Source organism: Geotrypetes seraphini, chromosome 8, assembly GCF_902459505.1.
Source record: "Geotrypetes seraphini chromosome 8, aGeoSer1.1, whole genome shotgun sequence".
NCBI lineage: Eukaryota > Metazoa > Chordata > Amphibia > Gymnophiona > Dermophiidae > Geotrypetes > Geotrypetes seraphini.
In genome coordinates this window covers 120,853,244-120,996,002 of record NC_047091.1, presented here as the reverse complement: position 1 = coordinate 120,996,002, position 142,759 = coordinate 120,853,244, and the positions used below count along the sequence as shown (strand labels likewise).

Genomic DNA, 142,759 nt, shown 5'->3' with positions numbered 1-142,759 from the left:
ATCTGGAATTGGCAGTAGAAGAGATGATCTGGCTCACTTTCCTTCTCTAAAAGCAAAAAACTGTGGATATTGATGTTCTGAGACAAGTTTATTGTGAACTCATACTTAAAAAACATAAAAATACAAATATAGTAGTCCAAAGGACCCTACACCGTCCGTGTTTCAGCAAATGCACCTTCCTCAGGGATCCTAAAGGGGATTTGGACTACTATATTTGTATTTTTATGTTTTTAAGTATGAGTGTACAATAAACTCATCTCAGAACATCAATATTCACAGTTTTTTGCTTTTATTGTTTGATTTTTTTTTCTACTGTGGAACATTGGGTTTTCTTTCCCCTTTTTTATGTGTGCTCACTTTCCTTCTCTGCCAGCAGTTTACTTAAGCAGCCTCTAGATCCACCTGCAACTTTAAAGTGATCAAAAGCACAGAGGAAAAGGAAGTCAGATACGTCAGAGGAAAAGGAAGTCAGATAGATTGTGAGCCCACCGGGACAGAGAGGGAAAAATACTCGAGTACCTGATTGTAAAACCGCTTAGACAACCTTGATAGGCGGTATATAAAAACCTAATAAACTTGAAACTTGTCAGGTCTTCCAGATCCTGCAAGTAGGATGCTTGAGTAATATGCTGGCAGAGAAGGAAGCAGGATCCTCTGGATCCTACTTAGAGGATCTGGCACAGATTCAGCAGTTTGATCAGGAAGGATCTGGAGGACAGTTTGATCAGGATCTTGAGTAAACTATTGACATTCTGTGAGACCTAATTTTTTATCTAGCTAAAGCCTTAATTTCAAGTTCCACCCAGAACCTGTTGGAAAACTAAAAGCTGCCTCAAGTCACAGATCCAATTTAAGGTGGAATGCTCAGGATCTAGCTTATACCCAGTTCCGTTGATTAAGGGCAGTGGGTTACACTCAGATTTTTTTCAAGATTTATGATATTTTTTGTTGTTTTACACACTTTTGTGTACAAAAATGCTAAGGCACACTAGAACATTTTACAGTGTCTTAACCTACAAGTTAAGGCACAGTAATTAACGTGATTTAGTTTGCATGCATTACTTTCTAAAAGATGAATACTAATTTTTTAAATCTGTGCAACTATAATTTCCTTTGCCTAATAGGTGCCAGCTCTGTGAGTGCTTGATTTTCTCTTTCTCTCCCTCTCCCCCCCTGATCAATAAGACACCTTCAACCCTACTGTAAAGCTGTCTCCTGTTCTTGAGCTCTACCTGTTGTCAAACACAATGTTGCTCTAAACTGTCCAGAATAACAGGTTGCTGTGGGATTGTAAAATGCGGCAACCAACATTGTCATCCTTAGGATTACCATATTTGTGAAGACAAAAAAGAGGACACACGACCCTGCCGTACCCCACCCACAGCCCCACCCATTTCCTTGGTCCTCCTTCCTATCCTCTGTACCCTTCTAGTGCTTCTCTCTCACTCCCCCTTCCTCCAACCCTCTTACCCCCATGGGTGCTTCTCTCTCCTTCCATCCTCCACCTCCTGCTGTTTCTGTCTCTCTCCTCTCATCCAGCACTGTCCTACTCCATGCTCTTTTCTCCAGCCCTCTCTCCTTTCCATGTTTCTCCAGCCTTCCCTTCCTCTCTCCATGCTGTTTCTTCAGCCATCCTCTCTCTATCCATGCTGTTTCTACAGCCGTCCTCCTTCTCTTTATGCTGGTTTTTTTAGCCTTTCCTTCATGCTGTTTTTCTCCATCCCTCTTCCCTCCTTCCTCTGACGTTGCTTCCCCTCACGGCCGCTGTAGCTCCCGACTCTCCCACCTACCTCTTCCCTGGCTCGTCCGCTGTCATTGAATCTTTGGGCAGCAAGCAGCAGCAACAAGGTGATCCTGCTGCCACCAGCTTGCCCTGGAAGCAGCCTCTCTGCAAGTCCTGCCTGCGTGGGAACAGGAAGACTCTGCAGAGAGGCAGCTTCTGGAGCAGGCCGGCAGCAGCAGGCTGACCTCATTGCTGCTGCTGCCTTTCCGAAGATTCAATTACAGCGGCAGGACCCAGGGAGGAGATAGATGGGATAGTCGTGAGAACCGGCTAAACCTGGGCAATCTTCCCATTGTTAAAAAAAACTGTTTGGGCTCCTGGACAGCCCTCGAAAAAGAAGACATGTCCTGGTTTTCCTGGATGTCTGGTAACCCTAGTTCACCCTTATCTTTTGGCAAGACACTGTGCAAAAATACAAGCCTCCTTTATCATGCATGCCATGGCCTGAAAGCAAAGTTCAACACAACAAAGAATCCAACAGAGTCTGCAGTATATCAAGAAGCGAAGCAAAAAGCAAAAGGGAAACTGCAGACAGTGTACAAGATGCAGGCAATATTTATTATACCAAAAAAGAATTGCAGTGATATTACAACCTTATTACCAACCTAAGGACCCAACACGGTCTGTGTTTCGGACAACACACCTTCCTCAGGGGTCCATGGTAAATAAGGAATAGGGCAAACTGCAATACAAATTATCAAACAATTGCCTTCCTGAACCAAAATCTTGAAGCAAAAGTGTGTGAGAGGGGAGGAAAGATGCTGCATTTGGGGGGCGGGGGATATGTATCTTTTCTTGACTTTATTGTAGTTCTTGTTTTGTCTATATATTTTGTTTGTATACGTCTTGTTCAAATGTTTGTCTTCCCCCATTTTTTTAAATATTGTGTATCTAGTATAGTCGATCTATCAAATTTTAAATAAAACATGGAAACTTAGGAAGGGAGAGATGATTGTTGTACATGGAAAAAAAATGACATCCCCCGAAAATAAGCCCTAATGGTTTTTTTTTAAAGCTAAAATTAATATAAGACCCTGTCTTATTTTGGAGAAAACAGGTAGTAGTAGATTTTAGACTAGCGCTGGAGTTTGATGACCTCATCTTAATGCATTATGAAGCTTTTCAGCGAGTAGAATAAAGGACTACAAGTATTACATTGCTTTGAGATTTAAGTTTTAAACCACTGGTAAAAATGCCTCCTTCCCGTAACTGGGTAACTTGGCAGCTCTGTGACAGTTACCTAATGAGCTCTCTTCAAGTGAATGTATTGCAGGCCTCAAAAGGTTTCCCGCGCCTTCAACTGTTATAAGCGCTGATTGGCTCGGCCCCCGTAGATAGCGCCAAAATCAGCCTATTAGAAAGAGTCGTTTGGCTCGCTAGGTGGGAGAAAAGGAGCCTATAGTGTTGCGATTGGTCTTGTTTCTCTGTCGAAAATGTAGGGTTCTAATTGGTTATAGCGTTGGTCTGGTTCTGGGTTTTTCGACGTAGCGTGAACGAAGGTGTCGGTGAGGGCTTTTGGCTTAGGTATGGTGGTATAGTTTGGTCTGGTCTAATTCGGTCTGGCACGGTAACCACCTTAGCTCAGATACGATTAATACAGCTCAGTTCTGCTTGGGTAGCTACTACTACTACTACTATTTTTTGTAGAGCGCTACCAGGCGTACGTAGCGCTGTACAGTCGTGACTCACAATCTAATCAATCAAAACAAACATGATGCTAGGGTAGGGGTTACAGTTAACGGGGGATGGTTAAACAGCTGGCTAGGGTGATGAGCAGAGAGGGCAGTAAGTTGAAGACAATCTCGACAAGGTGGGTTTTCAGCTAATTTTTGAACAAGGGAAGGGGGATGGGGGTAGTATAACCGATATAACCTGGTCCTGGACGATTTACTGTGGCTTTGTACAGCCCGTTTCTCCTTGGTTCTGGAGGCATCCGAGTCAGTCAGGTTTTCAAGAGGTCCATAATGAATACGTATGAGAGTGCTGCTTTTTACAAAATTATTATTTTTATTGTTCATGTATATTCATCGAGGATATCCAGAAAACCTGACTAACTGAGATGCTCCTAGGATTAGTTTTGTTAACCATTGGTCTCTCTAGTATAACATAGTGCAGATTTGTGTGGCCCATTTCTGCTTAGCTTGATGTACTTGGGCTTTAATATGTCCCAGCCCCACTAATTGGCATATTGTAGTCTACTGTGGCCTGGTGTAGCCTGATGTTAGGCTATGCTAGCTTGTTTTAGTAAAGTATGGCTTTGCCCTCCACTATCTCAAACATTTGGCCTATTTTCTTTCCCTTCTGTTTTTCCAGAATGCCTAAGACCAAAGAGAATTTGAGCTCATCCAGCTCCTGCAGTGACTCAGATGATAGACGTGAGAGGAAAGTAAGGCTTCAGTAAAAGGCTACTCTAGCACACTGCTGTAGAGTGAATTTATTTTCATGAAAAAGTAACCATGGCACAATTGCTCTCTTCAGGGAGTTCAGATTGGGAAAAGGAGACTTTGTCTGCTTCTGGAAATGTGATTTCAAATCACACGCTCATAGACTTGATTTGTGGCTCTGAGAGGAGCATGTACTAAAACAAAACAAAAACCCCATAAGGATGGTCTAGAGCAGGGGTTAGCAACAGTGGCGTACCTAGCATATGTGACACCCGGGGCCCATCATTTTTTTGACACCCCCCACCTATATGAAAAATATGATTTTTAGTAACAATCTACATATCGCACAACAAGAGTGTACCTAGGAAAAGGCAGCATCTTAAACACGGCAGTGAGCACTAGAACACCAACACATACATTGTAAAACTAAACAAACCAGATCCTGCACAGTCAATTGATCCTGTACAGTCGATGCTATCAGAAAGCCATGTCCCTTTCATACACACAGACAGATACACCCTTGCCCAATATGGAATAATCACAAACTAAAAATAGAAATATGTAGACAAAAAAACTGAACTGCCAAGAAACCAGACTCTGCATACAATGCAACACCACAAAAACAGTAATACATGTCCTCTAATACTGTGCAAAATATAAAGACAGTAGATGTAAATTTGAAAAAACTGATACATAACAATCATCACTTTACAAATTAACAAATAAAAATAAAACAAATAATGAGAAATAAGAAAATACCATTTTATTGGCCTAATCCCCGTAAGATCGGTCCTCATCCCCACAAACCACCTGATTCCATCCACACAAGCCTTGAATTGTTTTATATTGAACTTATTATATTAAAGTATAAAAAAACAATATTCTGTACAATTGTCAATTTATAAATCAGCGTCTTTTCCCCACTCTCTGTTTCTCATTTCCTTTCAGCGTCCTCAGCCCCACTCTCTCTCCACTTTCCTTCAGCGCACGCACATAAAAACAAGCAAGTAATTTTATATCATTTTCATTCTATTCATTCATAGAAATTAAAGTCTAAATAATGCCAGTCACATAACAAAACATGATTTTACAAAAATAATTCCCTGCACAGTCAAGCCTGCAAGGATTACTAGATATCTTTCAGTAGCTCCCCTCCCTCCCTCCCCCTTACCTTCGTGGCCAAGTCAAAATGATCTACCAACAATAAAATTTTAAAAACACAAAGCACACTGTACGCAGAGAAAATGTTAATTATCATTTATATTCTGCGGTTTTCAAAGAGGTCAAGGCAGATGACTTTATGCAATGTCACCTCAGTAACAACTATACAAAAATAGACAAATATACTCCCTCCCTTTTTACTAAACCGTGATAGCGTTTTTTAACGCAGGGAGCTGCGCTGAATGTCCCACGCTGCTCTCGACGCTCATAGGCTCCCTGTGCTAAAAAACGCTATTGCGGTTTAGTAAAAGGGGTCCATAGTGCAAAATATAGACAGCAGATATAAATTCTCAAAACGGACACATTTTGATAACTAAATTGAAAATAAAATCATTTTTCCTACCTTTGTTTGGTAATTTCATCAGTCTCTGGTTGCACTTTATTCTTCTGACTGTGCATCCAATATTTCTTCCCTTCTTTCAGCCTCCTGTATGCTTCCTCTCCTCCAGACCTCATTCCCTCACCCAACTTTTTCTTTGTTACATCCTGTCCCCTTCTTTCTTTCTCTCTCCATGCCCCCTTTCTTTCTGTATGTCTGTCTTTCTCTCTCTCTCCCCATGCCCCATTTTTTCCTTTCTTTCACCCTGCCCCCTTTCTTTCTTTCTGGCTCCCTGTCTCCCCCCCCCTTTCTTTCTATCTTTCTTTCTCCCTGCCCTCCCCCACGCTACCGCCGCCACCACAATGCTGCTGCTACCACCTCCAGGGAAAGGCTGCCACTGGCCATCGGAAACAGGCCAGCACCGAATTCGCCCTGCTTGTTTCCCGCGGGCCGACCAAAATACATAATATAAAGTAGACTTGTCTATACCGTACTTCTGGAATCATCTGGTGTTTAAAGGTTAACTGCATTTTAAGTCGGGCTTAATTTTGGTCCTCTTGTATCTGTTTTGCTTTGGGCACTTAAATGCACTATTAATGTCTGCCCTGTAAGCAAGGTTTTGGGGTACTGTTGGATGGTTCTGGTTGGTCTCCCTCTCAGTAAATTATTTGTGCAAATTTAAACTGTCTTTTTAATCATATGTTTCCTGCCATGATGATTTAGTGCAGGGGTGTCCAACCTGCGGGCTTCATGCAGCCCCGTGAAGAATTCTGTGCAGCCCCACTCACGATGCGGTGTTTTCCTCTGCCGGCTCCCTCTGTCTTGCTGCAGCGTGTGCTTAAAGCCACGCGCAGCGGATCCTATGTGCCTCTTGCGGCTGACCCGGAAGTGTTCCCTCTTGACGTTGTGACATCAGAGGGAACGCTTCCAGATCAGCCGCAGAAGGTGCATGGAAAACGCTGCCCGCGGCTTTGAGCAAACACTGCAGGCAGGGCTTTTGCTCCAAGAGCAGAAAGTTCAGTGCCGCCTATAACTTCAGCCAGATCCTGGGGAGAAGGAAAAGGGAGAGGAATGAGAGATGTCAAGCCCATGGGAGGGAAAGATGCCAGAGCATGGGAGGGGAGGGAAGGAGACAGAAGCCAGGCCAGAAGGAAGGAAGGAGAGAAAGGAATGAGAGGGGATGCCAGATAATGGAGGGGAAGGGGGAGTTGGAAGGAGAGGAGAGATGCCAGGGCATGGGGGGAGGGAAGGGAAACTAAGAAGACAAATACCAGACCAGAGAGAGAAGATGTGCCAGAGAGGAGGTACCAGGGCATGGGGGAGGGAAGGAAAGGCGAAGAAAGATGTCAGAGCATAGGAGAGGGGTGAAGACAGAAAAATGGAGAGGGGGTGAAGCTAAAATGAATCATATACAAAGGAGAAGGGACACAGGATAGACAGTTTATGGAAGAAGCATAGAAAGAGGGAAGATATCATATGGAACGGGGAGAGAGCAGACAGAAATGGAAGGGGCAGAGAGAGAGGGCAGACAGTGGATGGAAGGGGCTGATGCTGCATGGAAGACAGAGAGAGGACAGATGCTGTCTAGAAAGAAGAGAGTGAGGATAAGATGATTAAAGCAAGGGGGATTTGTTCAGATATGGGGAGTTTTTTTTGGGTGGGAGGGTATTAAAAGACGTGCCAGATTGGGCGTGGGGGGAGAGCTTATGGAACCAGAAACAGAGGACAGAGAGAGATGGTAGGCAATGGTCTGAAGGGAAAGAAATTAGACCTGGAGTAGTGTGGAGGAAGAGGGAAAGAGATACTTGAAGGGAGAACTGTTGGGAAGAGAAAGAAAGAAATGGTGGACCTGGAGAAGAGAGGCAGGCAGGCAGGGAGGGGGAGAGATGGGATGGGGGACAGTTGGGAAGAGAAAGGGAGAGAAGTTGGATCTGGGGATGGGAGGGAGGGAGAAATGTTAGCCCTGTGGATGGAAGGCAGAGAGATGCAGCATCTCTTTTTTTCCCTTCATTTCATTGTTCAGAATCAAGGGGGAGGGAAAAAGAAAACAGAGAAGAGGGAGCAAATTGTTGGACCATGAAGATAGAGGAGGAGAGATGGAACCAAGGGAGGGCAGGATGGAAGAGAGCTGGGATAAGATGATGCTAGGGGATGGAAAGTTGGTAATCTCTCTTCATTTTGCCAGCATTGCGCACTTCAGCTGTGGTGTGAAAATAGATTTAGATGCATACAGTACAATAACTCCTTCTTCTTTCCCAACTAGAACAGAAGCATTAATTTTTATTTCTTCCAGAAGAGAAAGAAGGAACCTCCAGCTAAAACTGAGAGAGCGAAAGAGAAGATTGCAAAGGAAATAAAGGCTTCCGCTAAGAATCCACAGGAAGACAGTATTGAAGGGAACATGTTTCAGGTATCTGGGCTTAATACATTACATTACATTAGGGATTTCTATTCCGCCATTACCTTGCGGTTCAAGGCGGATTACAAAAGGTTAATTTAAAAAAAACAGAGTTACAATGATTAGCTAGAGAGGTAAGTTGTAGATCTTATAAACATTTAGCGGGTTGTTGAGGGTGAGGTGGTTTGTAAGAGAGTTAATAGGTGGTCATAGTGGAGATTCTTTTGTTATTATTAGTGCAGTAATGGGTAGATCAAATGTCAGTTTTAGAGTTACTAAGAGGTCGTGGTGTTATTGCTGCTTCAGGAATTTCTTGAAAAGTGTGGTTTTTATTTCTTTTCTGAACGTCCTATAGTCTGGGGTGGTCATCAGAAGGTTGGAGATCTGGTTGTCCAGCCTTGCGGCTTGAGTGGCTAGGAGGCCGTCGTGTAGTTTTGTTCTTTTTACTTCCTTGATTGTGGGGGGTATGAATGGGGAGTGCGTTTTTCTGTGTCTGGTAGTGGGTGCTTGGATGAGGCGATTGTTCAGGTATGATGGGCTGTCTCCGTGTAGGGTTTTAAATAATATGCAGTAGAATTTGAATTGGATTCTTTCTTGGATTGGAAGCCAATGTGAGTTGATGAAGGCTTCAGTGATGTGGTCATGTTTTTTCAATGAGTAGATGAGTTTCAAAGCTGTATTTTGGATTGTTTGGAGTTGTCTTATCGTAGTTGCAGGGCAAGGAAGGAAGAGGATGTTACAGTAGTCCAATATACCTAGTATTAGGGATTGTACTATAAGTTGGAATTGTGTTCTTTCAAAGAATTTTCGGACTTGTCTCAGATTTCTCATGACTGCGAATGATTTCTGAATTGTTTTATTTATTTGCGGTTGCATAGTGCAGCATCTGTCTATGGTCATGCCAAGTAGTTTTATGGTGGTTTGGATGGGATATTTGATTGCGTTTATATCTAAGTTGGTTGTGGTTTGGACCTTGTCATTTTCGAGGAGGATGAATTTGGTTTTGTCTTGGTTGAGTTTAAGTTTGTGATTTTTTCATCCAGGTTGTGACTGTTTCAAGTGTTTGGTGAAGTTTGTCTGTCATGGTAGGTTTAGAATGATCGTATGGGATGAGGATGGTGATGTCATCCGCATAACTATAGGTGGTTATGCCCAGATTGTCCAGATGCGTTCCTAGAGAAGCAGTGTAGAGATTGAAGAGGGTAGGGGATAGTGGAGATCCTTGTGGTACGCCGCAGGGGTTTGACCAGGATTCTGACTTTTCTTTGTTTGATTTTACACTGTAGGTTCTGAGATTTTAGGAATCCTTCAAACCAAGAGTATACTTTATCTGAGATGCCTATTGCATCTAAGATCTGTAGAAGGATGTTGTGGTCCACTAAGTCGAATGCCGCAGTTAGGTCCAGTTGTATGAGAAGCATTTTTTTCCCTGTACTAAGTTGTTGTCTGACGGTATCCATAAGGGAGCCTAGTAGTGTCTCTGTACTGAAGTTTGTTCTGAAGCCTGATTGCATGGGGTGGAGTAGGTTGTGGTCATCTATGTAATCGGTGAGGAGTTTGGCTACTAGGCCTTCTATAATTTTGACATATAGCGGAATTGAGGCTATAGGTCTAAAGTTAGATGGGTGGTTTTGTGGTGCTTTTGGGTCTTTTTGGATTGGGGTGATGACGATTTCGCTGAGGTCAGCAGGGAATGTGCCTTCTGTGAGCGTGAATTGAATCCATTGTAGAGTTATGGTGCGGAATTTTACACTAGAGGTGGTAAGGAGATATGAGGGGCAATGGTTGAGGTCACAGGAGGCATGGCTGTATTTTTTGTAGAATTTGTTGAATTCTGACCATTGTATGTTGGGGAATTGAGTCCAAATTCTGTCTGCTGCGGTTGCCTCTTTTCCTGTAGGGTGGATTGTGATTGGGTTTTGATGGGATGGGTTAAGGATGAGAGTGGCTCTGGTGTTGGTAATTTTGTTCTTGAAGTGTTCTGCTAAGAGGGTGGGTGATGGTGGAGGGGTGTTCGTGGTGGTAGTGTATGGTTTGGTGTCTGTTAATTCTTTCAGGATTTGGAATATTTTTTTGGAATCTTGGGTTTCCGTGCCTATGCTTATAAGGAATAGATTCTGAACTTAATGGCTGGGATCATTTTGGAGCTAGTTCTCATATCTTTCCAGAATAGGAGAATTTTGGTATTATGACTTATAGGGAGGGAAATTAGCTGTAGAAAATGCAACTGCATCACAGGTTCATTCAGTACTTAGTAAATTTAGCCCTTTATGTACCCTATCAGAGTACTGGCAGAAATGCTTAGCTAGCCAGTCTCCTTCTCCTCTTCCTCCCTCCCCCCTAAAAATCCTGTCATAGGCATATCGTCAGTAATATACTTTATATAATGGTGCATGTTCAGCAACTTAAGTAGAAGCATTGTGAAAAAGAGCCCAGGACTGAGTGGGAATTACGGGAGCAAGAGGTGCAGGGGAAACAGGCTGAGGACGTCAATGACACACTGCAGGAGGAGGATTACCGAGATGAAGCTCGGGGGCTGGTAAACCATGAGGAGGACTCCAGGAGGCCCAAAACACGAGGAAAACCAAAAAAGAGGGCAAAAAACTGGGTCTTATACTGCCGATACACAAATGCCAGGAGCCTAAGGGCCAAAATGGGAGAACTAGAAATCATTGCCAGCAAAAAGAACATAGACATAATTGGAATCACAGAAACGTGGTGGACTGAGGACAATCAATGGGATGTGGCCATACCAGGGTACAAACTATACAGGAGAGACAGGACACACAAAAAGGGTGGAGGAATAGCGCTGTACATAAAAGATTCCATACCCTCAGCCAGGATGGAAACAACAGTACGGGCGGAGGGCTTGGAATCACTATGGGTTAAGCTACAGGGAGGAACTGGGGCAGACATTAAATTGGGTCTGTACTACCGCCCACCTGGACAACCGGAAGAAATCGACCAGGACCTGGAGGCTGAACTGAGGCAGGTATGCAGAAGCGGAAATGTGGTGGTGATGGGGGACTTCAACTATCCTGGGATAGACTGGAGTATTGAGCACTCAAACTGCGCAAGGGAGACCAAATTCCTAGAGGTCACGAGGGACTGTTTCATGGAGCAACTGGTCACGGAACCAACACGGGGCGATGCCACTCTTGACCTAATCTTCAACGGACTAGGGGGGCCAGCAAAGGAGGTGGCGGTATTAGCCCCGCTAGGTAACAGCGATCACAACACGATCCAGTGCAGGCTAGAAATTGGATCAAAGGGGAAAAGAACCACAACGACGGCACTCAACTTCAAAAAAGGAAATTATGATGCCATGAGGGAAATGGTGGGAAAGAAACTCAAAGGCAACATAGGGAAGATGGAATCCATAGAAAAAGCCTGGACCTTACTCAAGGGGGCTGTGCACGAAGCGCAAAACCCCAAGTTCAGGAAAGGGTGCAAAAAAAATAGAACAAAAAACCCAGTGTGGATAACAAATGCAGTGAAGAAGGCGATAAGCGACAAGAAAGCATCTTTCAGAAAATGGAAAAAAGACCAAACAGAGGAGAACCAAAAAGTGCACAAAGAACACCAGAAGGAGTGTCACCGAGTGGTTAGAAAAGCAAAAAGAGAATACTAAGAGAGACTGGCAGAGGAAGCAACAAACTTCAAGTCGTTCTTCAGATACGTCAAAGGGAAACAACCGGCAAGAGAAGAAGTGGGACCATTGGATGATGGAGATAGAAAGGGAGTAGTAAAAGAAGAGAAAGAGATAGCTGACAAGTTAAATGAGTTCTTCACGTCAGTCTTCACGAGGGAAAATACAACCAACATTCCGGAACCCAAGGAAATCGTAATAGGAGACCAAGATGATAAGCTGGTCAATTTAGAGGTAAGCCAAGAGGATGTACTCAAGCAGATAGACAGACTAAAGAGCGACAAATCGCCAGGTCCGGACGGCATTCACCCAAGGGTACTCAAGGAACTAAAAAACGAAATAGCGGAGCCACTTCAACAAATATGCAACCTATCCTTTAAAACCGGAGAGATCCCAGAGGACTGGAAAATAGCAAATGTCACGCCCATCTTCAAGAAGGGCTCAAGGGGCGACCCAGGAAACTACAGGCCGGTGAGCCTGACCTCAGTCCCGGGAAAGATGATGGAGGCACTGATTAAGGACAGCATCTGTGAACACATCGAAAACAATGGACAGCTAAAACCGAGTCAGCATGGCTTCTGCAAAGGTAGGTCATGCCTCACAAACTTATTGTACTTCTTTGAGGGGGTGAACAGCCAGGTGGATAAAGGGGAATCCATAGACATCATTTACCTCGACTTCCAAAAAGCCTTCGACAAGGTACTACACGAGAGACTGCTTAAGAAGATATGGAACCACGGGGTGCAAGGGGAGGTCCACCGATGGATCAAAAACTGGCTGGCAAACAGGAAGCAGAGGGTTGGCGTAAAGGGCCATTACTCAGACTGGAAAGGGGTCACGAGCGGAGTTCCACAGGGGTCGGTGCTGGGACTGCTCCTGTTCAATATCTACATAAAAGACCTAGAGGCGGGAACCAAGTGTGAGGTCATTAAATTTGCAGATGACACCAAACTATACAGCAGGGCTCAAACCAGGGAAGACTGCGAAGATCTCCAAAAGGATCTAACGCAGCTGGAAAAGTGGGCTGAAAAATGGCAAATGAGCTTCAACATAGGGAAATGCAAGGTCATGCACGTGGGGAAAAAGAACCCGATGTTCACTTACAAAATGGGGGGAACACCACTAGGGGTCAGTAACCTGGAGAGAGACCTGGGAGTGATGGTAGACGCAACACTGAAGGCATCGGCGCAGTGCGCCACGGCCTCAAGAAAAGCAAACAGAATGTTGGGTATCATTAAGAAGGGTATCACGACCAGGACGAGGGAAGTCATCATGCCGCTGTATCGTGCAATGGTGCGGCCGCATCTGGAGTACTGTGTCCAGTACTGGTCGCCGTACCTCAAGAAGGACATGGCAGTACTTGAGGGAGTACAGAGAAGAGCAACTAAACTGATAAAGGGAATGGAAAATCTCCCATATACCGACAGATTGAAGCAGTTAGGACTTTTCTCCCTGGAAAAGCGGAGACTTAGAGGAGACATGATAGAAACCTTCAAGATCCTGAAGGGCATAGAAAAAGTAGACAGGGACAGATTTTTCAAATTATGGGGCAACACAAGTACAAGGGGGCACTCGGAGAAATTGAAAGGGGACAGGTTTAGAAAAAACACTAGGAAGTTCTTTTTCACTCAGAGGGTGGTGGATACATGGAACGCGCTTCCAGAGGCTGTGGTAGACAGGAACACATTAAATGGTTTCAAAGAAGGTTTGGATAGATTCCTAGAAGAAAAAGGGATTGAGGGGTATAGATAGGTATAGACCACTACTCAGGCAATGGACTTGATGGGCCGCCGCGGGAGCGGACCGCTGGGCAGGATGGACCTATGGTCTGCCTCAGCGGAGGCAACTTCTTATGTTCTTATGTTCATTTCTGTTTTCTGTTCAGCTACATGATGGTGGAAATATTTTTGGTCCTCTACCAACTTGAGTTCTTGTACAATCCCTCTGGAGGCTGAACTTGAGGGATCTTGTATGTCTGGTAGCTTCTGTTGCAGGGCTACTAAAACTTGATCCCTCCCCTTTGGGCTACCTGCCCGGGAGTTTCCTGTCATGCTCAGGTTTGTACCTGCAGCTTCTTTGCATGGTTGAAATCAGTCTCTTCTGCTTGTGATTTGTTTTCAATTCCTGGTCTTTTCTTATATATTTTGCGGGTTTGCCCACTTGCTGCTGATTAACTCTATGCGAGTGATCCTTTGGCGGGAGATCGCAGACATTTTAAATTTTGTCTGCTTCTGGAGGGTGCTCTGTAAGCTTAAACTGCAGTAAGCCCTCTTAGACAGCTTGCAGATTGGATCAGGTCTCTGGGATCTGGAGCCATCTCTCTCCTGGTTCATACGCAATGGGGTAGAGCGCAGACTGCTGCGGTTCCGTGGATGTATGCTGGGATCGGAACCAGACCACGTGTCTTCCCTAATTTCCCTAAGGGGTCCTAGTGGTCGTGATCTGTGATGATAGGGAAGGTGAGTCAGTCAGAAGACCTGAAAATCCAGTTTAATTGACTCCTGAGGTACTGATCTCCTTGCTTGTACTGTGTATTGCAGGCTGCCATAGACTTTCATTGCAGCACAGCAAAGTTTGCCGACTTTGGGGAGTGCTGAAATTGGGGTTTTGGGTGGTTTCTCTGCATGCCCTGGTCCCCCCCCCCCCACCTGTAAAATCCTAAAATCGCCATTTTATGTGATTTCCTGCATTTTTCCCGGGTGTTTTTAATGCAAAATCGGCATCCACAGTAGCCATCTTGAATTTTCTTTAATGTTTTTAAAACTATATTTTTTGGGACTTAGAAGCTTTGTTTTTGCTCCAAACTTCACAGATGACCACCTCAGGACAGGATGGCATGGGTTCATGCTGTGAATGTGGTGGATGGCTTGCGGATTCCCAGCCGTGTATTATGTGCGCTGCGGCCCGCGAGGGGCATGAACCATGTGTGGATTCCACATTATCCTTCTTCGGAGAGGCCCTGTTTACATCTGATTACACTGGAGATGTGATTCTAACGTCCGGGATGCCAAAATTGGGCAAGGAGGGCGTTTCACGAAATAGGGAAAAAATTTCATAAGCCTTCTGAACATTCCAAATCTGAGTCCCGCAGATCGGCTCTGGCCGCTGGGGACTAAATTCTGCCGGATTTGTGGATATGATGTATCGGGCTTTCATGAGAATGAGGGCTATGCCTGTATCTCCCTCTCAGACTCTGGATTCCAGCATGCCCATTTGCTCCCTTGTTGGTCCACCTGAATCCCAGCAGCAGCTCCCCGCTATTGCCTTGGTGCCTGCATTAATTTTTATGCCATTGCTATCGCACGGATCTTCGGCGGGGTCCGCTGATGTATCTAGCTTAGCGGATCTCAGAGATTCCCAGAACACTGATTTCCTTAGAGACCTCGACTTCCTGGTTTCTGGGGTGAATTATTTGGCAGACACATTCTGATATCTTGAAAGGTTTTTTGGGTTTTGTTTTTTTTGCTAAGCTGGGAGCTTATTCAGTTTCTGCAAGGAGAATGTTATGGATTCGCCAGTGGTCGGGTGATGCTTCATCTAAGGCTACGTTGAGCAAGTTACCTTTTAAAGGTTCGCTTTTGATTGGCCAGGGTTTGGATGACCTTATGGCAAGTGTGCAGGATCGTAAGCCTAAGGTGCTTCCTGGCTCTAGACCTCGCCCAACCAGGGGAACGGGATGGCCGAATTTCGTCCCTTCCGGAGAACCTCACAGTACGGCAGACCCCTTGCAGGTGCACAGCGTTTCAGTCTCCAGACCTCGCTTTGGAGGTGCAGCGCGCCAACAGTTTGCCTCCTCGACCTTCTGTCCCACCCAAGAAAACATTCTGAAGCCAGGTCTTTGGCGAGGCCCCTCCAGATCGGGGGGGGGGGGGGGAGGTGGCTTTCTGCCTTCCTTCAGGAATGGCTAAAGATAACCTCGGACCAGTGGGTCCTAGAGATTCTCAGGGATGGTCTTCGACTACAGTTCTTCCATGCTGGCTTGAAGGCTTCTCAATTCTTCAGCCACAAAGTAAAACCAGGAGATGGCGGCATAGATGCCTTGGTTTAACCATGGCCAGCAAAGGAATTGTTGTACATATTTCTCCCATAGCCAATGTAAGGCAGAATTATTTGAAGAATATTGACCCACTTAGGGGGATGGTGATTCTCATAACACTGGATTGGTCACATTGCCCTTGGTACGCATATCTGGTTCAGCTACAGCAGGACCAATGCTTCAGACTGCCTCTTTACCCAGCACTGCTATTGCAGGGTCTAATTGCCCCGGAGAGTCTGGAACATTTTGGGCTTCCAGCATGGCTCTCAAGTGCGCAGCTGTAAAGAAGAAAGGGATATTCAGAGGGAGTAATAGCCATCTACTTAGGTCATAGGAAGGTAGCTAAGGTCACAGCCTTTGCTAAGGCTTGGTAGACTTTTTAGCACTGGTGTGCAGAACAGAAGGTAGAGACTTTTAGGGCTCTGATTTCTGCGGTCCTATAGTTTTCTTCGGGACAATCTCAAAAATGGCCTAGCGGTTGGCTCCCTCAAGGTACAGGTAGCAAGCCTCTCATGCTTTAGGACTCAAGTAGAGAAAGGGTCTTCGACTTCTCATCCAGGTTTCTGAAGGGGGCATTGCAGTTGCATCCTCCAGTGAGACAACCATTTCCAATATGAAATCCTAACATGTTATAGGCCCTCAGTAAAGTCACATATGAGCCGTCACAAAAGTTGTCGCTGATGGATTTGACCATCAAGTCGGTCTTCATGGTAGCTATAGCCTCAGCAAGAAGGGTTTTAGAGCTTTAGGCTCTGTCATGCAGAGAGCTGTTCTTCAGATTTAAAGATGGTGGTGTGTCTTGGTGCATGGTGCTTTCTTTTTGGCCAAATGTGTAAGCCCAACTTCCTGTGTTCCAGGCAACAGGTGTAAAGGAAAAGGTTTTTGCAGTTACTAGATGTGAGGAGAGTTCGTCTCAGTTTTCTTGAGGTGATAATGCTTTTTGTGTTTCAGAACATCTTTCGTTCTCATCAATCCTAGCAGACTGGGAAAGCCGGCATCCATTTCCAGATGAATCCACAGGGCTATTTGCATGCTTTGGCGGTGGTAAACTACCAATCTCCTTCTGCTTGAGGAGACTTGTAGGGCAGCTGCATTGGCCACTCTTCATTCTTTCACAGGCACAAATGGACACCGCTTTTGGGTCTTCGGTGCTAGCAGCAGGCTCATCTGTCCTGCCCTAGACTTGGGACAGCTTTGGTACATTTTGCTGGTCAAGACTCATGTTCCTTTTGCACTGGAAGGGAAGATTAAGTTCTTACCTTGATTTTCTTTATACTGAAGAAAAAGATTTGAGCCTTGACACCTAGTCTGTCAAATGTCAGTTTAGCCTATTTCCTGTCTTGGATGTATATGGATGTCTACAAATACTTGCCTTGGAGCAGTTGAGAGCATAAAGATAGTTTTGTTTGGCTGTCAAGTAAGTACGATAACTGTGATAGCTCCCTATGGCAAAATCTATGGGAGAGCCTATAACGGCTGTATAAAGGGAAAAGAATTGGGACTTGTATACTGCTTTTTTGTAGTTATACAAGCACACTCAAAGCAGTTTACATTTAGGTATTTCAAGCATTTTCCCTATCTGTCCTGATGAGCTCACAATCTTTCTAATGTACCTGGGGCAGTGGAGGATAAGTAACTTGCCCAGGGTAACAGGAAGCAGCATGAGATTTGAACCCATAACCTCAGGGTGCTGAGGCTGTAGCTCTATCACTGCGCCATACTCTCCTGGTTGCACTGAGGTGGCTTGTTTGTTTCCACCTTGTTTGTATTAAGTTTGATGGAGTTTAATTCTTTGTTACAGAGCAGAAAAGACGTGATTTGTTTGGGGAGTTCCCTTTACACTTCCCCCTCCGTATTCACGGGGGTTAGGAGCAGAGCTGGCCCGTGAATATTAAAAAAAAAACATGAATAATATTCAGGCCGGTTCTTCCCCTAACCCCTGCTTCCCCCGGTTAATTTAAGCCCTGAAAGCCCCCCCTTAAGCCTTACCTAGTGGTCTAGCAGGTTTTCAGGCAGGAGCGATCTTCCCACGCTCCTGCCCCGTGCAGATCGCTCACAGGAAATGGCTGCCTTGAGTTCCTGTAGTCTCTCGAGCCATTTCTTATGAGCGATCTGCATGGGGCAAGAGCGTGGGAAGATCGCTCCTACCCCGAAAACCCGCTAGACCACCAGGTAAGGCTTAAGGGGGGGGGGGGGCTTACAGGGCTTAAAATAGCCTGAAAATTTTAAATGGGTTCTTGGGTTTAAAACCGCGAATAAGAGAATCTGTAGATACGGAAATTTAAATAGGTTCTTGGGTTTAAAACCGCGAATAAGAGAATCTGTAGATACGGAATTCACGAATACGGAGGGGGAAGTGTATTGTACTTCTGATGGCTCCCCAGCAGCCCACAAGATTTGAGATTGCTTCTAATTTTGTATAGTCCTCCCTTGTGGATGTTCTACATCAATGATATTGTCTTCATGAGAAATATCTCCAGCTTTGTATGGTAAGTCCCAGAATGTCACTGGGAACTAGTTTATTTAATAGTTCTAAACTTCCCACTTGACAGGTGCTTTTGTGCCTTTGCAGATTGGCAAGATGCGCTATGTTCGTGTTTCATCCTTTAAGGGGAAATCCCTTGTGGATATTCGGGAATTCTATGTGGGTAAAGAAGGCGACACTAAACCTGGAAGAAAAGGTATTTAAAGATTATGCTTTAAATTGGTGGTTTCCATCCTTTAAATATCCACAAAAATACACCCTCAAAATGTTCAGGATAACGTCACTTAACTTAACTAAAAGAGAGAAAAGACCTCAGTGTCTAATAGGGGCTATCCAAACAGCAACCCACATAGACAAGCTGGTTACAAATATCACTTGAAACCAGCAGATACATCCTCGGTCAAAAAACTCCCAAAAAGTTGAAGACACAATTTCACAATAACTTTCAAAAAAATAACAGTCAGTTTCAAGTCTCTATTTCAAAATTTTCAATAAAGTCACTTATCTGAAAATTGCTGTCTTCTTAATGACTTCTCAATCCGTTAAACGTAATCCTGAGGCTTGGAAGCAGGAGAAAATCACTCCATCGGAGAAAAACTCAGCATAGCAGCTACTCCAATATAACCGCTAGCATAATCCAACAGGGTTCCCTGTTTCGCTGATAGCTTCATCAGGGATTTGAGCGTCGATTCACCCGCTTCAATTCCTGGAGGCTTATTCTGGAATCTTTAGCACTTGAATGTAGCTCTCAAGGTTCCATGCTTTCGCATGGAGCCAGTGCGATCAGTCATTGCAGCGGTGGCCCCGTGGAAGCCTATTTGCACATTCTGATTTTTCTAACCCACCTCATTCTTTCGGTTTCATGTACTAGAACAGCATTTCCAGTTCTTGACTCTTTGGGATGGCAACAGCTCCTTGTACCTACACTAAGCTGATGGTGGTCAGAGCAGCTTACCTGTGAAAAATGGGTCTGCAGGTTCACCCTTACTTGGACAACTGGCTTATCAGGGCTCCCTCGTTGGCAGAGAGTCAGCACACGGTGGATCAGGTGTTCCAGGTGCTGGAGGACCTGGGCTGGATCGTGACCTACTCCCATGTTTGCTTGGGTGTCATATTGCTCTATCTGTTCTCTTTGACACGGCTGTGGGACGTGTCTATCTTCCAGAAGCATGCAGACTGAAACTGTATGCCCAGATTTCTTCCTTTCTGGAGCTGCCGGTTCCTTCGGTGTGGAACTAACTTCAGGTCCTAGGGGTCTATGGTGGCCACTATAGATATACTGCTGTGGGCGAGGGTGTACATGCATTCTCACCATCATGCTTTACTCTCTCACTGGGCTCCGCACAGATATGCTTTACAGTCCTGTCTTCCCTGAAATGAGGTACGAGCCAGCATGGATTGGTGGCTTCTCCTGCAGTTGCTCTGCAGGGGCATTCCACTGCAGATTGCCTCCTAGATTGCGGTGGTGACAAAAAGCTTCAAGAGTCACGAAGACTAGGGACCACTCGAAGTTAGAGTAATACTTTTAAAACCAAAAGGAGGAAATATTTTTTCACTCAGAATAGTTAAGCTCTGGAATGCTATAACTTTCCCCTCTTCTGTAACTTTCCCCTCATGCATCTGTAATTCGCTGAATGTCCAGCCTTCTTTTGATGTTGAACTGCCTAGAAGTCGTCTGACTATGGCGGTATAGAAAAATAAAGTTGTTATTATTATAAAGTTATTAAGAGTGGTTAATGTAGCTGGTTTTAAAAAAGGTTTGGACAAGTTCCTGAAGGTAAAGTTCATAAACTGCTGTTGAGACAAACATGGGAGAAGCCACTGCTTGACTTGGATCAGTGGCATAGAATACTGCTACTATTTGGGTTTTTGCCAGGTACCTGTGACCTGGATTGGCCTTCGTGAAGACGGGATACCGGGCTGATGGACCATTGGTCTGATCCAGTAAGGCTATTATGTTTGGGGCTGGGGAGGCCACTGCAATCATTGTCCCATTCAAGGAAGTTGGACACCCTTTCAGAGGAAATGGTCCATCAACCGGTTGGAGTTGAGAGACATTTGGCTGTCTCTGTCGTAGAAGACCCTGACTGCTTGGCCCTCCAGAGTCCTCTGCAATTGCACCAAAGCAACAGCAGTAGCCTATGTTAATTCCTAGGGAGGGACCAAGAGCACCCCCTCACCCCCCCGGCTCAGGAAGCTCGCCTTATGGTTCTATGGGTGGAACGTTGCCTCCAGATGCTCTCAGCAGCACATGTGGTGGGAATCAACAATGTTCAAGCCAACTTTCTCAGCAGATATTCTGGAGCCAGGTGAGTGGGCCCTGTCTGCAGTGTCGTTCTAAACCATAGTGCAGCGCTGGAGCCAACCCCACTTTGACCTCGTGGCTATGGCAAAGAACAAGAAAATGGATCATTTCTTCAGTCGAAGATCTGAGCCCGAAAACAAGGGTCTCTGCTCTAGTGCAGCTGTGGCCTCAGGAGATTACATTACATTGATGTCTTCTATCCTGCCAATACCTTTCAGATTCTCCTGCATGTCTTTCTTCCCTGGTCCATGAAAGACTGAGTGTGGTGGATCATGGTCTATCCGGGCCGCATCATTCTAGTGACTCCAGATTGGCTTCGCAGACAGTGGTATGCAGATCTGATCTGTCTTTGCAAGGGACTTGGCCTTCAGCTAGGCACCCATCCTGACCTGCTTATGCAGGGTCTGGTCTCCATGGAGTATCCGAGTCACTTTGATCTTATGGCATGGCTCTTGAGCACGCAGCCTTAGAACACAAAGGCTATTCTGCTGTGTTGTTGACACACTTCTCAAGTCTAAGAAGTCATACACAGTTTCTGCTTATGCTAAAGCATGGAAGCATTTCCAGCATTGTTTCACTCGGGACCAGGTGGACCCTTATTCGGCTCCAATCTTGGCGATTCATGCCTTTATGCAAGCTGGACTTGATAAAGGTCTTGCTGTAGCACCTCTTCGGTGACTCATCCTAGATTTCTGAAGGTTGCTAGATGTCTGAAGGGGGCTCTTTGCATCAGATCACTGGTCAAGCAGCCTACCTTCCTGAGACCTCAACCATATCAAGGCTCCCTTTGAGTCTCTTCGGGATGCTTCCCTCTTGAACTTGACGATCAAGAACATGTTTCTGGTCATTGTTACCTCACCATAGTAGGTTCCAGAACTCCAGGTTCGTTGCTTGTAGGGAACCGTTCCTCTGCATCTTGGACACTGGGATTTCCCTGCTTAAGGTTCCTTTGCTACATGTGGTTTCTGCTTTCCATGTTAATCAGGAAGTGTTTGCCTGCTTTTCAGCCTACTGGTTCCAAGACGCAGGATCGCCTTTTGAAGAAACTGGATATGCACAGAGTGCTTCTTCGCTACCTGGAGGTCATTAATGAATTTAGTCTCTCCGACCATCTTTTTGTGTTGACTCGTTCTGTTAAGCAGGGTGCTCCTGTTTCCAAGGCCACAATTTCCAGATGGATCCGTAGGGCCCTTTCGTCAGCCTTTATTCTTTCTGGAGAAACAGTCTTCCATTTTCGTAAAGGAGCATTCTACCAGGAGTGTGGTTTCATTGTGGGCTGAAGCTAGAGTTGTCTTCCCTGAGGAGATCTGCAGGGCGGCAACATGGTCCTCTCTACCCACGTTTGCCAAGTTTTACAGAGTGAATGTGGTGGCGAGACAGGGCTCTGCCTTTGGGTCCTCAGTCTTACGGGCTGGTGGAAGACATGTGGTCGACTTTGAAAGCAACCATACAAGAAGCAACAAACCGCTATGTAAAATCAGTAAGTAAACGGCGAAGGAACAATAAGCCACAGTGGTTTACTGCGGAGATCTCAGACCTGATCAAGGAGAAGAAAAAAGCATTCATCTCTTACAAACAATCAGGGAAGCAGGACTCTAGAGCAGACTACCTGGCCAAATCAAAAGCCGTCAAAACAGCAGTCAGGGAGGCTAAATTCCTCATGGAGGAGTCTCTAGCAAAGAACATCCGGAAGGGAGATAAATCCTTCTTCAGGTATATCAGTGATAGAAGAAAAAACTCAGGCGGGATTGTACGTCTTAGGAAACCAGACGGAGACTATGTGGAAAAGGATTCGGAAAAAGCCCAACTATTAAATGAATACTTCTGCTCAGTCTTCACCCGAGAAGCGCCAGGGCTCGACCCTCAGCTACAGACAAGGGTTGGCTCAGTTGACCCGTTTAGTAACTTTGAGTTTACGCCCAGCAATGTCTACGGTGAGCTGTCAAAGCTCAAGGTTAACAAAGCAATGGGGCCGGACAACCTGCACCCCAGGGTGCTTAGGGAGCTGAGTGATGTCTTGGCGGAGCCACTGTCCGCGCTCTTCAACCTCTCCCTTAGTACAGGCAGCGTCCCGTTGGACTGGAGGACGGCTAACGTCATTCCACTCCACAAGAAAGGCTCAAAGATGGAGACAGCAAACTACAGACCAGTGAGTCTAACATCGATAGTGAGAAAACTAATGGAAACTCTAATCAAACACCAATTAGATAAGATCCTGGATGAGGAGAATCTACGGGATCCCCGACAACATGGATTTACTAAGGGGAGATCCTGCCAATCCAACCTGATCAGCTTCTTTGACTGGGTAACGGGGAAGCTGGATATTGGGGAGTCCCTGGACATCGTGTACCTGGACTTTAGCAAAGCATTCGATAGCGTACCACACTGCAGGTTACTGAGCAAGATGAGTTCTATAGGATTAGGTAACACATTGACGAAATGGGTTGGGAGCTGGCTTGGAGGTAGGCTCCAAAGGGTGGTGGTGAACGGCACCCCCTCCGAAATGACAGAGGTGATTAGTGGAGTACCACAGGGCTCAGTCTTGAGCCCAATCCTATTCAACATCTTTATAAGAGACTTGGCAGAAGGGCTTCGAGGTAAAATAACATTATTCGCCGATGACGCCAAACTGAGTAATGTAGTGGGCAAATGCACAACAGACGAAGATTCAGTGCCCGACAACATGATGCACGACCTACTCCTACTGGAGCAATGGTCTAGGACATGGCAACTCAACTTCAATGCCAAAAAATGCAAAGTTATGCACCTGGGCAGCCAGAATCCGTGCAAGTCTTATACCCTTAATGGCGAGATCCTAGCAAAAACGGTAGCAGAACGAGACTTGGGGGTAATCGTCAGTGAGGACATGAAGTCTGCCAATCAAGTGGAGCAGGCTTCGTCCAAGGCAAGACAAATCATGGGCTGCATACGAAGGGGTTTCGTCAGTCGTAAGGCGGAAGTCAATATGCCATTGTATAGATCCATGGTGAGGCCCCACCTGGAATACTGTGTGCAATTCTGGAGGCCGCATTATCGCAAGGATGTGCTGAGACTGGAGTCGGTGCAAAGAATGGCCACCCGGATGGTCTCGGGACTCAAGGATCTACCATACGAAAAACGGCTTGACAAATTACAGCTATACTCGCTCGAGGAGCGCAGAGAGAGGGGGGACATGATCGAGACGTTCAAGTATCTTACGGGCCGCATCGAGGCGGAGGAAGATATCTTCTTTTTCAAGGGTCCCATGACAACAAGAGGGCATCCGTTGAAAATCAGGGGCGGGAAACTACGAGGTGACACCAGGAAATTCTTTTTCACTGAAAGAGTGGTTGATCGCTGGAATAGTCTTCCAATACAGGTGATTGAGGCCAGCAGCGTGCCTGATTTTAAGGCCAAATGGGATCGGCACATGGGATCTATTCACAGGGCAAGGTAGGGGAGGGACATTAAGGTGGGCAGACTAGATGGTCCGTGGGCCCTTATCTGCCGTCTATTTCTATGTTTCTAGCTTTTTTGGGACTGCTTTTATACATCCCATCTGTCTAGAACAGGGGCGCCCACACTTTTTTGGCTTGCAAGCTATTTTTAAAATGACCAAGTCAAAATGATCTACCAACAATAAAATTTTAAAAAAACACAAAGCACACTGTACGCAGAGAAAATATTAATTATCATTTGTATGAAGGGTTAAGGCAGATGACTTTAAAATATGAAATGCCCCTTGCAGCTCCTGATGCTCATAGGCTCCCTACACTAAAAACCTACAGTAAAAAGGTGCCATAGCGCAAAATATAGACAGCAGATATAAATTCTCAAAATGGACACATTTTGATCTCTAAATTGAAAATAAAATCATTTTTCCTACCTTTTTTGTCTGGTGATTTCATGAGTCTCTGGTTGCAATTCCTTCTTCTGACTGTAAATCCAATATTTCTTTCTGTCTCTCTTTCTCTCTCCCCCTGCTCCCTCTTTATTTCTGTCTTTCTTTCTCCCCCTGCCTTTTTCTCTCTCCCCCTGCCCCTCTTTATTTCTGTCTTTCTCTCTCCCCCCTGCCCCCCCACCCAAAGCCATCGTGCCGATTTCTCCACTTCCCCGATTCTTTCTCTCTCCCTTCCCCCCCCCCACCGATTTCTCCCTGCTTCCCTGAGGCAGGCCTGGCACGTACAAACACTAGACCCACAAGCCTTCAATTCTGACATCAGAGAGGAAGCTCCAAGCCAGCCACTGGAAAAAGATTAGGTACTTACCTGGTAAGCTCTTTTCCAGGAAATAGGTGAGATTATGCACAGGAAGGACAGGGTGGGAGTCTAGACAAGTGGTCCCCAACCCTGTCCTGGAGGATCACCAGGCCAATCGGGTTTTCAGGATGGCCCTAATGAATATGCATGAGAGAGATTTGCATATAATGGAGGTGACAGGCATGCAAATCTGCTTCATGCATATTCATTAGGGCTATCCCAAAAACTCGACTGGCCTGGTGGTCCTCCAGGACAGGGTTGGGGACCACTGGTCTAGACTGTCTCTCTATGCTTCTCCAAGTTGTTTGGATGCCTATCAGCCCTTGGGGGCTGGGAAGAATGTTGTATCTGTTACTTTTTTCTGCAGGAGTAGTTTGAACTCCTTTGAGGCCTTTGTTGTCTGTAGTTGAGGATATAATGTTAATTCTTGAGCAGAACGGTTGTTCCTGAGCTTGATTGCCATGGGAATCTCTACTTCATGTTAATTTGGTGGCTCTTAGTGCTTGGGTACTACCTGTAGGTGGAGCTAGAGAGCACAGTGAAGTACAGCAGAGGCACAGAGAAAAATCAAGTGGATTCCTTCTGCAAATGGCACGCGGCCATGGGGATACTTCCCATCTGTCAAGAATGTCTTATTTATCTACTGGAAAAGAGCTTACCAGGGTAAATACATAATCTCTATTGTGGACTCTGAAGAGTAGCAAGTAGCTTCCTAAGCTTGGGCTCCTTTCATAAAATATGCTTTTGCTTTAGGGTCTACAAATAATTCAGCTGCATTACATGCAGGGTTAATGTGTGCTCTTGAGAGAAGATAGGAAAGTTGTTTGGGTATGAGGAAGCAGGACTCTTAAGCAGAAATCAATTTACTGAATTAAATTGGCTTTGCTTTATTTTTATTTCAGGAATTGCTTTATTTCCTGATCAGTGGAACCAGCTGAAGGAACAGATTCCAGATATTGATGCAGCAATCAAGAAACTGTGACGAGTAGGGCACCTTAAAAAGGACAGAGGAAACCATACACAAGATTGTTTTGTTGTTTACATCCTTTTAAACTATTAAAATATTGTTTACCTCTGAAAAATATAGTGGAGGCATACTGCTGCTTTGGGTGTTAAAACTGCATTGAAATAAGCTGGGAGTTGTAAAACTTAGCTTAACTCTGCAGAAGTTTGTCACTAGCTGATTTAATGCATATCATCTCAGGAATGAATCTCACCCTTATGTTTCAAGATGATCTGTTTTCTTAGGGAGATGTGTGAGCACTCAGCTGTTTGACCTCTGGGGTGATTTCTGGTTAATTAGATTTTAATACAAAAATTGTTAATTTGCTAGTGATCTGAATGTGAAGTTTTAATTTTGAATTGTTTTACAGCTGGGATAAAGCATACAAAAACTGCCTTTAGCTTTTTTTTTTTTTTTGAGGGGGTGGGTTTAACACCTTCATTCTGCTGGTACTGAGCCTCATCCTGCTCTTATCTGAGAAGGCAGGATCCACAGTGGAGGAAACTGGATGTTCCTGATCACCTTAAACTCCTTTCCTATTCTCCTCCAAGGGAACGATGGAGCTTGTCTATAGAAACCTTTCCCCATGAGTGTAAGTACTAATGAACATAGTACTATGTCAGACCTAAAAACTTAATTTAGGACCCCACAATTTAAGAAATGGAGATACAAGCCAAATCTAACTTAGAATTGTTTGGAGTCTCTATACTCAAACTACATCATGCTGGAAGAAAGCCCATTCCTTATCCCACCAGACCAGCTTGAATGTGTGTGGGTTAATCTTCATTTCCTGGAAGAAGGCAGCTTCTCCTAGGACAAGCAGGATTCAGCCACATATAGTTACTGAATTGGTTAGGCCAGGTTGGTGATCTGTCTTGGTTGGTCTTCCCAGAAAGAAAAAGAATATTTCTTTACCACCTTTCCAGATTCACTGATGGGTAATACAGTCGACTCCACCTAAGTGCGCGTCGGTTATCAACAGCCTACCACCATGGTTCAGAGTTTGTTTGTTTTTTACATTAAAGTCAATGGACGTAAACTCCAGATAATTGCAAATTCCGGTTAAAAGCAATCATGTTCTCACATTGATGATCCACGTGTTTCAGATTAGCAGTCTAGGCCTGGCCAGGTGTTTGAACTTTCAAAACTGCACCATGGCGTCTCATGGAGAAAAACCTTTGTCTGAACATGTCCACCAAGCTGGACAAAAGTCATTGTCTTTGGCTGAACGTGTCGATGTCTTAAAGAGAATTGACCAAAGGGAGAGTCAGATCACCATTGCAAAACATTACAGTGTTCATCCTAGCCAAATTTCTCAGATTCACAAAAAAAGCAAGCCATATTGAAAGACTGGCAAAACATCAGCAATCCTACTAGGAAACTGAAAAGAATTAGGAAGGCTGGAGACTTTGAACAGACAACCAAGAATCTGATGAGGACGGAGATACTGCTGCGGTCATCATGACTAATGAAACACCTGCAGCGATTGTTTACTTCTCGGATGTGCTGAAGTCCCTACACATGTTGCGTTATCTGGAGATAAATGGATGTCACAACTATGGCCAGTTTTACAGCATCAGTAGTCAGTTACACAGCCTGAATCATGCAATCTGCGTGCAGCAAACAATGACTGATTATTTCAGTAGAATGTTGGTTTAAAAAAAGGTTTACAGTGTACTGTATTGCATTACAACCGTGTAGATTTGTTTTACATGTGTTTTATGCTAAACAAGTTTTATTGCATTTGACTACATTGTACTGTGATTTTCCAGGACTAAAACGTGGTACTCCAATTAAGTGCATGTTGTGGGCTGGTCTAGAAGCCTTGCACTTAAGGAGAGTCGACTACCTCATTATGACCAGCAGGTGGAGATTTGAGACAAAAACCTTTGGTTGCAATACAAGTAGTTGTGCTTTCCCCTAATCTGACCAGTTTTCTCTCAGTCTCAGCAGGTGCTAAGATATTACTGGCTTTCCTGAGTTAGTGTAGGCCTGTTGGAATTTGCATAGTGGCCTTTTTGTGTTTTCTGGTGCCGGACAAAGCTTAGAGGGGGGACCCTGTTTGGGGGTCTGCCTGACCTAGGGAGTGTCACACTCGACAGGTCATGAGTTGAGGGGAGAGGAGGGAGGGGAGGGGTCCCTGTTAGAGCATCCCCTTCTGACAGTGTAGGCCAGGGGTAGGCAATTCCAGTCCTCGAGAGCCAGAGCCAGGTCAGGTTTTCAGAATATCCACAATGAATATGTATGAGATGGATTTACATGCATTGCCTCCTTGAGATGCAAATCTATCTCATGCATATTTATTGTGGATATCCTGAAAACCTGACCTGGCTCCAGCTCTCGAGGACCAGAATTGTCTACCCCTGGTGTAGGCTGTGTTTCCTTATAGCACTGTTTTCCTGTCGTTCTGGTTTCTAATGTTTGTTGACCTGGTTCAATTATGTCTTAATTGTTGCTGTTTTGCATTTCTTGATAGGAGCAGATTAGACTGATTTGTCGGGTAGTGTCCCTGTACCTCTTTCTTGTCTTTGTCCTCTACAGATGTTTCTAGTTGCTTGCTACAGATGTTCCAGTGTTGAAGTTATTGAAACAGACATGGGGGAAGCCACTGCTTGCCCTGGAGCGGTAGCAGGGAATGTTGCTACTCTTTGGGTTTTTGCTAGGTACTAGTGATCTGGTTTGGCCACTGAGGATGGGCTACCATTGGTCTGACCCAGTAATGCTATTCTTATGCTAGTCTATGCAAACTAGCAATTGAAACCTTATCTTGGTCTTGGGGTACAAGAAAAGCAGAAAACAACTCAAGCATGTTTAATGAGCAATTTGTTTTCAATAAAGCAGTAATGTAATGGGAGAGTTGCAGATAAACATACCAATCTCTATTCAAAAACCCCTCAGGACTGTACAACAAATCCTCAAAGGACCAAATGTTACCGTCTGCTGTTTGAAAATCAGCAACATGAAATAAACTATGATGTGTCCATCTAGCAAAAGGAGCTTGGTGTATGCCCGTGGTAAAGTATAATTGCCTAGAATGGGTTGCATGTCACTTATTGTGCATCTGCCCCATGAAGCCTACAAGAGTTCTCCAAGTGGATTGCATGGTACTAGGCAAGACATTGTGCCTATAAAGGAAGATATCAAATGCAATGGAGTGTGTAACAAATAACAGGGGTAGACAGGATGAAACAATTCCTTTTCCATGGATCATGGCATAAAGTCATCACACTCTAGACCAGGGATCTCAAAGTCCCTCCTTGAAAGCCGCAATCCACTTGGGTTTTCAGGATTGAAAACAATGCATGCATATAGATCTCATTGGGGAAATCATGAAAACCCGACTAGACTGTAGCACTCAAGGAGGGACTTTGAGACCCCTGCTCTAGACCAAATCTTTCACATGCCTAAAAAGACAAGTTAAATCCTAATACAGTGCTTCATATTAGGCAGGCCTAACTCCCCAACAGCCCATGTGCCATGTAAGAAATTCAGACATGTTTTTTAGGCTTTTTCCCATTCCAACAAAAATTCCCAATCGGCTGCTGCAATATTTGGAGATCCCTCTGCACTATCCTGATGAGAACAGTTAGTAAAACATATAACCAATACAGAAAAATAACCATATGACACAGTAATTCTACCATAGAGTGATGATGGTAAAGTTTTCCAAATAGTCAGTTCCTCTACAATGTAACTAATAAGAGCCTCAATATTGTAGCGATACAGGTGGACTTGATCCATAAGGAGCTAAATACCCAGATATTTGAAAATCTTTGTCCTCCATTGTGAGGGAAAGTCTCCGACCCAGGTATGTTGCAGTTGGGAATTAGATGATAAGCATTCAGACTTCTCCATGTTTAACTCAAAGCCCCAAAAGGCCCCATATTCTTTGAAATAGTCCAGAAGAACTGTGAGAGATATTTTTGGAGCAGATAGGTGCACCGAGAAGTCATCTGCAAAAGAAATTAGGAAGTTGGTTGAGCCCAGCCCACCTGAATCCCAGTAATTTCAGGGTTTGCCAGTATGTCTCAAATGAACGGCTCAAGAGTAAGTACAAACAAAAGCAGAGATAGAGAGCATCACTGCCCAAGTGCCTTGCTGAATAGATAAGGGAAAGGATTCAATACCATAAACACAGATCGAGGCCTGTGGGGCATGATGTAAAACCAATGGGGTTTCAGAAAAAAAACAAAACCCTGAATAACATAACTGGGCAACATTTTAAATAAAAATTCCAGTGTACATGATCAAATGCTTTATCCCAGGACAAGCAGTTAGCATATTCTCACTGATGGGTGACATCACCAACGGAGCCCAGGTACGGACACTTTAAGAACTTGGAAAGTTCTTGATGGCCCGTACCATGCATGCGCGAGTGCCTTCCCGCCCGACGTAGGCGTGCGGTCCCTCAGTTTCTTAGTTTCAGCGTAGCTAAGAAGTCACGTTTCAATGGATGTTGAAAATTTTTCGCTGCCTTCCTGCTTGCGTGGCATTTTTTTTCTTCATTTTCTTTGATTCTTTTTCATTTCGGTTCATTTTTTAAAAAAAACAGCTTACCTCTTTTACTTTTTCGCAGCTCCGGCCCAATAGGGCTTGTTGCCACAATTCAGGCCTCGACCTTCGATTTTGCTGAGTCCATGTTTCCCTTCATGTCCCGTCCACAATGGGGTTTTAAGAAGTGCCAACGGTGTGCTCGCCCTATTTCCCTCACGGATCCGCACCGCTGGTGCCTTCAGTGCTTGGGTCTTGCACCCATTGTTCGTCTCTGCAGATTAGGACTCTTAAAAACTGTCAAATTCAGCAGCTGTTACTCTTCAGCGCCGGTATGGAGGGTGATTTGACATCGGCCCTGATGTCAGTGTCCTTGCCAAAATCAATGCCACATCCTTCAACACCACAAGATTCTTCATCGGTGTCGCATTCAGTAGGTAAGCCAGCTAAAAAGCCTTCCCCTACTCCTATGGGTCCTCAGGTTTCTCATGCAGTGAGCCAAGTCCTGCCGACCTCAAGGCGCCCTAAAAAATGCTCGGCTCCGTTTGAGGTGAGTGTCTCGTCATCGGCCTCCTCATCTCCGGAGCGCAGAGCGGCACTGAAGGTACCGGCGAAAAAGCTAGTGGTACCGGTGCAATCTTTGGACGATAAAATTGCAGCGATAATGCAAGTCCGACTTAAAGAGCAGTTGCAGCTCATTCTACCTGCCTTGCTGCCACCGGCTCCCCCGGTGCCGGTCTGGTCTGAGCCCATGTTATCGGCACCAATCCTAGCGATACCGATTATCTCTACCTCTGTGGTGTTCACGGAGCCGGTGTCTCCTGCCGTCCCTCCGCAGAGGGTTTCTTCGGTGCTGCCTGCTCCTGAGTTGATGTCGGAGCCGGTTCAACACTGTTCTGGCCATACTTCTCCTGACTCGATGTCGGTCAGATCTGGTAAATCGGTGCGGAAGACTAGATATATTGAGTCCTCGACGCTGGGTTCCCGGGACCGTCTCCCACTGGTGTGGGAAACCATCTAGCCCGCCTACTACACAGGGCTTTAAACTAGGTAAGTTGGGGGAGGGTACGGGCACAAACAACCTACCTGGCGAGCTAAGCTGCCAATACTTTTTTGAGACTAAGGTAAGTAAACACCTATCTGGGTCAGGGGAGAGTATAAACACTTTCGAGTCTGGGGTTGGCTCACATTATAATTCTGGGTCACATTTTAATTCTGGGTCTAAGGGGAGTACACATTGTAATTCTGGGTCTAAGGGGAGTACACATTGTAATTCTGGGTCCAGCGAGAGAACACACTTTGCAAATTGTACTAAAGGAGTTCAAGTAGCCCAAGCGGGAATACCCCCACAGGGTACACACATTTCCGAGTCTTGGATAGGAACATACTGTAGTTCTGGGTCTGGGGAGTCCGGGATAGGTGCAAGTAACTCTGGGTCTAGGGCAAGTACAAAACATGCGAATAATGCTAAAGGTATCCAAGTAGCTCAAGCGGGAACATCCCCACTGAGACGTAACAAACACAACATGGAGGGCTATGTACGTAAACGCCCACAGTCTGGGAAACAAGATCCTGGAATTAGAAACAGAAATGAGGAATGCCGACCTGGATGTGGTGGCGATATCTGAGACCTGGCTCACGGACTCCCACGGGTGGGACATGGTCATACCGGGTTACAACTTGCTTCGCCGGGACAGGGAGGGCAAAATGGGAGGAGGTGTAGCATTATATACTAAAGAAGACATTAAGGTCACCAGAATCACAGATGTCCACTACACTGGGAAATCCCTTTGGGTAAATTTGGCCAGAGGGAAGGACAAATGCCTGTATCTTGGCGTAATATACAGACCCCCAAGACAACAGGATGACCTAGATATGAAATTAATCAGAGATATAGAGAATATCACCTTGCGTGGGGACACAGTATTGTTAGGTGACTTCAACATGCCTGATGTGGATTGGTACACGCTTTCCTCTGCTTCCGGCAGCAGCAGGAGGCTATTAAACTCTATGAAGGGAGCAAGACTCAGGCAACTGGTGTTGGAACCAAAAAGGGATCAGGCAATACTGGATCTGATACTTACCAATGGAGAAAGTGTCACAGAGGTCTCGGTGGGCGACACATTGGCCTCCAATGACCACAACATGGTATGGTTCAATCTCAGGAAAGGTTTCACTAAATCTACCACACTGACCAAGGTCCTCAAATTCAAGGACACAAACTTCAAAGAAATGGGAGACTTTGTTCACCAGGCGCTACAAAGCCAAGCAGAAACCGATAACGTGGAAGAAATGTGGTCGACTTTGAAAGCCACCATACAAGAAGCAACAAACTGCTATGTTAAATCAGTAAGTAAACGGCGAAGGAACAATATGCCACAGTTGTTCTCTGCGGAGATTTCGGACCTCATCAAGGAGAAGAAAAAAGCATTCATCTCTTACAAACAATCAGGGAAACAGGACTTTAGGGAAGGCTATCTGGCCAAGTCAAAAGCCGTCAAAACAGCAGTTAGGGAGGCCAAATTCCGCATGGAGGAGTCTCTAGCGAAGAACATCCAGAAAGGAGATAAATCCTTCTCCAGGTATATCAGTGACAGAAATAAGAACTCAGGCAGGATAGTACGTCTTAGGAAACCAGACGGAGACTATGTAGAAGCGGACTCGGAAAAAGCCCATTTGTTAAATGAATACTTCTGCTCAGTCTTCACCCGTGAGGCGCCAGGACTCGGCCCTCAGCTATAGACAAGGGTTGACGCAGATGACCCGTTTAGTAATTTCGAGTTTACACCCAGCTGTCAAAGCTTAAGGTTAACAAGGCAATGGGGCCTGACAACCTATACACCAGGGTGCTCAGGGAGTTGTGTGATGTCTTGGCGGAACCGCTATCCGCACTCTTCAATCTCTCCCTTAGTACGGGTAACGTCCCGTTGGACTGGAAGACGGCTAACGTCATTCCACTCCACAAGAAAGGCTCCAAGATGGAGACAGCAAACTACAGACCGATGAGTCTCACATCAATAGTGTGCAAACTAATGGAAACTCTAATCCAGGGGTGTCCAATGTCGGTCCTCGAGGGCCGCAATCCAGTCGGGTTTTCAGGATTTCCTCAATGAATATGCATGAGATCTATGTGCATGCACTGCTTTCAATGCATATTCATTGGGGAAATCCTGAAAACCCGACTGGATTGCGGCCCTCGAGGACCGACATTGGACACCCCTGCTCTAATCAAACGCCAATTGGATACGATCCTGAACGAGGAGAATCTACGGGATCCCCGTCAACATGGATTTACTAAGGGGAGATCCTGCCAATCCAATCTGATCAGCTTCTTTCCTGGGTGACAAGGAAGCTGGATGTTGGGGAGTCACTGGACATCGTATACCTGGACTTCAGTAAAGCATTCGATAGCGTACCACACCGCAGGTTGCTGAGCAAGATGAGTTCTATAGGATTGGGCGACACATTGACGAAATGGGTTGGGAACTGGCTTGGAGGTAGGCGTCAGAGAGTAGTGGTGAACGGCACCCTCTCCGAAATGACGGAGGTAATTAGTGGAGTGCCGCAGGGCTCGGTCCTGGGCCCGATCCTATTCAACATCTTTATAAGAGACTTGGCAGAAGCGCTGCGAGGTAAAATAACATTATTTGCTGATGACGCCAAACTAAGCAATGTAGTGGGCAAAAGCACAACAGACCTACTCCTACTGGAGCGCTGGTCTAGGTCCTGGTAATTCAGCTTCAATGCCAAAAAATGCAAAGTCATGCACCTGGGCAGCCAAAATCCATGCAAGACTTACACCCTTAATGGCGAGATCCTAACAAGAACTGAAGCAGAACGAGACTTAGGGGTGATCATCAGTGAGAACATGAAGACTGCCAATCAAGTGGAGCAAGCTTCATCCAAGGCAAGGCAAATCATAGGTTGCATAAATCCTGGGCAGCCAAAATCCATGCAAGACTTACACCCTTAATGGCGAGATCCTAACAAGAACTGAAGCAGAACGAGACTTAGGGGTGATCATCAGTGAGAACATGAAGACTGCCAATCAAGTGGAGCAAGCTTCATCCAAGGCAAGGCAAATCATAGGTTGCATACGCAGGAGTTTCATCAGCTGTAAGCCTGAAGTCATTATGCCGTTGTATAGATCCATGGTGAGGCCCCACCTGTAATACTGTGTACAATTCTGGAGGCCGCATTACCGTAAGGATGTGCTGAGACTGGAGTCGGTCCAGAGAATGGCCACCCGGATGGTCTCGGGACTCAAGGATCTCCCATACGAGGAATGGCTGGATAAGTTGCAGCTGTACTCACTCGAAGAATGCAGAGAGAGGGGTGACATGATCGAGACATTCAAGTATCTCACGGGCCGCATCGAGGTGGAAGAAGATATCTTCTTTTTCAAGGGTCCTGCGGCAACAAGGGGGCATCCGTGGAAAATCAGGGGCGGGAAACTGCACGGGGACACCAGGAAATTCTTTTTCACTGAAAGGGTGGTTGATCGCTGGAATAGTCTTCCACTTAAGGTTATTGAGGCCAGCAGCGTGCCTGATTTTAAGGCCAAATGGGATAGACACGTGGGATCTATTCACAGAGAAAGGTAGGGGAGGGTCATTGGGGTGGGCAGACTAGATGGGCCGTGGCCCTTATCTGCCGTCTATTTCTATGTTTCTTTGTTTCTATCTTTGGGGAGATTCTGAAGAGCCACTTGTCTCATGATGAGGCCTTCTCGGATGAAGATCCTTCATTCCAAGAACCTGTTCCTAAACCAGAACAGACTTCTTTCTCCAGATTTTTGAGGGAGATGTCAGAGACACTTTCTATCCCTCTGGAGTCTGATTCCAAAAAAATCTAAAGCATTTTTGGATGCTTTAGATTTTGATCAACCACCTAAAGAGTTTCTCAAGCTCCCTCTTCATTGATATTTTGCGGGAGACTTTTTATAAAAATCTGCAAACTCCTTTGACTGTTCCTGGTGCTCCTCGCAAGCTTGACACCCTCTATAGAGTAATTTCTATTCTGGGGTTTGAGAAGCCGCAACTTCCTCATGGGTCCTTCCTGGTGGAGTCCACTCTGAAGAAGTCTGCAGGGGCCAGTGTATATGCTTCGGTCCCTCCTGGCAGAGAGGGTAAGACCATGGACTGCTTTGGCAAGCATTTATATCAAAATGCCATGCTTGCCAACTGGTCTGGCAATTATGCTTTCCATTTCTCATTTTATCTCAAGCACTTGATTCAGCAGGTCTCCACTCTTCAAAAGTATCTTCCTGAGCGTAAGGTTCCTCTTTTGAAACAATATACTTCTAGTTTATTGCAACTGCTTAAGTTATTGGTTCGCTCCATCTATGATACCTTTGAACTTATGTGTCGCGCTATTGCCATGGCTGTGGCTATGAGGGGCTTAGCTTGACTTCAAGTGTCTGAGCTGGATGTTAACCACCAAGATCGCTTAGCCAATGCTCCTTGTTTGGACGATGAGCTTTTTGGGAATTCTTTGGATGTCACCACTCAGAAGTTATCTGCTCATGAGACCAGGTGGGACACCTTGATTAAAAACAAGAAAAAGCATCCACATGCTCGTCCTTTCAGACCACAGTCTTCATATCAGAGGTGTTTTGCTGCTCGCCCTCTCCAGGCTCCTCAGCCTCAACCTCACCTCAACCTCAGCCTCAAACCTCAACCTCAAACCAAGGTTTTCAGAATATCCACAATAAATAGGCAAGAGATAAATTTCCTTGCTCTACCTCCACTGTATGCAAATCTGACTGGCTGATTGTGTCCCAAGGACTGAGCTGAAAACCCTGGATTAGATGGACCTCTTCTGCGATCACATGCAATGTGTCTGTCTAGATTTGTCTTTAATCAAATTTACCTACACAACTTTGTTCCATTTATTTATTTATGTATTTATATACCGCCTATCAATGTTATCTAAGCCTGTGTTTCTCAACTCGGTCCTGGAGTACCCCCTTGTCAGTCAGGTTTTCAGGATATCCATAATGAATTTGCATAAACTTGATATGCATACACTGCCTCCATTATATGCAAATTTCTTTCATGCATATTCATTGTGGATTCATTGAAGACAAAGGCAGCAACAACCTCGTCAGCAGCAACAGCAGGACAAGCAGTCTGCGCAACCTAAAGCTACACAGCCTTTTTGACATGTTTCTCAGGGACATAGCCATTCTTCTCATTTCTTCACCTTGCCCTCACCCCATCGGAGGTCGACTTCAGTTGTTCATCGATCGTTGGGAACTCATCACTTCAGACCTTTGGGTCCTCAACATCATTCATCGGGGTTACTCTCAATTTTCAGACTTTTCCACCAGACAGTCCTCCAAAAGAGTCTGCTTCGCACCCTGCTCAGTCTTCTCGTCTTCTAGAGGTGCAATCCCTGCTTCTCAATGCCATCGAAGAAGTTATACTCCCATTACTTCCTAGTCCCCAAGAAGACTGGAGCTCTCAGACCCATCTTAGATCTCAGAAACCTCAACAAATTCTTGGTGAAGGAGAAGTTCAGGATGTTATCCTTTGCATTTTATCCTCTACTCGATCAGAATGACTGGCTATGCTCCCTAGATCTCAAGGAAACCTACACACATATCCCTATTCATCCGGCTTCCAGGAAATACCTCAGGTTTCAGATCAAGCGTCATTACCAATACAAAGTTCTCCCCTTCGGCCTGGCATCTTCTCCCAGAGTATTCATGAAGTGCCTGGTTGTGGTGGCCGCATCTCTCAGTTCCTACCGCCTTCAGGTCTTTCCTTACCTGGACGACTGGTTGATCAAGGCTCCTTAATCTCAGGAAGTGGTCCATGAAGACCATTTCTTTCCTTCAGCTTCTGGGATTTGAAGTCAACTTCCCAAAATCTCATCTCATTCCGACTCAGCGCCTTCAATTCATCGGGAGCGATCCTAGACATTACTCTCATGAGAGAGTTCCTTCCATTGAATCGTCTTCAGATGCTCATACGTCTCTGTCAGCAAGTGCTTCCACTTCAAACTATCTCTGCCAGGCACATGATGATTCTTCTGGGCCACATGACTTCCACTGTTCATGTCACACCATTGGCAAGACTTCATCTGCAAACTCCCCAGTGGACTCTGACTTCTCAGTGGTCTCAGGCAACGGATCGTCTTTCACTGCACATATCTGTGATGTCGTCTCTTCTGCACTCGCTTCAGTGGTGGTTGACCTCCAATCTTTCCAGAGGTCTTTTTCACTTGCCTCCTCATCACAAGATCATCACAACAGACGCGTCTCCTTATGCATGGGGAGCACACATAGACGATCTGCATACTCAAGGTCTTTGGACTGCCAGGGAAAGAATGTTTCACATCAATTTCCTGGAACTCAGAGCAATGTTTTACTCCCTCAAGGCGTTTCAACATCTTCTCTGTCCTCAAGTCCTCCTTTGCACAATCAAGTTGTGATGTACTACATCAACAAGCAAGGAGGCAAGGGCTCTCTCCTGTTGTGTCAGGAAGCCCAGAAAATTTGCGTCAGCTTGTAATCTGTTCCTGAAGGCTGTCTACATTCAAGGAGAGAAGAATTTACTAGCAGACAATCTCAGCAGAATTCTTCAACCTCACAAGTGAACTATCGACCCTGTCACTCTCCAATCCGTATTTGCTCAATGGGGCATTCTACAGGTGGACTTATTTGCAGCCCCTCACAATCACCAATTGCCCCAGTTTTGCTCCAGACTTTACTCTCCTCTCTGGCAGCGGATGCTTTTCTTCTGGATTGGACGGGTTGGTTTCTATATGCCTTCCCTCCTCTTCCTCTAATGTTGAGAACTCTGTTCAAACTCAAACGGGAAGCAGCCACCATGATTCTCATCGCTCCACGGTGGCCCAGGCAACATTGGTTCTCCCTTCTACTTCAATTCCAGGGAACCCATCCTGCTGCCAATATTTTCTACTCTGCTCACTCAGAATCAGGAATCGCTTCTACATCCCAATCTGCAGTCTTTACACCTGACAGTTTGGTTTCTTTTGGGCTGAGCTCCTCTGAAATTATCCTCTCTCAGCCTGTCTGTCAAATTATTGATACCTCCAGGAAATCGGCCATGCAACAGTGTTGCTAACAGAAGTGGACTCATTTTTCTTCCTGGTGTCTTCTTCGTCATCATGATCCAACTTCCTTGGTAGTGGAATTGGTGTTGTATTATCTACTTTTTCTGTCTGACTGTGGACTTAAATCTACATCCATTAGAGTCCATCTCAGTGCTATTACTGCTTATCATGAACCAGTACAGGGAAAGCCTCTGACTGCTCGTCCCTTGGTATCCAGATTCATGAAGGGGCTTTTCAATGTGAAACCACCTCTCAAGCCCCCACCTGTAGTCTGAGACCTTAATGTGCTTCTTTCCAGTCTGATGAAGCCACCGTTTGAACCAATGGCACAGCTCATCTCAAGTTTCTTACCTGGAAAGTGGTCTTTCTTATTGCTCTCACCTCTGCCACGAGGGTCAGTGAGTTACAGTACTAGTAGCAGACCCACCATTCATGGTTTTCCATCATGATAAGGTGGTTTTGCGCACACATCCAAAGTTTTTGTCAAAAGTTGTCTCTGACTTTCATCTCAATCAGTCCATTGTCTTACCATTTTTTTTTCCCTAAGCCTTATTCACATCCTGGGGAAGCGGCTTTGCATACTTTGGACTGTAAGTGTGCTTTAGCCTATTACATTGACAGGACAAAGCCTCATAGAACATCTCCCTAACTGTTCATCTCATTTGGTCCAAACAAGTTAGGGCATCCTGTTTCCAAGAGAACGATTTCCAACCGGCTCGCTGCCGACATCTCTTTCTGCTATGTTCAGACCAGACTGGCTCTGGAGAGCCTTAAAGTTAGAGCTATGGCAGCTTCTGTGGCTTTCCTCAAATCTACTCCTATTGAGGAAATCTGTAAAGCTGCCACCTGGTCCTCAGTTCATACCTTCACTTCTCACTTCTATCTGGAGTCTTTCTCCAGGCGGGATGGGCACTTTGGCCAATCTGTTTTACAAAATTTATTTTCCTAATGGCCAACCTTCCCATTCTGTTAGCTTGGAGATCACCCATCAGTGAGAATATGCTGCCTGCTTGCCCTGGGATAAAGCACAGTTACTTACTGTAGCAGGTGTTAGCCAGGGAAAGCAGGCTAATACCTGTTCTCACAACCCACCCTCCTCCCCGCGTTGGCTTCTTAGCTGGCTTATCTTAACTGAGGGACCACGCGCCTACGTCGGGCTGAAAGACACTCGCGCATTTGCGGTGCGGGCCATCGAGAACTTTCCAAGTTCTTAAAGTGTCCGTACCGGGACTCCGTCGGTGACATCACCCATCAGTGAGAATATATGCCTACTGTTCCTGGATAACACCTGTTATGGTAAGTAACTGTGCTTTCTCAGCATCAAACCTGATGTGCTGATATTTTTGACCATGTGATGATTGCATACAACCCAACCCAAGCTAACCAACTGGCCAAAATAGTTGCTAATAATTGGATTCATAACAAAGCAATAATATGGGCCTATACGAGGAAGGATACTAGGGGTCCTTCCCAGGTTTAGGGAAAACAATGATACTAACACACTCCAAAGTTAGAAGTGCCTGAGTGTGAATGATCTTATTAAACATTGCAGTCAAGGGTTGGGCAATGTTATCCTTTAACAACTTATAAAACTCAGCTTTAAAACCATCTGGACTTGCGGCTTTATATAAAGAGCTCTTGTTTATGGCCCCTATCACTTCATTGTCATCAATGGGACTATTCAATTTAGCCAATTGTACCAACCCTAAACAGAGAAGATCTATATTTTTGAGGAATATATCTGGATCTAGACCCTTATGCTCAGAATCCTGTTTATAGAGGTCCAAGTAACAGTCCCTAAAAATTTTGTTGATTTCTGTATCTATGTACTAGGGATTCTGCTGAGTTTTTCAAGAATAGTATTCTTTGGTATTTCTGACCAGCTTTCATTAAATTGGCCAACTGTGTTTATAAAGCTGATATTGATAATACAATGCAGATTTCTTTGCATGTTAGTCTAAAATTTCATTGAGAGCAGCTTGGGTGGCTAGTAACTGGGTTCACAGCAGGTCTGTAGGTGACACACCACATTGGCTATGGAGCTGCACTAGCTGTTTCCCCAATTATACAATCTCTTGATCCTTGGTTTTCCTCTTATGACTGGAAAAGGCTATTATGTCTCCCCACAAGACCATCTTGGCAGTTTCCCAAAATAGAATTTCATCCCGGGAATGCTGTGCATTGAAATGTTTATAGTCTACCTATTTGCTTCATAGGTACTCCCTGAAAACTGGATCTGTATAAAGATCTAAAGGAAAAGCCCATCTCCTGGGAATATTCAATGGCATGCCAACCTGCAGTGTGAATTATACCGGGGCATGATCTGATATCAATGTAGAGCCTATAACTGCAGCATCTACCTTTGCAAATAGATCCTGAGATAACAAAATATAGTCTTCTTGAATGTGTTTGATGAGCATGGGAAAGATGGGTATAATCCTGATCCTGTGGGTGAAAGTTTTGCCACACATCTATAATCCCTAGAGTATCACAAAATAAAGGAATTCCCCTAGTCAAATCAACCTGGTCCTTGGTAGAATGAAAAGTCTTATCAAGAAAGGGGTATGCCACTATTTTAAAGTCCCCTCCAACTAGGGTCCTTTTACTAAGGTGTGCTAGCTGATTTAGTGCGCGCTAAATGCTAACACACGCATTATGGAAGTGCATCTTAATAAAAGGACCCCTATCTTCGGTATATCGGGCCCAGCTAAAATGTGGCCTATGAGTTGTCGATAGAATGATTTATTATAAGTGTTTGGCGCATTTACATTACAGATCAAAAATAGCATGCCATCCCACTTATTTGAAGCTGTGTTTAAACACTCACCCAACCAACATATCTGTCTGTCATTCCGTTAATAGTCCCCTACCACCTTTTAGCCCCCTCTGTGTGTCATTAGATTATAAGCTCGTCTGAGCAGGGACTATCTCTTGCATGTATGATGTACCGCACCTGGTAGCGTTATAGAAATAATAAATTGTTGTAATTGTATAAACATGACCTGTAAAGTTTTATGGAATAAAACAATTACTCCAACCTTCTTTCTTTATACAGGTGCTTCAAAACTGTCCCATCCACCAGGATTTCAATTTCTGGTGTTCTTTGGAGGTATGGAGGCCTTGTGCTTATATAACACATGTAAGATCTTTTTGCGTTTTTAAGTGATCCTATTCCCTCCATGTTCCAAGTTTTAAATTTTAATCTAACCAGTAAAGTAGGAGGAAATAGTAAAAGAAATTCAGCTAATGGAATCTTTGGATAGGAGACACCATCCCAGACACGGTGACCCTTCCATATCCAATCTGTGATAATACCCAAGAAATGCTGTGGACCATTAACAAATATTATTTATTCATTGTGTATTTTATGTCATAATTTATGCCAGGAAGTGTTAGAATGTTCCCCCCCCCCATCCCTTCTAACCCTAAATTCCCTATCTAATCCCAAGAGTGTCTCCATAAACTTACCTTCCTCAAGAACAGTCATACAAACACCCCTCCCCTCATTCCATTCACTTCAACACTCCACATTAGCAGATAACATGAAAAACAGCTTTATTATAAGCAAGCAAAAAACAAAACTGTTCCAGAGCTCAGCAAAGTACATATAATGTCTTTAGAAGCCACATGTAATAAATAATGAGGTGTAAATAAGAACACCAAGTACTAAAGACAGTACAACAAGTCTGATTGCAGCCTTAGGAGCACAACTTGAAGTACATGAAGCTGAAGGAATCCTTTACAATGCACTATAGAGGCAATGTATAGCAATCCAGCAGCACTGGCCAAGTAGGGAAACAAATTCAAGTGAGCACCGAGTCCGACAAAAGAGAGTCCAGAAAAGCCTATGCAGAGGAAGGTTAGTCAAAATATTGAGTGTGGCCTGTATAGGTGAGTCATTTGGCAGGGGGGGGAGAGTGTGGTGCAGTGGTTAAAGCTACAGCCTCAGCACCCTGAGATGGTGAGTTCAAACCCCTGCTGCTCCTGGGCAAGTCAATCCCCCCCACATTACTTCAGGTACATTAGCTAGATTGTGAGCCCACCAGGACAGACATGTAAATCATTTTGAACTCCCTTGGGAGAACGGTATAGAAAATTGAATGAATAAATAAATAAGAGTAGTGCAAATTCAACCTGCTTTTTGACAAACACTGAGGAAATAGGTGCAACTGATTTATGCTGCTGCTGTACATGAAGCGAATAATCCTGAAAGCAGGACACCTTTTTATTTTGTTAGGTAAGTTCGTGTCCTGATCATATAAATTGTAAAATCCGCCATTTGTGTCTGAAGTTGAGGACTCTAAATATACCAATTGGGATCGAACAGAATCTTCTCTGCGTGTCCCCATACGGTGGGCCCATTCAATACAAAAGTGAGTTTATCCTGTAAAGCCAACATGGTAGAGAGCCAAGATTCCAAAACCCCAGGAAAATATTTGTCCAGGATCGATTTTGGCAAGCCCACGAGCTGTAAATTATTCCATCGGGAATGATTCTCCAAATCGTCCACCTTCTGTTTTAGTTCCTAAAGGGTTTGTGCATAGATTCTTGCCACCGCCTTTCCAATGGAGCCACTCAATCTTTCAAGTTGGAGTTATGTTGTAGATCTGCATCCAGTTGTAAATTAAGGCTATATCTATTTGTTCGTGGGCTTCCTCTGATCTAAAAAGTTGTAGCTTTTTATCTAAGGCAGCTTCAACTGCCACAGTGACCTCAGCCATTATAGTGGTCCAAGCTGGGCTAATAGGTTCACCTTTTTGTGGTTCGTCTGGCGCTGTTTTTCAGCCTTTGCTTCTCCAAGGCATGGCGATACGTGACTCATGGAAATACTTTTAAAACAAATGAGATATTTTTTCACTCAATGAATACTTAAGCTCTGGAACTTGTTGCCAGAGGATGTAATAACAGCGGTTAGCATATCTTGGTTTGAAAAGGGTTTGGACAAGTTCCTGGAGGAAAAGTCCACAGTCTGTGATTGAGAAAGACATGAGGGAAGCCACTGCTTGTCCTGGGATCAGTAGCATGGAATGTTGCTATGATTTAGGTTTATGCTAGGTACTTGTGACCTGAATTGTCCACTGTTGGAAACAGGATAGTTGGGCTAGATCCGGGATCTCAAAGTCCCTCCTTGAGGGCTGCAATCCAGTCAGGTTTTCAGGAGTTCCCCAATGAATATGCATTGGAAGCAGTGCATGCACATAGATCTCATGCATATTCATTGCGGAAATCCTGAAAACCCGACTGGATTGCAGCCCTCAATGAGGGGACTTTGAGACCTCTGGGCTAGATGGACCATTGTCTGACCCAGTATGGATATTCTTATGTTCTGCTAAATATTCTCCTAAATCTTGATTCCAGACTAGTATAGAGTGGATTACAGTCATAAACTTTAGAGCAGCTTGTGCTACATTTTGGTTCCCATATTCATCTTAATCATACATAATTTTTTAAAAAAATGCTATGTCTCTATACACAAACAGCATCCCTGTCAACCCATAGTCAATAAGACTCATCTTCCCCATCCCAAGTTTATTTAGAGTTTCTATTCTGTCCATAAAATACAATGTCTGGGTGGCTTACATTCTTATAATAAGAGGGGGTGGGGGATTACACAAATATAATAGACCTTGGGGGAAGGAAGGGAGAATTTCAGTGTCCAATAGGAAAGTGGGGTGAGAAAATACAAATGGAGAGGGTTGTATAGTCTAGGCTGGTGGCCAGCATCCTCAGAAGTGCAATACTGGGCATCAGTGAAAAGGAAAGTCTTAACCGGTTTTGAATTGTAGAGTGAGGAAGGAAATCTGAGATGGGCTGGTAATTTATTCCAAAGCCCTGAACCTTGGGTGTCATGTATCATAGGTGATTTCATGAAAAATAGGAACATTGACCAGATTTTGTTGAGTTGACCTGAGTGTGTGAGAGGGACAATAAGGAATCAAAAAGCATGATAGGTATTAAGGTTCACCAGAAGCACAAATTTTAAACATGGGTAGTAGTATTTTGTAGCTTATTTGGTGAGTCGGTGGTAACCGGTGGGCAGCTTTTAGTAGGTAAGTAACTCTGGCTTAAAATATGAAAATCAAGACAATCCCAAACCTGCACTTCCTTTAAAAGAGAAGGAATATTCCATAACCTTGGAGCAGGCTCTGGAAAAGCTCTCTTCATAGTCCAGGTGTGCTGACTGATTTCATGGGTGGGAGGAACACTCAAAATTATCCTGTTTGCTGTAGCAGGCTAATTTAGCATATGAGGGAGTTTGTATTTGGGCTACATAATTTGTGCATTTCTAAAGTATAACTTAGCTGCTCTGAGATTGGAAAGTTTAAATATTCAGTTGAAGCATATGAATTCAGCTATCTGAATTTGTTACCTTATATGTTTCTAGGTAGCCACTGTGCTGCTCTCTGCTTACAGATTTTTAGAGTCCATTATTCTGGGTGAACCTGATTTGTTTATCTTATCTGAGCGCAATTTAGTTAACCGCTGTAAGTCTGCCTGGTTCTGGACCACATGGGCTTTTCTGCTGAATCTGGGATCCTTTTCAACGCTGTCTTAGGGATTGGGAGGGTTCCTTTCTGTACCCTAACCTTCTGCTTTTCACATTTTTCTAGCTCCCTTTGCTCTTCCGGTGGGTCATGGCTGTCTATCAGAAGCAGAGCCTGCTCTCTTATCTCATACTTAACAGAGGAGGGATTATCTTCCTGCTGCTTCCCAGGACTAGAGGAAGCCTATTATTTAAACCTGCAGGTGGATGCAGGATGTGCCTATGACCACCAGGGGGCTGTATGGAGCTCCTCTTTGTGGTCCTGATGCTGCTGCTGCTGGAATTGGAGCTTCATTCCAACTGAGAGCCTTTTTTTTTCCTCCTGTTCTCGTTCATTTTCACTGATCCAGCCTGCTGAAGGGCTGGAGATGGCCAGACTGACAGAGAGTGAAACAAGAAGGCAGCAGCAGCAGCAGCATCATCTCTTGCATCCTAGACCCTTCCCTATGAGCAGCTCCGAGCCTCCCCCACAGCCAGAAAGCATGAAGGACCTGGATGCCATCAAGCTCTTTGTGGGGCAGATTCCCCGCAACCTGGAAGAGAAGGACCTAAAGCCCCTTTTTGAGCAGTTTGGCAAAATCTATGAATTGACTGTGTTGAAAGACAGATATACAGGGATGCACAAAGGTGAGTGACCTTGCAGCCAGCTAGAACATCTTTTTTTTTCCTAAATCCTTTCTACCTTTCTTCCTTTCTCTACCCTTTTTATTACTCATCCTAACCTCTTCCTCCTGCCTCAGTCCCTTTATTACCCATCCTTGCTCCTTCTTCCTGTCTCCATCCTTTATGCTATCCTACCGCCCTTTTCATCTCTCCTACCACACCCCCTTTCTATGTTTCCCGTCTCCATCTCCTTCTCCCTCTTTTCAGAGGTAAGGACAAATTTCAGTTCTTTTAAGTCACTGCTGTGAAGCCTTTCTTCTACCCCTCCCTCCCCCCCCCCCCCCAATCCCATAGAAGCATCTCTGGATGTAGTAATCCTAGCAGAATTACACTGGATCTGCTCACAAAGAAGTCTGCTTGTCTGTGACTGAGTCTATGAGAAACAGCTGAGATCCTAAGCCATGACCGCAATAGGTGGCCAGATTCCCTAAAATCATGTAGTAGGTAACCAGGGAAAAGAATGAGATACATCAGAGCTGTCAGTACTAACAAGAACTGTCTTGTTCAGGCTGCATGCTTTATTTTTTCTAGGTTGGCCTCAGATTTTTTTTTTCTGTGTGTGGAATAGATAAAAAAAAGGGTGAGAATTTTGGACTGGCTTGTCTTCTGGTGATTATCTTTTTTGAAACATTGTACTATGTTTCTTGGCAGAAAGAGTCTTGGAAAAGGATTCATAAAATACAACTAGAAGATAATAAAAGTATTCTGTATATATTTATATCTGTCAAGGCCTGTCTGTATTTGTAAAGTTATGTATAGTGGTGTTAACATGTAGATAAATACACACAAACAAACACACACACATATATATATATATATATATATACACACACACACATAGTGATACTGTATTATTTATATCTGTATATGCCTGTATGTAATATGAAAAATTTGCTATTGTGAACTTGCCTTGATGGTGCATGTTCAGATGCACCCAGGAGTGCCACAGTTGCAATGAATGAATATATGTCTTCCCACACTTCCACCATTACCAGTAAGCTAATATTTCCAGTGTCTAATTAGACCTTACACAACATTGTCTGTTTAACACCCCTGCTTTTCTACTGTGCTCTTATGAAAACTCTCAGAGCACTGCTGGCCTTTAAAGCAAAAGATGGCAACCTTCTTGAAATTTTTCATGAGGCTAGGGGTGCTCCTAATGGTTACTGAGTATTGTGATTGGAAGGAGGTGGTCTGAGGAGAGCTCTTGGCATTTAAACTCACTTTAGGTTAAGAGTTCTTAATATACATTCCCAATTTATTCCTGTATAACCCATTGTGATATTGCAGTGTTGAAGTTTTGTTGATGTGTCCTGCCCTCTCAGGATTTTTCCATTCATCCTTTTCGGATATCAAGTGGCCCCATTCCAGACCTTTGAAATGCTGTCTTATTAGTCTCCAGGCTGTTAAAACCCAAATGGCAGAAGTGACCGGCATTTCTAAAACTGAAGCTGGCAGAAAGTGCCCTGCTTCCAAAATATACAAATTTAAAGCCTTCAGGTTTCCATATAGTCCCTGCTTATCTTAAAGTGACCAGAGCTTAGTGTCACAATTTAACTAAAATGAGTCCTTGGTCACTTTAGAAAGAATCACGTTGTTTGTAATAAATGTCTAAGCACATCTGCGGAAATGGTGAAAGTGTCGCTATAGATATGGGCATCATGTGGAAGTATTATAGCTGGGTATACTGCCATGTGGCAGTGTGTACCTTAAGAAATACATCAACATTGAATGTCTGTGAAAAATGAAGGTTTCCACTTTGTTTCTTACCATTGATCTACAAAATGCTGTATGTATTCTCTTGCACAAAAGAAACACTTGTAGAAACATGATGGCAGATAAAAGCCAAATGGTCCATCCACAGAATCCACTATCTCCTCTCTCTAAGAGATCTCGCGTGCCTGTCCCATACTTTCTTGAATTCAAATAATGTATTTGTCTCCACCACCTCTACCGGGAGACTGTTCCATGCATCTACCACCTTTTCTGTAAAAAAGTATTTCCGTAGATTACTCCTGAGCCTATCACCTCTTAACTACATCCCTTGCCTCTTATTCTGGAGCTTCCTTTCAACTGAAAGAGACTGGCTTCATGCCTATTTATGCCACATAGGTATTTCAATTTCTCTTATCATATCTCCCCTTTCCTCCAAAGTATACATATTGAGATCTTTAAGTCTGTCCCCCAGACACCTATGATGAAAACCACCTACCATTTTAGTAGCCTTCCTCTAGTCGAGTCAATGAGTTATTGGATGAATAAAGTCATTTGAATCATTGGATGAATAAAAGGACATTTTCATAACAGCTTGTGTTCACCAGTCTTATTAGGACAATTTGACTCCTTATTTTATGTACTCACCAGAGTCTTATACAGGGGCATCAATACCTCCTTTTTCCTAATGGCTATACTTCTCCCTATGTACCCTAGCATCCTTCTAGCTTTTGCTGTTGCCTTTTCAACCTGTTTGGCTACCTTAAGATCATCACATTCTATCAACCCAAGTCCTGCTCCTCTTTTGTGCACAAAAGTTCTTCACCCCCTAAACTGTACTGTTCCCTCAGGTTTTTGCAGCCCAAATATATGACCTTGCATTCCTTAGCATTAAATATTAGCTGCCAAATTTCAGACCATTCTTCCAACTTCGTTAGGCCCTTCCTCATGTTATTCACACCATCAGGGTTGTCTACTCTTTTCCAGATTTTGGTATAACCTGCAAAGAGACAAATCTTACCTGAAAGCCCTTCAGCAATATCACTTCCAAAAATGCTAAAAAGAACAGGCGTAGGAACTGAACTTTGAAGCAAACCACTGGTAACATCCCTTTCCTCAGAGCGATCTCCATTGACCACCACTCTCTGTCGCCTTCCACTCAACCAGTTTCTTACCCAGTCCATCACTTTGGGGCCCATACTAAGGGCACTCAGTTTATTTATTAGACTATCAAACACTATCAAAGGCTTTGCTAAAATCTAAATACACCATATTTAGCGCATTCCTATCCAATTCTATGGACATCCAGTCAAAGAAATTGATAGGTACTTGTGGTCTAAAGTCAGGGAAGGTGATGAAATTTCAGACAATGCCACATACTGCCTACTTAGGCCAGCACATTTGGAACAGAAGGACTAATGATCTGTAAAAAAAAACAAACAAACCTCAATCCCCCCCCAAAAAAAACATGTATATAGGGTGATCAGGTTACCCATTCCAGAAGGGAGACTTTTGGCCAGTCCTGGTTTTAAAATTACATCCCAAAGCAGTATAGCATTTGTAGTTCATGATTTTCTCCATTGAAATCAGTGCTGCAGGTCCCATAATGCACCAGGATGAGGTTGGCAGAAATCCAGGACTGGTCAAAGTCTTCCTTCTGGAATGGGTAACATGGTCACCCTACATATATATGAAGCAAATTATGTCCTATTCAAACACTAGCAAAATGGAATACCTGGGAGCCTCTGTGTTAAGAATTTTGCTCATAGACACAAACCCCTGGTTCTATATTTATTTATTTATTTAGTTTTATATCCCGTCCTCCCAGAAGAGCTCAGAATGGGTTACAAGTTTACATACATAATTTATGCAAAGTGATGGCAAACATAGCATGGCAGAACATTGTCTAACTGTGGTGCTCAGATTTGGGTGCCTAGATTTGGGTGTTATCCTGAGATGCACATGCAACTTAATTAGTTAATGAGTCCTTAACGAGCAATAATTGGCAGCTAACAGCCAATTATCAATGTTAATTGGCACCAGTTAGGACTTGAATGTGCATCTGGCTGCACGCTATTCTATAATGCTTGGCGCCCAAATTCCATGCCACGCAGCTCAAAAGGGGGCATGTCAGGGGTGTTCCAAAAAGCTGTGAGTGCTGTTACAGAATAATAGGTCTCCGGGCCCAACTTGGGCACTAGCATTTACACTAGGCTTTATCAAGCGTGAATCTGGTGCTCAGGGTGCAGGAGTAGATGCTAAATGCGATTCTATAAGGACTGAAAATCCTTTATAGAATCATACTTAGCACCGATCTTATCCAGCACCCATTGTTGAGCTCCATTTATATAATTTGACCCCCAAATGACAGAAAACCCTTTAGTATATCTGGGCTCTAGGTCAGTGGGTTTGTGGATGTTGGAGCTAGTACACAGTTTTGAAGATTAACAGTATAATGCTAGCCAGTGCTCCCTCGAAGGATTAGCCATGTGCGTGCAAATCTTTTGTGTGTGTGAGCGACAAGTTCTAAAAAGCAACAAGTTTCTAGATTTGCGAGTATTTTTGTGAGTGACCATGTAAAATCTGTGAGCGGCGCTCCTAGAATGTATGAGTGATTGCTCGCGTGCTCTGCTTAAAGGGAACATAGGTGCCAGCCAAACTTGGCAAAAATGTTTAATATTAATGGTACAAAAAAGATGCACACAAGTGGCCCCAAGTTATGGTATGTTTTTATAGGAGCTTCAACAAATCACCAGATTTTTCTTTCTTATTAAGGAGAGACTGGCAGTTCAGGCAGAAAGAGGATGCTGATATTTTTGCTGTACTAAATACAGACAGCGGTGTAGCGAGAGTAGAAGGTGCCTGCCCTCCTCTCCACCTCACCCCACCCCCGTTCTTTTCCCGCTTCTCATACCACACTTGTGCTCTCCCTCCCCTGTACCTCTTTAAATCTCCGCCAGCACGAGCAGCTTCTCTGGCCTGCTCGTGCAAGCGTTGGCTTTCTCTCTGATTACACTTCCTGGCCCCACAACCCAGAAGTGATTTCAGAGGGGAGCCAGACTGCCACAAGCAGCAGACTGGAAGAGTTGTTCACGCTGGCGAAGATTTAAAGAGGAAAAGGTGGGGGGGGGGGTGAAGGGAGGACGCAAGCGTGGCATGGGGGTGGAGAGATGCCAGCGCCCCCACCATGATGGTGCCGAGGGTGGTCTGCCCCCCCCCTCACTCTCCCCCTTACTATGCCACTGAATACAGAAGCAAATTGTTTCAAGTCAATTAGCAAGGTAGTTGTAAGGAAGGAAAATGAGTATCCACTAATTGTCACCCTGTGAAACATTCCTCATCAGCTGCAAAGCCCGTTGTCTTTGGAGCCCACGTGACCACCAGGCAGATGATGGTCATGTGAACAGGGTTGTTGGCGGTCACACCTTGCCAGTTGCAGACAGACAGACTCCACTCGTACCACGTTACATGCATAAATTGCCTTTACACGGTCAAAACAAACCATTTATCCTTGCTTTCAAACTAAAAATCTAGGCACAGGTGCAGCAGTGCTTTTTCCCCAGGAGCTGGAATCACCTTGTTCTTGGGCTCTGGATGGCAATTGGGAACCCTAATTTTCAGCAGTGACTTGCAGTTTAACTCAGTAACTCTGTAGATGTTAGGTATTTCATTTTTTTAAGTTTTAAAAGCTGTTAATTCTCTGTGCACGCCCACACTTATCCAGGTCATGGGGAAGATTGACAGGCCCCTTCTGTAGATGTGGAGGGGCATTTTCAATAGGACATTTGACGCTAGATGTTTCATGCAAGACGTCAAAAGTTAGAGGCAAAGAAATGTTCATTTTCAAAACTAGACGTCCACATTTTTATTTTTGAAAATCACCGACTTAGAAGTCTCAGCCACCAGGACGTCCAACCTTAGGATGTCCAACTTTGTTAACTATTTTTTACTACAAAAATGTCCAAATCCGGCCATTTGGATGTGGGAGAGACCAGCATTGTAATGGATTGGCCATATAGACTTGACAGTAGAGCAGTGGTGCACCTTAGAGGGCACTCTATGAACTTCACATAAAAAGTGCCAGAAGTACATCTCACCATAACCCCCTTAGAATTTATGCTGAGCCCTCCCAAACTCTCCCCAAACCTACTATACCCACCAGTATACCACCCCAATAGCTCTTAAGGCTGCAGGTGGCACCTTTATAGCAGTATAGTATGGTTTTGGTGGCCTCATATTTTCCACCAGAAATGTACTGTTTAGAGTGACTTATGGGCCTGGGTCCTCCTCTCTATGGTTCACTAGCCCACCCACTCTTCTGGAGTCTGTCATGGAAGAAAACACCCTCCAGGGATTCAAGACAAGGTTAGACAAGTTCCTGCTGAACTGGAACATACACAAGTAGGGCTAGTCTCAGTTAGGGCGCTGGTCTTTGACCAGCGGAGTGCTCGGCATGTTGGACCACTGGTCTGACCCAACATTGGCAATTCTTATGTTCTTGTGTGAAGCTCTACTAGGCTTTCCCATCTAGGTGCTGTTGTTCTAGATACAGTGTTTCATTCAGATTTTTGTAGAATGGGAGGGGGTTAATGACCACTGGGGGAGTATTAGGGGAGTCATTACTTAAATCCTCCAGTGGTCATCTAGATCCTCAGATCCTTTTAAAATAGGTTTAGCTCAGAACATCTAAATTTCATCCAAGACATCATGGGACAGGTTCAATTATTACCGCAGGACGTCCAAGTCTAAGCCCGCCCAAAACATGCCTCCATCACACTTCCCTTTAGTTTTGAACGCACAGCGGCTAAGACGCCTTGCACGACATCCAGATAAATGGTTTTGAAAATTGGCACTGACGATTAGGTCAGTGCCTGTCCTGGGGGACCCCCAGCCAGTCGGGTTTTCAAGATATTCCTAATGAATATGCATGAGGCAGATTTACATATAATACAGGTGACAGGCATGCAAATCTGCCTCATGCATATTCATTAGGAATATCTTGAAAACCTGACTGGCTGGGGGTGCCCTAAGATAAGTTTAAGAACCACTATATTAGGATGTCTAAGTGCCGATTTATGCCATTTTTTGGATGTCATAGTGTTTTGAAAATGCCCTTAATAGTATACCTGTTAGCAGATGGATTGGTGGAGGTTTCTTTGGTAGTCAGATCCTGACAACTAGTACAAGGCTGGGGTTTGACATAGAAACATAGAGTATGACGGCAGAAAAGGGCCGTCGGCCCAACAAGTCTGCCCACTCAAGAACTCTCCCTCCCTTGAGAATCCATCTTTTAAGCATAACTCTGTAGCAACCCCATCTGTTTGTCCCATCATCTCTTGAAGTCGAGCACGCTACTGGCCTCGACCACCTGGCATGGAAGACCATTCCATCGATCAATCACTCTTTCAGTGAAGAAGTATTTCCTGGTGTCACCATGAAATCTTCCCCCCTTAAGTTTTAGCGGATGCCCTCTTGTCGCCATGGGACCCTTAAGAAAAAAGATTTCTTCCTCCACTTCAATGTGGCCCGTGATGTATTTGAATATTTCTATCATGTCCCCCCTATCTCTGTGCTTTTCGAGAGAATATAAGCGCAGTCTGCTCAGACGTTCTTCATATGGGAGATCTTTAAGTCCTGAGACAATCCTAGTGGCCATTCTCTGGATCGACTCCATTCTCTTCACATCCTTTTGATAATGTGGCCTCCAGAACTGGACACAGTACTCCAGGTGAGGTCTCACCATGGATCTGTATAACGGCAGTATGACTTCAGGCTTTCGGCTGATAAAGCTCTTTCTGATTCAACCCAGCATTTGTTTAGCCTTTGCTGAAGCTTTCTCCACTTGTTTGGCAGCTTGTATATCTTCCCGGATGATTACTCCCTTTCTGCAACAGTTCTTGTTAAGTTTTCACCATTCAAGGTGTATGTTCTGCATGGATTTCCGCTTCCAAGATTACCTTACATTTTTTGGCATTAAAGTTTAGCTGCCAAGTACTGGACCATTGTTCCAGTAACAGTAAGTCCTGTTCCATAATGTTGGACCTGGTTGCACTATCAGGTTCTGTTGCCCTGCCCACAACGTTGCATATTTTAGTGTCATCGGCAAATAATGTAATTTTGCCTCGAAGTCCCTGAGTCAAATCCCTTACAAAGATGTTAAATAGCATCGGTTCCAAGACCGAGCCGTGTGGCACTCTACTGGTCACTTTCGACGTTTTTGAGGGAATACCGTTTGCCATCACCCCTTGAAGTCTGCCGCTAAGCCAGTCTTCTACCCATGCTGTCAGTGTTTCTCCTAATCCTAACGTGTTCATCTTGTTCAACAACCTACGGTGTGGGACACTATCAAAAGCCTTACTGAAGTCCAAATACACGATGTCCAGGGACTCTCCCCCATCCAGTTTTTTTGTTACCCAGTCAAAGAAGCTTATCAGATTGGATTGACAAGACCTTCCCTTCGTAAAGCCATGCTGGTGGGGATCCCTTAATCTTTCGTCCAATCGTGTCCAATCTGTTTTTAATCAACGTTTCCATGAGTTTACTCACTATTGATGTGAGACTCACCGGTCTATAATATTCAGCCTCTGACCTGCATCCCTTTTTGTGGAGTGGGATAACGTTGGCAGTTTTCCAGTCCAAGGGAACTTTTCCCTTGTTTAGGGAAAGATTGAAGAGTTTGGCTAACGGTTCTGCCAGGACATCTTACAATTCTCGAAGTACTCTAGGGTGTAGATTATCTGGGCACATAGCTTTGTTTACTTTTAGTTTTGATAGCTCGTAGTAGACGTTGTTCGTGGTAAATTCCATTTCCCGGAATGATAGCAAAAATTTACCCACCTCCACCTCAAAAGTCTTTCCCAAATTCTTAGCATATGAATGTAACAATAGCCATGTCTTTTCTTCCGGTGATTTTCATGTTGAGAAAATGTCATTCAAATTGCTCTTGGGCTCACGGTTCTCAGCACTTATTTCCAGCACTGTTTTTATATCTTTATTTGAAATTCTGTTCTTTCTGCTGTATAGCCCCTTGCTCTGCTTCCTTCCCCTGCTAAAAGTTTTCAGGATATGGAGTTCCATTGAGGCTTAAGTGTAACTTGTTCTCTGACTGATAATGTTTTTTTACTACTTGTACAGAAGGAGTTAATATATTGCTGTCAGAGGCGATGCATTAACCTCTTTGCATTACCCCAGTTACTGACACTGTGCAGAATGTAGGGATTCTAGTGCTGTGGAATGTACATGTTAATGGCAATATTTGTCTGTGAGCCTTTTTGTTGGTGGGAGCTTTCATATATTGCACAAGTTTACACACTCACTATAGATGCTATAGATGCTAAAGGTATTCACTTGAAGATAAAGTACTGTAAACCCCCTTGTTGCACAAATGTATGATGTCATCCAACAACACCAATATGGAACATGTTTCGAGAACTTCTAGGAAAAACCCAAAGGCCCTGCACTTTCTTCTTTTCCATTAACTGCTGCAGTTGATTGCTGTGTTGGATTTTTTGGAATAATTTCCCAGCCATAGGACCTCTCTTTTTTTTCTATAGGGTAGTTTGCCTTCCAAGTTTTATTTAAAATTTGATTAAACGCTTTTGCAAATTTCTAAGCGGGTTACAATTAAAAACCAGGGAAGAACACTTAGGTCATACAAGACTAAAACAAGACTGTTCCTATCATGAACAAAAGTGGAAGGAGGGTAGAACTACAGTTGTAATAGGAAAGAAACAATGAAAGGAAAACCCAAAAGGAAGGGTACAATGGGAGCCTAAAAAGGCTACGTTGTCACTGTGGAGAGGTTAATTATTTGGGGATGGACCCCCATGTTTGCCACTAGCTTCAGCTCTCAAATGCATCATTAAACAAGAAACTTTTAAGAGAGCCTTTCAATTTATCTAACCGTGTTTCAGCTCTGCTAAAAGAAGGCAGGTTATTCCTTCCTACTTTCGTCTCCTTTTGACGTCACACAGTATAGTTTTCTGGTGATGTCAGAGAAGAAGGCCAGGCCCTTCAACACATGTCCAGATAATAGCCACAGGTATCCCGAGAACTAGACTGGATTTGTATGTTCTGAAGATTGAGTTGAGAAGTACCCCTTCTCTAGGATATTGGCAATGGCTATCTGAATATGCAGTATGTGACTGTTTCATCATGAAGAAAAGTTCTGGGCCCAATGAATAGGCCCTAAAGGCAATGAAGTACATGCGTCCTGGAGCTGCATCAACCACTAAAGCTTCAGATGTGTCAAAGAAGGTGTCAGTTCCTTCGATACCTGAGGATTGTCCAGAAACTGAGACCAATTTCTGTCTCCCAGTTCAGGTCATGCATTGGACTTTGAGCTTTGAACAATGGAGCTAAAGAACAGCACTAAGGACTGATTGAAAGAGAAGATCCATCAATGCTAACCCCCTTGCACAGCTGAGAGCAGGAACATACTGCAATGAGCAGAGATTGCATATGAGAGAAAACTTTGCCTCTCATTCAGTGGTATCCTCTCTCAATCCTTAAAATGATGAATGTAATTCCACAATACATATAGTTTTAACTACATTTGGGGCTGGGGGCAGTTCTGGATGCATGTTTTGAGCAGAATCAAGATTCATTTGTTGACTCTCTGTGCATTATGTTCAATAAAAATTTGCTTATGAAAAGTCTCTACACTGTCACTTTTCAAAGATAGAAGCATGTGCATACTTTCCCTGGAGAATTTGGGATAACGTCCAGTTCACAAGCAAAAACAACTCAGACTTTATACCAAAATGCACAGTTTGAAAATTACCTCTAGAATGTTCAGCCAGCTTTTTGTTTCTTTGTCTCAGCCTGCAATTGCTGCTTTGAAGAGAACACGTTCTAATTGGATAGTGTCAGTGGCGTACCTAGGGGGGGCGTACCTAGGGGAGATCTGCCCCAGGTGCACGCCCCAAGGGGGTGCACAGGAGAGAGCTGGACAGGGGACCTGCGGAGTTAAATACATCTCGAGCCGCGAGGCTCGTCTTCTGTTCCTACCTGCCCTGCCGCTCACATGTAGCCAATCGGAAGTCTTCCCCGATGTCAGCACTGACGTCAGAGGGAGGGCTTAAGCAAAGCCTGCCCTCCGACGTCAGCGCTGACGTTGGAGAATACTTCCGGTCGGCTATTTGTGCGCGGCAGGGCAGGCAGGAAACAGAAGACAAGCCTTGCGGCTCGAGCTCTGTTTTGCTGAGAAAGTTGCAAAGATGGGCTGGGAGGCAAACGCAGAACACAAAAGGGGAGAGGGAGTGCGTTTTGGACACAAGGCATGAACTTGGGAGAGGAAGGGAGGGAAAGAGATGCTGAGGTGGGGGATGGAATGGGTTTTTGGACACAGAAGGCATGGACTTGGGAGAGAAGAAGGGAGGGAAAGAGATGCTGAGGTGGGGGAGGGAATGGGTTTTTGGACACAGAAGGCATGGACTTGGGAGAGGGGAAGGGAGGGAAAGAGATGCTGAGGTGGGGGAGGGAATGGGTTTTTGGACACAGAAGGCATGGACTTGGGAGAGAGGAAGGGAGGGAAAGAGATGCTGAGGTGGGGGAGGGAATGTGTTTTTGGACGCAGAAGGCATGGACTTGGGAGAGAGGAAGGGAGGGAAAGAGATGGTTGTGTACACGGGGAATAGAAGAAAGGAGAATTTTTGGTCATAGGGAGGGAGTGAGATACAGATAGTGGCATACCAAGGTGGGAGGGGGGGTCCGTCTCGGGTTTCGTCCCAAGGAGGTACACAACTGGCCACCCTCCAATGTTCTCCCTAGGCCGGCAAACTGCGGCTCTTTAGCCACTTGAGTGCCACCACCGCCATCGGGAACAGGCTGGCGCCGAGTTCTCCCTGCTTTTCCCTGTGGGGCCGACCAACTCTCGCCACCCGCGTCAATTCTGACGCTGCCTGGCTGGCCTAGAACGTCCTCTCCGACGTTAGAATTGACGTCAGTTGGCGAGAGTTGGTCGTCCCCACGGGGAAGAGAAGCAGGGCGAACACGGCGCCGGCCTGTTCCCGATGGTGGCTGTGGCAGCCTATTCCCCAGTGGCGGTGGCAGCATTTTCCCAATGGTGGTGGCATAGGGGAGGGCAGGGAGAAAGAAAGAAAGGGGGGATAGGGAGCCAGAAAGAAAGAAAGGGGGGCAGGGTGAAACAAAAAAAAATGGGGCAGGAAGAGAGAAAGAAAGACAGACATACAGAACGAAAGAGGGTATGGAGAGAGAAAGAAGGGGGCAGGGTGAAACAAAGAAAGAAATGGGGCATGGAGAGAGAGAGAAAAACAGACATACAGAAAGAAAGGGGGTATGGAGAGAGAGAAAAAGAAAGAAGGGGCAGGGTGAAACAAAGAAAAAGATTGGGGAGGGAATGAGGTCTGGAGGAGAGGAAGCATACAAGAGGCTGAAAGAAGGGAAGAAATATTGGATGCACAGTCAGAAGAATAAAGTGCAACCAGAGACTGATGAAATTACCAAAGGTAGGAAAAATGATTTTATTTTCAATTTAGTGATCAAAATGTGTCTGCTTTGAGAATTTATATATGCTGTCTATATTTTGCACTATGGCCCCCTTTTACTAAACTGCAATAGCGTTTTTTAGCGCAGGGAGCCTATGAACGTTGAGAGCAGCATGGGGCATTCAGCGCAGCTCCCTGCGCTAAAAACCGCTATTTCATTTTAGTAAAAAGGGAGGGGAAATATTTGTCTATTTTTGTATAGTTGTTACTGAGGTGACATTGCATAAAGTCATCTGCCTTGACCTCTTTGAAAACCCGCGGAATATAAATGATAATTAACATTTTCTCTGCGTACAGCGTGCTTTGTGTTTTTAAAATTTTATTGTTGGTAGATCATTTTGACTTGGCCACAAAGGTAAGGGGGAGGGAGGGAGGGGAGCTGCTGAAAGACATCTAGTAATCCTTGCAGGCTTGACTATGCAGGGAATTATTTTTGTAAAATCATGTTTTGTTATGTGACTGGCATTATTTAGACTTTAATTTCCATGAGTGAATAGAATGAAAATTTTATAAATTACTTGCTTGTTTTTATGTGCGTGCGCTGAAGGAAAGTGGAGAGAGAGTGGGCTGAGGACGCTGAAGGGAAATGGGGAAGAGAGAGTGGGGAGAAGACGCTGATTTATAAATTGACAATTGTACAGAATATTGTTTCTTTTTATACTTTAATATAAACAATTCAAGGCTTGTGTGGATGGAATCAGGTGGTTTGCGGGGATGGGGACCGAGCTTACGGGGATTAGTCCAATAAAATGGTATTTTTTTATTTCTCATTATTTGTTTTATTTTTATTTGTTAATTTGTAAAGTGGTGATTGTTATGTATCAGTTTTTTCAAATTTACATCTACTGTCTTTATATTTTGCACTGTATTAGAGGACATGTGTTACTGTTTTTGTGGTGTTGCATTGTATCCAGGGTCTGGTTTCTTGGCGGTTCAGTTTAACTTTTGTCTACATATTTCTATTTTTAGTTTGTGATTATTCCATATTGGGCGAGGGTGTATCTCTGTTCTGTGTGTATGAAAAGAACATAGTTTTCAGTTGGCAATGACTACAGGATCAATTGACTGTGCGGGATCTGGCTTGTTTAGTTTTACAATGTATGTGTTGGTGTTCTAGTGCTCACTGCAGTGTTTAAGATGCTGCTTTTTCCTAGGTACATCTTGTTGTGCGATATGTGGATTGTTACTAAAAATCATAGTTTTCATATAGATGGGGGGGGGGTAAAAAAATGATGGGCCCTGGGTGCCACATACCCTAGGTACGCCACTGGATAGCATACTTTATATTTTTCATGTGTGCCCAAGTAAGCGTGGGCTTGGAAGTATTAACTTTAGCGCGTTCTAAATCGGCAAGCGCGCCTTAGTAAAAGGACCCCTCTCTGCTAAATTTGACTCTCTGTGTGTGTTAACTACTTCAGCTTGTCTGCGGTGTTTTTTGCTCAAATGTTTAAAGAAAATAGACTGTTTACAGTCCAATTCTTTAAATGTGAGTTTGCAAACCACTGGACCCCTGAAGAAGGCGTGTTCACCAAAACATGGACCATGTAGGGTCTGGTTGGATTTTTATCACAGTATTTTTTATCATTGTACTTTTTTAATTGAATTTTCATGGTTTTATATGTCAGTGTTTAATAAATTATCTCCAGAACATCTGTATCCACAGTTCTTGTTTTTGTTTTCATCAGTGGATTGTTTTCACTGTGGATCATTGGGTCTCCCCATTTTTCTTTGTTGTGTTTAACTGAAGAAGATCAATCTATATTGCACACATGTAAATTTATAACCCATTTGTCTGTGCATTATGTATGTCAACCTTGTAACCCGTTCCGAGTTCATTGAGGAGGACAGGATATAAAATGAACCAAATAAATAAATGTCGAGTTCAGACTCTTTAGAAGAGATGTACAAAGTTGTGACGTGATTTTGTAGGCAACAGAATGGGGAGGGTCGCAGGGGCCACAATCCCAACAATAGTTTGTGCAATACTGCATAAGCTACTACAGTGCTTGGGGTGGAGCTGGAGATTGGGTTCATTTGTTCCCTGCAACCCCAAAGATATTCCACTACCCCTGGTCAATATGTATACATTGACATCCTACTGTTTAGACACAGATTCCTGATGCAACAGCAAGTTTACTCCCCTGTTACAAAACTGTAGCGTGGTTTTTAGCGCCGGCCTCGGTGCTAACAGCTCCAACCTCGCTACGGTTTTCTAAAAGGGGAGGTTAGTTCTGAGTGCTTGCTGCCCTCCCCCCCCCCCCCCCCACACACACACACACTGGTCCTTTATTACTTTTTGTGTTGTCTTTCAAAAAAAATGCATCCTCTTGGTGTATTGTTCTGAGATTTTTCCACAATTTTATTGAAAATGACTGCTAGGAGCGGAGAAATGACCTTGTGGTTGTGAGTTTGATTCCCACTGGGCAAGTCACTTAACATTTCATTGCTCCAGGCACAAAATAAGTATCTGTCTACAATATGTAAACCATTTTGATTGCAACCACACAGAAAGGTGGTCCTATCCCCTTTACCCTATCTGGGTGATTTTGCCTTGTCTTTATATCAGTCAAAGTTACATACTTAAAAAGGGTTGTCTGAAGATAATGGAAATCACAAGTCCTTCCTCATTCATTTTATGTATTTACTAGTTTTTTAGCCCGTTACATTAACGGGTGCCAGAATTGATGTGTAGACCTAGGCATTTCTTTCTTTCTCTCTGCCCCCTGTCTGTTTTCCCTTCTCCCTTACTTTTACCTCCCCCATGTCCAGCAGCACCGCTTCTCTGCTCCCCCTGTCCAGCAATAGCCCTTCTCCCTTACTTGCTCACTGTCCAGCATCCGCTAGGCTGGGCAGCCTCGGGGTTTTTGCTAGGCCGTCCCGCTTCACATTATCGAAATGGGCTGGCCTAGCAAATTCCCCTCGATTGCTGCCACTGCTGGTCCAGGGGTGAGAAGGAGAGGCGTCGTCAGAAGTCAGCTGGCGTCGGAGATCGGGGCAGGAACGTTGCTGGGGAAACCGCCGTACACTTCGCAAACCGCCGAAGGCTCCTACTGCGCATGCGGCGACACGGAGCCATGGATCAGGGATCACGGCCGCACAAAGTTTCAACTGCGCATGAGCGCTAAGGGTTTTATTATAGCGGATTTTTTGAAGAAATTCACCCAAGATGAACATTTCAGACGTAGGCAATAAACAATTACAACAGAAGAAAACATTCAAATAATAGTACACATTACAGTATGTCATAGTACTATATGCTACTGACAGTGTCAACATAATACCCATTATAACATCTTAATAATCAGCACTGGGTCTCTTCAAGTTTCAAGTTTATTAAAAATTTGTTTGACCGCTTAATCCAACTTCTAAGCGGTTAACATAATAAAATTACACAAAAACAGATTAAACATATTAAAACAGGGAAGACAAATGACTTACTCAAACATACGGCAACAAAAGGGCAGATGGGGAGGAACTACAATAAGTATAGTATAGTTAAGTCATAAAGGCTAAAACAGTAGGTTAGGTAAAAAATTGTTTAAAAAAGGAAAAGAAAGAAAGTGGCCATTTAACAAAAAGCGTCTCGGAATAGAAATGTTTTTAGTGCTATTTTAAATTGTTTTATATCTAATTCGTTACGGAGATTTATAGGCAGTAAATTCCAAAGAGAAGGGGCAGTGACAGCAAAGTTGTTGGTGCGTAAAGTATTTATTGATTTTAATGATGGTATAACTAAAAGATTTTGAGAAGTGGAACGAAGGGATTTTGTTGTTACGTACGGAATTAAAAGACTGTTAATAAAATCAGGTTGGTTATTCATTTTAGTTGTAAATGTTAAAAGTAAAATTTTATAATTAATTCTGTATTCGATTGGCAGCCAATGAGCGTCGACTAAAAGAGGGGTGACGTGATCATATTTCTTTGCCCCGCTAATGATTTTAATAGCGGTATTTTGAATGATCTGTATTCGTCTGATCTCCTTTTTTGTGATACCCTTATAGAGGGCATTACAATAATCTAAACACAAAATAACCAATGAGTGAATTAAAGTTTTCAATGCGGCAGCTTCCAGTAACTTAGAAAGGGAACGAATCATTCTTAATCTATAGAAACATTTCTGGACGACTGTGCTGATATGAGAATGATATGAAAATTTACTGTCAAGAGTAATGCCTAAAAGTTTATTAGCATAATAAGAGAACTGGGCACTATGTGGAATTGTTAGATGTGACCAGAGGAACTTTTGAATTTTGGAGGGGACGGAAATGGGTCCATGTAGACCTGTCAAGTCTCCTGCCTTGAACAGGAGACTCCTGGCTTTAGAAGGCCATCTCTGCCCAAAATCAGAAATCTCCTGCCGAATGTGAAGGACTTGGATGCCACTGTCTAGTTTTTTTCTTTCCTTTTTTTTTAATTTATGTTTTAGATATCTCCAAAAATTCCAAAATATTCAAAGAATTGAAAGATAGTTGGGAAACATTCCCAGCAATGCTGTTAGATGATTTTTTTTTTTTTTCTTAAACAGTAGGAAATAGTATGCCCAAGCTATAGGAAGGCATACAGTCTTAGATATCGTCAATGTGTATATATGCCTTGAGTCAACAACTGACCCATGACTGCATGCACAGTGAAGAATCCTCCCTGTGATGTTTCAAGGCAGAGTACAGGAGAGGTTTGCCATTGCCTTCTCCTGCACGGTGTCTAGCTCCACTATGTTGCTGCTGCCCAACATAGGGCCCTGCAGGCTACACCACCTGGTATTCCCCAGTGTTCCCCCATCTAGGTACTAGTCAGGTCTGACCCTGCTTGGCTTCTGATAACAAGAGTAGACCTACCCAGGGCAGCCAGACCATAGGTGTATCTTCAATACCTTAAACAAATACATCTTCAATAAAAATACTCCACAAGTTAAGTAAAAAAATACAAGTGCAAAAAATGCTATAAAGTGCCAATAAATATTAATAAAGTGCTCAGTCACCAACCGATCTGTGCAAAAAGTACTAATAAAAGTACAAGCGCCGGTTGTAAATAGGGACCATCATAGCACTGGCAACAAGTCCCTTAACCTTCCATACATAAACAATTTGTAAGCTTCTGCCATTTCTGTCTTAAGAGCAGGCTATGAACTTCTCCAAACCTTTTTTAAACCCGGATATGCTAACCACTGCAGCCACATTCTCTAGCATACTTACTACACCTCCAAGCCACTCTACCTCTGGAGTGCCTCTGGCAGAGCCAAATTGGAGAATGTGGGAGTCTTATCAGGCCACAGATAGAAGTTACCAGGACTTCAGGTTAAGTTTGGCTTCACTTTCCTTTTCCCCAAATGCTTGAGACTCTAACACACACCTTAATTCCCATCATTTTAGGTCCACCTCTCCTACTTAGCCTTTTCTCTTTCTGCACTTGATTACAAACAGCTTCAAATCTCACAACCGATTTGCATCTTGCTGTGAGATTAACAGGAGGAAGTTTCAGCTGCCAGATTTTAAGCTGTTCAGGATTCCAGAGCTGGCAGAAAAGTGTTACAGAAGGAGTGGAGTGGGAACATGAGCTGGGTTGGGAGGTGGGTTCAAAATCTTTGATTGAAAAAAATACTCCCCCTTGGTATCTCTGCTCCATGTCTGAACTTATAAAATGGCATCACCCTTCAATGTGACTGGTGATTCCTCTATTTTCAAGCAACACCTATGATAGATAAGCGGCATCATTTTCTGCATTCTAAAGTTTCAAGAAAAGCCATTTTCACTAGGTGAAGAAAGTGATGGAGGGTGGGACATTCTAGCATGCTTTTACAGAGGAATACTCTGTGAATGCCCAATGTGCATGGCACAGTAACACACAGCATATATAATCTATGCTTGAGTGAGTACCACACAGAGGAACCTACATGTGGAACTCGTATGTAAACCTACATTTATGAATCTGTGATAAAGGAGGCCATGCTCTGCACTGATCATCTAAGGGTCATCTTTCAAGATGTTTCCATGTTGGGGATTTTTGTGGGTCCATATCACTGAGGCAGGATCTCGTACGAAGAGAGACTGAACAAATTGCAGCTCTACACTCTCGAGGAACGTAGGGAGAGGGGAGACATGATCGAAACATTTAAATACCTCACAGGACGTGTCGAAGTGGAAGATGATATTTTCTTTCTCAAGGGACCCTCGGCCACAAGAGGGCACCCGCTCAAACTCAGGGGCGGAAAATTTCATGGCGACACCAGAAAGTATTTCTTCACAGAGAGAGTGGTTGATCATTGGAACAAGCTTCCAGTGCAGGTGATCGAGGCAGACAGCGTACCAGACTTTAAGAATAAATGGGATACCCATGTGGGATCCCTACGAGGGTCAAGATAAGGAAATTGGGTCATTAGGGCATAGACAGGGGGTGGGTAAGCAGAGTGGGCAGACTTGATGGGCTGTAGCCCTTTTCTGCCGTCATCTTCTATGTTTCTATGGCTACTGCGAGAGAGATGTGCGTAGACATGGGGAGAGGATGGCGCAGTGGTTAAAGCTACAGCCTCAGCACCCTCAGGTTGTGGGTTCAAACCTGTGCTGCTTCTTGTGATCCTTGGCAAGTCACTTAATCCCCCCCCCATTTCCCCAGGTACATTAGATAGATTGTGACCCTGCTGGGACAGACAGGGAAAAATGCTTGAGTACCTGAATAAACTCATGTAATCTGTTCTGAGCTCCCCTGAAATAACAGTATAGAAAACTGAATGAATATATGTATACCGCACTGAGAGCTATTTATAAACATGCATACTGATGTGGACATATAAAACATGCAGTCTTAAATTAGCTTCATGTATTATTCAGAAAGGGCCTGGGGAGGGGGGGGGCAGGAATGGTTTAACCTTCAGTCTCATGGGTCTAATGTTATTACATCCAGCTTGGTGGTGCATCTCCTTACATGTGAAAGGTCTCTGTCTCCTGCAGGCTGTGCATTCCTGACCTATTGTGCCAGAGACTCTGCTATCAAAGCCCAGACTGCACTGCATGAGCAGAAGACTTTGCCAGGGGTGAGTGCATCCTAGTGAACAGAGCACTATGGTTTCTTGTCCCAGCTCTTAAACACGTGACTCTTACATTCTGTCTAGGTCTTGCATTCTGCAGGAAGCAATTAAGGTTGGGGGTTCCAAGAATTAGGTCTGTATCTAGTGTAAGATCTTGTCACACTGAGGTGCAAAAATCACTTGTACCAAATCATAGCTAAACCTGACATACGACACAGCTTGGGGTGCGCGTTATTATACCTTGGCTGAATGTTAACAGGTGACGTATATGTTCTTATTGGCTGATGCATGGGCATTATCTCCCAGCAGGGTTGCCATAGAAACACTTTCAGAAACGCAGGGACAGCTTTTGGCTTTTGCTTTCTTTCACAATTGCTAAAGCTTCAGAGTTTGCTCCCCAACAGGAAACTATGATCTGATCATTTGCAAGCAAAGGCTAACTATTGAGCTCGAGGGGCCATGCTAGTAATATAAGGCTGAGCATTAAAAGAGTGGGTCCTGCTTTGATCATGCCTGAGAGGAATGTGGTCATGATAATGTGCCTGGTGAACTCTACTTTATCCCCTAAAACGACCCCATTGATTATGATTTAGAATAATTTGATCATTATAGTAACAGCGGAAGATAGGCCCAAATTGACCCATCCACAGTCTGCCCCATTGCAATTTGTTCAGTTCCCTAGCCTGCTGCCCTCCCTTCCCCCCCATTTCTTTTACATTAACCCCTTTCCTACCACTGCTGGAGAGGGTGCAGAGACGAGCAACGAAGCTAATAAGAGGTATGGAGAACTTGGAATATGAGGAACGACTCAAGAAACTAGGACTGTTCTCCCTTGAGAAGAGGAGGCTGCGAGGGGACATGATAGAGACGTTCAAAATACTGAAAGACATCGATAAAATAGAGCAGAAAAACAAATTATTTACACTGTCCAACGTGACACGGACAAGAGGACATGGTTTAAAGCTAAGGGGGGACAAGTCCAGGACAAATGTCAGGAGGTTCTGCTTTACGCAGCGAGTGGTGAACGCCTGGAATGCTCTTCCACAGGAGGTTATTAAGGAATCCACTGTGCTAGGATTCAAAGGCAAATTAGATGCACATCTCCTTATGAGAGGCATAGAGGGATATGGGTGGTAAAACTACATCAGGTGTATACCTGACTGGGCCTCCGCGTGTGCGGATCGCCGGACTCGATGGACCATGGGTCTGATCCGGAGATGGCAGTTCTTATGTTCTTATGTTCTTATGCCCTCCATATTGTATTAAAAGTACCAGCTGCTATCTATCACTCCCATTAGGCAGTTTCATTGCTTATCTTCTGATTCTTAGATAATATTAAATCCAACAGCCAGGTGCCCTTAGTATTTTATTACCAAGTTTATGACTAATTTACACCACTTATCCTAGTGAAAGCATTGGCCAATACATGTAGCTTCCCTGTGCCATTCATTTGGATTTTAAGCACAGCCACTCCCGTGCTGTTAGTTATAAGTGTTGCTCTGTATGTGTTTCCTTAGCAATATTCCTGAAATACTGGCATGGTCATGCCACTACTGTCTACTGAAACTGAATAACAGGATGCATCACAGGAAAGGAGTTAGGTGCGTTAGCAGAGCTGCAGTTTTGTAGAAGGAAGGTTCTCCAGAGAGATACCAAGCTACGCAGTTCCAAGTTTGAGACTTTTTTTTTTTTTTACCAGTCCTGGTTTTGAACTTACATCCCAAAATAGTGTGGGATTTGTACTGCTGCAAGTCCCACAATGCACCAGGATGGGGTGGTCAGAAATTCAGGACTGTACCAAAATCTTCAGTCTGGAACTGTATAACTGCCATCTCTACGGTTTCAGTGCTGACTGCTGCAAGGCAGAAATGGGAAGAATTAGCAGAGGTGTTGCAGGGAATGGTGGTTCTTGTGGATGGGTATCTCAGTACTGAAATAGTGCCTTTTTCGTTCCACTATTTCTTAAATGATAGGCCATTAAGCCAGCCATTTGACTGAAGCAGAGGTGCCAAGTTACCCATACCTGGTTTTGAACTTGTATCCCAAAGTAATGTGGGGTTTGTAGTCTCTAATTTTTCCCACTGAAATTGGTGTTGCAGGTGCCAGAATGAACTAGGTTAGAGCTGTGAGAAATTCAGGAATGGCCTAAAATCTCCCTCTGGGAACTAGATAACTTGGAAGTTCTGCTGGAGAGCATTATCAGAAGCCCTTGGACAATTGATCCCCTAATAAAAGTGAGGGGAGTAGAAGCCACTTGTCTCATAAGAACAATGTAATACATGGGGGATTGGTTCCAGGGTCAAGGCCCACTATGTTCACCAAAACAACCCAGAATTTAGTAAAAGAAAATGCATGGATACAATTTTAAAAACATATTGCTTTAATGTCTAAAGAAAATGCCAAGGCATGCCTGCAGGATACTGTACTGCTATTTCTCTGAGGAGAAAGTCCAGCACTTTTCCAAAACTGGATTATTGTAATTCACTCTACCTTGGATTGACACAGGCAAAGAATAAAGCCTTGCAGTTGGTAATTAATTCAGCTGCTAGGCTGATTACAAACACACCTAGAATGGCGCATTTGTCACCTGCCTTAAAAAAACTTCACTGGCTGCTAATAAAACAGAGGGTACAGCACAAAATCCTCACAATAGTCCACCAGGTTCTATATAGATCAGCCCTAGCATGTTGCATTGTGGAGATCTATAAATCTGGAAGGACATTGATAAAGAAAGCTATGAAAGAATATGAAGAGAAATTTGCAAAAGAGGCAAAAACCCATAAAACAATTTTTTTAGGTACATCAAAGCAGAAAACCTGTGAGAGAATCCATGGGACCATTGGATGGTTAAGGAGCAAAAGGGGTGCTCAGGGAGGATAAGGCCATAGCGGAGAGATTTATTGAATTCTTTGCTTCAGTCTTTATGGAAGAAGATGTAAGAGATCTACCTGAACAGGAAATGATTTTCAAGAGTGATGATGCGGAGGAGCTGAAAGAAATCTTGGTGAATCTGGAAGATGTACTAAGCCAAATCACCTGGACTGGATGGTATACATCCCAGGGTACTAAAAGAACTCAAATATGAAATTGATGACCTGCTGTTAGTGTCGCTAAAATTGTCTGTAGTACCTGAAGATTGGAGGGCAGCCAATATTACGCCAAATTTTAAAAAGGGCTCCAGAGGAGATCTGGGAAATTACAAACCAGTAAGCCTGACTTCAGTGCCAGGCAAAATAGTGGAAACAATTATAAAAAATAAAATTATGGAACACATAGACAAACATGATTTAATGAGACAGATTCAGCATGGGTTCAGCCGAGGAAGATCTAGCCTCACCAATTTGCTTGACTTCTTTGAAGGTGTGAATAAACATGTGGATAAAGATGGGCCAGTTGATGTAGTGTATTTAGATTTTCAGAACGCTTTTAACAAAGTTCCTCATGAGAGGCTCCTAAGAAAATTAAAAAAGTAATGGGATAGATGGCAAAGTTCAGTTGTGGATTAGAAATTGGTTATCGGATAGAAAACAGAGGGTAGGGTTAAATGGTCATTTTCTCAATGGAGGAGAGTAAACAGTGGAGTGCCACAGGGATCTGTACTGGGACTGGTGCTATTTAACTTATTTATAAAGGATATAGAAATTGGAATGACGAGTGAGGTGATTACATTTGCAGATGATACTAAACTGTTCAAAGTTGTTAAAACGCATGCAGATTGTGAAAATTTGCAGGCAAATTGGAAGAGAGGGAGTCCAAGTGGCAGATGAAATTTAATGTGGACAAATGCAAAGTGATGCACATTGAGAAGAATAACCCAAATCACAGTTACTAAATGCTAGGGTCCACCTTGGGCGTTAGTGCCCAAGAAAAGGATCTGGGTGTCATTGTAGATAATGCAATTAAACTTTCTGCCCAATGTATGGCAGCGGCCAAAAAAGCAAACAAGATGCTAGGAATTATTGAAAAAGGGATGAGACTAAGAATGTTATAATGCCTCTGTATCGCTCCATGGTGCGACCTCACCTGAAGTACTGCGTTCAATTCTGGTCTCCTTATCTCAAGAAAGATATAGCGGCACTATAAAAGGTTCAAAGAAGAGCGACCAAGATGATACAGGGGATGGAACTCCTCTCGTATGAAGAAAGACTAAAAGGTTTAGGGCTCTTCAGCTTGTAAAAGAGACAGATGAGGAGAGATATGATTGACATCTACAAAATCCTGAGTGGAGTAGAACAGGTACAATTTGTTCGATTTTTCACTCCATCAAAAATTACAAAGACAAGGGGGACAGTTGATGAAGGTACAGGGAATTACTTTTAAAACCAATAGGAGGAAATATTTTTTCACTCAAAGAATAGTTAAGCTCTGGAACGCATTGCTAAAGGTTGTGGTAAGAGTGGATAGTAGTGCTGCCCGATTCAGGAAAAAAAATAATGATTCAATTCAGCCTATTGCATCGATTTTTCAATTCAATTTGATTTTCTTGCCCAATTGGGTGTTTTTTTCAAATATCCTGGTGGGTTTATGTTATAGCCTCTTCACCCCCTTTGCCTTCTCCTACCCACACTTGTGCTGTGGTGTAAACAAAATAAACAAACAAAAAATACTTTTCCTCTCTCTGTTAAATCCTAGCTCACATTCGCGGTCTAACACCAGCTCTGGCAGGATACACATTTCAAATCTGACATATTGTAATCACAAAACAGAAAATAAAATTATTTTTTCTACCTTTTGTTGTCTGGTCATTATTCAAATCATGTTGGTCCTAGGCTCTAGTTGTCTTCTGATAACTCGCTTGCCAGGATCTCCTTCTTTCTTCTTTCTCTATGCTAACCATTCATCTTCCATTTCTGTCCTCCCCTTCTGTTTCTCTTCCCTCCCCCGGAGGTCTGGCATATTTATTTTTTTCATCTCCATCCCTGCAGCTGCAGCGATGGACCCCACCATCCCCACATCCACCATCTCTCCTTTTCTCAACTACCCTTTCATCCAGCATCTCTCCCTCCTTCCCCACCACCCCAGGGTCTACGAGTTCTCCCTTTCTCTTCCCAACTACCCTCCTATCCAGTATCTCTATCCCCCTACCCCTCCTCCACACCATCCCTTGTGTCCAGCTTCTCTCCCTTTCTGTTCCTTCCCTCCCTAAATCCTATTGTCCACCATCTCTCTCCCTCTCCTCTGTTTTTAGACCCACTATTTATTTCCCCCCACCAGTCCAGCATATGCATGTCTCTTTGAACCCCCCTTCCCTCCATCCTTCCATGTACTTCTACAATAGGGCCCCCCTCCCCCGAAGGCCTGTCCCCCCCCCCCCTGAAGGCCTGCACCCCCTGGCCTCCCGCTCTTACATTTACTTAATTACAGCAGTGGAGCAGCCTGCAGAGAGGATCACCAGTACTGTAGTGATCCTTGCAGGCTTCCATCGGCCTCCGCAGCTGTCATTCCCTGTGCCGTAGTCCCGTCCCTCTTCTGACGTCAGGGGCAGGATCACGGCAGAGGGAGGGACAGCTCCAGAGCCCGATGTCAGCCTGCAAGGATCGCTACAGTACCGGCGATCCTCTCTGCAGGCTGCTCTGCTGCTGTAATTAGGTTAATATAGAGCAAGAGGTCAGGGGGCAGGCCTTCGGGGAGGACAGGCTTCGGGGGAGGGGGGCCCTGGTGTAGAAACTGGAGGACACTGACTGCAGCACTTCCCGACTGACCCTCATCCCTTGCCCCCTAAAGCAGGAGCAGAAGCGGCCAGCCAGCAAGAGGCAGCACTGCCGCTCCTGCTTTAGGTGGCAAGGGGGGAAAGGGTCAGTCACCGAATCAGGGGGGACCAATTAAAAAAAAATTGATTTGAATTGATTCACTCAAAGTGAATCAGTGAATCAATTTGAATCGGAAATCGGGCAGCTCTAATGGATAGAGAGGTTGTGGTAACAGTGGATAGCGTAGCTGGTTTTAAGAAGGGTTTGGACAATTTCCTGGAGGAAAAGTCCATAGTCTGTTATTGAAAATGACATGGAGCAAACCCTGGATCAGTAGCATAGAATGTTGCTACTCTTTGGGTTTTGGCCAGGTACTAGTGACCTGGATTGTTGGTCTGACCCAGTAAGGCTATTCTTATGTTCTTATTAGATCAGAGGGTGGGGGGATGAGATTAACAGCAATTAAGGAAATGGGAGTGCACTATGGGCTAGATTCACTAAGCCCACCATTCAAGTTCTGATCACTTAGCGGCCCCTTTATGACCCGATTTCCCTCTGACCCGATTTACTAATCTCTGTCCCGATCATCCTCCGATCCGCACATGCAAATGAGGGGGAACGGCATTCAAATGTAGGCAGGCAGCAATTCACTAAAAAAAATGAGGGACACCGACTGGGCTGACCGATCCAAAAATAAGCGACTGCTGAGGACCAGTTGCTCAGGTCCTTTCCGACTGCCCTGTCTTCTGCCACCCTGCTCTTTGCCCTGCTTCTCTGCTCTCTGCCCCATCTGCTCTCTTCCCCGCAGTGCAAGCTCGTGGTTTTAAGCTGCAGGTTTAAAGTGGATTAAAACCACGAGCTCTCAAAAAAAAAGTATAAAACTCTGCCAGGCACAGAGGACCAGCGCATGCACAGACCATCTAAAGATGGTTTGCGCATGCGTCGGGATCGCTATTCAGTGATCCCTGCAGTCGATTGGAGTGATTCCGATCACCCACATTTGCATGCGGGCGATTTGTGAATCAGCCCTCTGGACATGGATCCCTCATGGATCGGATCCAATCCTTTAGTGAATCTAGCCCTACGTAACTAGAAAAATGAAAAATGTTTTGTATCACTGGTGTACATCTTTGGAACAATCTGCCTGGATATTTGAGACTGTGTACTGATTGTGTTAACTTTAAGAAACTAATAAAGATACAACTGTTTGTTAAGGCTTATATGCAAGACATACTAAAATTCCCATGTTACTTGTCATATGGCTGCCATAATGAATGCTGTTTATATCTATGGATTCTATGGATATACAGTACAGATAATGAATGTTACTTTGTCTTTGGATTTTATGGAATTTTATGAATGTTTGATACTGGAAACCATCTAGATTCTAGGCGGTATATAAATATGTTCAATAAATAAATAAATACTCTAGGTCAGTGGACTCAAACTCGCAGCCCGGGGGCCACATGTGGCCCTCCAAGTACTATTTTGAGGCCCTCGATATGTTTATCATAACCACAAAAGAAAAATAAAACAGAGTCTTGATTATATGTCTTTTTAGCTATAAATTACACTATTATTATTAAGACTTAGCCAAAAGGAAAGATTTATAAACTATAAAGAGTTTACCTCATGCAAAATTGTCATTTCTTTAATAAGACATTAACTATTTTTTTTGAGGCCCTCCCAAGCACCTACAAATCCAAAATGTGGCCTTGCAAAGGGTTTGAGTTTGAGACCACTGTTCTAGGTCATGTCCAGTTAGAAATGTTGCAACTTGACATCATAACCCAAAATGCCTTAACTTGAAGACTGCCGAAGATACGTTTTTATAGATGCCAAATATTTGCTCTCTTAACTGACAGTGAAGTGAGTATGCTCTTATGGGATAAGAGTAGCTGGCATATGCCCTTTTATTGTTGCTATTTGAATATCGAATACAGTAGAGTCTCGTATATCTGACCTTCTAGAATCTAGAAGGGATTCCAGGGGTGTCAAACTCAATCATATAAGGGACCGAAATCTAAAACACAGGCTAAGTTGCGGGCCAGATTTTTTATTAAGATACTTAGGGCTAGATTTACTAAGCAAACCGATCAGTTTGCAACCCCTTTACGACCCTGACCCGATTCACTAACCTTCTGGCCGCACCTGATCCAATCCACGCATGCAAATTAGGGAAATGGCATGCAAATCTAGCAAAGCAGCGATTCATTTTTCAGGCACACCGACTGTGCTGGACAATCACAAAAGAAGCGACTGCTGGGGACCAGTCGCTCAAGCCCTTTCCGGCTGCCCTACCTTCTGCCGCCCTGCTCTCTGTCCTATCAGCCCCGATCTCTTGCTGCCCAAACGCCTCCCGCTGCCCCAATCTACCTCCCTCTGTCCCAATCTACCTTCCGTTGTCCCGATCTACCTCCAGTTGTCCCGATCTGCCTCCCGCTGCCCCAATCTGCCTGCCCCGCAGTGCTAGTCCGTGGTTTTAACCTGTGGGCTTCTAGCGGGTTAAAACCATGGGAAAAAGAAAAATAAAAAAGCCGGCCCAGAGGTTCTGTAAAAAGTTAAAAAAAAAAAAATCGCAGCTCTGACGAGCATGCACAGACCATCTACAAATAGTCCGCATGCGCGCGGATCGCACAACAGTGATCCGTGCAGGCAGATGGGGGCATTCCTCCGATCGCTCCCATCTGCATATTTTTCTTTCCTGAATTCGTCGGACCTGCCCGAATCGGGCAGGTTAGTGAATCTGGTCCTTAAGCCCAGATTCTCTAAAGCCACGGATCAGATCCGATCCGTGAGTAATCTAATCCGATCCATGGCCGGGGGGAGGGGTGATTCACGAATCGACCTCATGCAAATGAGGGCGATCGGAATCACACCCCCAACTGACCACCCGGATCGCTCTACAGCGATCCCAATGCATGCGCAGACCTTCTGTAGATGGTCTGCACATGCACTGGCCCTCCGTGCCCAGCAGAGCAGAAAACTTTACTATTTTTTGCTTCTTTTTTCTTTGCAAGCCCGTGGTTTTAACCCGTTTTAAACCCACAGGTTAAAACCACGGATTTGCATTGCAGGGCAGGAGAGTCGGGGCAGAGAGCAGGAGATCAGAGCGGGGCACAGAGCAGGAGATCGGGGCAGAGAGCAGGAGATCGGGGCAGAGAGCAGAGAAGCAGGGCAAAGAGCAGGGCGGCAGAAGGCAGGGCAGTCGGAAAGGACCTGAGCGACTGGTCCTCAGCAGTCGCTTATTTGTGGATCGTTAGCCCAGTCAGTGTCCCTCATTTTTTTTAGTGAATTGCTGCCTGCCTACATTTGAATGCCGTCCCCCCTCATTTGCATGCGCAGATCGGAGGATGATCGGGACAGAGGTTAGTGAATCGGGTCGGAGGGAAATCGGGTCACAAAGGGGTAACTAAGTGGTAGGAACTTGATTGGTAGGCTTAATGAATCTAGCCCTTAGTCTTAGTAGAAGTACAGTATAGGGTTACAATTTCTCCATCCCCACGCTGGCTCTGTCATATAAACAAAATTTTAAAAAAGACTTTTCCTCTCTCTTTTAGGTCCTAGTTCACGCTTGCTGTCTAACACCAGCTCTGACAGGCTACACATTTCAAATCTGACATATTGTAATCACAAAATAAAAAATAAATTTTTTTTTCTACCTTTTGTTGTCTGGTCATTTTGTTTTTCCATCATCTTGGTCCCAGTTTCTCTTTCTGCTTTTTGTCTATCTTCTACTAATTCTCTTTCTAGTGTCTGCTGTTCATTTTTTCTCCTCTTCTCTCTTGTTTCATTCCCTCCTTATGCCTGTCTCCAACGTATCGGTTTTCCCATTCAGCTTTCTTAACTTTATCTTTTCTTTTTTGCTTCTGTCCACTCAAATCTTGCCCTCTTTTCACCCTTCTTCTTTTTAAATTTTCAGCTTCCTCTCAATTCTCCATCTTCTCTCAATCCCTAGCTCTCCCATTTCCCATCTCACTCCTTTCCCAGCCTCCTATTTCCTTCTATCTACTCCCCATTACCACATCTCTCCTCTTCTCTCCCTGTGGTCCAACATTTTGCTCCCTCCCTTTGGAATTCTATCCCTAACTATTTACATGTAGAATCTTCTTTAAATCAATTTAAAACAAAGTTAAAAACATTTTTATTTGTCAATCCTTTGAAACCTCACGTGTCCTTCTAAGGGCAAAACATGCTGTTCTCCACCACAGCAACCCTTCCCAGTGTACTTTCTTTAATTTGTTCTCTCTTTCTCTATAATATTGTAGTTCCAACCTTTTTTCCTTTTGTTTCTGTTTATTCTTGGTTAAAGCGTCCTTGGATGTATTAACTACCCCTAAAGATGTCTATTAATTTTAAATTTGTATTATATATAGTCAATATCTGTTTTTTCTAAAATTGTACACCGCCTAGAAATCTGATTAGGCGGTATAAGAAATTTTAAATAAACTTGAAACTTCCCTCCCCCCTTAATGCTGAACAATGAGATGGAAGGAAAAAATGAGATGCTTCATCTCTCTCTCCCTTCCACCCCAGGCCTAACATTTCTCCCTCCCTTCCATCCCCAGATCAAACTTCTCTCCCTTTCTCTTTCCAACTGCCCCCTATCTCATTTCTCCCCCTGCCTCCCTCCCCCCCCAAGGTTCACCATTTCTCGCTTCCCAGCAGTTCTCCCTTCAAGTATCTCTTTCCCTCTTTCTCTCACTTCAGACCATTGCCCACTACCTCTCTCTCTCTCTGTCCTCTGTTTCTGGCTCTATAAGCTCTTCCCCCACGCCCAATCTGGAACTGCTTTTAATACCCTCTCTCTTCGTACTTTAAAAACACAGTTAGTCCAGGAGGCTTCCTCCTCAGCCCAGCATGTCCTCCTCCTTCTCTCCGCACCAGTCCAATGTTGCCCTCACTTTCTGTCACATTGAAAAATCTGCCGGCTTTGGCAGTAATTCAGCAATGTTGCCTATGGCTCCCCTTCCTGTTTTCCGTCTACTGTGGTCTGTCTCCAATGACGCAACTTCCTGTTTCCGCCTGGGTGGACCATAGCAGATGGAAAGCAGGAAGGGGAGCCATGGGCAATGTTGTCGGTCTGTGGGCCTTTTGTTTGACACATGTGTTCTAGATCACAGTTCTTCAACCGCCGGTCCACAGACCGGTGTCGGTCCGCAGAAAATTCCTGCCGGTCCGCACAGGCAAGATCAGCATCTTTAATTTCCTGCCGGTCCGCGCAGAACCGTCAAGATCGACGAGCTGTAGTTCGTGTTGGCCCAGAGAGATAACGGGGAGCCTACGACAGCCGTGCTTTCTCCCCTCCCAGCGGCTTTCCTTACTTACAAACGCAGCGATTCAGGAAGGAAGCCTTGGAGCTTTTGCTGAGTCGGCCGCCTCTGATGATGCAACTTCCGCTTTCCTCAGAGGCGGGGCGACTCAACAAAGGACCCGAGGCTGCCTTACTGAATCGCAGCACTGGCAAGTAAGGAGAGTTGCTGGAAGGGGAGAAAGCTGCTGGGCATGGTAAAAAAAAGGGACAGCTGCTACTGGTCCTGGAGAGGGAGAAGGAGAGATGCTGCTGGGAAAGGAGTCTGGGAAGCTGCTGGGCAAGGGGAAAAAAGGGACAGCTGCTACTGGACCTGGAGAGGGAGAAGGAGAGATGCTGCTGGGAGGGGAGGAGGGAAAGGAAAGGGAAGAGAGTTACTGCTGGACAGGGGGAGAAGGGAAGTGAGAATAAAAAAGGAAGGTAACAGCTGGCAGGGAGATTAGAGGAGGGGAAGGGGAGAGACAGGAATGAGATGGGAAGGGGATCAGCAGAGAAATTGAGAGGGACAAAGATGCTAGATCTGGTGTAGGAGAGATAAAAATGAAGAGAGCAGTGAAGTTGGAATGAATCATATAAAAAGGAGAGAGGGGGCATAGGCTGGATGGAAAGGGGAGAGGTCAGACAGTAGATGGAAGGGGCAGATGCTGGATTGAAGAGAGTGAAAAGAAGATGAAAGCAGAAACCAGAGACAACAAAAAGGTAGAAACAAATAATTTATTTCTATTTTGTGATTAGAATATATCAAATTTGAAATATATATCCTGCTAGAGCTGGTGTTAGACATAACTGGGGACTGCAAAGTCCAGGCAGTGGCTTAGGTTTCTCTCTGACCAGGGGGGGCAGTTGCTCCAGTTGCACTCCCCTAACCCTATTCTTGCTATGTGTGACTGCGGTATTCTGTTAGCATGATATTTCTGTGTAGCATTCTGTAATAATTTGGCTTATTCAGTTTTCTTGATAGTAGAGGGGATATTTGTGAAGGGGAGGGGAGACAGGGGTTTTGTTGATCCTTGCTCTGTATTATTTGTATTTATAAAATACAATTGTACAGAATATTGTTTCTTTTGATACTTTAATAAAATACATTCAGTATAAAATAATTGAGGCTTGTGCGGATGGGATCAGATGGTTTGCGAGGACCGAGCTCGCGTTAAATTTCAGTCCTAGTAGTTTGCCAGTCCACAAAATAATTTTTTTTTCCGCCGGTCCATAGGTGTAAAAAGGTTGAAGAACACTGTTCTAGATTATCCAACATACCCCAGTGGTGTCACAACATTGTCATTAAGATATTCACCGAATTCTCTTTCTCTTTCCTGGCATCACATTTAGTTAAAAGGCAGCAGTGCTAGATAAGGTTCTTGGCCCCATTATGTTTTAAACTTTTTTACTGAAACATGAATTCAATATACAGTAAAACCTTGGATTGCAAGTAACTTGGTATGCAAGTGTTTTGCAAGACAAGCAAAACATTTTATTAAATTTTAACTTCATATACAAGCAAAGTCTTGCAATACGAGTATTTTGTATTAAAGTTTTTGGGTTGTGGAGTTTCCATTATTTCTTATGGGGAAATTCGCTTTGATATACGAGTGTTTTAGATTACAAGCATGTTTTCAGAACAAATTATGCTCGCAAACCAAGGTTTTACTGTACTTGTATCTTAACTGTCATACACTTTTTCTGTATTATCTTATTGTTGTGATTATCCAACACAACCTGTTGGTCCCATTCATGTCAGATAATTGAGACTCTACTGTGCATAAAAATGTTCATTGGTTAGCATGGGTGAGATACTCTTACATGTTTTAATACGAGCTTATCACATCACCCAGTAATCAAATCTTTTGATAAATCAGTGGCTCCCTCATCTTTCATGGTTTGGAAAATACTGGCATGCAAATGTGTGGTTCAGGCAAAAAAATACAAAAGAGAGAACTGATTATGAGTAATTGCAACAGAAGAAAGTGGAGGGTTACCCTTATGGCTCCAGAAATAGGACAGATTGAGATATCCGGGTTTTACTTCCATTGCTTTCAATGGAAGTAAAACCTGGATGTCTCAATCCATCCTCCTTTTTCTGGAGCCATATAGTAACCCTAGAAAAGGGTAACTGAAAAAAAAAAATTCAAACTCCATTGTGAAATATAGCCTGTGCATCTGGAAGTTTTATATATCTGGCTTCAGAGTTATCAGTGGTCAAAATTAATGTCTTATAAAATCCTAATCTACTACTCGTTTTAGTCAGTGGATGGATGGACAGACTGGATAGGCCACATCATAGGAAGTGGAATGGGGTGTGTCACTGAGGTCATATGGTTTTTATCTGCTGTTATTTACTATGTCTCTGTGAAATGCAACAGGAAGGACAGATATTTAAAGTCTTAAATGATGTTTCAGACAAACTTGGAGAAAGCAACAGAGATAAACATGGTTGTTCCGAGTGCAGCTCAGGCTCACTGACAGGAAATTGGCTGCCTAGCTAATAGTTACCATGGTGACTGGTAGTTAATTAGGGCCTGTTCACATAGGCTGGGATGGCAAGGCCTGCATGATGATCCTGCAGCAGAAGCATAGAAGCACCAGCCTTCTGTTCCTGCATAACAAAAGGATGTTCAATTAGCAGTGCCCCATCTCCACAAAATAACTGTAATGAAAGCCAGGAAGAGGGGGCAGGCAAGTGTGGTGCATGTTCAGCTGCCATTCAAGATTTCCCTCCTAGGGCTGTAGTATTAGGGATTTCAATAAGCTCCAAGCCAGGCCTGGCTTTACCCATTGCATCTGGGTACATGTAGTCTAGAGAAAATCAGGCACTTCCTTCCTACTAGCTGCATAGTGTATCTGTGGACAAAATCATTTTCTTCCAAGGCTATTTGTTATGCCTAATGAATCTAAGCCTGCAGGGATTACTACAGGAAAGGGTACAGGATGGTGCTAAATTTAATATTTGTTTTGTAAGAAACATAAAAAATTGAAAGTCCAAAAGTGTTGGAAGCTAATACAGGCTTGGGACATAAAGGATGGAGAATCAAGGAGATAGAAGGGAGGGATTTGAGAGATCAGATAAAAGACATGATGGGGGAGGGATTGGTATTAGAGTATATACGGCAGGGGTCTCAAAGTCCTTCCTTGAGGGCCGCAATCCAGTCGGGTTTTTAGGATTTCCCCAATGAATATGCATGACATCTATGTGCATGCACTGCTTTCAATGCATATTCATTGGGGAAATCCTGAAAACCCGACTGGATTGCGGCCCTCAAGGAGGGACTTTGAGATCCCTTACGGGATCAGCCTATACTTGCCTGTTCTACACACAGAAAAGGACTTTTATAAAACTCTATGACCACATACAAAACAGGCAGTGACGTAGTTGGGACTCAGCTGGCCCTGGGTGGGAGAACCGAGATGGGTCCCCCCCCCAGCACACACGCATGACCCACACACACACACACACTACAAGATCCAGTGTCTCCTTGGGTCTTGCATCTTCCCCCTGCACTCAGCTATTTACCTACCCGCTGGATCCTCCACAGCTACAGTGTCAGAGACAGCGCTAAAGGCTGCCTTTCTGCCCAGCAACACCTTTCCTCCGCCAAGTCCTGCCCACAGCAAACTGCATCAGTGTTAATACATGTTGCTTAATTTTGAAAATATTTCTTAATTTTCTTTAACATTAGAAAAAAAAAAAATTAATATATTTCATTCCTTTAGTGTTGTTAAACACATAGGGGAAAATTCTGTAAATGGTGTCTAAAATATAGGTGCCTATCTCTCGTCAATCACACTTAGGTGCCTAACTAAAAATTTGGCACCTGTAATATAGGTTAAGGGTTAAAAGGTCTACATTATAGGTACCTAAGCCCTTTAGAGAATCACTCCTAGCAGCACCTAATTCCTTCTCCACCCCTAAACATGCTTATTTTGGAGTTAGACATCACTAGGTGCCATGCGATAGACACCTATCTTTTGCAGAAATGTGCCTAAAATAGGTGCCTATCTCCCAATTAATTTTTGTTTCAATTATAAGCTTGTTAAAACTCATAATTGAAGCCAATTTACTAATTAAGTCAGGCACCTCTTATAGAATTTCCCCCATATTTCCCTCATGTCTTTTAATAATTGTGTTATTTTATTGTTCTTGAGTCAATTATATTAGGATTGGTAGTACAGTTACTTTTATTCAGTCAGCCTACAAAAGTATAGGCTGATTTACCCCTGTATTTCCAGGTGCTCTTTATAGAGTTTCATGCGTAGCCACAGGTGGACCTGAGAGGAGGTTCCTACCCATTTGGGTTCAGGCACATCCACCAGGAGTTAGCCTTTGCTGTGGTTAGAGGGAATTCTCAAGCCCCACTAGCTGAAGACCTCTTCCTCTGCAAGCAAGAACTCTTATCGAGTTCTGCAGATGACGCTGTACCTGAGCCAAAACTGCAGATGTGTACAACGAAGTAGGCAAAATTTATTGTGACAACCAAAATATATATTAAAACCTTTTTACCAAACAAGGGACCCAACACAGTCCGTGTTTCGGACAACCTTCATCAGGGGTCCATGGTAGAAAAAGGAAAAAACATGTGTCACAAAAAATGTTGAAAAATACAGTCTCGAGATTCCTACTACATTTAGTGACTCTCGGCGCGACACATTATTTGTTTGGTTTTACTGTATTTTTCAACATTTTTTGTGACACGTTTTTTCCTTTTTCGACCATGGACTCCTGATGAAGGTTGTCCGAAACACGGACCGTGCCTACTTCGTTGTACACATCTGCAGTTTTGGTTTGTTTGTTCCTGATTGTTTTTTTTTACTGCAGACAAGGTTGGACCCCTCTTCCTTTTGGTTCTGTTGCTGTACCTGAGCCACCACTGCTGCAATCACCCTGCACATGCTCAGCTTTTGTGCAGGGTGTTGACGGAAGCATAGGTACACTGCTACTGATTGCATAGCTTTGGCCACCATAGGAGGAGGCCTTCTGGTGGTGGGGCTTGGAAATTTCCACCAGATCAGTATTTATATTTTGATTTGGGGGGCAGGGAGCAGAAAGAAGCTTTTGTACTTTCTTTGGGCTAAAATTGACCATCTGGCTATGTAGGTGCACACATAGAGTATGAGCATATATTGTGGCCAGCTTGAGTGACCTAACAGCGGGTCACGTCACCCAGCGCAGACATATGCGCCAGACCAAGCGTTTGTTGGAGGGGTGAAGAAGTGAAAAATAAAAGGTCAATGTTCTCATACAAGTCCCACTTTTCATGCCTAAATCATGGCAATGGTTTCTTAGTACTCAAAACCAAAAATAAAGCATTTTGCTCTAAGTCAGGAATTTCCCTAAGCCTCCAGTCTAAACATAAGTTTATAACCTCAGTTTGGCTTCTTTACTGGAGCTTCTTCAAACAAAACATAGCTTCACTTCAGTCCTTGGGCCTTTCCCAATACAACAGTTTCTTTTTCTGGGCTTTGGCAACTACCGGTAATACCCAGTGGAGAGGGACTATCCACTCTTAGATTGATAGTATTCAATCCTCCCTCCAATTTCCTCAATAGGGTTAGCAATTATCACAGGCAGTTCTGGTTCAGTTCATTAGGCATAGCATTTCATTCCCTTTTCTGATGCCACATCTTACTGCTTATTGCTTCTTCAAAACTTGTTAGCAGTCCCACTGATTATCATGCAATTTGTAGCTTTCTGCATCAAAACACAGTCTTAGCTTTGGCAGCTTGTTACACTCAACCAAACAAATTCACTTTTCTTTCTCCCAAGCATTTGAATCCCATATCATTTCCTCAGCTTCTGGGCCTTCAGGGTAAACCTCTGTACAGTTGATGGGTTCTGTCTCATTTTCTTTATGAGAATTTCCCTCTGGACACAAGTATGCTTGATTCTCCAAAGCTTCTGCTTCTGAATAGTTTCTGACCTGATTAAGGCATATCTGAACTCACCCTTCAGACTGCTAGTCCTTGGGACAGGCAGAGGTCTACTTCCTAACTGCTAGCCTTCCCAGTGTGGCGTGAAGCTTCTGCCTTGAACTGTTTAACTCTTCCCCCCCCCCCCCCAGGTGAACAAGATCCCCTGATTGGTTGGGGAACTCTAAGGTTTTGTGTTCTATCTAAAACAGCCTGCTGAGTTCTAGAATGTGTTCCTTTTCCTATGTTAGCTCTTTTCTTAAAGCTTTCACTGGCAGTTTGGGAACTCTGGCCCTTGTCATCACAGAAACATGATGGCAGATAAAGGCCAAATGGCCCATCTAGTCTGCCCATCTGCAGTAACCATTATCTCTTTCTTTCTCCTAGAGATCCCACGTGCCTATCCCAGGCCCTTTTGAATTCAGATAGTCTCTGTATCCACCACCTCTTCCGGGAGACTGTTCCATGCATCTATCACCCTTTCTGTAAAAAGTATTTCCTTAGATTACTCCGGAGCCTATCACCTCTTAACTTCATCCTATGCCCTCTCATTGCAGAGTTTCCTTTCAAATGAAAGAGACTTGACTCATGCGCATATACAGTACATTACATAGGTATTTAAACGTCTCTATCATATCTCCCCTCTCCTGCCTTTCCTCCAAAGTATACAGATTGAGATCTTTAAGTCTGTCCCCATACGCCTTATGACGAAGACCATATACCATGTTAGTAGCCTTCCTCTGGACCGACTCCATCCTTTTTATATCTTTTTGAAGGTGCGGCCTCCAGAATTGTATACAATATTCTAAATGAGGTCTCACCAAAATCTTATACGGGGGCATCAATACCTCCTTTTTCCTACTGGCCATACCTCTCCCTATGCAACCTAGCATCCTTATGGGATGCAAAGGGTTAGTCCTGGATTACTAACTGGCCTTTGTGTGCAATCACTACACAGGCTCTTGGGGAAGTTGTATCTGAATATTATCTTCTGAAGAGCTGACGTCCTTAATGCCAGTTTGATAGAAGAAGAATGCTGCAGATTTATAAATAAATAAATACCCCTGTGTCTCCACATGACACCAGCCTACACTGTAGTCTTGTGAGCTGTACTGCTTGTTTGTAGCCTCTTAACTACTTGGATTTTATGTGATTTTTATGTTCTAATCTAAACCTTAGGTTTGTATACCGCATCATCTCTACATTCGTAAAGCTCGACACGGTTAACAAGAGTTAGGGTAGAAAAGAATTCCAGTGGAGGGAAGAGGCAAAATGAAGAGAAAATTTAGAGGACTAGAATAACCAGAGAGGGAGGAGGAGTTACATTTTTGAGAATAACCAGGTTTTCAGATGTTTACGGAAGAGTTGGAGGGAGCTCAGATTCCTAAGAGGGGAGGTAAGGTTGTTCTAGAGCTGAGTGATTCTGAAAGGGAGGGAAGGGAGGGAAGAACCTAGTTTTCCTACAAGTAATGTTTTATATTTAAGACAGCCAAGGACCCTATAAGACCCCTGAGGAAGGCATTGTTATTTTGTCAAAACCCGACCCTGGTTGGATCATTTTTATTGTATACATTATTTGGTTTCTATTCTGTGGGTCACTTGTGACTATACAGTATACATCGTTTATGGATTGTTTTTAAGATTATTGTTTTTAAGTTATTTGGCCGCTTAGAAGGGCATAAACAAAACATACACCCAAGTCCGATTTAGGTGTATGTCACTAAACACCCAAAATCGGCAGTTGGAAAATGCCCATTTTTTTTAGAAAATCATCTATCTGGACGTCCAGGCTATTGTTCGTCCAAGTGCCAACTTGGGTGGGTTTTTAGACATGTTTAAGTTTTGATTATGAGTCCATAAAAACCCGCCCAAGTCGACACCAGAACAACCTAAAAGACAGGTCATCCAAGTGCCGACAATCAAACCGAATTTCTGGACATGTCATGGGACTTTTTAAGCCTCTCAATGCTGTTGTGCATCCAAAGATGGAAGAGTGGTTAGGGCAGGATGGGGGCCGACCTAGACTTACCCCCTTTTCTACAAAACCGCACTAGCGTCGGGAGCAGCGCGGGCCATTCAACACGGCTCCCCGCACTAGAAACTGCTCTCACAGTTTTGTAGAAGAGGGGGTTAGTTGTCCTGCAGAGATAATCGAATGTTTTACGAGAAATCCTGGACGAAACTTAAACATTGTGAGTTAGACGATGTAAAAACAGATATAAGTGCCAAAAAGGTATCCAAAGTGACCAGATAACCACTGCAGAAACAAAGTAAAGACCACCACACACTCCTCCAGTGTTCACTGACCCCCTCATACCCCCTACAAAGATCAGAATAAAAAAGTACATATCTGTCTCCAGAACATCAGCACCTATTATAGGAAAGCCTAGTAGAGCTGCACAGAGGTATCTTAAATAGCCTGGGGGGTGGATTAGTGAACCATAGAGAGGAGGACCCAGGCCCATAAGCCACTCTAACCGCTACATTTATGGTGGAACATCTGCGCCCACCCAAATCCCCCCAAACCCTACTCTACTGCCATATAGGTGCCACATGCAGCTAGAAGGGCTATTGGGGTTGTAGACAGGTGGGTTTAGTGGGTTTTTGGGGGGTTCACCATAACCTATAAGGGAGTTTTTGTGAGATGTTTATCTGGCACCCTTTTTGTGAAGTTCATAGCAGTGCCCTCTAAGGTGCCCCACTGCTCTGTTGCCATGTCTGGATGACCAGTCCATTACAAGATTGGTCTTGTTCTGGGCGTTTGGGACTTGGATGAAATTTTGGTTGAAAATGTGGGATAAACATAGATGTCCTGGCGGTCTGGACGAACAATAGCCTGGACGTCCAGATAGATGATTTTTTAAAATATATATATATTCTAGATGTGTTTTTTGAAAATGGGCATTTTCTCACTGCCGACTTTGGGAGTTTAGCGACATATGCTCAAATCTGACTTAGTCATATGTTTTGAGTATGCCCCTCTTATTAAACTACAAACTTGTACATCCAATCTTTTTTGTTGTTTTGCCATTTCATTTCCTTTGTGGAACCTTTTGGTGCTATTTGGATTTTGTGGTTTTGACTCCTCTGCTTGTATCAGAACAACACATAGTGGTGCCCTCTGTTTGCAATTAGTGATTGTAAGGTTAGCAGTGTAACCTCAGGTCATCATATACTTTGGCAAGTCCAGGTTTTAGTAATCAAATACTGGAATCATGAGTCTTATTCCCCACACGTTCCATGAAAAATAAAACTACAAGCACCAAAATGCACTGGCCCAAGAATAAACAGACTAGCGGAGGCATGGAGGTAGCTAGCTAGGATGTCTCACACCCCTGCCTTCCCCTTCTCTACTTTTCCTTTCATGTGTTCACTTGCCCCTGCCCCCAGCGGAGCCATTTTAATCAAGCCATATGTGTTCTCGAAGAGGTGGGCATTTAACTTGGACTTGAAGACTGTCAGAGACGGAGCCCGCCATAGGGATTCGGGCAGTTTGTTCAAAGCACGCATCACAGCAAGATAAAAGGGACAGAGTCTGGAGTTGACAGAAGAAGAGAATGGCACAGATAGGAGGGACATACCAACTGAGCAGAGCTCGCAGGGGGAAACATAAGGGGAGAAAAGTGAAAAGACATAGTGGGGGGCAGCTGAGTGAGTGCATTTGTAGGTCAGTAAGTGCAGTTTGAATTGTATTCAGAAACGGATAGGAAGCTAGTCCTCTCAGCATCATAGAAAGGATGGAGTCTGAAGGGCAAGGGGCAGGCTAGCAATGCCCAATTCTTGTGAAAAAGAAAATACCAATGTATAATACAGTACTTATAAAAAAAAAAAAAAAGCTGCCATTCTAAGTCAGGTCTGTGCATTTAAGAAACCCTATAGTATTTAAGAAAAAGCTTGGTGAACATGGAGCCTTTTCTAAAATATGTACAGGGCTGCCAAAGAATCAGGGATAGCTGTTAATATGCACAAAGGGATCAGCAATTGTAGAAAAAGGAAAAATGGCATCGCCAGGGCTTTTGCAGTATATGCACATAGATCTGGGGATTTTGCTATTGGAATGTGCAAACGGAACATCCTCTATTTCTTTTAAATCTATTACTGAGTAACTTCTTAAAGTGTCCCCTAGCTTTTATACTTTTTGAAAGAGTAAACAGTCAATATGCATTTACCTATCCCACATCTTAGATGTGGATGCCAGTTCACATATGTTAATATGATTATTTATTTATTTATTTATTTATTTAATTTTCTATACCATTCTCCCCAGGGAGCTCAGAATGATTTACATCACTGTCTCTCAAACTTTTTTTTTTTTTTAAATCTCCAGCGCACTAAACGGAGCAAATGTTTTTTGTGGCACATAATAATTGAAATTATAAAATTGCAAAACCAACAAAAAATTAAATTTGATAGTTATTTATTTAAAGTTCTTTAAGCTATGTATGGGTAATTGTAACAATGGTGAAACTAAAGTAGATAGAAAAGGATTGCTAATCAATGTGATGGATGTGCTTGTTGTTAACTCAAAATGCAGCTTGATAGTCGACAAGCAAACACACATTTCATCATCCACCATCTGCAGTCACTCTCCTTTTTTTTATTTAATTTCTGTCAGAGCTGAAAACCAAGTTCACAAAGATAAGAAGATCCAAAAGGTAACAAGGCCTTGATTGTTTTGTTGCTCAAGTTAGGATAACTACTGCATTAAAACTAAAACTAAAATTACTTGCCATTAATTTTCAAGTACTAATCACGTAAAAAAATGATGTTTATCTGGGCAGTTGTATCCTTACCCATACAGACATTCATAACATTGATAGACTCTTGCATATGCGAGGTACATGTCATCTATTCTAGTGTATACTTATGAAGGGAATTTAAAAAAATAAAGTAAAAAATCTGGAATCTCTCATTGCACAACCAGAATCTCTTTGGGGCACACCACTGTGCCTTGGCACACAGTTTGAGAGATTAATTTATTCAGGTACTCAAACATTTTACCCTGTCTGACCCGATGGGCTCACAATCTATCTAATATACCTGGGGTCAATGGGGGGATTAAGTGACTTGCCCAGGGTCACAAGTTATGAGTATGTATGCAAACAATACATAACTTCTAAAATCGCCTCCTTAGACTCTTTGGTCAGGAATGGCTAAATTCAACAGATATTTAACTGGAAGATATGCATTTACTAGTATATTTGTTTCAGGCATTTTCATGTAAAATGGTATGGTAGCCATGTTAGTCCACTTTTAAAGGTAATATACAATAGAAATGATTTAATGGTGTATTACAAGCCAGTAACAAATACTCAGTAGATGGAGGGATGAGTTTAGTTTGTAGTTTAAAGAATCCCTGAAGCATGTGTAACACTGAAACAGCAAGGTGTATGTTTTTTTCTCCAGTACTTTTTCTAATCTTTAAATCTTTTTATTAGTAACTATACAGCAATAAAAACAATTAAAACTAAAACCATTCAGTACATTCAATAAAGTGTCAAATTCTAAGTATCTTCTATGTCCAAAGTGAAATCATTTATTTTTACACAATATTTCTTCAGATAAGCATAATACATTGCTGTGAACAAGGCTGCCCTGTAAACATCTAAAAGCTAAGTTACTCAGCATTTCATATTCTGCTCTTTTGAATGGTTTTCAGCATTATATCTGCTTAATTTCTCTTCTCCTCCCTGTTTCTTACTAAAAAAAATATAAAAAAGCACAAAAAAATAAATCCTTCTCTTTCCTCTGTTAAATCTTATTTCCTCTTCCTGCATTTTTGTTTAAAATACTGTGTTTTAGGTGGTATAGAGCCTATATTTCTGGTGCCTGTGGCTCAGGGTGACTAAAGTAGGGAAAATCCTGTTATAAATCCTGTGTTTTAGGGTAGCACTGATAGAACCTGCAGTTTTGTTTAAAATACTGTGTTTTAGGTGGTATAGAGCCTATATTTCTGCCTTACTAGTAGTCTTACTTATAGTCCCACCAACCCCAGGGACCACTATTCATATATAGAGAACCATATAATCAGGACTACTCAAATCAAGTCACTTCACAACCAATCAAGATGACCTTTATTCTATGCAATCACTGTGGTGCTTTAATTCCAAGACATACTATTTGGAGGCTTAAGGCTTGCCCCATCTGTCTTCAACTTGCCAGTATTAAGGAGGAGCTCTGCAAACTTAAACAGGAATTGAATACAATTAAAGCAGCTTCCATCACTCCACAAAATCATACCAACTTACCACCTCTACCTCAAAGAATAAAACAGCCCAGGAATAAATGGGTCACATTAGGCTCAGGAAGACTGCGACATGTAACACAGAAACATCCACCTTCACTTATATTACCTCTACAGAATTCCTTCGCTCCACTAGTGCACTGTGATACTCAAGAAAACAGAAGGGAGGTGGGACTGGAACCAATGAAGGTAACTCAAGAGAACAAGCGCACCCTAAGTACAAATAAAAAAGCCAAAAACAGAAAACTATTACTGTTGGGGGATTCCATCATCAGAGGCATTAACCTTGGAACACAGGGCGAGGAGACCAAAATAGTGAAATGTCTTCCAGGATCCTCAGCTACCAGGAGTTCCAGGCAAATACTGACTATAATTAAGGAAGAAACTAAGGATTTTAACACTGATGTTGTTATCCATCTGGGAACAAATGACCTGGCCAACAACTCCACACTTGCAGCACAGAAAGCTTTTCGGGAGCTTGGTGAGGACGTGAAACCTTTTGTAAAGACTTTAGCTTTTTCTGAACTACTGCCTGCATATGGAAAAGGAGAGCAAAGAGTGAAAAACACAGAGGACTTTAATAGATGGCTCAGAGCCTGGTGTCATCAAGAAGGCTTCAGGTACATAGGAGGATGGGGAAATACATGGAAGGACAAGAAGCTATATTGCACTGATGGGCTACATATTACTATAGCAGGAAAAAGAAACCTTGCAGAGAAATTTAGACAATATTTTTATAGGCATTTAAACTAGAAGTTGGGATGGTGTATGTACGAAGGACAATTATAGAGACCACCCCCGGCAAAAGAAAAGATGTGATAGTAGTAAAGGCTGCAACATAAGCAATATCAGCAACTCATTTCTTACTATTGCAACGGAAAGTGAAACGACACAAAAATCCACGAAAAAGGAGATTATCGCTGAAAAATAGCTGGAAAGCGATGACCACAAATGCTCGCAGTCTAAGCAACAAAGTTCATGATCTGCAAGCCCTTATATTAGAGGCAGATCTAGATATTGTTGCTATCACAGAGACATGGTTCAGTGAATCACATGGATGGGATGCAAACATAACGGGATATAATCTTTTTAGGAAGGACAGAGATGGTCATAAAGGTGGAGGAGTAGCTCTCTATGTAAAGATCAATATCCAAGCGACCGAAATGCAAGGGACCTGGGGAGAGGAAGAAGCGATATGGATTGCTCTGAAAAGAGAAGATGGAACTTCTATCTACGTGGGTGTAGTCTACAGACCTCCGACTCAATCGCAGCAAATTGATAAGGATCTGATTGTGGATATCCAAAAGTTTGGAAGGAAAGAGGAGGTTCTGCTGTTGGGAGATTTCAACCTGCCGGATGCGGACTGGAATGTTCCGTCTGCGGAATCGGAAAGAAGTAGGGAGATTGTGGATGCCTTTCAAGAGGCTCTGCTCAGACAAATGGTGACGGAACCCACAAGGGAAAAAGCGATATTGGATCTGGTCCTCACAAATGGAGAGAGTATCTCTAATGTTCGAGTGGGTGCTCACCTGGGTAGTAGCGATCATCAAATGGTTTGGTTTGATATAACGGCTAAAGTGGAGAGCGGCCGCACGATACTTAAAGTCCTAGATTTCAAACGTACAGACTTTAATGCAATGGGAAAGTACCTGAAGAAAGAGCTGTTAGGATGGGAGGACATAAGAGAAGTGGAAAGACAGTGGTCTAAGCTGAAAGGAGCGATAAAAATGGCTACGGACCTTTATGTGAAGAAAATCAATAAAAACAAGAGAAAAAGGAAGCCGATATGGTTCTCCAACCTAGTGGCTGAGAAAATAAAGGTGAAAGAGTTGGCGTTCATGAAATATAAAAAAACCCAAGAAGAGGAGAGCAGAAAGAACTACAGGGTGAAACTGAAAGAAGCCAAGAGAGAGATACGTTTGGCGAAGGCACAGGCGGAAGAACAAATGACTAAAAATGTAAAAAAGGGAGATAAAAATTTTTTCAGATATATTAGTGAAAGGAGGAAGATAAAAAATGGAATTGCTAGGCTAAAAGATGCTGGGAACAAATATGTGGAGAGTGATGAGGAGAAAGCAAATGTGCTAAACAAATACTTCTGTTCTGTGTTCACAGAAGAAAATCCTGGAGAAGGACCGAGATTGTCTGGCAAAGTTACACGAGAAAATGGAGTAGATTCTGCGCCGTTCACGGAGGAGGGTGTTTATGAGCAACTTGAAAAACTGAAGGTGGACAAAGCGATGGGACCAGACGGGATCCATCCCAGGATACTAAGGGAGCTCAGAGAGGTTCTGGCGAGTCCTATTAAAGACTTGTTCAACAAATCTCTGGAGACGGGAGTGATTCCTAGGGATTGGAGGAGAGCGGATGTGGTCCCTATTCATAAAAGTGGTCACAGGGATGAAGCAGGAAACTACAGGCCGGTGAGCCTCACTTCAGTTGTTGGAAAAATAATGGAAGTGTTGCTGAAAGAAAGGATAGTGTATTTCCTTGAATCTAATGGGTTACAGGATCCGAGGCAACATGGCTTTACAAAAGGTAAATCGTGCCAAACGAACCTGATTGAATTTTTTGATTGGGTGACCAGAGAGCTGGATCGAGGACATATGCTAGATGTAATTTACTTGGATTTCAGCAAAGCCTTTGATACAGTTCCTCATAGGAGGCTGTTGAACAAACTTGAAGGGCTGAAGTTAGGACCCAAAGTGGTGAACTGGGTCAGAAACTGGCTGTCGGACAGACGCCAGAGGGTGGTGGTTAATGGAAGTCGCTCGAAGGAAGTGGAGTCCCTCAGGGTTCGGTGCTGGGGCCAATCCTGTTCAATATGTATGTAAGTGACATTGCTGAAGGGTTAGAAGGAAACGTGTGCCTTTTTGCAGATGATACCAAGATTTGTAACAGAGTAGACACCGAAGAGGGAGTGGAGAATATGAAAAAGGATCTGCAAAAGTTAGAGGAATGGTCTAATGCCTGGCAACTAAAATTCAATGCAAAGAAATGCAGAGTAATGCATTTGGGGATTAATAATAGGAAGGAACCGTATATGCTGGGAGGAGAGAAGCTGATATGCACGGACGGGGAGAGGGACCTTGGGGTGATAGTGTCCGAAGATCTAAAGGCGAAAAAAACAGTGTGACAAGGCAGTGGCTGCTGCCAGAAGGATTCAGGGCTGTATAAAGAGAGGCGTAGTCAGTAGAAGGAAGAAGGTGTTGATGCCCCTGTACAGGTCATTGGTGAGGCCCCACTTGGAGTATTGTGTTCAGTTTTTGAGACCGTATCTGGCGAAAGACGTAAGAAGACTTGAGGCGGTCCAGAGGAGGGCGACGAAAATGATAGGAAGCTTGCTCCAGAAGACGTATGAGGAGAGACTGGAAGCCCTGTATATGTATACCCTAGAGCAGGGGTGCCCACACTTTTTGGGCTTGCGAGCTACTTTTAAAATGACCAAGTCAAAATGATCTACCAACAATAAAATTTAAAAAAAACACAACGCACACTGTACGCATAGAAAATGTTAATTATCATTCCTATTCCAGGGTTTTTCAAAGAGGTCAAAGCAGATGACTCTATGCACTATCACCTCAGTAACAACCATACAAAAATAGACAAATATACCCCCCTCCCTTTTTACTAAACCACGATAGCAGTTTTTAGAGCGCAGGGAGCTGCGCTGAATGCCCAGCGCTGCTCTCGACGCTCATAGGCTCCCTGCGCTAAAAAAACTCTATTGCGGTTTAGTAAAAGGGGACCTTAGTGTAAAATATAGACAGCAGATATAAATTGAGACACATTTCGATCACTAAATTTAAAATAAAATCATTTTTCCTACCTTGTCTGGTGATTTCATGAGTCTCTGGTTGCACTTTCTTCTTCTGACTGTGCATCCAATCTTTCTTCCCTTCTTTCAGCCTGTATGCTTCCTCTCCTCCACACCTCATTCCCTCCCCCAACTTTTCCTTCCTCTCTCCCTGCCCTTTCTTTCTCTCTGCCTCCCTTTCCTTTTTTTCTGTTTCTCTTCTTTCCTTCTGTCTCCCTGCCTGCCCTTTTTCTTTCTTTCTTTCTCCCTGCCCTCCCCCAAGACACTGCCACTGCCATCGGGGACCCAAACTGCCATCGGGGACCAGGACCCAAACCGCCACCAATAACACGCCCAAAAGCCGACGCCGCCCCAACCTCTCCCTGCTTCGGCCGACCAGCATCGCGAGGAACTGTTGGGGGAAATGCTGCCGGGTCCTGCCTTCGCGGAAACAGAAAGTAGGCAGGACCCGGCAGCAAGAAGAGGAAATGCTTCACTGACCTGTCTCCCGCCTTAGCCCGTAGCGAACGCTTGCTTCAGGGCTCTCAACATGTGCGTGCCGGCTTCCCTTCTCCCCCCCCCCCGGACATAACTTCCGGTTTCGGAGGGAAGAGAAGAGAAGCCGGCACGCACACGTTAGAGCCCGGAGCATAAGTTCGCTAGGGGCTGAAATCTCCAAGCCTGTTTTTTGGGGTTTTTTTTAAATGTTCAGCAGCGGCAGATGACAGCTGGGCGGACCGCCCAGCTAAAAGGCCCTAGGGAGAACACTGGAGAGGAAGGCTGATCGGCCCGTAGATCAGGACGGCAACACGAGTGCGATCGACTCGAGTTGCCTTCCTGAGCTACTGGTCGATCGCGATCGACGCGTTGGGCACCCCTGCCCTAGAGGAAAGGAGAGACAGGGGAGATATGATTCAGACGTTCAAATACTTGAAGGGTATTAACGTAAAACAAAATCTTTTCCAGAGAAAGGAAAATGGTAAAACCAGAGGACATAATTTGAGGTTGAGGGGTGGTAGATTCAGGGGCAATGTTAGGAAATTCTACTTTACGGAGAGGGTAGTGGATGCCTGGAATGCGCTCCCGAGAGAAGTGGTGGAGAGTAAAACTGTGACTGAGTTCAAAGAAGCGTGGGATGAACACAGAAGATTTAGAATCAGAAAATAATATTAAATATTGAACTAGGCCAGTTACTGGGCAGACTTGCACGGTCTGTGTCTGTGTATGGCCGTTTGGTGGAGGATGGGCAGGGGAGGGCTTCAATGGCTGGGAGGGTGTAGATGGGCTGGAGTAAGTCTTAACAGAGATTTCGGCAGTTGGAACCCAAGCATAGTACCGGGTAAAGCTTTGGATTCTTGCCCAGAAATAGCTAAGAAGAAAAAAAAAAAAAAAAAATTTAAATTGAATCAGGTTGGGCAGACTGGATGGACCATTCGGGTCTTTATCTGCCGTCATCTACTATGTTACTATGTTACTATCCATATGCAAAAATGTAGCACATAATTCAGAATAGTTTAAAATCCTTATAATATCAAATGCTAATAACATTTTCTTTTAAATCCTATTCCTCCCAGAAATCACCCCCTCAACATATCTCAAACAAAATATGTGGGGTTTTGACTCTTTTGGGAGATCTTTTAACCCACTTGACCAACTATCCTCAACCCCAAAACATCCCCCCTTTCCAGTACTGAAATTATGAATATCAAAGTTGATTTACAAGATTTAAAAAATTCAACATTGAATTCTTCCCCCAAAAATGAAAGTTTCTAAACAAATTACAGAAACACTGTGAGAGATAATATTAATTTGAGGAGAAAATTGGAGTCTCTAGAAAATTTTTCCCGTAATAATAATCTTAGGCTAATTAATTTTCCTAGAGTTGCGGCAGTAACTCCTAGAGACATGTTGAAACGTTACATGATGGAGGCATTAGAAATTACAGAGGAATTGTTACCACCATTCACCCAAGTGTATTATTTACCTATCAAAAGGGAAGAAAAATTAAAGGAAGATGATCAACAATTACTTAATATTTCTACGATGTTGGAACTCTCAGACCGGCAACACTTCTTCTTACAGTTGCCTTAGCACCAGATAAGAATTGGCTATTAAGACGTTTCTTTAAAAATAAACAGAAAGAATTTCTTGGGTATAAAATACAAATGTTTCCAGATCTGTCACAAGATACACAAAAACGTTGACGTGAATTCTTGTTGTTAAAACCAAGTGTTATTGCTCTTGGGGCGACTTTTTTCCTTTGTCACCCATGTAAATGTGTGATATTGTATCAAATGCAAAAATATGTTCTCTTTCATCCCAGCCAACTGATAACCTTCTTGTCAGCGGCTGGCCTGAAAAAAGGAGGGGGAAATATGAGTACTCTTTGATGTTTGATTTCCTTTCTCAGCTAATATAATTACTAGCTTTTTGTTTTTATTTCTTTATCATATTCTTGCTGATTCTACATCTTGGACTCTTATTGAGGACTTGAGTTGAAGTTAAGCTATATTTTCTTATGATAGTAGATTATAATTTGTATTGTATTTTATTTTCCGCTTAACTTTACCTTTATCTACAAGTGGATACTTGATATGTTATTGAAAAATGATAATAATGAAAAAAAAAAAATCAATGGAAGTAAAACCCAGATGTCTCAGTCTGTCCTCCTTTTTCTAGAGTCATATGGTAATCCTACACTTACCTTTGGAGCAGGGGTATATTTGTGTGTTGTATTTGTGTGCTGTCATGGCTGGATCTGAAAATCTGTTTTTTAAAGACACATAACCATTTCTATTGCCTTTAAATAAAATAGACACCATTTTTTAGACTTCTCACATAATCATTTTGTTATAAAATCAAGCTCATAGTACAGTGGTTCCCAAACCTGGTCTTGGAAGCATTCCAGGCAATTAGATTCTAATGATATCTACTATGAATATTAATGAGAAAGATTTGCACCAGTAGAGGCAGTGCATGAAACCTCTCTCATGAATATTCATTGTGGATATTCTGAAACTCTGACTGGCTGGCGTGCCTCCAGGACCAGGTGTGGTAATCATATTATATATATCACAAGATGAGAGATCAGGTTTTCAGGATCTCCCTAAGATATATATATATATATATATATATATATATATATATATATATATATATATATATATATATATATATATGCATAAGAGAGATCTATACACATTGGATGTAGTGGGCATGCAAATCTTTGTCATATATATTAATTAGGAAGATCCTGAAAACCTGGCCTGTTTACAGTATTCGAGGACTCAACTTGTTCAGGCTGATATAATACATATTTTTTGGTTGGGAATCTATTTTGAAGAGTGAAATTTTTTCAAGCTGTCATTTTATCAGGGTTCCTAGGTGACTTGGCTGTGAGAAACAACTGGATATTTTAAGTGCTTGGGAGGAGAGCTAGCACAAAACTGACTTCACTGTCTTCAGTTAATTATTTGCTATTTCTTTTGTCTGCAATCACAATCAAATCCTTGCCAATGAGAATTAGAAATTGAGTGTATTATATTGAGATTCAATGAGAAAACCATAAAATCCTATTATATGCTGATGACACTTTAATATTAATGTCAACCCTCACTCAATCCTTGCAACACTTACTATCTGAATTATTCTACTTGGGTTATCAGGATTTAAAGTTAATATAGACAAAACCATTAATGTCAACCCCTCAGATTTTCCAGATGGTCCAGAAAGGTCTAAGATAGGTACTTGGATATTGACATCACTAACAAATTGAAAGATCTTTATAACTGTATTTTTCTGCTCTCAGTTAAAAATTCTAAAAGTTTTACTGGAAAAAAAAGGTTTCTGCTGGGGATTTACAGTCAAAGTGGGTTAGTGTTCTGGGTTTGGCTAGTCCATAACCCAGGTCTGACTGGAAGGTAGTATTGATAATGTTGAATATGAGCAGGAGGAGGTCAGAACCGAGATGTTCAAGTGGAGCAAAAGCTAAATGAAATAAATAATATAGTAAATGATGGAAGATAAAATCCAGCACGATCCATCCAGTCTGCCGAGGAAGATGGCAAGAGAAGAAAGGCTGATGTATACTTGGGTCAGATATTGTAATTAAGTGAGAATCTGAAGCAATGTGGGGAATGTATGAGGTTTATAATAGGAGGAATGGTGAGAGATGCATTTGCATCTTTGTAGTGTCTGAAGTAAGGGATGGTGGTGGGAAGAAAGGAGACACATGCAAACCACCTTCCACCTTTGGGATGGGATGGGATGGGATGGGAAGGAATGAGGGACACCCACCAAGCCCTCTTTCTGGTGTCTAAGGTCAGTGTCATACATAGTAGATGACGGCAGATAAAGACCCGAATGGTCCATCCAGTCTGCCCAACCTGATTCAATTTAAATTTTTATTTTATTTTATTTTATTTTTATTTTTCTTCTTAGCTATTTCTGGGCAAGAATCCAAAGCTTTGCCCGGTACTGTGCTTGAGTTCCAACTGCCAAAATCTCTGTTAAGACTTACTCCAGCCCATCTACACCCTCCCAGCCATTGAAGCCCTCCCCTGCCCATCCTCCACCAAATGGCCATACACAGACACAGACCGTGCAAGTCTGCCCGTAACTGGCCTAGTTCAATATTTAATATTATTTTCTGATTCTAAATCTTCTGTGTTCATCCCACGCTTCTTTGAACTCAGTCACAGTTTTACTCTCCACCACCTCTCTCGGGAGCGCATTCCAGGCATCCACTACCCTCTCCGTAAAGTAGAATTTCCTAACATTGCCCCTGAATCTACCACCCCTCAACCTCAAATTATGTCCTCTGGTTTTACCATTTTCCTTTCTCTGGAAAAGATTTTGTTCTACGTTAATACCCTTCAAGTATTTGAACGTCTGAATCATATCTCCCCTGTCTCTCCTTTCCTCTAGGGTATACATATTCAGGGCTTCCAGTCTCTCCTCATACGTCTTCTGGCGCAAGCCTCCTATCATTTTCGTCGCGCTCCTCTGGACCGCCTCAAGTCTTCTTACGTCTTTCGCCAGATACGGTCTCCAAAACTGAACACAATACTCCAAGTGGGGCCTCACCAATGACATGTACAGGGGCATCAACACCTTCTTCCTTCTACTGACTACGCCTCTCTTTATACAGCCCAGCATCCTTCTGGCAGCAGCCACTGCCTTGTCACACTGTTTTTTCGCCTTTAGATCTTCGGACACTATCACCCCAAGGTCCCTCTCCCCGTCCGTGCATATCAGCTTCTCTCCTCCCAGCATATACGGTTCCTTCCTATTATTAATCCCCAAATGCATTACTCTGCATTTCTTTGCATTGAATTTTAGTTGCCAGGCATTAGACCATTCTTCTAACTTTTGCAGATCCTTTTTCATATTTTCCACTCCCTATTCGGTGTCTACTCTGTTACAAATCTTGGTATCATCTGCAAAAAGGCACACTTTTCCTTATAACCCTTCAGCAATGTCACTCACATACATATTGAACAGGATTGGCCCCAGCACCGAACCCTGAGGGACTCCACTAGTCACCTTTCCTTCCTTCGAGCGACTTCCATTAACCACCACCCTCTGGCGTCTGTCCGACAGCCAGTTTCTGACCCAGTTCACCACTTTGGGTCCTAACTTCAGCCCTTCAAGTTTGTTCAACAGCCTCCTATGAGGAACTGTATCAAAGGCTTTGCTGAAATCCAAGTAAATTACATCTAGCATATGTCCTCGATCCAGCTCTCTGGTCACCCAATCAAAAAATTCAATCAGGTTCGTTTGGCACGATTTACTTTTTGTAAAGCCATGTTGCCTCGGATCCTGTAACCCATTAGATTCAAGGAAGTACACTATCCTTTCTTTCAGCAACACTTACATTATTTTTCCAACAACTGAAGTGAGGCTCACCGGCCTGTAGTTTCCTGCTTCATCCCTGTGACCACTTTTATGAATAGGGACCACATCCGCTCTCCTCCAATCCCCAGGAATCACTCCCGTCTCCAGAGATTTGTTGAACAAGTCTTTAATAGGACTCGCCAGAACCTCTCTGAGCTCCCTTAGTATCCTGGGATGGATCCCGTCTGGTCCTATCGCTTTGTCCACCTTCAGTTTTTCATAAACACCCTCCTCCGTGAACGGCGCAGAATCTACTCCATTTTCTCGTGTAACTTTGCCAGACAATCTCGGTCCTTCTCCAGGATTTTCTTCTGTGAACACAGAACAGAAGTATTTGTTTAGCACATTTGCTTTCTCCTCATCACTCTCCACATATTTGTTCCCAGCATCTTTTAGCCTAGCAATTCCATTTTTTATCTTCCTCCTTTCACTAATATATCTGAAAAAATTTCTATCTCCCTTTTTTACATTTTTAGTCATTTGTTCTTCCGCCTGTGCCTTCGCCAAACGTATCTCTCTCTTGACTTCTTTCAGTTTCACCCTGTAGTCCTTTCTGCTCTCCTCTTCTTGGGGTTTTTTTATATTTCATGAACGCCAACTCTTTCGCCTTTATTTTCTCAGCCACTAGGTTGGAGAACCATATCGGCTTCCTTTTTCTCTTGTTTTTATTGTTTTTCTTCACATAAAGGTCCGTAGCCATTTTTATCGCTCCTTTCAGCTTAGACCACTGTCTTTCCACTTCTCTTATGTCCTCCCATCCTAACAGCTCTTTCTTCAGGTACTTTCCCATTGCATTAAAGTCCGTACGTTTGAAATCTAGGACTTTAAGTATCGTGCAGCCGCTCTCCACTTTAGCCGTTATATCAAACCAAACCATTTGATGATCGCTACTACCCAGGTGAGCACCCACTCGAACATTAGAGATACTCTCTCCATTTGTGAGGACCAGATCCAATATCGCTTTTTCCCTTGTGGGTTCCGTCACCATTTGTCTGAGCAGAGCCTCTTGAAAGGCATCCACAATCTCCCTACTTCTTTCCGATTCCGCAGACGGAACATTCCAGTCCGCATCCGGCAGGTTGAAATCTCCCAACAGCAGAACCTCCTCTTTCCTTCCAAACTTTTGGATATCCACAATCAGATCCTTATCAATTTGCTGCGATTGAGTCGGAGGTCTGTAGACTACACCCACGTAGATAGAAGTTCCATCTTCTCTTTTCAGAGCAATCCATATCGCTTCTTCCTCTCCCCAGGTCCCTTGCATTTCGGTCGCTTGGATATTGATCTTTACATAGAGAGCTACTCCTCCACCTTTATGACCATCTCTGTCCTTCCTAAAAAGATTATATCCCGGTATGTTTGCATCCCATCCATGTGATTCACTGAACCATGTCTCTGTGATAGCAACAATATCTAGATCTGCCTCTAATATCAGGGCTTGCAGATCATGAACTTTGTTGCTTAGACTGCGAGCATTTGTGGTCATCGCTTTCCAGCTATTTTTCAGCGATAATCTCCTTTTTCGTATGGATTTTTGTGTCGTTTCACTTTCCGTTGCAATAGTAAGAAATGAGTTGCTGATATTGCTTATGTTGCAGCCTTTACTAAAGGTTAATGCCTCTGATGATGGAATCCCCCAACAGTAATAGTTTTCTGTTTTTGGCTTTTTTATTTGTACTTAGGGTGCGCTTGTTCTCTTGAGTTACCTTTATTGGTTCCAGTCCCACTTCCCTTATGTTTTCCTGAGTATCGCAGTGCACTAGTGGAGCGAAGGAATTCTGTAGAGGTAATATTAGTGAAGGTGGATGTTTCTGTGTTACATGTCGCAGTCTTCCTGAGCCTACTGTGACCCATTTATTCCTGGGCTGTTTTATTCTTTGAGGTAGAGGTGGTAAGTTGGTATGATTTTGTGGAGTGATGGAAGCTGCTTTAATTGTATTCAATTCCTGTTTAAGTTTGCAGAGCTCCTCCTTAATACTGGCAAGTTGAAGACAGATGGGGCAAGCCTTAAGCCTCCAAATAGTATGTCTTGGAATTAAAGCACCAGAGTGATTGCATAGAATAAAGGTCATCTTGATTGGTTGTGAAGTGACTTGATTTGAGTAGTCCTGATTATATGGGTCTCTATATATGAATAGTGGTCCCTGGGGTTGGTGGGACTATAAGTCTTACCCTTATTCCTATGAAGGGAAAGGGAAAGAGGAAATAAGATTTAACAGAGGAAAGAGAAGGGTTTATTTTTTTTGTGCTTTTTTTTTTTTTTTTAGTAAGAAATAGGGATGAGAAGAGAAATTAAGCAGATATTAGTGTCAGATAGTAGCGCATGAGGTCCAGTTCATGTTAGCAGAACCTGGATCTCTTGATTTGGGCATTCTCATAACCTCGTCTCCCATATTATATTTCTCCCTCAGTTGGAGCAACAGAGTTCTCACCCTCAGAATGTCATATAATGGTGGCATTGTAGAGCCTTTTCCCTACAAACCATGAAATCACGTGACTTGAGACCCAGGTGGAAGGTAGAGGCCATTGATTGATGCTGGATGTTAAAGATGTAATTAGAGCATGACTCCTTTTGTCAGTTTGATGTTGCCATCTTCAGCTACTCTGAATGTTAAAGCCTTGCTGTGTAACTGGACTCTCATGCTAAAATGACTTGAGCATTAGGAGGATCTTGTTGGATCAGATGTGTCAGTGGTATCCTGCTGTCTGTCTCCACTGGCTGTAGAGCAAGACTGGAAAGGAAGCTCTGCATGTTTTGGCATGGGTTGGGGCAGTACTCTTCTCCCTCCCAACCTGGCTCTGCACATCTCCAATTTTATTTCAGCATCTTTGTGCTTCAGGAGGAGGGGGTGCCCCCAAGAACTGGTTACCATGGCAACAACAAATGTCAGGTTCCATGTGGTGAATAAGTGTTTCCATGGCAACTCCTGCTTTACACAAGGTGCTGTGAGCTGAAGTGATGGGGCTGGGGCAGAAGGGAGGGATGGATGCATATCAGGTGCCAAAATCTCTCTTGAGATTTTACTGAGAGTCCGAATTCGTCCATCTCCACATTCCCTCTTGCCAACAGCAGATCTCTGCCTTGTCCTTTTAATTCAAGTTTTTGATGTTTCTCAGCAAAGCTGCATGGATGCTCGCATGTTATCCAGACCTAGGGATTTTGGGTCCCTGCCAATGAACATCTGGGCATTTCTCTATTTTTGGAACAGCTCTAAGCAGTACCTCATTGCACCATCTCCTCATAGTTTCCTCTGTTATCTCATTATTGTCATTTCTCTTTAATTCCTCCTTCCTTCATCTCACTCCGTTTTCCTTTCCTGATGTGGAAGAGTAGCCTAATGGTTAGTGCAATAGTTGGAGAAACAGGAGAACTGGGTTCAGTTCCCACTGCAGCTCCTTGTGATTCTGGGCAAGTCACCTAAACATCATTCCAGGTAGAGAATGACACGGTGATAAAATTCATCACTGTTCCCGTCCCCACGGGAAACCATCTCCATGTCATTCTTTAAGGAGAGAGAGAATAATCAGAGTATGAATGGGCAGAACCACTGACCCTCAAGCCTTGCATTAAAGAATGCTGGTATAGAAAGATTGAGGTTGAAATAGACACGAAAGAATTACACGGGATTGTTTCCTGCGGTTATCCACGGGAAAGGTGATGAATTTTGTCACCGTGTCATTCTCTAACTGCAGGTACAAAATTAGTGCCTGTTTATACAGGTAATATGTAAACAACAGAGAGGTGGTATGCCAAATCCTATCCTCTTTACCTCACTCTCTGTCTGCCTGTTGGGATGGAAAGGGTTTGGTTTAGTTGGTCTGTCTGCTGAGATAGCCTAAATGATGAAAGCTTGAACAGAAGCAGAGTGGTGAAGTGTGGGCAGCATTGTTGCAGCTCGTGACGCATTAAGACACAAAAATTCCTTTGGAGTCACGAGGAACACTGAGATTACAGACAGATGGCTCTAATGGAGTCAGGCATGGAAGAGACAGTGTGAGGTTCAAGAGAGACTTTCTGGCTGCAAGACTGTCCTTGGATGTGCAGCATGAAACAGAGACACGGAGAAAATGATGAAAGATAAAGACAATAAGGCCTATCCAGCCTGCCCATTCATACCATCTACTAATCTGTACTATGTTTTCCTCTCCCTCAGACATCCTCTGGCTAGGTCAATAGAAGGAAAGCTTTGAAAAGGAGATATTTTATGTTTCTTGGTCTATTTCACCTTTTCAGAGTTAGCTCAAGGTAGATTACAGCAATTTAGGTATAAGTCCCTTCCCCAAAGAGCATACACAGTGAGGCAACAGGAGATAAACTGATTTGTCTAAGCCCACCAGAAGTTTTAGTGGGAGAAATAGGATTTGAACTCTGAGGTAGATAATTACACGGTAACAAAATTCATCACCATTCCCGTCCCCGTAGATAACCGCGGGAAACCATCCCGTGTCATTCTTTAGTGTCTATCTCAACCTCAGTCCTACAGCAACATTCTTCAATGCAAGGCTTGAGGTGCAGTGGCCATGTCCATTCATACTCTGATTCTTTGCTCTCTCCTTGAAGAATGATATGGAGATGGCTTCCCACGGTTATCCGCGGGGATGGGAATGATGATGAATTTTGTCACCATGTCATTCTCTGCTCTGAAGTTTATGAGCCCATTGCTGTGAAAAGCAGTTTTTTGCCTGTTAAGTCAATATCCACTGTTTGATTGTTGAGCAAAGCCAATATGATCAGTGAACAGCAGGAAACTAGGACTTGACAAAAACTCTTTTGGACTGGAGTTTCTGTGGGGCTTTAACTTCAGCCTGATAAGAAGTACCGAATGAGGGCACAGGCACACAGTGTTCTGTACTCTTTCACCATCAGACATCAGCTCCTCAACACTTTGCTGTCTCCATCCAGGTACTATTCGATGTATTGTAAACTGCTTTGGATGAATCTCTTCATGAAAAAGGCAATGAATAAGTCCCAATAAATAAATACATGTTTGTATGCTACTGAATCTTGTTGTCATGAAATGCTGAGGTCTGATTCAGGAAGCTACTGTGGGCAGAAGCACATGGTTAATGAAGATTCTGTGTGCATATTACTGGCCACATAATGTGGCCCTTAACTCACATGGTAGGCATGGGTGCACACTTAAGGTCATTCGATATTTCTCCACTATGCACAGACGTACACATTGAGGGGCATAGTGGATTGAACGACTTTTAAATGACTCATCTAGATGTTCTGGCCCTTAGGACGTCTATCTTTTTTTGCCATTTTTGAGAATTTATTTATTTATTCAATTTTCTATACTGTTCTCCCAGGAGAGCTCAGAACGGTTTACATTAGTTTATTCAGGTACTCAAGCATTTTTCAAAACAAGCCTATTTGGATGTGGGATGGGCCAGCATTTTAACTGACTGGTTACTCAAACATGCCAACAAAGCAATGGGGCACCTTAGGGGCATTGCTGTGAACTTCACATAAAGGATGCCAAGTACATATGTCACCATAACCTCCTTATAGGGTATGATGAGCCCTATAAAATCCCCCAAAACCTACTATACCCACCTGTCTACCATCCCAATAGCCCTTATGTCTGCAGGTGTCACCTATATGGTAGTACAGTAGGTTTTGGGTGGGTTTTGCTAGGCTCACATTTTCCACAATAAATGTAGTGGGTAGGATGGGATATGGGACTAGATGCCCCGTTCTATGGTTCACTATACTGCCCATCAGGCTACTCCAGACACCTGCTTGCTGCTGTACTAGGATTTCTCATAATATCTGCAGTTGTCATAGAGGCTGGTATGTACTGTTTCTTTCACGTTTTTGGAGAGTGGGAGAGGTAAAGTGACCACTGGGAGAGTGTGTATGTGGGGGTCATGTTTTCATGCATCCAGTGGTCATCTGGTTAGTTTGGGTAGCTTTTTGCACTTTTAAAACAGGTCTAACTCTGAATGTCTAAATGATGTCATCAAAATGTTTTGATTATCCCTGCAAGATGTCGAAGTCCTAAGGCTGTCCTAACCCTGCCGAAAACACGCCTCTAACATGCCCCCTATAGATTTAGACATAGTGGAGGAAAAATGACCTGCAAGACATCTATAAAGTAGGTTTCGAAAATTGGCACTTAGACTTTTTGGTGATTCAAATGTTCAGGTGCCGGTTTATGCCGTCTTGTAGACGTTTTTCTTTTTTGAAAATGAGTTCCATAGTTTCTTAATATGCACACAACATAAGAGAAATGTTGCCAAGTCTGGGACAGTATAGAAGAGGTGGCTGACAGGATTTTTTGCCAGTTTTTGAGATCTGAATTCATTTTTCTTTTTTTCTGCACCCAGATCAATGCCTGTAACTTTGAAAGACAGAACTGAAGGTGTCCATACAAAAACGAAAGTGCCAGCCCATATCTGCGCATGAACTGAAATGTGGTACTACACATAAATATTAGCGTCACATAAATGTCATATGCAAGAAATTTTGCAGGGCTAACATTTATGCGCATGGCTAATATTTATACACAGAAGAACATTCCGGTTCTTTGTCAGATATGAAGTTGCACTTCATTCTCAGGTCCAAAAAAACAGTGTAGATGCCTTTACATTACCACAGAACCTTTTTGCACATATTCCAGGCAGGCTTTCCTTACACAAGTTCTGTGTGTGTCAAATTTCCATCTCATTAGCTTACAGCCTCGCTGTGGAATATTTTCTCATGAATCTTCAGTTCTACCATGTGACTTTCTGCATCAGCCCCTCAATGTGACATCACACCTTTGGGCATCTGATTGCGATGACATTTTCAGAGCTAGCACTAACTTTAGATCCTTACACCCAAACTATAATAAGGAAATCACTCTTGCAAATAGTACAAGTGATTTCCCTCTCCATGGCATGTTCTCCTGCTACATTATCATTTCTTGAACTGCATTTTTGCTATCTTTTGTCCCATGTGGGATATTACTTATTTGGCTCATACCTTTTTCAGTTGTAACATAGAGCAAGTTACTTTCAGATAGGTAGTTCCCTGTCCCTGGAAGACTCACAAGGTTTGTACCTGAGCACTGGAGGGTTAGGTGACTTGCTCATGGTTGTGGGGAGCCACAGTGGGATTTAATCCCTGGTTTCCCACTTACTGCATTAACCATAAGGCTACTCCTTTGCTCTATGTGCTGTGAGAGCTGTCAGATGGATGAAGCATCGAACAAAATTGGTTAGATCTCTACTGGACAGACTATATGGGTCATTTCGGTCTTTTTCTACCATTAATAAGCAGTAGAAAAAAGTGGGAATAGCCAAAAAATAGAGCCCAAAAAGGAAAAAGTATATCTTTATTGAAGATATTGACAAAGATAAATCTCCAGTATCAAAGTATATCAATAAAAGAGCATGAATTTGGGTAAAAGGCTTTGGCTCTGCTTTTGATTATTCCCACTTTTTTTGTATGTTTTGATTTTTCGTGGGGGTTCTTTGTTTTTCTTGGTTCTGTTCGTGTACATGGATGGTGTCTGTCGGTGGGCTGCTTCTCTCCTTGGTGTGAATGGGGTCTGAGTTTCTGTCTTTACTGTGTGTTGTACCATCATATTGTGTCTTTAGTGGTGGGGAATTTATCTCTGTTTTTTTTGTTTTATTTTAGATGGCTCGTCCGATCCAGGTGAAGCCTGCAGACAGTGAAAGTCGCGGAGGTAGTTGTTATCTGTCTTTTGTGCTACTCAAGATTTCGGCTTGGTGTCTTGTTGCAACACCTTCACTCTTGAAGTCCAATGAAAAATTCCCAAAACAGTTTGCTAATAAATTACACGCAGGGCTTATTGTCACCAGGAGGACTAAAGCTGTGTGGCCTTGAAGTTGAAGCTAAAATTAACAAGAATTGCTGGTCTCGGTGCTTTTACAGCCCAGGCAAAGTTCTTCTTAAACCAGACTCACAGTCTATGGGCTCCTTTTACAAAGCCGTGTTAGCGGCTTTATTGCATGCAACTTTTTAGCGCGCGCTAACCCCCGCGCTAGCCGATAAACTACCGCCTGCTCAAGAGGAGGCGGTAGCAGCTAGCGCGGCTGGCAAATTAGCATGCGCTATTATGCACGTTAAACCGCTAACGCGGCTTCGTAAAAGGAATAAAAAAGAATTCATTTAACATGACATCCATCTGGATTAATACCATTTATATTATTCATATCAAGGGAAAAAGTACACTTATCTATAAGCTAAGAGCTTGCATTCTCGATAGAGAGAAACTAAAAGTGGTTATTGAAGTAAGTGCTCTGGAGAGGTAGCTGTTTTCCTTTGGTGACATGGTATAGGAAGTGCCACAATGGTAGCACTAGTACCAGGGCTGGTGTTAGAGGGGTGCCAGCAGGGCAATTGCCCTGGGCCTCTGTGTTATATGGTGTTAGGAGTTAAAGATTTGATCACATATGGGGGGTTTTTCAAGGGAAATTTATTTAAATATCTGCTGTTGATGTTAGCCATAGCTTGAGCTGCTAAGAGAGAGACATTATTTTCAATGAATCCCTCTATGGTACCTTATTTCAATATTCTCTATATTTGGCACGCACAAGACTGTTTTCAATTTCAAGCTCAGTTTAAGAAATGTTTAGTTTGGGCTGTAAAAACACGAGCAGCTTTAATTTGCTTTAGTGAGCAGGATTCTGGGCAGGTCTATGTTTGTGTTTGATGAACCCAAACTTAAGTTGTACTGTAGTGTTCCTCACCTCCTAGGGCCTCCCCCAAAACCTGTCAAGCTTCAGTCTAGACCTTCTCCTTCCCCCCTGCAATGTGATAATTGATTACCCCTCTCACCATTCCCAGAACAATTCTGCACAAAATGGACATCATACTTTGCTTTGTATACTGTATGTTAACATAATGAGAACAATTTTCAAAAGCCATTTATCCAGGCAAATGAGCTGTTTGAAAATTGTCATCCCTCTCTATGACTAAAAGTACATGCTGGTTCTGTGCATTTGTCAAGCTGTCACGGTCTATAGCTTTGTCTTGAAAGCAGCTGCTCCTTGCTGCCTTCCAGAAACTGCTGCCCTAAGTGACCACTTGGTTCACCTACCATCTCTCCCAGGTCTTCTGCACCATTCCAAACCTGCCAAGTTTCCTACTCCCAGTGGAAGACTCTTGCTTTTGTGATCTTCCACTGAGTTGCCTCCCTGTGCTGCAAGAAAGGCCTTCATAAAATGTCACCTTCTGCTAATTTATTTATTCAATTTTCTATACCATTCTCCCAAAGCTCAGAACAGTTTACATGAATTTATTCAGGTACTCAAGCATTTTTCCCTGTCTGTCCCAGTGGGCTCACAATCTATCTAATGTACCACCATCCAAAAGAGGGCATGATCATGAGAAGGACATGGGTGAGTCAGGAGCATTCCAAAAGTTTAGCCCCAACTGTCACAGAACTTGGGGGTTGCACACCAGGTTTCAGCAGGCATAAGTCCTGTACAAAAGTTGGGCATTGGAATCCACTCTAAAAGCTATCTATGAAAGTTGCTCCACCTGGAGTGTTCTTTATATAATAGCACTTAGGGCAAGATTGTTTCATCTAAGTGGTTTACATTCAGGTACTCAAGCATTTTCCCCTATCTGTCCTGGTGAACTCACAATCTATCTAATGTACCTGGGGCAATAGGAGGGGATTGGGTGACTTGCCTAGAGTCACAAGGAGTAGTGTGGGTTTGAACTCACAACCGCAGGGTGCTGAGGCTGTACCTTTAACCACTGCACCACATTCTCCTCACTCCTGCAGCAGCAGGAGAGAACTTTTTATGAAGACCTTTCCTGCTGCTGCAGCATGGAGAAGCAATTCCTTTTACCTCTGGCTGCCAATCAGCTGTGCCAGGGGCAAAACAAAAGACGGGCCAGGGTGGAGCAATGGGTGAGGTGGGGGCAAAGTGATGGGCAAGGCTGTCTGAGGAACAGACCCTAGATATCCTGCTGGGTGGGTCAGCCTCATTGGCAGCTCTGCTGTTCCTCTCATTCAACACAGGGTCATCCTAAGGTTCCCAGCCTTTGCTCTTTCTTGTTGTTCTTCCTCATTCTGAAAGATAGATTCTGATGATAGAGGTGCCACTTGCAACAATTACATTCTGCTGTGCCATTCTCTGTTCTTTGGACAGACAGTGCAGAATTCCCATGCTTCAGAAGAGGAAGTGGGAGTGAACTGAAATATTTATTCTGCACACCAGGCCGCTGTTTAAATTCTTGTCATGGTTAAATAATTTTATGTTAGTAGAGAGATGGTGCCCAGGGACCCAAGAGAGCTCTGAAATCTGTTAGTAGGGCAACCAGCAATCAAAATTTGTTAGGATGGATGTGGGTGGAAAATGAGAGAATATCTTAAAGTCCCATTACAATGCATTAGATTAGATCACATTTTTATAAGAAAAGCAAAAAATTAGTCAAGCCTGTATCCTTCCAAATACAAGGCAGTTAAACATCCTTTTCCTAAGCAGGGGCTTCTGTAGAAGTTGACTAATTCTGAAAGATGATGCAGTCTATTTGCTTCCCTCAGGAATGAGTAGGTAGGAGTCTTCTCAAGAATCAAGACAGTAAATAGAGTCTATCAAAGAACTTGTGATTCAAGGGGCCAAACAAAGAGTTTCTTTTCTCCTCTATGCTTGCGGGATAAACTCTTGAAGAAGTAGATGGTATGTGTGGCACAGGAATTTCAAAGAATTATTGAAGGATCACACAAGTATCAGTGGCAATGTGGGAACTGGAACCTGGGTTAGCAGGTTTCTCATGCAGTTATGACTAGGCTGCAGTATTAGGGTTAACAGATGTCTGGGGAAACCCGGACGTCCTCTGTTTAGAGGACTGCCGGGTTCCCAGATGGACTTTCCAAAACCCGGCAGTTTGTCCGGGTTTCAGAAAGCTCCAAGCTCCGGCCATGTCTGGAGGGCCTTCAACAAGAATGCACGGATGATGTTGCATGCTTCCGCGCATGCTGGAGGCCCTCCAGATGAGGCCTGGAGGTAAGAAAAAAAAAGAGATAAGGCTTTTTGGGTGCAGGGCTGGAAGTGGAATGAGGCAGGGATGGAGGCAGAATTGGACAGGGACATGTATCTGGGTTTCTCCATTCTTAAATATGGTAAACTTATGCAGTGTCATTGTATGGCAGTGGTTCTCAACCCAGTCCTCAGGATACATCTAGCCACTCATGTTTTCATGAGATGGAGGCAGTAGTGCAAATGTATATCATGCATGTTCATTGCGGATATCCTGAAAACTTGACTGACTAGGTGTGTCCTGAGGACTGGGTTGAGAGTCCCTTCCTTATGAGAATAACAGTAGAGAGGTACTGCCCTCCTCTGTCTTCCTGAGCTAATGTGTATGCAGTACAGAAATCAATGCCCCTACAAGAGGTTTAATGTTCTTCCTTAGGCTCTCTTATCTCTTCTCTTTGCTACAAGGGAATGATTAGGGCTACTAGATTTTTCCCACAGAGAAACCCACCCGGACACATGGCCCCGCCCTCTTCTACCCCCCACAACCCCGCCCTGTTCCACCTCTAGTCCTGCCCCCACAAAGCTTCGACTTTCTTTTATGACTTCCGGACCGCGTCTAGAGGGCCTCCGAGCATGCGTGGATGCATGTGACATCATCCGTGCATTCACAGAGGCCCTCCGGACGCAACTGGGAGGTCAGGGCTGTCCAAAACTTGGATGAACTACCAGGTTTTGGAAAGCCTGTCCGGGCATCCAGACTGTCCTCTAAAAAGAGGACATGTCCGAGTTTTCCCAGACATCTGGTAACCCTAGGAATGACCAAAACCACTAGAATTAGGCTTAGGTTTAAGGATCCTGTGGGTTTGGGAGGCCTCATACTTAGACATCCCATCAGCATGATTCTCCCATTCATCCCATCAGAGCAGAGAGAGTGGGAGGGTAAGCACTAAAGATCCTGTCTTGGGATGCCTGAGATATAATCTAGCCCCTAGGAATGACAGTGCATCTGTCAGAGTTTGCGGAGACTTCAGTGCTGTCACTAAAACATCACACGCTATTTTCTTTGCTTACCTATCACAAATCAAGCCAGGGTGTTTATTATTCAGGTTCTAGGCAACTAAAACCAGCACATCCTCAGTGAAAAAATGCTGGCAAAATCTTAGGGAGCAGAGAACTGTACCAAGGGTTAGGGCCTCTTTCACAAAGCGCTGCTGCTGCAATAAATGCACTGAAGCGTATAGGAATTGAATGGACTTTGGCGTGTTTACTATGGCAGCATCACTGCCATGGCTTTGTAAAAGAGGCCCTTATTTATTTGTTTGACTTAATCAAGGACTGCTGAAGGATCATGATATTATTATTAACTGATTGGTAATTAATTTGTTGACAATTATTTTGTACACATATATTGTAACTTGCCTTGAACTTTCCTGGTTAAGCAGACTATAAATGCTTATGTTATATCAAGGATGGGCAACCATGAGCTTCAAGGCCCACAATCCAGATGTTTTTTTACGATTTCCACAAAGAATAAGCATGAGATCGATTTGAATACAATGGAAGCAGTTCATGCAAATCAATCTCATGCATATTTGTTGTGGAAATCTTGAAAACCCAACTGGGTTGTGGCCTTCGAGGTCTGTAGTTGTCCACCTTTTACTTTATTATGTAATGCTATGCATAGTGCCAGCAGATTGATTTAACTGTTCATAGGCCAAGGATCCAGAGTTTGCAGTTCTAGGTCACCAGATCAAATCCAGCTTCATGCTGAAGATCTACATAACCTGAGTTGGTGGCCTCGGTCCTATTTCCATTATTACAATGCCCAATATAGCAGGAGGAGCTAAAGTGTAGTGCTGAGAGCATAGAGCATCAAATGGACATGCGAGATTAAATTCTATTCTCACCTTTAAAGAACATCCCTCAAAAGCAGGGCCAAGAGAAGTTTACACTGCTGCTTCCCATATCATTCTCTGTTGGGATGATAAATATGTACGAAATGGGAAACTTGCATGGTTCTCATATTGTTCCTCCCTATAATAGTACTTCTGCTGCCTGTACTATACCTGGTTTCTGCTGGGGCAATGTTTATATAATGCAAACTTGAACGCCTACTGCCTCTGTCAAACCAGATCTCCCCACCAACCGAGCTGTCACTGAACAGATAACAATTTTAAAAGGGGAGAGAGTAGGGTTACCAGTGAAAGAGTGTTGTTAAATCCTTATTGAGCAGAACGTAATTTATCCAAATTTAGGTCTACACTCTGAGTAATAGGGGCATACTCAGATAGTATTATTGGCATGATTTGTGAATCTAAAATATAGGTTAATAATAGGAAATTAGAAAGAAATCAATTATTGAATAAGAATCACGAGGATTTGAATAGAACATGTAATTCCTATCAATTGGATGCAATAATCTCCAAGGATCAGTTAAACATACACCAGCTAATATTCAGCCTGTGGTGGTCAGTGTTTCTATGTCTGCCATCAGTTGTATTCCTGTATATTCAGTACTGAACCATGTCTTGGCACTGGCATTGAATATCTGGTTTTAGGATGGCCACTAAAGTTTATGCGGTTAAGAGACCTTGACCACATAAGCTGAACCACTTAAAGATGGGATTACTATGTATGTACCGGTTTGTATGTATTTCCTTATTTGGATTTATATTCCATCCTCCCAGAAGAGCTCAGAACGGGTTACAAGTTTACATACATAATAAAACATATCAGGATAGAGTAATGTAGAGCATGACAGTACATTTTAGATCATGACATGATAGGACAATACTTAGGGGAGCATGACTACATTTTAGCAGCCCAGTTTAAGTGGTTATCTTATGCAATCAAGAGCTGAATATTGGGACTTAACTGTTTAAGTGCCAGCTCCACCCCTCAACACCCACAAGTTAGCTGGCTTCGGCGCAGGTGTTAACCACAAATATTCAATGGCACTAACCAGTTAACTGGTGCTGAATATTGGCAGTTAGTCACAGATGAGTGATTTAAGCAGGCAGGAGCCTCTCCTGCCTGCTTTAATCATTTTGAATATTGCTTGGACCAGGTCTATCATAGTGGAAAGTTCTTTCCAGGATTTTGATTTATGGAATCTTGTTCTGGAGCTTCAATCTAGAAAAGGGTCATATGGTAGGTTAAAGTCACTTCCAATTATTTTTGTACAGTCATGAACAAGCTGTTTTGTTTGTGGTAGCAGCTGTAGCCACCTTTTAATTAATAAAATTGCCTTTGAAAAAAAAATGTATTAAAAAAATAAACACCCCAAAATGAAAATTCATAAAAACATATAAAAAAAAACAACCCCCCCAAAAAATCTGATACCAGAAACTAAACAAAATGACATTTTAGTGCCTGCACACCCCTATTTAGTGATGCTTCAGTGTCGCATCCCCTCTGCTGCACACAGACATGGCTCCGTCAGGAGAGCTGCTCCCTCAGCCCTTCCTCCCTGACCATCACTGACAGCTTTTCCTTACTGAATGGGTTTCCATGGCAACACAACTCAGCATCCAGGAATAAGGTACTGGACAACTTGGGAAATTCCCATCAGCCAGAGCTCGAGTGCCTGGAGAAAAACAAATGTCAGAAAGATAGCATAGAAGGCAGCACGTCAATGGTGGAGGCCTTGCAAGTGTATTCTCATACACAGACACACTTACCCTTAACTGGCTGTGAGCATGACACAGAGGCTGCCCTGGAGCAAAAGCCATTATGGGTGTCTAATGTCAAGACAAGAGAAATGACACAGAGTGTTTTCTGCTCAGTATGTTTCCCAGCTCAAGACATATTCATGGAAGCTGAGAGCATAAAGATTCTCCACTCCCTGGCCAAGTTCAAATGTTGGTGTGATTGTACATATGTGTGCTAGTATGAGCAACTAGCACTTTGCTTATGTACATGATGTGTGTCAGATCTGTATAGACAGTGTCTGTGTGTTATATCTAGACATTTAACTACCCTAGACATGGGGACTGGGGGTAAATGCCCGAACGTACCCTGAGTGCCGGCAGCAATATATGCCTTTGTGTATATCAGCCTCTATTACAAAAGTTCAAAACCTTATTGAATCTTTCCTAAAAGATATGACAAAGGCAGTCATGACTTTTTTGTTTTTAAAATATAACTTGAACTCAACAATGGACCCACTTTAGTTGTCTCCAACCAGACCATGACCTGGGAACTATAGTCCAAATCAGGAATATTGTATAAGCAGACCTGTATATATCTAGTATTGTATATGAGCATATGTATGAATTCTTGTATATACTCGGTGGTATTTTGTCAGTTTTAGTAGCTTGGAGAATATAATCAGCATCTGTGTTCCCTGCGGTTGGTTTGCATCGTTCATCAGTCATTGTGTATCCCGGCCTCGGAGTGCATGTGCGCATTGTGTTTTTGTTCCTGGAATCTGTGTGTTAGCCTCTGCGTACCTCGGGTGTAAGGCTGATTTCCAAAGTTGCCTGAAGGGTTTGTCCTGGACTGTACTAGCAGGGGTTGCAACTCTCTGCCCTGGGCACTGCTCTTATTCTCAGACTTGTTTCTTATTCAGGTCACTGCACTCTGGGACAGATTTCAGCCCTGCAATTCTCCTGGACACATGTCATATTCAGTTGGATTCATTTGATGTTGGGCTTTCTGATATCCCTTACTGTTTCCTACAAACCAAGTCAGCCAGCTCTTAGCCCCCCAAGGTTTTGTTTTTTTTTTTTAACCTTAGTATCTGTGTAAGCTTAAGGCATCTTAGTCTCTGAGACCCTTCATACTACCAGACTTACAGTAAGGTGTTAGAGCAATGCAGCCACAGATGGGACTGGAGGACCAGAGGCTCACCCACATTGGCTCAGGCTCACCCAGCGGCGGTGCACTTTGCTGAAGCTGGTAAGGACCCCCAAGCCCCGCCAGCTGAAGACCTTCTCGAAAGTGCCCAGAACTCCCTCCAATACGGCCTAGCAGTTGGCAGCAGCTTTCCTGTTCCTCCTGACACCGCCACTTGGTGCATGAAAACTGAGCATGCTCTGGGTACCAGCATTGGGTAACTCAGAAAAGTTTCAGCCCCATCTGCACTGGAAGGAGTTCTGATGACTGTACCTTTGATCAGCATTATGTCAGGGTGGTCCAAGTGTACCTGTGTCAGGGAGTGCCTGCATTTCCCTGCGGTGTGTTAGGGAGTTCTGACTGTGCTTATTTGCTAGCGGTGTGTCATGGTGTTCTGACGCTTGTACCTGTGTGAAGTCGTGCTGGAATCCTGCGCCTGGGTGTGGATTGAAGGTCGATTGATGGTTCTATGTTTAACTGTAGGAGACAGGAAGTTGTTTGTGGGGATGTTAAATAAGCAGCAGTCCGAGGATGACCTTCTGCGCCTCTTTGAGTCTTTTGGTGTCATTGATGAGTGCACTGTGCTGCGCGGACCCGATGGAAACAGTAAAGGTGTGAGTCTCCTCTCTCTTTCTCTCTCTCTCTCTCTCTCTCTCTTTTTCTCTCCCTCCCTTCAGATCTCTGGTTGGGAATCTGCTCTTGATGCTTGGACCAATTTCCAGCCAGATTCTGAAGATTTCACATCCCTTGATCCTCTCCTAATCCCTTTTCTTCACCACACCCCTTCTCTCCATGGGGCCCTTGGAGGAATGCCAAGCGGTCCCCCAGGGCTCAGCTGTTCTGTGTGCCTGGGGATTTTTGTACTCAGCTAGAAGTTGTAAAGTGTGGTGTCAGAGGAGCATTATTCATCCACATGTTGTGATGTATGACATTGATCCATTGGCCAGTCCCCTGCTTGATTACTTACCTGCTGTCTCTCTGTCTGGATTACTTAGATCATGTGTGGTACATCTGCTGTCCCTGTGATAGTTGGATGTTTGTAGTGTCTATGCACTGGTTTCCAGGTCTGTGTTTCACCTTCTTTCCTTGATATTTTCACAGGCTGTGCCTTTGTGAAGTTCTCTTCCCATGCCGAGGCTCAAGCTGCGATACAGGCCCTTCATGGAAGTCAGACGATGCCAGTAAGTTAGTCTCTCAAACATCTGGGCATGGCAGGGTCTGGGAATGTTGTCATCTTCATCAGTGTAACCTGTGTTTTCAAATGTGCTTCGTTAATGCTTTGACTTTGGGGAGTTATTTTGTCATGTGTTATGGTTGTGTGAGCTGGCTGTCTTTGATGTATATATCACCGCTTATAGTAAATTTGTGGACCATGAATATAACAATACATTCTACATAGGAGTGGAGGCGTGGCCTAGCGGTTAAAGCTGCTGCCTCAGTGCCCTGAGGATGTGAGTTCAATCCCATCTGGTTCCTTTTGATTCTGGGCAAATCACTTAACCCTCCATTGCTCCAGGTAGCACAGTTAGATTGTGAGTCCACCAGAACAGATGGGGAAAATACTTAAGAATATCTGACTACTATTCAATGTGTTGTAAACTGCTTTGGGTGAATCTCTTCACAAAAAGGTGGTAAATAAATGCAAACATATGGTAGTAAATGACAGCAGATAAAGACCTGAATAGTCCATCCAGTCTGCCTAACAGTCACACTCATTTACTAGTTCATGATTAAATTGTTTTTCTTTGGTATTTCTGGGACATAGACTGTAGACATCCACCCAGTACAGTCCTTAGGTTCCAACTCCTGGAATTGCCATTGGACCCCTCTCAAGCCTATCCAAACCATTTTTTCATTTGTGGGACACAGAGTGTAAAAGTCTGCCAAGCACTGTCCTCACACTCCAAATGACTGGAGTTTCCGTCAAAGCCCTCTCCAGCCCAGTGACGTAGTAAGGGGGATGGGGGTGGGCGGTCCGTCCAATTGGTGGGGGCGCTGGCACCCCTCCTCCACTCCGCCCCACCTCTTCCCACTCCTCCCCCTGCCACGCACGCGTGTGCCCCTTCCCTTCCCCGTACCTCTAGTTGTTCACTGCCACGAGCAACAACTTTAATGTGCTCTTCGCATCCACATCGTCTCTCCTGCTGACGTCACTTCTGGGTGCCACGCATAGGAAATGACATCAGTGGGAGAGATGATGGGGTCGTGAGGAGCACGTTGAAGTTCTTGTTGCTCATGGCGGTGAACAACTAGAGCTATGGGGGAAAGGAAGGGTGGGTGTGCGTGTGGCGGGGGGGGGGGGGAGGATCGGGGAAGGAGCTGGGGGGCAGAGATGAGAAAAGGGGAGGAGCACCACCACCCCGGGTGCTTCTCACCCTCGCTGTGCTACTGCTCCAGCCTGTCCTAAACCACATTGCCATTTATGGGACATAGACCCTGCAAGTCTGCCCAGTTCTGTACTCTTCTTTCTCCATAGGGTGCTTCATCCAGTCTGGTGGTGAAGTTTGCTGACACAGATAAAGAGAGGACTCTGCGTAGGATGCAGCAAATGGTTGGACAACTGGGGATTTTCACTCCATCACTCACACTGAACTTCAGCCCATACAGCGCGTATGCCCAGGCGGTGAGTGTCACGTGGCCCCTACACCTGGGCACTCAGTTGAACAAGGACCAAGCTAAGTGCGTAATCCTAACACATCCTGCGGGATTTCAATATCCCCGTCCTATCCCCACGAGCTCTGTCTCTCTCCCTGTCTCTGTCCCATTCCTGCAGGCTCTGCCTTAACTGCACAAGCCTTGAACACTTATGATTTTAAAGTGTTAGAGGCATGTGTAGATGAGGACAGAGCTTGAAAGAATGGGGCAGAGACAGAGCTCACCGGGATGGGATGGGGATAGAGATCCTGCGAGAATGGGGAAAATTTGTCATTGTGTCATTTTCTACTGTACAGAAATGGAGGTAGACCTGAGTAGAAAGCCTGGTGGGTGATGTAGAGGAGCTTGAATAGTAGGCAATAGGATATATATTCATTTGAAACAACGCAGGAAAAGTCAACAATAATGCCCATGCAGTTTCATGAAACTTTTTCCCAAAATGAAAATACCTGAAATATTGTGGGGAGGGGTTGCATGTCATTAATGGTGTGCATTCTTCCAAAAAGTGTGTACTCTTTCCCCATGGCACACACATGTGTGAACTAATGTATATGGGCAAAAAGTGCATGCATTTCCACACTCTCGGGAAAAGAGTGCACACTCTCAACGATATTGTCTCTTAATGAAAAAATAGGGGGAAAAAACTATGAAGAAAATGAAAATCACTGGAAACAACAAGGGACTATACATAACATGAAAATTATTGGACTGCAAATCCCTATTAAACGACATAAAATCAAGAGCCAATATTCTTATATCAAGAGAAAGTATATCATGATTGAATTTCTTTGCCCCATAAACAGCTTCATAGAAGCATTTGTACATTTTGTATAAGCTACAATCTCTTGATCAATGAGAGTTTCATTTATTGGTAGAGAAAATTGTGATAGTCCAAATGAAAGATAAGAAGACATAGGAAGCAATCTCTTATCAAGAAGAGGCCAGGCTGCCAACAATTAGCTCAGAGTAAAGAATAACTTTTTGATATCAGAGTTGTGAAGTACAGAATGACACGGTAGCTGTTATCCACAGCTAGCCGCAGGTTACCTGCCGAAAGGGGGGGGACGGACGTGATCACTGCGTGCACAGGGACAAGGCCATCCACCACCCCCATGGAGCGGTGAATGGTCTTGTCCCCGCAGTTAAGGGAGGGAACGCGCGCGGTCACTGATCGCGCTCGGCCCCCCCCCTCCCTCCCTACCTACTGGACGAATCTATTTCTCTACCTCCCCCCTACCTTCACGGCACGTTAGTTCTCCTCTGACGCAACTTCTGGTTGCATCAGAGAAGAAGCTTCCACCCACAGACGCACGCGACTGCAGGCAGGCTCGGTCGACTTGAGCAAGTTACTCTGGAAAGTAACTTAAAACGTGCCATGAAGGTAAGGGGGAGGGAGGGAGAATTTCGGGGCTGCGCGAGGGGTGCTGAAGAGCGGTGAGATTGTGAGAGGGAAGGGTGGTGGTGGAAAAGAAAAGAACAGACGCTGAATGGGAGTGGAGAGGAACAGACGCTGAAAAGAAATGGGGAACAGAGAGTGGGGAGAAGATGCTGAAGGGAAATGGGGCTGACAGAGTGGGGAGAAAGCGCTGAAGTGAAATGGGGAACAGAGAGTGGGGAGAAGACAGAGATGCCAGACTATGGGGGGAGCAGAGGGAAGAAGATGGGTGCCAGACCAATTGGGGGGGGGGGGGGTGAAAGGAGAGGCACAGTAACAGAGCAAATGGAAGATGCAGAGAGAAGACAGACAGTGGATGGAAGGAATTGAATGAGAAGATGAGGAAAGCAGAAACCAGACAAAAAGGTAGAAAAAAAAGTATTTTTTTTTGCTTTAGGATAAAGTAGTATATTAGTTGTGTTGATAAAAATTTATAAACAAAGCCCTGCCAGCTGAACATCTCTTTCTTTAGTTCAGCAGCCAGAACTTTGATTTATAAGGAAGGAATAAGCTAAATATTGCAGAACTGAGGCTTGTATAGATGCTGCGGGGATAGTAGTCACGGGGACGGGGTGGGGACAGTGGTCACGGGGACGGGACAGGGACGGTGCTCACAGGGTCGGGGCGGTAATGGGGACATATTTTTTCCCCGTGTCATTCTCTATTGTGAAAGTCAAAGATCAGACATCTATTCAGTGTCACATTTAGAATCCAAGCAGAAGTCCTTACAGGAATCAGACCCCAAGTTTAGGTCAAAGTACTTAAGTAAAAGTAAAGGTAAATGCATATTTTGATACTTAAGTAAAAGTAAAAAGTATAATGAAAAATAAATTAAAAATGTACTCAAGTAAAAGTAAAAAAGAAAATGTCTTTTTATCAATGTATCATTGCTGAGTGTGAAAGCATAAATATAGCTATAATACCAAGAAATTTGCTCCATTAACCCCTCCCCCCCCCCACATACACCTTTTACAAAACCGTAGCGCAGTTTTTAGCACCAGCCAAGCTCCAACACTCACTATGAGTTACCTCCACATCCGGCGCAATAAAACACGCTACAGTTTTGTAAAAGGGGGTAAGCAAAAATAATAGCAAATTTTAAGAACAATTTATTGTAATCAGTGGCTTAGAAGAACCCCAGGATGGGCTTTAAAATAAATAAATTTTATATATATATATATTATATATATATATTATATATATATATATATATATATATATATATATATATATTCTGATCAAGCATAATCAAATTTATGGGAAAAACTTCAGTTCGCACAGTTTTTCCAACTTTAGGTTTTTCTGGACAACTCTAATTGGACATGGATCCTTATTCTTAAACATGTTGAAATGCTGCTGCCCTCTAGTGGACTGCAGGTGAGTGTGAGTGTTAACTTGCTTTCGGTACCCTGTGGGGGCTCATCTGGCTTTGCTTTACTCTTCTTTCAGCTTATGCAGCAACAAACCACTGTCCTCTCCAGCTCTCATGGTGGCTACCTGAGTCCAGGTGTGGCATTTCCACCCTGTCACATTCAGCAAATTGGAACTGTTAGCTTGAATGGACTACCAGCTACATCTACTACACCTATTACGCCCACATCAGGTTAGTGGAATATCGCTTTCAGTATTATAGTAGACTTTAGCAGTGTGAGCTTTCTCATGACAGTGCTCTCTCTGAACTAGCTGTATGAGTTTCCTCATGGATGAGGGGTGGCTAGGGTTACCAGATGTCCAGAAAAACCCGGGTATGTCCTCTTTTTAGAGGACATGTCCAGATGCCCAAGGGGATTTCCAAAACCTGGTAGTTTGTCCAAGTTTTGGAAGGCCCCAAGCTTGGGACCATGTCTGGAGGGCCTTGGAGCATGTTAGGAGGCAGCATGTGACTTGATGTCATCATAATGCATCCGCACATGCTCAGAGGCCCTCTAGATGTGGTCCTGAGCTTGGGAAAAAGAAACGAAGTTCATGTGGGGGCAGGGCTGGGAGCTGGGTTGGGTAGAGTAGGTGGTGCTGAGGGTGGAACAGGATAGGGCCTTGTGTCTTCTTTTTTATAGACAAAATCTGGTAACCCTAGGGGTGGCCTCCTTTGTATGTTTATATTATGTTATATCTCTCTGTTTTTGGTCCACAGGGCTTCATGCACCACCAGTCATTGGCACTGCAGCACTGCCAGGGCTGGTCACTCCATTAACAAATGGCTTCAGCGGGGTCCTGCCCTTTCCCAGTAACCATCCAGCACTGGAAACAGTTTATGCTAATAGCTTTGTCCCATATGCAGGTACAGACTTTTCCTGTGTACAATTAATGCATTAGAGGCCCTTTTACCAAACTGCAGTATAAAGTGGCCTAAGAGCATCCATTCGTGGGTCATCCCCATGCACCAAGGCCATTTTTACCACAGGGGTAAAATGGCCAATGTTTCTATTTTCACTATTAATGGCCATTCACTAATTTTCCCATTAGCACATGGCCATTAGAATGTGAGCGGAATGGGATGATTTATCGCAGTCAGTTCATTGTGGGACATTTCATCTCAGTGGTGTAGCTAGAACATCGAGTGCCTGTGAGAAATATATTAAGTGGGTCCCCCATATAATATTTAGGACCATTGAGAGTAGTTCTGGCTTCATAAAGGGGCATTACCTCAACTGTTTGTTTTGATTCCTAGTCATTGACATGCAAAGTTATTGGCCTTCAGCTGGGATCTCATTTCAAAGGGATATATAAAGCTTGAGCCCTGAGCAGCCTGTTTTTCAAGCTATTAAGAACATAAGAATTACCGCTGCTGGGTCAGACTAGTGGTCCATCGTGCCCAGCAGTCTGATCACGCGGCAGTCCCCAGGTCAAAGACCAGTGCTCTAAATGAGTCCAGCCTCACCTGTGTATGTTCCAGTTTAGCAGGAACTTGTCCAACTTTGTCTTGAATCCCTGGAAGGTGTTTTTCCCTATAACAGTCACAGTTGATTCATCTCTTCAATCTCTACTTGTGTTAACTCCATTTGGCATCCCGTAGTTTTCCTTCTTGTTACTTGGTTCTCTTCTGGGAACTGAACTGAGGCCGGAGTAGCAGTAGCACATGCTAATGGCTGAAAATGAATGAGGGGGTGACTGGCTGTTGCTAGAACTACAAGTTGCCTGGTACATTTTTGGAAATGGGTAACTTGGCAAATCTTTGTGAGTTTTGACTAGGCGAATATGGGATATCAGCCCAGGAGTGGCTGGTTTGCTGCACTTGCAGTATAGGAAAACAGCAGACACTCACAAGACCTTCTTTCACTGCACCATCCATCTCTTTCCCTCCCGCTCCAGACTTTACACACTCTGTCCAACAATTCTCCCTTTCTTTTCCCTCCCCCAACTGTAGCATCTCTCTTTCCTCTCTCCCTTCCCACACCTAGGGTTTTCATACATCCAGATTTACTCAGTGTGCGGCGGCAGCGAAGAAAGCAAACAGGATGTTGGGTATGATCAAGAACGGGATCACGAGTAGATCGGAAGAAGTGATAATGCCACTTTATAGAGCAATGGTCAGACCGCACTTAGAATACTGTGTCCAACACTGGTCCCCTTACCTCAAGAAGGACATAACTCTGTTGGAGAGGGTGCAAAGGCGAGCCACGAAACTAGTCAAAGGAATGAAAAATTTGAGCTACGAAGAATGCCTCAGGAAACTGGGACTGTTTACACTCGAGAGGAGAAGACTTCGAGGCGATTTGATACAGACTTTTAAAATATTAAAAGGATTTGATAAAATAGACCAAGAAGCAGCATTGCTTTCATTTTCAGATGTGACACGGACAAGAGGACACAGCCTGAAACTGTGTGGCAGCAGGTTCAGGATAAATGTCAGGAAGTTTAGTTTCGCACAACGAGTGGTGGGCGCTTGGAATTCTCTTCCGGAGGATGTTGTGGCGGAGACTACTCTTCTGGGTTTCAAACGCAAGTTGGATATACACCTTCTTGCAAATCATATTGAGGGATACAGTAATTTCAGGTCTTCAAAATAGAGAACTTAATGGGCCGCCGCGTGAGCGGATCGCCGGACTTGATGGACCTCGGTCTGATCCGATGAAGGCATTTCTTATGTTCTTATGTCTTCTTTTTAGAGGACTGTCTGGGAGTCTGGATGATTTCCTGGACTGGGGGATGTTTATCCAGGTTTTGGACTCACTTTCTCCAGCCCCCCATCCCAGAATTGGGTATGGCTCTCCCCTGTTCCCCATCTACCTCCTCTGGACTCCGACATTGTAATTTCAATCTTCAGGCAGCCAGCAGCTGGCAGCATGAGTGATGTGAGTCTGCTGCCTTCGGCCTTCCCCAAAAGCTTTCTCTCTGCAGCATCCTGCCTATGTAGGAGCAGGAAGTTGCTGCATAGGATGCAGCAAATGGTTGGACAAATGGGGATTTTCAGTCCATCACTGGACAGGCTGAAGGCAGCAGGCTCACTTTGCTAATGCTGTTGGCTGTCCGAGGACTGAAATTGCAGTGCTGGAGCCCAGAGGAGGTAGGTGGGGGACAGGGGAGAGCTAATATCTGCTTCCGGGGTCAGGGGGTATGGAGAAATAGAAAGAGACCATGCTGGGAGGAAGGGAGAGTTGAGAGAAGGAGGGATGGGGAGAGAGAGAAAGAAAGAAGCACCCGTGGGAGGGGGGTAGGAAGGAGAGAGAGAAGCATCCGTGGGGGAGGGGGGTTGGAAGGAGGGAGAAAGAGAGAGAAGCACTAAAAGGCTACAAAGGATGGGAAGGAAAACCAAGGAAATGGGTGAAAGGTGAGGGATGGGGTGGGTGGGGCTATGGGTAGAATATGGGCAGGGTCATGTGTTTTCTTTTTGTTTGTCTTAACAAATATGGCAACCCTTCCTTCCCCTCTACCCTATATCCCAACAGTTCTCTGCTCTCTCCCCACCACAGAGGGTGGGGGGCACCGACCCCAAGCAGCTTTTTTTCACTCCTCCTATTTCTTCAAGAGGCTGTCAGCAACAGTTAATACATGCTGCTGGTGGCTGTCCCAGAAGCCACCCCTTTGATGCAAAACATATCAAAGGGGAGGTTTCTGGGTCATCCATGGGCAGCATAGGAACTGCTGCTCATGGCCTTTTGAAGAGACTTCAAGTGTGGCTGTGCTAAAGGGTGCCAGAGGCAGGTACACTCCTGCAGGGACTATTCACATCCCTATGGGATCCTCAAAGACATTGGATTCCTGCCAACCCTGTTCCCAACCGTGCAGCTCTGTAGCTTAGGGGAACCCCCCCCCCCCCCCGGCTCAGGGGGGTTGCTATGCCCCTGCTGTGGCATAATAAAAATTAACGTTAAAAAAATGGGAGATGCAAGGGGTAGCCTGATGGTAACTGGCATTAAATTGAATGCAAATCTGCAGGATAAGTGCTTTACCTTCTTGCACAGAATTTATTATGGAGATTGTAGAAGATAGGTTAACTGGATTCTGCTATATCTAAAAGCAGGGACATAGCTGGAAGACCATTTCTGAGAGTTCATAAAAGTGGACTAAGAGAGCCTGAAACTCACTCCCCCTTCCCACTTCCCCCCCCCCCCACACACACACAAACTGCCTGCCTACTACCTACCACAATAACATATTATCTTTGCTGGTGGAGTTGCCAAACCCTACCAGCTAAAGATTTCTCTTGCCTGAGTTGCGCCTGTGCTGAACGAGCAGCTCTTAAATCAGCAGGTGTGCTTCAGATGCTAATACCGGCTCTCCCACGCATGCTCAGTTAGACCAAAAATATAAGTGTAAATTGTATGAAATTTATAGCATTAAAATATGATCAGTGAAAACTCAGTGGAATAAAGTCTAATATATCAAAGAAAATGAAACTGCAGCCAAGAGCATCTGCTAAATTAAGTGCTGCTGTGGGCATGACTCAGGTAGGAGACCAGCCCTGAAAGCAGAGGAGGTTTGAGCTGAAGATGAGGAGGCCCAGGGTTACCATATGGCTCTAGAAAAAGGAGGATGGATTGAGACATCCGGGTTTTACTTCCACTAAAAGCAATGGAAGTAAAACCTGGATGTCTCATCTGTCCTCATTGATTTCAAAGGAAGTAAAACCTGGATGTCTCAATCCATCCTCCTTTTTCTGGAGCCATTTGGTAACCCTACTGAGGCCCCTCCATGACTACGCCACTGCTAAAAAGTGTATATTACAGAAAGGAGAATCAGGAACAAAGGGGCATAGGATAAAAGTAAAAGGGAATAGGGATGAGATATATTTTATTTTAAAAATGTGTACACCACATTATCTGACAATTCTGACGCTTATAAATCAATCACACCTAATAAAATATACAAATGCAACTTACAAACAAGAAATATAAGTGTAAATTATTTGAAATTTATAGCATTAAAATATGATCAGTGAAAGCTCAGTGGAATAAAATCAAATACATCAAAGAAAATTAAGCTGCAGCAAAGGCCTGGGCAAACAAGTATGCTTCTAGCTGTTTTTTAAACTGAATACTATGGAAGGGCTGTATCTGACTTCAAGAAAGCAAGGGAAAAACACAGAGGACCTCTAAGGAAGCGGAAGGGGTTGTAGAGCTGAGGGGTTGGTATGGATAGGCCTTATTCTCTTTGTACAATTTTCTGTGTAGTCTGGTGATTTGACCTTATTAGTGGTTTCTGGACAAAAGTTAAAACTGTTCTGGATGGGAGTCTGTATATAAACCAGAAATTTCTTTAGATCAAGCCTTATTTTTACTAGGTTGCTGCGGAGTTCCCAGCATTGCACAATGGCAGGACCTTAGTGGCTGGACTTAGAAGCCCTGATTGGAGGGTTCTGCTCCATGTCCCCTGGATAAGCATTTTTTGCCACAATGGATCTCCATAGTGAGCTGGAAGAAATTTGTAGGGCCTCCAAATGCTGTGGGTGCTAGTGCTGTTTTGGCCTCCCCCTCCCCCCCAAGTATGGCCTGGACTAATGTTTATCTAAATTTGTAACCTAGGCTTCCTGATGTATATCCTTGTGTATAATTTTCCTTCATGTTAATTTTACTGTTCATCGCTTAGATAGGCAACTTTTTATAGGTGGTATATCAAAGATGAACTGACTATAAACTGTGATCTCCCTACTCCTTATCACTCCCGTCCTTCACCAAACTAAGCAGACAAAGTGTCCCTATGGAAAGCATAAAATTGAGGAAGAAATCCCTGGGCAGTTGTGAATGAAGATTTCTGGCATCCTACGCTGCTTCTGTTTGAACTGAAGAGCCAATGAAACTGTCTAGTCAAAAATCAAACAAACAAAAGCCCCTGATCACCAGATGTTGCTGAGACTTTCCCCTGCCAGGCATGGAGATACCAAGTTGCTCAGTTCCAGCCCGGAGATGTCCTAGTCCTAGTTTTGAACTTATATGCCAAAGAAGCATGGGACTTTATGGTGTCTGATCCTGTCCATTAAAATCAGTGCTGTGAGCCCCATAATGCACCAGAAATCCAGGACTGTCCCAAAATCTCCAGCCTAGAACTGGGTAACTTGGTATCTCTAAAGGTACTAGACCAGTGTTTTTCAACCTTTTTACACCTATGGACCAGCAGAAATAAAAGAATTATTCTGTGAACCGGCATCAGTCCGTGGACCGGCGGTTGAAGAACACTGGGATAAGTCGTGGGCCAGACGCTGCCCATCTCTACCCAATCTCTACCCCAGAACCCGCCCCCATAATAGTACTAATTGCACCTTGCACGTCCCGTGCCTCATCTGGAAGCCTTCCCTCTGACGTTGCAACGTCAGAGAGAAGGCTTCCATTTCAGTCGCAGGATGCCCGTAGGAGCCACTGCTCGTGGCTTTGTGCACTGAATCAGTTAGGAAGAGGGAGCTGGCTCGAAGATAACGCCGCATTGATCGCACTGTGGACCGGCGGTTGAAGAACACTGTTTTGGGCCTGATGCACGTGCTGGCCCTGTGGACCGGCAGGAAATTTCTGTGGACCGGCACTGGTCCATGGACCAGTGGTTGAAGAACACTGTACTAGACTATGCTTGTATGCTAGTGTTGAAGTCCCCAAACATTTTATTATGAGAAGGGCTATACTGGACACTTCCAAATCGGGGGGGGGGGGGGGGGGGGGGGGGGGGGAGGGGGGTGAGATTCTAATCATGTGGCAGACAGACTTGAAATAATAAATTTTGAAAAGTCTAGAAATATTACTGACAGTTTATCTTCTATACTCCTGGAAGTCCTGTCTCCTGCTAAGCCCCTTCCCAGCATCTGTTCCCTGCTTGTTTAAGAAAACCTGTGAATAAATAAATCTCTCTATAATATCATCAATATAAGAACTTAAATTCAAACATTACATTATACTCTTATATCCTGCAAAATCCCAGCTGAGTTCAGTTAGGTCACAAATAAAGAAGCTGGATAGTATTCCAGGAATTACTACTTAAGGAAATATGATATATTAATCAAAAAAAGTTTACAAAGGTGCATTTTCAACACTTTCCTAAAAGCCCTATAGTTACGTATCTAGCTTCCTGATACTTAATGGAAGAGCTTTTCACCATTTGGTCAATTGACAGGAAAATAGACCATTAAGCACTGTTTTGTACTTAACAGATACAGAAATTGAAGCTGCAAACAAAATCCAAGAAAACGTTTAAACATGTTGTGATTAGAGGAGGAAGGGTAGGCAGTAGAATATCAGAAGGCCAAAGGGGAGGCAGAGCATGTGGAAATGTGCTGGAAATTGATACTGAACAGTTATAGGAGAGAGAGAGAGAGAGAGAAAAAAAAAAAGACAATAATTCATAGGAAAAAAATTTACACCCTCTCTTCCAGCCTCCCCCGTATGGGCTTATGCAGCTTATAACAATTCCACAATCTTTAGCCCGGGAAGCCAATGCCTCCTTTTTCAGGATAAACACAAAAAGGCAACCTAGTCACATCAAGGTTTGTGGGGGGGACGCTCAAGACGCCAAAATTGGCTCGAAACTAACAAACCAAAATGGGGTGAATATAATATAGGGTGCTCTCAGTGTGAACCCTCAGTGATAGGAGCACAGCTCCGACACTTCACTTCTGGGTCAAGGCGGTAAGCCTCCACCCACACACCATCATTGAGCACCCTGAGTGTGCTGAAATTAAAGGGACCTGAGTCCACTCAATCAAACAATCAAAGTGAGTAAATTAAACTCAACACAAACAACCTGAGCGACCCTGAGCGATTTGTGTGGGGTCGCTCAGGTTGTTTGTGTTGAGTTTAATTTACTCACTTTGATTGTTTGATTTGTTTGATTGAGTGGACTCAGGTCCCTTTAATTTCAGCACACTCAGGGTGCTCAATGATGGTGTGTGGGTGGAGGCTTACCGCCTTGACCCAGAAGTGAAGTGTCGGAGCTGTGCTCCTATCACTGAGGGTTCACACTGAGAGCACCCTATATTATATTCACCCCATTTTGGTTTGTTAGTTGCGAGCCAATTTTGGCGTCTTGAGCGTCCCCCACACAAACCTTGATGTGACTAGGTTGCCTTTTTGTGTTTTTTCTACAGTAGGAATTTTGGCAAATTTGGAGTGTATTGTTGTTGTTGTGAGTCCTTTTTCAGGATGGAACAGCCACCCTAAACGCTAGTTCCAATATCTCCAATGGGGAAAAAAAATCACTTCATCATTCTTTCTTTTGCCTCCCTGCAGCACCGAGTCCCTCTCTCTCAGCAGAGACCCTGCACCCAGCATTCACAGGCATCCAACAGTACGCAGGTATGGTATACCCTCCTGCCCCCCAAGAATCCTCTTTGCTTATGCAAATTCTGATGAATATGGAATAATTTAGCTTTTGGTTTGCCTTGTTTCCCTTTGCAAGCATTAACATGGGGATGTGGTTACCAGTGGCAGATTGAGATGTAGGACAGAAACTGCATTTATTTGTGTCTAAATTCGGTTAAAGTTTTTAAATTTTATTTTAAACAGCAATTTATCCAGCTGCAGCACTTACTCCAGTTGCACAGACGGTCACCCAAACCCCTCCCATGCTGCAGCAACAGCAGAGAGAAGGTAAGCGAGAGGTTATAATAATAATAATAATGTATTCTTGTATAAACCGCCAAAGCCATAATAGTTCGAGGCGGTTTATAATGAAAAGTACTGGACAATCAGTGAAAAAAATACAATACAAATCATCAGAAATACATACAAGATAAAAGGATAAAAGATTAAAAACAGTGAATCAGGTTACAAATTGATCAAACAACTATGTTTTTACTAATTTTCTAAAAGTAAAATAAGATGGAGCACGCATAATAATATTACCCAATCAGTCGTTCAGTTTGCCTGCCTGAAATGCAAGAGTTCTATCCAGAAATATTTTAAAGCGACAAGCATTTACTGTTGGGTAAGCAAACATATGGATTCTGCGTGTAGGCCTGTTAAAATGGTCTAGAAAAAAATGAGAGACCAGGTACTCAGGAGCCATACCAAATATTGATTTAAAACAGATACAGGAAAATTTTTAAAAACTCTTGCCTCCATCGGTAACCAATGTCGTTTTTGATAATAGGGAGTAATATACTGCTATTTTTTCAAACCAAAAATCAGCCGAACTGCTGAATTTTTAATAACTCGAAGCCTTTTCAGTGTTTTCTTATATGTACCCAAATAAATAATACTGCAATAGTCGAGCATACTTAAGGTGGAAGACTGAACTAGCAGACGAAATGATGCTACATCAAAATATTTTTTAATGGTTCAGAGTTTCCATAAGACCGAGAAACATTTTCTGACTAGCATATCCGTATGTTCTTCTAAAGTGAGCAACTGGGATGGGAAGGTAACAGTTAGGGCTCCTTTTACTAAGCTGCATTAGGGCTTTAACGCACAGAATAGCGCGCGCTACATTGCTGCGTGCGCTAGACCTTAATACCAGCATTGAGCTGGCGTTAGTTCTAGCTGTGTAGTGCATGGTGTAGGGTGCAGTAATATCCTGCGTGCACTAAAAATGCTAGCGCACCTCAGTAAAAGGAGCCCTTAGTCTCTGCTATTACTACCAAACATTTACATAGCACTACAGGATGTAGACAGTTCCTGCTTCATAGAGCATATACCCTAGTCAACAGGCAGAGAAGATATGGAGGGGCATTTTCAATAGGACATCTGAGTATGGACATTTTAGGAAAGATGTCCAAAAATCCAGTATTTGAAATCACAAGATGTTTTATCTTTTTTTTTTTTTTAATGACCTATCTAGACATTTTGGCCCTTAGTGCATCTATCTTTTTGGGCCATTTTCAAATATGAAAACATTCAAATGAAAAATGCACACAAACAGCCAGTATTCTTTGCAAATTGGCCACAGACATCTGAGCAGAGAAGAACGGCACTCTAGGGGGTACTGCGGTGAATGTCACATTAAAAGGTCTCAGGTATAATTTTTACCAAAACCCGCTTTTATCAGAGAAAAAGCAGGCAATATATTCTCACACGTCATCCATGGAATCCAGCACAGACAGTCAAAAAGTGTACTGTCACTTTAAAACTCTGCCTGTACTCTGCGTGCACAGGTGCCTTCCTGCCTGATGTCAGCTTATGGGACAGTCAGTTTTCTGTTTTCTGTGGAGCTGAGAAGCTGTTCTTAGAGTCTCTTTAAGCATGCCAAACTTGTACTATTTTGTGCCTTCCCATTTATTTATTTTTTCCTTTCTTTCAGTCATATTTTTCTGTTTTGTTTCTTTTGCTTTCATTCAGTTCAAAAATTTGTAATTTTTGATCGATTTTTAGTTTTGGGCCTTCGGGTTCTTTTCAGCCTGTTTTCAGGCCAGGAGTATTGATTCATTTTCGGTATACAGTACTATCTACTCGACCTTCCTGCACCATTGAGTCCTTTGATCTCGTGTCGGAGGTTTTCCCTTCAATGTCCAAGGTTTCTAGCTGCTTCAAGTAGTGCACTCGATGCCAAAGGACATTTCAGGCAAGGATCCACATGCCTAGGTCCTAATCATCAAGATGTACCTTGTACACTCTTCTCTCACTTGCAGAAGAGGTTGCTTAAAGCTAGAAAGTTGCAATTCGAGAAATTTTTTGGTTCACCTTCAATTGCATCAACTATGGCTGGAGACTCTGACACTAATGCTCAACATTGCTTGATGCCAGCATCGACACCATTACTGATGGCTGTGACAATATACTCCACTTCCTCTTTGCAATGGCGTACCTAGCATATGAGACACTCAGGGCCCATCATTTTTTGATCCCCCCCCCCTATCTGTATGATTTTTAGTAACAATCCACACGTCACACAAGAGTATACCTAGGAAAAGGCAGCATCTTGCATACTTCAGTGAGCAGTACAACATCAATACATCCATTGTAAAACTAAACAAGCCAGACTAGTACAGATCAATCCTGCACAGTCAATCCTAACAGAAAACCGTATCTTTCGAACACACAGAACACAGAAAACACCTTTGCCTAGTATGGAATATGTCATCACAAACTAACCCCTCCCCCTTTTACAAAACTGTAGTGTGGTTTTTAACCACGGTTGTAACAGTTCAGATGCTCATAGAATTCTGAGCATCAGAGCTGTTACCACCATGGCCAATGCGAAAAAACGCTCTACAGTTTTGTAAAAGGGGAGATAAAATAGAAATACGTAGACAAAAGTTAAACTGAAGCACCAAGAAGTTGGACTCTGCATACAATGCAACACCACAGAATCAGCGATGCATCTCCCTTAAAGCAAAAAAATAAATAGAATTTTTTTTCTACCTTGTCTTCTTTGGTTTCTGCTTTCCTCATTTTCTGGACTAGGGAGATATGTACAGCCACCTAGGTTCGCTTAAGGCTACGTCTAGCCTTAGGCAAGCTTAGGCGGTTTTGCAGGCCTCCCTAGGCTCCCAGAGGTACCTTCAATATAGGCGGCCTGCCTAGGGAGCATTAAAAAAAAAAAAAGTGCGTCCCAATTGGCTGGTTAGACAGCTTTAGGATGCCTACAGCAGCCTACAATCAAGACATAGTTCACAAAATCCGGGCAGAGTGTTCCAGGGTTCTATATTGGCAAATAGAATGTTAAACTACAATTTTACATGTCATTTTATATGATTATATGAAATCTCTCATCCAAAAGAAGTCCCTTTATGAGTAATATATACCACTGAAGCATCTCCCTTTTTATCAACATCTAATGAACTATCTCCTAGAGACCAGAAAGTACATATTACACTCTACAGTATTGATCGCCATGCGAAGACAAGCGTGGCTAAGGATCTCAGATCTAGATACCAACATTCAAGACCATCTCTCTAACATACCCTGTGTAGGGGATGATTTGTTTGGAGACCTTATAGAAGAGGCCACACAGAAAGTAAAGAGTCAAACACCTCCAAGTGTTCTACTTACTACTCGAGAAACAGATATTGCCAGTCTTCAACATCCACTCAATGACTCAAAGACATCCCAGACAACAGAGGTAGCAGAAAACTTCTGCACCAGCTCAGTCCAAACAGCAGCAGTCTTTTTGACTTCCTCTTAGACAGCATGGTCAGTGTTTCTCAACCTTTGCCTCAGACTCTTCCCACTCACTCACTCATTACCATCGATGCTGGTCCCTAATAACATCGGATCACTTGGTCCGTCAGGTGGTAAGTCAGGGCTATGTCCTTTGTTTACATTTTAAAAACTCCAAACTTCCCACCAAGAGAGACTCTTTTCAGCGCCCAGCAAAGAGCCCTCCACCAGGAGCTTTTAGCCCTCCTCCTCAATGCCATAGAACAAGTTCCTCTGCAAGACAGAGGCTGCTACTCCAAATTTTTATTCATACTGACAAATACTAGAGGCATCCATCCAATTCTAGACTTCTGAGCTCTCAACAAATACTTGGTGAAGGAGAAATTTTGTATGGTCTCTCTCAGAACCTTATTACCACTATTAGAGAAGAATGACTGGCTCTGCTCTCTAGACCCAAGAAGCATACACCCATATTTCCATCCTACCTGCTCACCGGAAGGAAATACCTTTGCTTTTGAGTGGGAACACACCACTTACTGTACAAGGTGCTTCTATTTGGTCTGGCATCAGCACCAAGAGTATTCAAGAAGTGCTTAGTAGTAGTAGTAGTTACACTCCTTTGCTCATGCAGTTTTCATGTGTTCCCTTACCTGGATGACTGGTTGATCAAGGCCTCTATACCTCAAAAAGCTCACCAAGCCATGAATGCAGCAGTTCTTCTACTGGAGCTCCTGGAAATCCCATCTAGAACCCACTCAGAGTTCATTGGAGCCCCTTAGACATGGCTCAAACTCATGCCTTCCTACCACAACACTCTATTACTACTACTACTATTAATGATTTCTAGAATGCTACCAGACAAATGCAGTGCTGTACAGAGTCACAAAGAAGACAGTCCCTGCATGTAAGAGCTTACAATCTAAACAGACAAGACAGACAACAGGATGTAATGGATACAGTTAAGGGGGACAGTTAATCTGCTGGCTGGGTTGTGGGAAGTGGGCAGTAGGGTTATGGATTGAAGGCTATATCAAAAAGGTAGGTTTTAAGTCTGCTTTTAAACAAGGTAAGGTAACGGGCTTAGCAGACACTCAATACTCTAATTTGAATGTGCCAGAAGGTCTTCTCTTGTCGCCGCATAACTGCACATCAAATGCTGCAAGCCACTCGATGCATCCTATTATCTAAAATTTCCATGTAAATGTCTTGTTAAATTACAAGACATTGAATATGTATTTTGGGATCCCATCCAGTTGCAACAATTCTTATTAGCTAGAGAACAGAAATGAGTTTCCTTTTTATTAAATATGTTTCACTACTGAGAAATTGGAGGATAAAACAGTCCCATAAATAGTAGGAACTGGTTAAAGATTCACAAGGATGAATCAAGAACCAATTCTTTATTTTTCTTCTTATCTTTGTAATTGAATTTATAGTATGTCTTCCCAAGTTTGTGGGCTTGGAAAGGAATTTTGTTTATATGTTTAATTACCGCCAAATATGTATAAGTATCCTTTTTTCCTGGTATCATCTGATATTGTAATCATTAAATTTGTATATTTAAAAAAAAAAAATGCTGCGAGCCCTCGACCACTTGGCCTCTACAGTACACGTAATTCCATTTGCCCATCTATATCTCAGGGAAACTCAATGGGCATTTTTGACCCAAAGATCTCAGGCCACTGGACTACTACTATCCCAATGGCTGAGAGTGACTTCACATCTCTGAAAGTCACTTCTATTCCAGATGCCATCACATCAAAAGATATTGACAAATGATGCATCCATGTTTAAATAGGAAGCCCTCTTAATGACCTTCATACCCAAGGCTCTTGGAGTCCTCCTGAAAGCTTTTCATATCAATCTCCTCAAGCTTAGAGCAATCTGTAGTACTCTAAACACATTCAAGTATTGTATCCTCAATCAAGTATTATTCATTCACACAGACAACCAGGTAGCCATGTACTATGTGAACAAGCAGGGTTTCGCCTGCTCTGCCAAGAAGCAGTCCAAATCTGGTCCTGGGTGATTCCTCACAACATTTTCCTAAAAGCAGTCTACCTAGCAGAAAAGCAGAATATCTTAGCCAACAAGCTGATCAGACTCCTACAACTGAATGAGTGTTGACTCAGCTCCACCACTTTACATCAGATCTTTGCAGATTGGGGTACTCCAGAAGTGGATTTCTTTGCTTCCCCCTACGATCACAAACTTCTATTCCAGACTCTATACTCCCAATCATCTGGAGTTGGATGCCTTTCTCTCGACTGGTGAGACAAGTTCCTTTATGCTTTCCCTCCAATTCCTTTACTCAGAAAAGCTCTATTCAAACTTTGTCAAGAACAAGCCACCATGATTCTCATAGCACCTCAGTGGCAATGTCAACCATGGTTCCCTCTCCTTCTACAACTCAGTGTTTTGGAACCCATCACACTTCATATCTTTCCAACATTGCTGACACAGAATGAGGGCTCTTTCCTCCATCCCAATCTATGTTCATTAGCTCTCATTGCGTGGTATCTCCCTCCCAACCAATAAATGCCTTTGCACTATCTTCACCAGGGTCAGCCATCATTGAAATCTCTAGAAAGTCTTCCACGCAGCCCTTCTATCATTTCAAATGTACTCATTTCACAATCTGGTGTAATGTTAACTCACTGGAACTGATCACCTGTCCTCTCCCAATGGTCCTAGATTATCTTCTATACCTCTCTAACTCTGGACTAAAAACTATTTCAGTCAGAGTTCATCTCAGTGCTATTAGTGCTTTCATACTCCACTTGACAAAAAATTGTCTGTACATCCTTTAATCTCCAGATTCATGAAAGGCCTTCTCCATACTAGACCTCAAATGAAGCCTTCTGCTGTAGCTTGGGACCTTAATTGTATTCTTTCCACTTTGATGAAGCCTCCTTTTGAGCCATTCACAACTTCATCTCTTAAACATCTTACTTGGAAAATGACCACCTTATATCTCTCACATTGTACGTTGAGTTAGTGAACTTCAAGTCCTTGTGTCAGATCCTCCCTATACAACGTTCTACCATTACAAGGTGGTTCTTCGCACTCATCCCAAGTTCCTCCCAAAGGTCGTCTTGGAGTTTCATGTAACCCAGTCCATAATTCTCCTGGTCTTCTTTCCAAAACCACATTTTCATCCTGATGAAGCGGCACTCCACACACTGGACTGCATACGTGCTCTTGCTTATTACTTGGATTGCACCAAGCTTCACAGAACTTCCACTCAACTGTTTCTGCCTTTTGATCCAAACAGACTTGGAGGTCCTGTCACCAAGAGAACCACCTCAATATGACTGGTGGACTGTATCTCCTTTTGCTATGCTCGGATGGGCTGACACTAGAAGATCATGTCACGGCACATAAAGTTCAAACAATGGCAACTTCATTAGCTCATTTGCATTCTACTTTTATTGTGGGCATCTGTAAAGCAGTCACCCGGTCCTCAATTCATATTTTTATATCCCACAATCATTCTAGATGGGATAGTTGGTTTGGCTAAGCAGTTCTACAATATTTATTCTCCACTTAAATGCCAACCTCATGCCTACCATTTTGGTTTTGCCAAGCTTATGTTGTCAATAACCCTCTTCTCAGAGGCATGATCCTGGCAGCTAGGGAGTCTCATATATGAGAATATACTGCCTGTTTGTCCTCGGATAAAGCATAGTTACTCACCTGTAGCTGGTGTTATCCAGCAGGCAGATATTCTTATAACCCTCCTTCCTCCCCTAGTTGGCTTATTCACTTTGTTACTGAACGGATGGTCCTGCAAGCTGACATTGGGGGGGGGGGGGGGGGGAGGGAGGCACCTGCACGCATGCTGTACAGCCAGTTTTAGAGCTTTAAAGTGACAGTACACTTTTTGACTATCCATGCCGGGTTCCATGCTGTCCTCGGATAACACCTGCTACAGTTGAGTAACTATGCTTTTGGAGGGCTCACCATACAATATAAGAAGATTATGGTAATATGTATACCTGGTACTTTTTAATGTGACATTCAATACCCCCTACACTGCCTAGATATGTTTGCGTGCCTATCTAAAGCTGTAATACAGGCTGAAATGTACTATTTCTTTCACATCTTTGGGTGCTGGAAGGTGGTTGGTAACTATTAGGAGAGTGTGTGTGTGTGTGGGGGGGCTATGCCTTCATTCCTTCAGTGGCCATCTGGTCAGTTTGGGCACCTTTTTGGCCCTTATTCATTTTTAAAACAGGTGTAGCCCTAAACATCCAAATTGTGACCTGGACGTTTTGTAAAAAGTTCGATTATCGCTGCAAAATGTCCCAAGTGCTAAGCCCTTCCAAATCCCCCCATAACATACCTCCAACAAGCCCTGATTTAGATGCACTGTAGACAAAAAGCCTTGCAGAATGTCTAGAAGTCTGCTTTGAAAATGACAACTTGGATGTTTTGATGATAAATATTACCTAGTGCCACTTTTTTGCCGGTGTTTGGACATCTTTCTGTTTTGAAAATGAGCCCCTTACACACATTAAAAATATAATGTTTTGATTTTTAAAAAAAACAGCGAAGATGTGAATGGCAAGAATACATAGACTGGAATTTATCTGTGCAGTCATCCTGGAGAACAATCGTGGGGGAATCGGCCTATAGAATGACATTAATCTGTGCCAGTATCCAAAGGACAGAGTGGTATATCTGTGCCAGTAACCCAGTAAAATAGGAATCAATGCACAGAGTGGTATTAATCTATACCAGTATCCCAGGGACAGGGGGATCAATATACAAAGTGATATTAATATGTGCTGGTAACCTGGAGCCATCAGGGTCTGTTTATAGGAAGTTGTTAAGCTATGTGAGTAACCCAATGGAATATTGTGCAGTACTCTAATTCCATAATGTTCTCTGCTGGGTCAGAGTTCATATTTTTCTACTAAAACTCCCTCCTCTTCTGTTCCCTGATGTGTAGGTCCTGCAGGCTGTAACCTCTTCATCTATCATCTTCCCCAGGAGTTTGGGGACAATGAACTGATGCAGATGTTCTTGCCCTTTGGAAATATTATCTCCTCGAAGGTGTTCATGGACCGAGCAACCAACCAGAGCAAGTGCTTTGGTGAGTGCTGATTCAGGGAGCAGTGCATGTGGAGACTTCTTATATTGTCAGCTTTCTGTGTGGAGCAAGCTGCAGATCTGACCATTCATTATAAATCTGTGCATGCGCCAGGCTTGTTAGTAATTTGGAGGAGACAGATTCTTGCATACATTGGGCTCCTCATGTGTCAGAAGTATTTGCAACAAAGGCATCACAGAATGGAAGTCCCAGTGCACGATGCACACTAGGGTGGCACCCAAAACTGAAGTTTCAAAAATCATGCTTCATACCCCTCCATTTGGTTTCCTGCACTTCAGGACCAACAATGCAAAATGTTATGAAATTCAGACAGTATGTAGAGGCCACTCATGACACATATTAAAACAGACCAGAGAAAATATTTCTTCACTCAGCATGTAATTAAACTGTGAAGTTCATTGCCAGAGAATGTGGTAAAAGCAATTGGCTTAGCAGGGTTTAAAAAAGGTTTGGCCCATTTCCTAAAAGAGGGGGATATCCACTGCTTATTCCTAGGATAAGCAACATAAAATCTGTTGGAAACAGGATACTGGGCTTGATGGACCTTCTGTCTGTCCCAGTATGGCAACTCTTATGTTCTAGAAAAGCAGTTAGTGACTAGGCACATAGAGGCGGATTCTACAAACAGCACCGTTATTGGCTGACGCTTCCAAAAATGGTGCTGGCCACACGTCAATCATGTAATGGCGCCGATTGTAGAATCTTGGCCACCATCAAACATAGTTACTGGAAATTTAGGCCAGGGTTCTGAAAGCCTAGATATCCGGCGCTTATGTTTGAATGTATGGAGACACCTAAGAGCACCTAAGGTCATTTGCAGTGTTATCTGCGCTGTTAGGTAGACGCGATCACAGCACCATTTTTGGAGGTGCCACGCCTTCATTTATGTTTGATTATTAATTACTTTTTAATTGTTTTAAACTATGTGGTCAATTGCTATGTCAATTAAACACAAACCAATTATGTTAGGCAGCAGTAGGGTGCCTACCGCAGCCTAACTTGTGGTACACTATAGAGAATTTGGGTCATAGCACATATCCTAGCACATATCAGCTGCCTTCACTGTTCAGATTTAAACAAAGTTCAGTGTTAGCATCTTAAGCACTTTCTAATAATGTTTATAACATAATTGCTGCCACTAAGAGTAAGGTTCATAAGAACATAAGAATTGCCGCTGCTGGGTCAGACCAGTGGTCCATCATGCCCAGCAGTCCGCTCACGCGGCGGTCCTCTGGTCAAAGACCAGCACCCTAACTAAGACTAGCTTTACCTGTGTACGTTCTGGTTCAGCAGAAACTTGTCTAACTTTATCTTGAATCCCTGGAGGGTGTTCAGTGGTAGCGAATGAAATTAGTGCCATCTTGGTGGGGGCGCCGGCACCTCTCCACCCCCAATGCCATACTCACACCCTCCCTTACCCTCCCTGGACCTCTTGAAATCTTTGCCAGCATGAACAACTTCTCCAGCCTGCTGCTTGTGCTGACCTGGCTCCCCTCCGAAATCACTTCCTGGTTGTGGGCCCAGGAAGTGACATCAGAGGGAAAGCCAATGCTGATGCGAGCAGCAGGTCTGAGAAGCTGCTCGTGTTGGTGAAGATTTAAAGAGGTACGAAGGAGAAGGGAGGGCACGAGTGTGGTATGGGAGGTGGAGAAGGAATGGAGGAGGCGCAGAGGAGGGGGGGCGCCACTTCCCCAGGCGCCTCCTACCCTTGCTAAGGCACTGAATGAAATATATTGGTTATTGTGAGTGTCTGAACTGTCTGGTATCTCTGACATTTGTCTAGCCCCAGTAATGACTCTTATGTTTCTGGAAGCTTTGACCAGTGTTCAGATAACAACCCAAAGGAGCAATTGCTTTTGTTCCTCGCTTTTGCAGTTCTGGATCAGTTTAATGTCCTTCTCAGCTATATCATCCAAGACTTTGAAGCTTTCCCCAACAAACAAATATCACCCACTAAAGAGTGAGACATATATGTCCCAGCTCTTCAAGCATCTACACTCTTTAGTGGGTGATATTTAAAGCTTCCCCCCCCCCCAGTTTTCTTGGGCTATTTTAAATTCTTTTGTCTCCTCCCAGTTCTTGGGGGGTCTATAAGAAAAGGAAGCTGTGCTGTAATACTAAAATCTCGAAGAAAGAAATCGGGTGACTGGTAACAAGATCCTACTTAATAGAGATAATTGCTAAAAAAAAAAAAAAGAATTCAAAAAATTTACATCAAGAATAAGATGTTCAGGTGCTGTCCAAATCCAATTTAAAACATTAGACACGATGAGATCGTTAAACAAAGAAGGTGCTATCCACTCGGCAGCAGTTACATCATCAAAGGACTAATAACAAGGACTAATATTGTTAGTACGTTAATAGGGAAATCTCACAATAGGCTTTTGTGCAGCTTCAGGTTATGAAAGCTATATCATTGTAAGAATTAGACACTTTTATGATGAACTGCTTCTTTAGCAGTTTACATATAGTAATAATGAATTTCACTGACCTTGAGCAACCTCTAAATATGGTCCAATTTTACTCAAACTTGGCAGCAACAAATGACTTCACCATTTATAAATCTTAGGGGTAGAGCACTTTGAAGAAGAAGCTGAAATTTTCAGTACATATGAAGGCAACCCTTATGGGAGTCGGAGCAGAGAAACCCATGCACCCACACAGCAACTCATACAATCTGCTCTCACGTTTAAATGGTGGGGTTTTCAACAATGGACACATTGTAGCAGCTTTCATGGACCCTGATGGGGTAATGTCTGCAAATGGGTTACTTTTGCATGACAGGAATGAATCTCACACCCAAGGTAGAAGGTGATTTTAGTCACACTTGAGATGCTCATGTTGGCTTAGGACTCACTGGTTTAGCCACAGGGATCTTTGGGGGCCTGAGCCCCCATACGTGTGGTTCAGGCCCCCTCACACAGCAGATATTGAGTGGCTGGCAAGGATCCCAATCCCTGCCACCGGATAAGATCTGCTATTTTTTTGATTTTGATTTTATTTCTTATATACCGCTATACCGTGAGGTTCAAAGCGGTTTACAATGAAAATAGATTAAAGATACATTAAAATAAAATAAATAAAAATGGTACTTTGGATTGCCCTAGCTGTCCCGAAGGCTCACAATCTAGCTAATCAGAACTGCCTCAGCAGAAAAGTCAGTGACCTCCTCTCCAGCCGCTGATTTCTGCACTCTTTATGCCTGCTCAGCTCATGTGTGAAATGAGCATGTGCAAAGAGTACACATGTCACCATATGGAAAGGGGGCCACTGACTTCTTCCTGTTGATCACCTGTTGAATAGGCCAATGGCAAGCAATGAAATGCAGTTCAAAAAAAAATCTAACTTGTCATATGTAATCAAAGTTGCAAAGACCTCTTCAATGATATTAACACACTGGGTAGTAGCGTTCTGAGATATCTGAGACATCATTGAAGAGGTCTTTGCAACTTTAATTACATATGGCAAGATAGATTTTTTTTTGAACTGCATTTCTTCCTGTTGAGGCAGTTCAGCTAGCAGATCTCATCCACTGGTGGGAATTGGCCATCCCCACCAGCAAAGATAAAATTAACGTTGTGGGGGGAGTGGTAAGGTGGAAGAGGAAATTCATTGCCCCTTCCCAGTCCACCCTGTGCTCCCCCCTAAATTCAATGCTGGCTGTACCCCTGAGAAGACTTGTGTTTTCAGTTCTATTAATAAATGGGGCTTCTTGTGTATCTACCTCCGATTCCCTAATCAATGACCACTAACTTTGAAAAGAGCTAGCAGAGAAGAAGCTAAGAGAAACCAAATTGCTTGTGTATGTGGGGGAGGGGGGATATTGCTGGGTATGATCATGAAACCTATAACATTAGGACACATGTGTCCTGCAGGATTTGTGAGCTTTGATAACTCGTCCAGTGCTCAGACTGCAATTCAGGCAATGAATGGCTTCCAGATTGGGATGAAGCGGCTGAAGGTTCAGTTAAAACGGCCCAAGGATGCTGGTCACCCCTACTGACAATTCCTGCAGCAAGGACCCCGCACAGCCGCCTTGCAGGTGAGAAGGACCCCATGGAGCAGCAGTGATTCAAGGGCAGTTTGTATTGTGTGACCCTTTCCTGTAGGAAGGGGCAGATTCAGGGCTGGATGCTCTAAAATTGACATTAAAATCTTGTGAGTAAATTATCTGATTTGAAAATTATGATCGATGTTGAGATAATTTTGTATGCAAATGATTTTTGCAGAGATCCGCCATAATCCCTTTCGATTAGGTGTTGGAGAAAGCGACCGACACATGCACAGAGCCGGCAAGGGAAGCCCTGAAGCAGCCTCCTGATGCTCAGCTGTTCAGGGCAGGAAAAGCAGGTTGTTGTTTTTTTTTTCTTTTTAATGGGCACAGATGTGCATGTGTAATACACACTCAATGTGCCCATTAAAAAAACAACAAAAAGTCATGCTGGAACCCCCCTTGAATTAAAAAAATAAAATTGGCAGAAAGGAACCCATTCACTCCTGCCTCGGCCACCGAGACACCCCAACATCCCGACCCCCCACCTTTGTACTAAAGGAGGGATGTCCATTCCTTCCTGCCACCGGACCCCCCCCTCCCGCAAATCCCCCCAACTTTAAATTAAATATTGGCAGGAGGAATGCCTACTACCTCCTACCTCAGCTATCTGGTTACCCCCACACCCCCAACCTTTATATTGAAGATTGGCAGGAAGGATGCCCACTCTCTCCTGCCACAGGGGCCCCCCATCATGAACCCCCAACTTGAAAGTTTGGGGGATGTGGGCCATCGTCGAGTGGGGGGATCCCAACATATAAGATTTTAAATAAATCTGAAACCCATTAAAATTTTAAAAAACTGCTGTTCGGTGCACTTTTTTTAAACACTACCGGCACCTTCATACCTATTGGAGATTTTGAAGCATTAATAATAATAAGAATAACAATTTATATACCGCAGGACCGTGAAGTTCTATGCAGTTTACAATGATTAAAGATGTTACAGATTGAGTGGAATTGATAGGGCGGGTCAGTAAAGTGGGCAGACTTGGTGGGCTATAGCCCTTTTCTGCCGTCACCTTTCTATGTTTCTAAACAAAGTACAGACTTAGTAATTAACAGTTCTAGAGATCATTTGTTGAGGACTAAGATTGTATAGGTTGGTTTCCTAAGTATTTCAGGAACAGATTGTTTTTAGGCGTTTCCTGAATTCCCTATAGGTAGAAGGCACGAGTAATTGTTCTAGGTCTTTACCCCATAGTGCTGCTTGATGTGAGAAAAGATGTTGGTGGTGACTTTTAAATTTACAACCTCTAACCGGTGGAGAAACAAAGTTCGGGTGTGAGCTTCGCTTGTGTCTGTTGGTTGTGAAAGAGAAAAGGTCTGTTATATATTTAGGGGCTAAGCCATAAAGTCCCTTGAAGCAAAAACAACCAAACTTGAATTTCACACGTGCCTCCATCGGCAGCCAGTGTAGAAGTCGATAGGAAGGTGCTTTATTTTGTGCATCATGTGGGGATCGACTGGAGTGTTTAGGGTTATCATATTTTACTTTAGTAAAATCTGGACCCCCCCTAGACCCGCTCCCAGGCCCACCCAGTTCTACCCAGCCCCATCCCCCGCTTCCTGCTCTCATTGGGCAGGAGAGCATCCGCACATGCGTGGATGTGACACAATGACGTTATGTGCCCAATGCAATTTCAAGGAAGCTTTACAAAACCCGGACAAAGTGCTGGGTTTTGAAAATCCGTCTGGACCCTCGGACATGTCCTTGAAAAGGAGGACGTGTCCGGGGATATCCAGACATCTGGTAACCCTAGGAGTGTTCATTTTAATATTGATGAGCTCACAGTAATATATTTACATATGATTATTGGATGCTGCTACAAACTACAGAAAAGGCTGCAATTTGCTGTTTTGTGCATTGATAGATGCAATATTTTGTTGCTAAACCTGTTAAAACTGGTTTAGCAGCGATCGTTCAATGCATAGTAAATTTTGTGCATCCGGCCCTCAGAGACCAGAATGGAATATTCTCTTCTAGGGCACACCTTTATTTACCTAGATGGTCTAATGCAGTCACAGTGCCATCTGCTGGTTTCCTTCAGAGATCCCTTCCATAGAAATATTTCTTCCTAAGAGTGCACACTGCAGAGTGCTCTTGGTTGCTACATCTCCCCTTGTGCTCACGGAGGGTTCTTTGTCTAGTAAGAGACTTCACATAGCAGATATCAAAACAATATTATGGTACCTTAAAGTGCAACTGTTGCTTCTGCCCAAAATAGGTTACTTTTTATGTACAGACAGTCCCCGGATTAAGAACAAGTTCCATTTTTAAAACTGTTCTTAAGTTGAATTTGTATGTAACTTGGAACATGTGTATATTTATGTTCTCCTATACAGTACACAGTCTGTAAAAACATTAAAGAAACAGTCCTCAATATAAAGTATTGTACAGTGGCACCTCGGTTTATGAGTGCATTGGTTTGTGAGTGTTTTGCAAGATGAGCAAAACATTAGCAAAATCGGCGCCTCGGAAACCGAGCTTGCCTCGATTTGCGAGCGGCACCCCCCCCCCCCCCCCCGTGATCCGGCACCCTCCCCTCGCAATCCGGCACACACACCCCCCCCCCCGCTCGCGTC

General features: G+C 43.6%; 2 protein-coding genes across 17 annotated transcripts; both read left to right on the top strand.

Moving 5' to 3' along the window:
- The first annotated feature begins 3,165 nt into the window (after positions 1-3,165).
- Positions 3,166-27,569, top strand: LOC117365894 (activated RNA polymerase II transcriptional coactivator p15-like). Of its 4 annotated transcripts, none has more exons than XM_033956825.1 (5): positions 3,166-3,307; positions 4,097-4,169; positions 8,004-8,117; positions 18,363-18,471; positions 25,721-27,569. In XM_033956825.1, exons 2-5 carry the CDS (start codon positions 4,098-4,100, stop codon positions 25,798-25,800), a joined length of 375 nt encoding a protein of 124 aa, XP_033812716.1. In that variant the 5' UTR covers positions 3,166-3,307; position 4,097; the 3' UTR covers positions 25,801-27,569. The 4 variants fall into 4 exon arrangements, with proteins under 4 accessions (XP_033812716.1, XP_033812715.1, XP_033812714.1 ...); XM_033956824.1 differs by having other exon boundaries at positions 8,001-8,117; XM_033956823.1 differs by lacking the exon at positions 3,166-3,307 and adding an exon at positions 3,442-3,593.
- Positions 27,570-45,306: 17,737 nt separating this feature from the next.
- Positions 45,307-140,126, top strand: CELF5 (CUGBP Elav-like family member 5). 13 transcript variants are annotated; one of them, XM_033955023.1, is made up of 12 exons: positions 45,307-45,565; positions 64,767-64,849; positions 105,308-105,356; positions 113,947-114,075; positions 114,565-114,644; positions 115,940-116,086; positions 119,003-119,156; positions 119,685-119,831; positions 127,201-127,266; positions 127,477-127,560; positions 135,962-136,105; positions 139,999-140,126. In XM_033955023.1, the coding sequence occupies exons 1-12, from the start codon at positions 45,307-45,309 to the stop codon at positions 140,124-140,126; spliced, it is 1,470 nt and encodes a 489-aa protein (XP_033810914.1). The 13 variants fall into 13 exon arrangements, with proteins under 13 accessions (XP_033810914.1, XP_033810913.1, XP_033810926.1 ...); XM_033955022.1 differs by having other exon boundaries at positions 105,308-105,359; XM_033955035.1 differs by lacking the exon at positions 139,999-140,126 and having other exon boundaries at positions 105,308-105,359; positions 119,003-119,145; positions 119,758-119,831; positions 136,003-136,019.
- Positions 140,127-142,759: the final 2,633 nt, after the last annotated feature.

Coding starts and splice junctions, on each gene's coding strand:
- LOC117365894 (XM_033956822.1), top strand. CDS start 3,529: ATGGTTAAACAGCTGGCTAGGGTGATGAGCAGAGAGGGCAGTAAGTTG. Junction 3,594..4,096: donor TTGAAGACAATCTCGACAAG/GTGGGTTTTCAG, acceptor CTGTTTTTCCAG/AATGCCTAAGACCAAAGAGA. Junction 18,472..25,720: donor CACTAAACCTGGAAGAAAAG/GTATTTAAAGAT, acceptor TTTTTATTTCAG/GAATTGCTTTATTTCCTGAT.
- CELF5 (XM_033955022.1), top strand. CDS start 45,307: ATGGCCAGACTGACAGAGAGTGAAACAAGAAGGCAGCAGCAGCAGCAG. Junction 119,832..127,200: donor TAGCTTTGTCCCATATGCAG/GTACAGACTTTT, acceptor GCCTCCCTGCAG/CACCGAGTCCCTCTCTCTCA. Junction 136,106..139,998: donor CAACCAGAGCAAGTGCTTTG/GTGAGTGCTGAT, acceptor TGTGTCCTGCAG/GATTTGTGAGCTTTGATAAC.